The sequence below is a fragment of the Orcinus orca genome, chromosome 15, assembly GCF_937001465.1.
Source record: "Orcinus orca chromosome 15, mOrcOrc1.1, whole genome shotgun sequence".
In the NCBI taxonomy this organism is placed as follows: Eukaryota; Metazoa; Chordata; class Mammalia; order Artiodactyla; family Delphinidae; genus Orcinus; species Orcinus orca.
The window spans coordinates 43,165,586-43,277,000 of record NC_064573.1 but is presented as its reverse complement, the minus strand read 5'-3'; the positions used below and the strand labels follow the sequence as shown (position 1 = coordinate 43,277,000).

At 39.0% G+C, this 111,415-nt stretch overlaps 2 protein-coding genes and 1 non-coding gene across 10 annotated transcripts; all 3 read left to right on the top strand.

Annotated features, from left to right (window-relative positions):
* Positions 1–2,884: 2,884 nt before the first annotated feature.
* DSG3 (desmoglein 3) lies at positions 2,885–32,095 on the top strand. The gene is made up of 16 exons (XM_004273721.3): positions 2,885–3,060; positions 9,101–9,136; positions 9,658–9,786; positions 11,443–11,598; positions 12,187–12,331; positions 13,621–13,787; positions 14,649–14,777; positions 15,064–15,249; positions 17,715–17,986; positions 19,167–19,306; positions 20,380–20,604; positions 22,479–22,730; positions 26,323–26,462; positions 26,766–26,829; positions 28,218–28,465; positions 29,389–32,095. The coding sequence occupies exons 1-16, from the start codon at positions 3,013–3,015 to the stop codon at positions 29,875–29,877; spliced, it is 2,826 nt and encodes a 941-aa protein (XP_004273769.2). The 5' UTR covers positions 2,885–3,012; the 3' UTR covers positions 29,878–32,095.
* Positions 32,096–32,245: 150 nt separating this feature from the next.
* DSG2 (desmoglein 2) lies at positions 32,246–95,695 on the top strand. 8 transcript variants are annotated; one of them, XM_049698146.1, is made up of 20 exons: positions 32,246–32,519; positions 32,642–32,765; positions 33,121–33,227; positions 33,979–34,052; positions 38,529–38,614; positions 39,518–39,672; positions 65,298–65,333; positions 67,719–67,853; positions 71,870–72,031; positions 72,177–72,321; positions 73,135–73,301; positions 75,354–75,491; positions 75,606–75,791; positions 79,250–79,515; positions 82,275–82,417; positions 82,710–82,937; positions 88,083–88,310; positions 90,227–90,348; positions 90,873–91,208; positions 92,863–95,695. In XM_049698146.1, the coding sequence occupies exons 6-20, from the start codon at positions 39,658–39,660 to the stop codon at positions 93,880–93,882; spliced, it is 3,327 nt and encodes a 1,108-aa protein (XP_049554103.1). In that variant the 5' UTR covers positions 32,246–32,519; positions 32,642–32,765; positions 33,121–33,227; positions 33,979–34,052; positions 38,529–38,614; positions 39,518–39,657; the 3' UTR covers positions 93,883–95,695. The 8 variants fall into 8 exon arrangements, with proteins under 8 accessions (XP_049554103.1, XP_033291133.1, XP_033291134.1 ...); XM_033435242.2 differs by having other exon boundaries at positions 32,246–32,765; XM_033435243.2 differs by having other exon boundaries at positions 32,246–33,227; positions 39,515–39,672.
* Positions 40,921–41,027, top strand: LOC117202838 (U6 spliceosomal RNA). The gene has a single exon (XR_004485331.1). It is a non-coding gene; the product is annotated as a U6 spliceosomal RNA (small nuclear RNA).
* Positions 95,696–111,415: the final 15,720 nt, after the last annotated feature.

Sequence of the window (111,415 nt, the reverse complement as noted above, 5' to 3'; positions counted from 1 at the left end):
ACTGCTGTAGATAATGAGCATTAGAAACATCATGGAAACCTCTGAAGCCACTGCCTCTTAAATAAACACTCATTTTTATTGTTTCACTTCTTATGCCATGGTTCAATTTCCAGCAGATTGAAGAATGGTCTCTTCTTACACCTACGATGTATTGTATCTATTGTCCAATTCTTACATTTTTAATATGATGCATCAAACGAAGCACAATACACACATACAATGAAGCTCCTTTTTAACGATTATGATTATTATTGTTATGATCCTCATTTTTATTTCAGCTTCTTGAGTAAAAGCCAGTTTCAAGTTGGGCTTATGTTTCCAAAGCCATTATCTGGAGAGTAATAACATAACCACTCAACAAAAACTACTGGAAAATCCTCCCTTCTTTCCTTTTCACAAACATAAACATAAACAAAAATAGCAAGTGAGAACACTGCTTAGTCCAGAAGACACAATGCAATGCACTCCCCAGCAGGAGTAAGCTCCAGGCCACCTTCCTATCACCATGTAAATGTGGCCCCAACACAAGGATGCTTCATTACCTTACCGAGGTTCCCAATCCTGCAAAGAAAAAGCAGTGTTGGCTTAAAACACTGTCAAGAGCACATGGAAAGATTAGGGGAGTCCTGTCTGCCTACAGAATGCACAATGGGATCCGTCCTTGCTTTCTGAAACCCTCCTTAACAGGGAAGAGTAAATGGAGCCAGCCTGAATCAGGCCAAGTCTGGTACATTACTCTCCTATAAGGGTGCCCATACCCTATTTACACCACCTAACCAAGAATCCTTAGATGGTATTTCAAAATACAAAAATGAAATACCAGTTAAGTCCTTAACCTGTGTTCAGGTGAGGAAAGAGTGAAGTGATAATCAACATTTTTAAGTCTAATTAATTAAAATTGTCAAAGAAGGGACTTCCCTGGTGATCCAGTGGTTAACACTCCACGCTCCCAATACAGGGGGCTCAAGTTTGATCCCTGGTCAGGGAACTAGATTCCTCATGCCGCAACTAAGAGCCCGCATGCAGCAACAAAGATCCCACGTGCCACAACTAAGACCCAGTGCATCCAAATAAATAAATAAATAAATAAATATTTATATAATTGCCAAAGAACTGGAGCTTTAGGAAAGGTAAATCAGAAAAAAAAATTGAGTCATATCTAGAATTTAGTCCAAAATGCAACTTATGGGTATTCCTAGGAATATCATAATTCACTGCTATCATTTTTTAAATTTCTTTTGTCTTTAGCACAATAATGCTTTGAAGAAATTGCAAGATATTAAATTACGGAAAAAGGAAGGAATTGAAAGTTCATTATGTTTTTCTCTTTTTCCCTGCCCCAAAGTTTAGAATGTTATTCATAAAAGCTTTCTGTACTCACATTATTTTTAAAGAAGTTTCTTTTTAAATTATAAAACTAATACATTCTCATTACCAAAATTAAGAAAATACATACAACCATAATGAAGAAATAAAATACATCCATAATCACTTCATTCAAAAAATAAGTTCTAGTATATTAAGGTGGTTCATTCTAGTCTTTGACCATATGTATGTATTTTTCATTATGCTATAAGAAAAAAGCCCCAGTATACATACATATAAACCCAAAACTCTCACCAATGTTAAACAAATTCAGATACTAAATTCAGAAGCAACCAACACTTCAATTGCTGAATTCTGCATTATACAAATCACTAAGTTCAATAAAGCTCATCCCAGCTTCTATCCCCTTACATTTGTTAACTAGTCCAGTCACAGACTAGTGAATATACTTAATGCCACTCAGCTGAAACTTAAAAATAGTTAAAATAGTAAATTTTGTTATGTATATTTTACCACAATTTTTAAAAAGACAAAAAAAAATCCCACAAGATTTTTACCTATAAGGTGTTTTTTTCCAACTCCTAGACTATAAAATCCTTTCTGTCTAAAATATTCTGATTAAATGGTTTCCCTGGTACTAAAAAGCTCCAAAACCTGATGCACAGATACTTATAATATTGTTTTTCTACCAAACATTTAAAAAAATATTCTGGAATGTTAAGAGTGCTCTTAACTCTAGTGTTATAAGCAAACTAAAAAGGTGCTTTAGTAGCTTTTCCCCATCCCATAACTTGAGTTGGAGTCCAGGAGTTTAGAAGTGCACAAGTAAACAGCAGTGAGCAGGGTATCTGCTCTAGAGGAAATGTAATTAAAAGTGCACAGAGTTAACCTACTTCACTAGGCAAATTAATTTTTTAAAAACTTATAAATGAAAAGAAACACAATAGAAAGATGTCATCTGAGTATTATCAGGGATCTGATTTTGCAATGCACAGCTTATATATTTCAAATATCCAAGGCACCATATGCGTTTAGTCCAATTTTATTTCCAATTGTTTTCATTCAAAACTTGTATTAGTAACTGCTTGATGTGATGGTTTTCTTCTTCAGATTTGTAGTTTCTTTCAATAAAATTGAAAGCCATATTATTGCTTAACACCTAAAATATATTTTGCTTAACTTTAAATCTACTCACATACACTCAGGCTAAAAATAAATGCTCTTCCACAAGTTAGATTTGGGGGAATTCTGTAGGCTTTGTTTTATTTTTCAGTTTTAATTGGCACCATGAGAAGCAGCCAACTAGATCCTTTTTCAGTGTAGTCAAGGTTAACTTTTTCACTTCCACACCATGATTAGTTTATTATCTGGTACCTTCCTATTAAAACTGTAAAAACCAGCCTGTGAAGCCTGTGAACTTTTCTTTCAGCTTCCAACAGAGGATTTCATTGCTTCAGGAATTGAGGTGTGTCTAAGTTTTTACCTGGGAGCAAGAGTGATGCAAGCGTTTCTGGTTTAGGGTGGGGAGGACCTGCATAACAGGCTATCTGCAGACTCCTGAAGACTCTTGCTGTCCTGAAGACAGCAGAGACGCTGAGAGGGCTTTCCTTAGACATCGCATGCAGGCGGTTGGAAGGACTAAAGCAGCAGCTCCCTTGGATTTGTTCACCAAGGAAATCAGAGACAATGGCTTGGCCCCTTTTCAGAACCACAGGGGCTCTGGCCATTTTAATGGTAAGTCCTATTTTTTTCTAATAATTGCAAACTTTCCCTGTTTCCTTCCTTGTTAGAGAATGCTATATTTGACTGCTGAATCCCTATTATAAATTCTAAAAAGAGTTCAGTGGAAATAAACATTTTAAAATGAAACTGTAAAGATTACCAATTTCCCCCTTTTGTTGCTTTTTTTAATGTTGTATTTTCACATAAGAAAATAAGGCAGATGATAGAAATGAATTTGAAAGTTGCCATTTAGCATTTCTTTAGGTAAATAATTAACTAAAGAATTAAATAATCCTGGTCTCAAGTCTATTTTCCACAACACCTTCACCTTCTTCAAAGTAATGCTTTTATTCGTCTTTTTATTCATGCTTTTATTCTAATACACAAACTAAAACACATAAAAGAGAACAAGCTCTATTTTCCAAGGTTTTATATCTCTTAAGGATATGGCTAAGAATTGTACATGCCTGGTCTTGATACCTGACATGTTTTTAAGTAGTCAAAGACCATGGAATTAGAATCAAAGCAATGTTTAACTCTAGAGAAGTTGGGAGGGTTATTAAGAAAACAGCGTTTTATGTTTAGCCTTTATGTGCAAAAGACATCCAACCTTTGGGTACAAAAGAAGACAGAATATCTTATAAGCCAGTTTTTCAGAAGAGTAATACTTTTGTGGATTGGGAAAGTTTTATATAATATTACATAAAAGAGAAGTGGAATCTGGAGAGCAAAGCACTAGCCTGGATGTTACAGACTAATTTTTTCCATAAATGTGTTGTTTTAGTAAAGAAGAAAACTTGTCACAATATTATCAGTTACACAAAGATATCAAAATAGTGAAATATACCATAATGAATATTTTTTAAATTCCTAATACTGATTCCTTGTTTTATCAATAATAAATTGGGTTGGCCTACACATCAGTTTCCCTCATTTCCTCATCTAAAAAAATGGAGATAATTGAACTTCAAGAAGTTATAGGGAGATAGTTCTCAAGGAAGAACATTCTAAAAATTAAATATGTTTAAAATTAGAATAGACTGCCTGTGAGCCAGTTTCCCAGCCTTCCTTCTCATGGCAATGGTCAAGCAGAAAAATTGGTATCACACCCTTCTGTTTGAGTCTGTTTCTATTATGACAGTATAACTAATTGTTTTGGCAATCTAATGAATTTAATTGACCCAGGAACATTGTAAAAAGAAATGTGACAATTGTAATGACTTCCCCACTTTTCCAGATGGTCCTTTCTGAACTAAATGAACTGCAGGTAGCCTCATAACCCATCTGTCCAAGCCAATGACCAACCTGGGAAGCTAGGGGATATGTGGAAGGGAATGTCAGAATAGTGTTGTCACAGAGTTTGACGGCCACATGCTTAGAGGAGCTTCTTTCCCTGCTTTGACATGTACCACTCTCAGTTACCATTCTGGTTCTGGAGTGACTGTAAGATCCTTATACTGAGGGCTGTTTTATTCTTCTTTTTATCCCCAATGCCCACCATAATATCTGTCTTACAGTGGATGCACAATTGTTTGAAGAATGGATAAATGAATGATTGAATGAGGTCTCTCTCAACTATAACTTCCCCTCACGGTGCCTCTATAATGTTAGTCATGGAAGAAGCTATGAGGGGTTAGAACATTTTGCTCCCCTCAGGAAAATTTTACAGGCACACATACACAAACACACAAGCTATTTAAACAACAATATAAGTTCATACATAATTGTTAAACTGAGAGGTCTGGACCTGCTCTTTCCAATATGGTAACCAGTAGCCACATGTGGCTATCAACCACTTGAAATGTGGTTGATCTGTATTGAAATGTGCTGTTAAGTATAAAGCATACACCATGTTTTGAAGATTCAGTATGAAAAAAAAATGTAAAATTTATCATTAATAATTTTTATGTTGATTACATATTGAAATGGCAATATTTTAGACATATTAGTTTAAAATATATTAATAAAATTAATTTCACCTTTTTAACCTTTTTAATATGAATAATAGAAAATTTAAAATTATATATGCAGCTCACATTTGTGATTATTATATTTCAACTGGATGGTGCTGGTCTACTCTTAATGCTATTAGTGGAAGGCAGTGTCAGTCAGAGGTGAGGTAGGCAAACCAGGCTCCATGGACCAGGTGAGATTTGAGCTGCTTTTTGATAAGTATAGATGGGCCACAGGGAGATATCTTCGGTTGTCAGCCCAGCACATGCAAAGGCAGGCGCAATTACGGCACTTGCCTAGAGGAAATGGACACACTGATTTGGCTGGAATGATAGTCTGCATTGGAGAATCTGGACATGAAGTTAAAAAGGCAGATGAGGGTCAGACTGAAAAGTGCATTCTGTGAAGGGTAATGAAACCGTTTTAGAAGTGGGGAGCCACCCAGAGTTTCGAAATAGCTTGGTGATGGGAAAAAACAATGTTTTTAAAAGCACTGTGAGTGGGAAAGCAAATCTTTTGTTATTAAAGGGTGGGGTCTGAAAGTTGGAAGACCTGTTTGGAGGTTTTGAGTTAATGACACCAACCTATGACCATACAAGTGTTGCCTAGAGAGGTAATATATGAAAGCTAAGTCACAGACTCCATTCTATGCCTGTACCACTGACTCATTCCAGGCCTTGCTTCCTTAGCTGTCAAATAAGAATAATCATATCCCCCTGACTAATGAGAATGACCACAGTAAGAATAAAGGAGCAATGTGCACAGGAAAGTGCTCTGGAAAACATAAAGTGCTTTGTAAGACTCTAATTCCTATTATTTGTAATATTTTAGTAATAAAGATGAATCTTGATTGATGAAGCAATCCAATTTCCAGTACTAATAAATATATGAAAATTAATTTCCTCCTGAGCCTTTCCGAAAGTTAAGATTCTAAAATCAGAATAACCTTGCCAAGAAATTCCAGCCAGCCCTGCCTGACTTGAGCAAAACTTGCCTGGCTAGGACTAGCTCCGTGGATCCAATGCACAGTCTAATAGTCTGTCCTTCCCCACACTAAAGTATCAGATTACTCTAAACAAAACCTTGGCCAACTCAGTAAAAAGCAATTGTTATTATATATGATATTTAAAAATCCAGTCACCCATATCCTCAAAATATATTTATTGTGGACCTACCATACTCAATAGGAATCTTAATGATATAACTACATACATTTTAATTAGCAAATAGGGCATGTGAATATCAAATCACTTTATGTCATACGCTTTTTAACCTAATAATCTCATTTGCTTTTAATAAAATATTTCTAATTCTTACGTATGCCAAGGTATTTAGACCATATCAATGCTTTAAAAACCATGTAGTCAAAATTATAAAAATAGGGCTTCCCTGGTGGTGCAGTGGTTGAGCGTCCGCCTGCCGATGCAGGGGACACGGGTTCGTGCCCCGGTCCGGGAAGATCCCACATGCCGCGGAGCAGCTGGACCCATGAGCCATGGACGCTGAGCCTGCACGTCCGGAGCATGTGCTCCGCAACGGGAGAGGCCACAACAGTGAGAGGCCCGCGTACCGCAAAAACAAAACAAAACAAAACAAACAACAACAACAAAAAATTATAAAAATAACCAGGAAACAAAGGGAAGAAAGAAAAGTAAAGAAATTCTCAAGATATGGAGTGTTTTCTCCACAGTGGTATTTCCTAGACTCTAGGCCACAAAAAAAGAAAACTTAGTTGATTTACATTGTCAAGAAGCTATTGAAATATTTATTACATATTCAAAATACTTATATGAACAAAGTAACTAAAACATCTAAGTAGCCACATATAAGTATTAATTAACTAAAATAGGAAAGATTCTTTAAAACACTATTCGAAATAATGTAAGCCTATGATTATATGTCTCAATACCCATATAAAGAACACTGCATTATTCACAAGTGCCCCATATTCCTAGAAATACAAAAAAATCCCATTTTCACAATATTCCCTAAAATTGGAGAACATTCTTGTTGGCCTGACTTTAAAAGAGAGGATGGGAAACAGTAAAGGTCTGGCTGAGTGACTTCTCTAAGGGCTCTGATTCATTGAAATGATTGAACAAATAAGAAACACCTGTCTGCAATGCTCATTTTCCATAGTTCAGGGTTTGTCCTTCCTTTGCTTCCCAGGAAAACAGAAATCATGTCTTAATGTCTACTAGAAGAATCATTCTCCGTGGGGCTAGTACAAACATGATTCATATTTTCTGGATGACTCTTTCTGGTTTTCCTGTAAAAGAGATTGTGCCTGGTCCATCCCTCCTCTCACGTGTGGCTGAGTTGTTCTTATGAACTGAGAAAGTAGTACAATGACTACATTGCTCTGGTCTTTTCTCCCAAGTAACTCATGATATTGTTTAATAAAGAGCAGCAAAGCTGTAAAATCATTTTGAGACCTGTTAGAACCACAAGTAATGGTTCTTTTTCATGACAATTTTAAAAAACACCCTTTGAAATAAAGATTTTACTGAAATTTTTAGAATGGAAGGGTCCTGGCATTCTATGTCTGGTATGATTATTCCTTTGGTTCAGACTGGGACCTGCCTCTTTATTATAACCTTCCAAAATAAACAATGTAATAAATCTACATTGTTTCAGGAATAACTGCAGCCTTTGCCAGGAAGAAATCTAAACTGACTATCATATAACTTTCTTTCTATGACTAGTTTTTTTTCTATTTATTTACATTGACTTTGGTTAGAATCTAGTGTAGTGGTGATGTGCACGCTTTAGAGTCAGGCTGCAGGGGTTCAAATCCTGGCTCTCCTGGGACTGTTAGTTGGGGCAAAGTACTCATTCTCTCATGTCTCCATTTCTTCATCCATGAAATAAGGATTACAATAATAGAATCTCCTTCAGATGACTGCCATACTAAGTGAGAGAGTAAACATAAAGCTCTATGAATAGCAACTGGCACAAAAAAATAGTCATTTTTTTCTTCTGATTTATTTTTCACAATCTTTTCCCTAACAGATTCTCTTCAGATTAGGTAATCCGTGAGTCACAAAACATCTGCTGAGGGACAGGTATTGTACGAATTGCAAGAAGAAAAATAATACAGAAGCAATGATTTGGGAAGTTTGCAATTCTCTTGGCTTGATATCACAATGCACATAAAGCCATAAGAAATAATAAATCATGGTAAACCATTACGAGCGAAACTGCATGTTATAGAATATGTGTTGTACAAACTGAGAAAAGGAGACATCAGTAAGGACAGTTTCATGGAGACTGTTGGAACTTGAAATGATCTTAAAGGATGAGGAATATTTAAGTGTGTGAAGGGAAAGAAGAATGCATTCCAGGGGGAAAATGACACAGATGAAGGTCCTGTATGCCCTTGAGAAAGTGAAGACCCTGGCCCACCTGGCTTCATTTTATCTTTATTTTTAGTTTTTTTCAGATCAGTATGAATATTAAGCTCAAATTTAAATTGAACTAGTAAGACAGAGATGCGCAGATCCATGTCCCACAGAAAACAACACTAGTGGTTGGAATAGCATATCCCGATCTTTTACGTTTCATTCTCTAAATTAGACTAGTTCCTTTCCACTCTCTCCACTCTTATATGACTAAGAAAATGCCTTACCCTGCAATTGCAACTAATACAGCATTGCCTTTGTACAAGTCAGTAGCGTAGGTCATGGCTTTTAATAATCTCCTATGGCACTTTCTGAAGCTTATCACAATGATGCTCATCATTGTTTCCCAAAGCAATAGCTTCCATAGCTCCCGGGAAGTGTTTATAGAGCAACCAGGTAAGAAATGTCGGGTTGCTGCAACAACTGTTAGAATTTTGAAAAGTCCAATAGATTCTCCTGTGTAACATTGAAATGCTGTAGTCAGATTAAAGAACTGAAAGAACTTGTTTATATGAAGAGTATTTTCTTTTTTTTGGAAGGATTTTGCCCTTTGAATACTGCATCTCCAAATCTACTTCTTTTGGAATAGAAACAAACTACAATATGAACAGCAGAATGTAAAAACCAGGATTATTATCTTATATAATTACTTATTTGAAGAATTCACATTTAATTTGACTTTATTTAAATGTCTACAGGTGGTCCTTTTGGTTCATGGAGAATTGAGAATAGAGGTAAAGTATGAAAAAGTTTTTTGTAATTAAAGTAACAGTTTAGTTAAAAAATTAAAATTGTACTCAGGAAAAATAAATATTTAATGTTTTAAATTATTTAATAATTTAATTGTGAAAATATAATTAAAATTCTAAATGCTAACCTAATAATATTTAAATACTAGCAAGAATAAGTGTCATTATTGTAACTTATCTCATGCATTCTTCTTATCTTAAATAAATCAACAGGTTTTCATTAAACCTGTCTTTTATGCACAGAATAGTTAGACGTTGTGGAATATATATAGAAAATATAAAATATGATTAAATGCTAATATTAAAAATCATATAGCTCTGTAGCTATTCTAGTTATTTAATGTTTCTTCTTTGCTTGACAGTGTGAGGGAGAGAAAATTAGATATTTAACAGTCTGAGAGATCTTGAAACATAGGAGGCTCCTCAACCTAGGTGTCTATAATTAATACTCAAAGCAAAAATTTCCAACAATGTGCATAATAAAATGGAATCCCTTTTTACATAAGACAAAAGGACAACATGGAGAATATGAGACAGCGGTACAAGGCAAAAGGAGATACAAACGTGAATGGGTGAAATTTGCAAGACCCTGCAGAGAAGAAGAAGACAACTCAAAAAGAAATCCAATTGCCACAGTAAGTCTTATGAGCAGAAGTAACGTTTTCAGAATAAATGTACTAGATGTAAATTAAAATAATATGGCAATTCCAATTAGCAAAATGCAGACTGAAGAGTCCACAGGACAAATAACCTGGTATCTTCAACAAAACAAAAAACACAGTAATAATAGTAATAACAATTTAAAAGAGAGAAAGATGAAGGAGCTATAGCTTCTAGAGTAATAAAACATAATTAAGAGACATTTCAATCAATTTCAATGGATACACCTTTTTGGATTCAGATTCTAGCAAACAAATAGAAAAATTATATAGAAAGTGCTTTGTTTGGGGCAGCAAATTATGCTCAGAGAATAAGATTTTTATCAGTAATTTATTTAACATGGGTTCACTGCAGGAGTTATAATAATTTCACAAGCCAATAACATATAAGATAATGTCTCTCAATAAACCAATAAATACCGTACTCCTAACCACAAGTAGATTAATCACACTATTGTTCCAGGCAAGGGAGAGGTTAAAGGAATAGAGTACAAATGTAGTTGAGTTGTACTTTTCTACAAGTTGGTTCTTGGGAGAGCCAGTTTAGTCAACCACAAGCTGATGTCCAGTGCAAAAACACAAGCCCCTTATCACTAGAGCACATTACTAGGGAACAGAGGCGGTGGTACTGGCAAGCAAGATCGTGGTTTTCACCACTGCCAGGCAAAGAGCTGCCTTGCCCAGGCAGGAGCTAATAATGCCCCAAGGTCTTCAAGAGAGCTATTTAGGTCAGCAAAGAGTTGCCTTGCCCAGACTGAACACTCTCAAGAGGTCCTCATAATCTCTTGATATTTAAAGCTTAAATGTCCCCCAGCCATTATGGCTGCTCCACATGTTCGTATCAATAAGCCCCCAACATTGCTCTCCAATAGCTGAGCTACTGAGTGTTTATTGACAGCCACGGATGTCCATGACAACATCCTGACACAGCTTTCTCAACATAAGCAACTTCACTCTTAGAACAAAACAACTGTATTCTTAGATTTTTTTTTTTAAGTGGATTTGAAATCATACCATACCAATACACAGCAATAAGATAATTAAAGATGGTTGACAGTCAACATTGGATTGGCCATGTATTCAGAATTGTTGAACCTGGGTGATGAGATATATCAGGCTCATTATATTCTTCTAACTTTATAATATATTTGAAGTTTTCCCTATTAAAAAGTTTAAAAAATAATAATAAAAGCAATGCATTCTAATATTAACACTTACTATATAATCCCTTTCCCTTTTTTTCTCCAGCTCCTCCTTTTTAAATTAAAATAAATGTCTTTTTTGTTTTTTTAATGTTACCTGCGAAGGAAGGGAGCATCCAGAAGTAGCCTTGTCAATATTAAGTGTCCTTGACTTTCTCTCAACCTTTTAACATCACCATGGTGACCACAATCTGGGCAAATATTCTAAAGCCAGAATGATTAACGACACATTGGTCCATAGTGGTCAACAGAAGCAAAAATTTGAGTTTATTTCACACTCCTACTATCTATCAAGGCAAAAAAGGAAACAGCACAGTGTCAAGAAAGTGTGAATAAAATGAATAGCTGACTTGAGAGTATGGAGGAGAGGAGGGGAAGGAATAGGCCTGAGTGATGATCACCTTAACATTTTCGGTATTTTGGGCTACAGATTACTTCAGACTTCAAAGCAACCCAGAATATTACCTACCACATTTCTGGAATAGGAGTGGATCAGCCCCCTTTGGGAATCTTCATTATTGACAAATACACTGGAGAAATTAACATAACAGCCATAGTTGATCGTGAGGTAACCCCAAGCTTCCAAGTAAGTTTGTGTCTTCGATATCGGCCACCCTTCCCCTGGTGCACAGTGGCTTTAGGGGGTTAATTTAGAAGAGAGATCAGTGCATGAATCCATCCACCGACAAATAACAATATTAGTCCCTCTACAAAGAGCCTCCCCTGGACTTCCCTGGCAGTCCAGCGGTTAAGACTCTGCGCTTCCTCTGCAGGGGGCGCAGGTTCGATCCCTGGTTGGGGAACTAAGATCTTGCATGCCTCGCAGCATGGCCAAAAAATTAAAAAATAAAATAAAACAAAGAGCCTCCCCTTATGGTTGTGCCCCTGAAGGAATACCCCAGGAGGGTGCATGAGCGCTCAACTCCAGCACGCTGTTTGCCAAGAGCTTCATGCTGCCAGGAGACATGTACCAGCCTGCAGGAAGGGGCAATTTGCCCAACTGGTACGCCCAGAGTCGGCACTTTTTCCTGCTTTGTCTCCTCTCTGGGGAAATACTTTTCCTCTTTGCACAAAAGCACTGTACATGCCAGGAGAGGCCTTGTCTCTACAAGTTTTAATAATAGGCAAACTAAAGTTTGTAGAATGTTAATTAACATTTCCCCTCCTTTTCTAGATTACCTGTCGTGCTCTCAGTGTCCTGGGACAAGATGTAGAGAAACCACTTATACTAACAGTCAAAATTTTAGATATAAATGACAATGCTCCAGTGTTCTCACAAAGTGTGCTCACGGGTGAAATTGAAGAAAATAGTGCTTCGAGTAAGTCTTAACTACCATTTTTAATTTTTTTTTTTCAGATACAAGTATCACTATAGTACATCATTTTTACAAGCTAATTTATCCTCTTAGTTTCATCAGTAGTTTTGAAGAAAAATTCGTCGAGATAACCTGAGTCTTCCTTTCTAATATTTGTGGTTGAGCTACTTGTCCACTGCCAGTGTACTATATTTCCAAGTTGTGATTGTTATCAAGTCAAAGCTTATCCTAGTCACAAAGCTAAGGAGGTGGCTTTAGGCAACCTGGATGCATCAGTTGGGCTTTTTTAGATTATAAGGGACAGAGATACACTCATTACTTGGATAATGGGGGGGAAGGGAGAATTATAAGTCCAACCAGCAAGGGAAAAAATAAAGAGAAAATAGTCCCAACCTCAACACAACCAACCAAGGCTTAGTGAGAAGTGGAGGATTTTTACGGAAGGCAGCGCAGCTCACCTGATTGACAGAGACAGTAAGAGATATTGCAAGTGACATGTAATATTTTTTTAGCACACAGATAGTTTTTTTGTTTTTTGTTTAATTAATTTATTTTTGGCTGTGTTGGGTCTTCGTTTCTGTGCGAGGGTTTTCTCTAGTTGCAGCAAGCGGGGGCCACTCTTCATCGCGGTGCGCGGGCCTCTCACTATCGCAGCCTCTCTAGTTGCGGAGCACAGGCTCCAGACGCGCAGGCTCAGTAGTTGTGGCTCACGGGCCTAATTGCTCCGCAGCATGTGGGATCTTCCTGGACCAGGGGTCGAACCCGTGTCCCCTGCATTGGCAGGCAGATTCTCAACCACTGCGCCACCAGGGAAGCCCCACACAGATAGTTTTAAGATTTTTTTTTAAATTTTTTAAATAGATTTATTTTATTTATTTATTTATTTAATTTTGGCCGTGCTGGGTCTTTGTTTCTGCACACGGGCTTTCTCTAGTTGCGGAGAGCAGCTTGCGGTGCGTGGGCTTCTCCTTGCGGTGCTTTCTCTCTTGCGGAGCACGGGTTCTAGGCGTGCGGGCTTCAGTAGTTGTGGCTTGTGGGCTCTAAGGGGCAGGCTCAGTAGTTGTGGCGCACGGACTTCGTTGCACCGCAGCAGGTGGGATCTTCCCAGACCAGGGCTCGAACCCATGTCCCCTTCATTGGCAGGCATATTCCCAACCACTGTGCCACCAGCGAAGCCCTCTAGTTTTAAGATCTTAAATGACAAAGATCAGTTTGAAATTGTGCCGAACATTTCATGTGAACATAATGTCAATCTTTACATATTCTTTAATAAACTTCTTCTGTTTTCCTAGACTCACTGGTGATGATCCTAAATGCCACAGATGCAGATGAGCCAAACCACTTGAACTCTATAATTGCCTTCAAAATTATCTCTCAGGAACCTGCAGGCACACCCATGTTCCTCATAAGCAGACACACCGGAGAAGTCCACACTTTGACCAGTTCACTTGATCGAGAGGTAAAGCAAGGCACTGGGGAGCGTTCAATAACTCAGGATTCTGTTGTAAGAATGCTAAGAGAGGTGACTCCTTTCTACCTGAGAATGAAAGGAGGAAGGAATAGAGGTTCCCAGGACTCACGTGGCCCAATCTAGGGAAACTCCTTGCATCCTAGTGTGATTCTGCTGGGGTGGGATGTGTACTTGAGACCTGCGCAATCAACTGTACCTAAGGAAACAAGTATCAGCATACCTGTGGGAGTTAAAGCGGGGGAGTTAAGGGAAGCTATTGCATGTACGACAGAGACTGAACCGGGGTTAATCCCTCATATGATGGAGGAGAAGGAAATTTCTTAGATGGAGGGAGAAATTTCTATCTGGAGTAAAGCCTTCTCTGGTGTCATGCTTTTTCTCCTGACTTCTTTCAAATTTACTCCTACTTCCGGAATACTAAAGAATCCCGTTCCTCTCTCTGCTCCATTGTCCTACCACCACATCTCCATCAATGCACGCTACCCCATCAGACTCTGTATAACTTTTATACAAGTGATTTTCCAAACAGACCAGCAGGGAAGCTCTGTAAGTGAGTTTCCCTCCGATAAACATCCCACCATCCTCATTACCCCTTTTTGCTCTAAGTGTACTATCCTGCCCTAAGAAGCTCAGAGAAAACCTGTACTAGCCTCATAAAGACTTCCACCTAACCACCCAGAGCCCCACATACCTCCTCTATGATGGGCAATGAAGCGCGTGTGGTCCTTCTAGAGAATGAACCACGAACTTGAATATTTTCACCTCCTTCCCATGGGAAGCAAGTAGTTGTCATTCGTATCTCTGGCACTAGAGATTAATCATTTTTCTTTATTTTTCCTCCAAATTTAGCAAGTTAGCGAGTATCATCTGGTTGTGAGTGGTACAGACAAAGATGGAGAAGGACTTGCGGCACAATGTGAATGTAGCATTAAAGTGAAAGATGTCAACGATAATATCCCAAGCTTCACAGAATTGCAGGTGTGCCTTTCATTCCTTGAAAAATAATTATATATTTTTTTTATATTATACCTTGCCATCCTAATCCAGGATTTGCCTGCTTGCTGGCTTTTATTTAAGCTCTCTGCACTTTTCTTTTAAAATAAGCTATTGTAAAATATGAGAATTCAGTAACCAGCAAGGAGGCAATACATAATTAGAGAATTAATGACTAATGCCATTCAGAATGAATATAATTCATTTAGATAAAACCTGCCAGTGAGTCTTAAATTTTGCTTTTTAAAAAAATTTTTTTTTATTTTTTTAGTATTCAGCAAGTATCAAGGAAAACACTTTAAGTTCTGACTTGCTTCGATTTCAAGTAATAGATTTGGATGAAGAATTCACAGATAATTGGCTTGCAGAGTATTTCTTTACCTCTGGAAATGATGGGAACTGGTTTGAAATACAAACTGATCTCACAACTAATGAAGGCATCTTGAAGGTTGTTAAGGTAAGGTCTGATTTCCCTCCAGTGGGAAAAATGTTCTGTATTAACCAAAACTATTACTATATTTTAACCAAAACTGTCATAAATAAACTTTATTCACTTATGAATAATAATACCACTTCTTTATAGAAAACATAAAAAACACATAAAAGTAGATAGAATTTTGAAGACACACATAGCCCCATTACCTAAGGAAATTCTCTTAACATGTTGATTTGTTTCCTTCCAAGCTATCACACTTTCTATAGAAACACAAACACACTAATATACATATATTTATCGGTGTGCCTGTTTTATGCGCAAGAAAGTAAAACACACTTCCTGACTTAAACTCGGGAACAGACAAGAATACATGGAATAGCTGCTTGTGAATTTGTCAACTTACTTTAAATGGATTAGCTACGGTCCTCAGAGGGAAAAACAATGTGACTTTTTCTAGAAAATGGAAATGTAAAAACTAAATCTGAAAAATAAAAAATAAATAATTGAGTAACACTTCCATTTAACAGGCTTGGCTACAATAGACCCTTCATCTGAAATAACATAAGGCTATTTATGCCTGGGTATTGTATAGACTAGAAAAATATTACCACTATTTCAGGACATTCCTTGCCATAGAACATTGGACTATATGGGAGCTTCTCTCTTTAATTCTGTGACTCCAGTAGAATGACAGATCCATAATATGCCTTAACAGGGAGATCCCTGGAATTCTAGATTGTTGGAAGCCACATAAGTGGTTGCTATTACTCTGCTTTTCAGAGTGGGTTACAGCCATCCTCAGTTGCAAGGGTTTTGTTATAAACTCCCAACAATGCCTAGGAATGAGATATTCCCAGTCTTCTGTGTTGGTGTCATCCAGTCTCCCAAACTAGAAACCTGGGCCTTGTCCTTCAGTCGTGGCATTTTCTCACCACCTAGAGCCAGACATCAAATTCTGCCCTAGAAACCGCCCTTAAAGTCTAGCCCTGGTCTTCCTTCTCACAGCCTGTGTTCTTCTCAGCCTTGCCCCCTCCGTTCCTGATTGACGTACCTACCTCCTGTGTATACTTCCCTTCATTCTCCTTCGACCACATTTTTCTTAAAGCCAATTTGGACCAGCTCCTCTCCTCTTTAAAAACTTTACTTGTTCTCCATTGGCTGTGAAAATGGCCCTCAATCAAGATTGTCCATGTGAATGACCTGCAGCTTCTCCCAGCCTGCGGCAAGTTAGGAACTACTGGTTCAGTTGGTCTGCAGGGAAGGCCAGGCAGCAAGCGGTTCTTAAAGGCTCCTCAGGGGACTCTTAATATGCAGCCAGGGTGATGACCTGCTGGCCTTTGAGATGACCTTCAGCCCCCTCAGAATTGCATCCAAGGCCTCTCAGCAGTCATCTCCCTATCACCTTCTGTAACTGGTATTTGCAAGTGCTTTCACTCTGCCTGAATAACTCCTCTTCAACCTGTATCACTCTGCTCACATGAAAACCTCTCGGAAGCCTTTCCTGACTTTCTCAAGTACAAGTCTTCACTCGCTTTCACACATAGACTCTGTAATCTCTTTTGTCAATTACCCCTTATATTATAATTACCTATTTAAGCATCGTTCTCTTCTTCTCCACTAGGAAACACTTGAGCCCACAAAACCAGTCATTGCAAAGTTAAAACTCAAATCTGGTTCTCATACCATAATTATTTTCAGTTATACACAAATGTAACCAAAATGAACATTTCCTTGTCCCATCACCCTTAAAAAATTTACTAGTGAATGGAAAAAGCTATCCTGGGATACCTCAGGCCTTGATTTGGGCCACTCAATAACAGAGTCAAACAAATAGGTAACACACAGGACTATCTGAAAATGGTTCTATGAAGAGTCGGTGGGCCACCCACTCATCGTTTTGCAGAGGCCTGTTTGCCAACCAAGATTATTAGGATACTTTATCTTTGCCAACAGGGAATTTTTAAAGCCAGAAAGGATATTATTGCACAGGAATCCAATAACTATTCTGTGAATGGACGTAGCTGCCATTTACAGGAACGTATTTTGGGCCTTAATTAGTTCAGTCCTTACAACAATCTGATGAGGTAAGGGTTTTTTACCAGAAGCAAAAAGTTGAGGATCAGAGATAGTAAAAATTGTGCCCTGAGTCACATAGCTATTAAGTAGCAGAAGCAGGGTTCAAACCATGTTACCATAGAAGATTTGTGATTCTTTCCACTGTACCACACAGCCTGAAGAAACTATAAAGATGTTTTGTTAGTCTAAAAAGAAGTACTCTGCTTTGTAAGTATCCATTACCAAACTGAGGTTTCATGAGTTACAAATTCTAAAGGAGTCTCATCACAGCATTGTGAAGATCTGTGAAACCGTTTTGCTGTATAGAAATAAAGGATTCATTCATAGCACGTAACATAGAACTCTCTTGTCCTCTTTCCAGATCATATTTTTGTAACGCCTCTTTCCTTTTAATTTTATTTTTACTCTAGTCTCTAGATTATGAAGAACTACAAACTTTGCAACTTGGTATCGCCGTCAAAAACAAAGCTGAATTTCACAAATCAATTATCTCTCGATACACAGTCCAGTCAACCTCACTCATAATCAAAGTAATAAATATGAGGGAAGGAATTGTATTCCGTCCTGCTTCCAAGACATTTACTGTCCAAAAAGGCATAAGTGGTAAAAACCTGATCAGTTATATCGTGGGATCATATCAAGCCATTGATGAAGACACTGGCAAAGCTGCCTTATTTGTCAAGTGAGATTTTATTTTAATATTTTAGTATTCCTTGAATTTTTTTTATTTTATTGAAGTTTAGTTGATTTACAATGTTGTGTTAATTTCTGCTGTACAGCAAAGCAACTCAGTTATACATATATAATCTTCTTCATATTCTTTTCCATTATGGTTTATCACAGGATATTGAACAAATTCCCTGTGCTATACAGTAGGACCTTGTTGTTTACCTTGACTAGTTTTAATTTATAAACTATTACAATATAACAACTAAACTATTCTGTGCCAAGGATACAAAGGGATACAAAGCAGCCAACTCAAGGAACCATGTAACTCAAGAAGAGGCGTGCTATGAGCAAAGGTAGCATAAGCACAAGTTAAAGTGGAAACTAAGAAAAGAATGACTTAGCCTGTCTAGAGAGATCAGGAAAAAGTTTCATGGAGACTTTCAGTTGAGCCTTAAAAAAGAGTTGAATTTCACCAGAAGACCGTGATGCAGTCAGATAGAACAGCACATACAAGACACATATGCCTAAAATAGTGGAGCACCATGCAAAGTAGCTGCTGCAGTATAAAGAACAAGGACACAGGGACTTCCGTGGTGGTGCAGTGGTTAAGAATCCACCTGCCAATGCAGGGGACATGGGTTCGATCCCTGGTCCGGGAAGATCCCACATGCCACGGAGCAACAAAGCCCATGTGCCACAACTATTGTATTCTGCATGCCCTAGGGCCCATGTGCCACAATTACTGAGCCCACGTGCTGCAACTACTGAAGCCCACGCACCTAGAGCCTGTGCTCCACAAGAGAAGCCACCGCAATGAGAAGCCCGCGCACCGCAACAAAGAGTAGCCCCCGCTCGCCCCAACTAGAGAAAGCCCATGCAGCAACAAAGACACAATGCAGCCAAAAAGAAATTTGAAAATAAAACAATAATAATAATCTTCATTAAAAAAAAGAACAAGGACACAGTTATTTTACTGAGCAGAGCAGAAAATTGAAAAACCAGGCTAACATATACTTAAGGATTATAAAATACTGCTTGTCTGTGCTAATATGTTAAGCTTCTGCTGCTTTTATAAAAGTATATTTCATAGTCTTATACTAAGTATAAATAAATATTAATGAGTCATTTTCATTAAATAGGTAACATTCCATGTTTGGAAAAAAAACCTATTGTTGTTTTCTATTACAAAACAGATACACCTTGAGACGTAATGACGGTGGTTTGCTAACCATTGATTCAAACACTGCTCAAATCAAATTTGTCAAAAATACTGTTCGGGATGTTGCTGTCATAGTTAACAAGACAATCACAGCTGAGGTTCTGGCCACAGATGGTAAGAAAAAATATTTCATTTTTAGAGAAATGTTACTCCAACTGGCATTTCTTGATGAATAGATGATTGTGATTATTAACACATTACCTTTATCATTAGATGAAGTTAATTATCTTAAGGGCCCTGGGTCTCAAGTCTGAGGTGGGTAAATCCAGGAGAAGACTGAGCATCCCAGCTTCTCACTGGAGTTTGTTGGACCAGTGAATTCTTTGTTGGTCCTATTGTTGGCTGTTGGGGCAGGAACTTCTGGGTTTGAGAAGGTGGATAAAGATTGAGACAGAAAGCTTATCAGGGAAGCTCAGCTCCAATGTGAGGTGCCTTTGTGAGTTACTTACACACAGAGTGAGTTACTTATAGAGACCTCAAGCACTTATATCATTGAACAATAAAAATCTTTTGAAATGTTTTTAAAATAATATTTACTGACTATGTGTGTTTCCCTAAGTGTAAAATTAATTTATGCTCAAGGCGATCAGCAAACATAAAAATAAAACAAAAGAATAAACACCCAAAATCATGTTATCTGGGAAAAGAGAAAAAAGCACTAAGGGAAACAACAGAAATAATTCATAATGCCACCACTGAGAGATTTTTATTTTATGGTTTTTGATTGTCAACATTAAAAAATTTTTCTTCAATAAACTTTATATTTTGGGTAATAAAAATAAATCATAGTTTATTCCAAATACTTTGGCTCAAGCTTTAGAAGCAAAAATCTTTCACACAGTCTGGGCTCGTGCAGTAGGATACATTTAAGAAAACTATTATTTTTATGTTGATTTCATTTGTAATCAGTTAATTTATCACCTTATAGGTCTTGGTTCCAAGCATATTAAATTAATAGCCATGCTTCTAATCAAGACATCTGCCAAGTTGATAAATTTAAATTTGCTCTCAACAAGGTGTGGAAATTGGGTGACATCCTTTTACCTGTGGGAATAACGAATACAATTTCTCATGAGTAGATACACTAATCTGGCTGCATGTGAGAGAAATTTTAAAGGTTTATTTATTTAGTTATTTTTTGTACAACTTGTGTACATTTCTCTAACTCTAAAATGTCACTCTTATAGAAAAAACAGGTGAAACTGCTACAGGCACCATATTTGTCCTACTACCTGATTTTAATGACAAGTGTCCAACAATTGTCCTGAAAAAGAAAACAACCTGTAGTTCATCACCCTCCGTGGTTGTCACAGCTATATTACTGGACAACGATGACTATACTGGCTCCTACACATTTTCACAGGACAATCAAATTATAAACGTGCCAGTGTGGACGATCACAAAACTTGATGGTGAGTATTTACTTGTAAAGCTGCTTCCACAAATGAAAGTTGCTGCTTCTTTATATTTCCAGAAGGTTAAGAGAGAGTTCATTTGGGAGCAGTTCCTTTCCAAGAGTAGTTTTTAAAATTCTTTGTAATGAAGATGAGGTCCTAGCCTCATGAATTTCTTCTCTCTTCAGGAAAGAAAAGGGATGATATAATATTAGCACTATTTAATATTTTCTGCTTTTCATGTGGACTCCAATTTTTGGACATCTTTATATTTTTATCTGTACCTCCACGGCACCCCAAAAAAATAAAAAGATTAGCGTCAGGCACCTATTTTACTGCAGAGCTGTTTAGGCTTCTAAATACAGCCTTCATGTCTGCAGGCTGTCAACAGACATGAAGCGCTGGAGGGGTCAGCCTGCTCAAGGTTGTCACTAGTGGGTCACTAGTCAGGAATCTTGAGAGCATGGTGGACTGAAATTTGTAAACCCTATTAGCCAATGGGCAAGAGCTAATCCATCCTTTCTTTTCTCTTAACCTTTATCATGCTAATTTCACATTTCCTCTGTTTTCCAGGAGTCTCACAGAAAAAGCCATTAGACAATAAGAATCTTCTCCCTTTTAGGATTTTATAATGACCAGCAGGCCACTTCAAATCCTCTGTAAATGAACTCACTTATCTCTAGCTCTTTTCTGAACTAATCTTGCTTCCGTTCATGAATGTGCTTACTCTGTGGTACCCTAGTCATAGGGATCTGTCATTGCTAGAGTCACCAAAGGCATCTTGTCCTCCGTGGCCTTCTTTCCTGGGGTCTTGCTGATCCTGGTGTAGGGATCTAGCTCCAAACTGTGCATGTAGCCGAATGGGTTTACCAGACACATGTCCAGTGAAAAGGCTACAAAAGGAACATCATAGAGAGACAGGACCTGGCACTAGACACACCTGTGTGGGTGAGGGTAGGCAAGGTAGCAGTGGTTGGACTAGGTGGATCGGGCACAATGTCAAGGGGCATGATGGGGTCAAGAATGATTCAAGGGATACAACCCTACAGCTTATGAGAGCTGCTGCTGGAGCCCACTTAGGAAGGGATAGCATAGCAATGAAGAATGGAGAATGATCATTGCTCATGAGTCAGAGAAGCAACAGGCCTTCACCGCAGGGAATCCCATACAACTGGCATTAGGCTCATGGGACAAGTACTGACAGGAGCAGCTGAAGTAGCAGCAGCCAAAGCAGAAACTCAGTCTTGATAAGTCAGGCACCAAAGCATGGAGTGAGGCGGAAGGGCTACATTCAGATGTCTACACCAGGGGTCCAGGGGTTGGTGCAGACGTACAGAAGAGTGGTTAAGTCCCAGAAGAAGGAGGTCTGGGATTTAAATGATGCCCATCTCCCCTCCTCTTTGGGGGGAAAATCAAGATAGGACTGAGGGGCTTCCCTGGTGGCGCAGTGTTTGAGAGTCCACCTGCCAATGCAGGGGACGCGGGTTCGTGCCCTGGTCCGGGAGGATCCCACATGCTGCGGAGCGGCTGGGCCCGTGAGCCATGGCCGCTGAGCCTGCGCGTCCGGAGCCTGTGCTCCGCAATGGGAGAGGCCACAACAGTGAGAGGCCCGCGTAACGCAGGAAAAATATAGGACTGAGTTTTCACGGGGGAGAATAATGGGCCCATCTGGGGCAGACAGGAGGACAGGAGGAAGTACAGCCCCATACACCCACTGATCTCCGAAAGCCCTCGTATCTGCTCAAGCCTCACCCTACTATTTGTGACAGTGATGTCTATGGCAACTCTGGTTCTGTTCACCAAAAAGAAAAAAAAAACAAAACATAGTTTTCAGAACAAGGAGCAAGATACGCTTTGTTCTACTGCTGATTCGTTTGGTTGTTTCCCTTCAGACACCTCTGCAACCCTAACAACTCTGCAGGCGGTATATCCCGGTGTGTACAGAATCTCCCTGGTCGTCACGGACGACAAGGGCACATGGTGTAAGACCCCGGAGGACTTGACTCTGGAAGTCTGTCTGTGTGACAACAATAACATCTGTAAAACTTCGCCCCCGACCACAACCCCTGAGCCCGTTGAGACGCCTGGGAGGCTGGGGCCTGCCGCCATCGGCCTACTGTTCCTCGGTCTTTTGCTGCTGCTGTGTGAGTATGCCGCAGCATCATCCTGCTTGCACTGGGTGTCAGCACATGCAGAGGCCTTCCCGCTGCATGGACAATGCATCTCCGCAGTTGTTTTAGAGGCAAAGCTGGGGGGAAATGGTATTTTCAGGAAGTATCGGAAATGGCATTTTCAGGAAAAATCAGAAATGTTTAAAGCTAACACGTCACCTGCCAACAATCTGTATTTATAATACAGAGAAGCAAGTCGTATATGTTAGACATATAGAAAACGACACGAGAGACTCAAGAAGGAAAAAATTGAAGCATGAATAGTCTACACACTGGCCATGATGTTCATGGTCAAAATAATGACTTTATCCATGAGTGTGGCACTTTCTAAAATGTCTTTTTTGTATACAAAGCTCATGAAATTCTAAAATAAAATAGAACCCTGACCAAATAAATTTAGGGAAAATATATAAGATATCATAAGCCTTGAGCTTTACGATGCACATAAATATATCACAGACCTGAGAAGTTATTGCTTAATCTAGAATTTCCTCAGAATAGCTTTCTACCTGAAAATATACTCCTGTAAGGCTCTCATACTTAATATATTAAGTTTATTGAACACATTGAGGGAAATTACATACATGTATTATTTTTCAATAAAACTAAAATTTATTTTTTTAATAGGTAGGTTTCAAAAAGTTACACTTAAAATCGTGTGACTCAATTAGTATTTTGAATGTAACAAGTCTCTATTTAAAAGAACTTCATGGCAAATTCTTATAGTGTAAATAAAAGAAATCCTTGATAAATTCACAGTCACTTCCCTAATTTATTACAGAATCATAGACATTTAGAGTTAAAATGATTATTCAACCTCTTAATTTAATTTTTTTTAATTTATGAGATATTTTTAAACCACAAAGAAGAACAGAAAATTGCCATGACAAGCACAAATATAACCACAACTCAGACTTAACAGATATTAATATTTGCACACATATAATCACATAACATATAACCATCACTCAGACTTAACAGACATTAATATTTGCCATATTTATTCAGATCTCTTTAAAAAAAAAAAGAAATAAATTGCTATCCATACATTTAGTGGCCTCCTACACATGCCATATATTCTCCTTCCTCTTTCCCCTTAAGTGTTTACTATTCTAAAGTTATCATGCATCATTTCATTTAATAGCTGAAACTGACACTCAGAGTTTCAGTTTTCCAATGTCATGATTAGTCAATTTCAAAACCAAAAATTTTTCAAGTACCTATATATGAGTCTTTATATAGATCAATCAAGTTCAATCAACCAAGTTCAATCAAGATCAATCAAGTTCCCAAGAAAGGGAACTTGATTCTGGTTTTCATGTAGTAGTAGATTTATTCATCTCTAACTCTATGGAAAACATATACCATGATAAAGCTGTAACATATATAATAATATAATATAAAATAAAAGTGAACACTAAGGAATATTGCAGAGGTTTCACAGACTCAGGGGAATCATCCATTTGAGCCTTGGAAAATGAGTAGGCTATAGCAAGTACAAAAAGAGGGAAAGGTGTTTCCAAAGGGTAACAGCGTGAGCCAAAGCCACAAAATGCTTGGCAGGTTTTAGGAAGCACACAGCCTTGGGAGGTTAAAGCAAGGGGAAATTGTGGAGACTGAAGGAGATGAAACTGGAGAACGCTTTGGGACTAGTTTGAAAGAGCTTACACACACATGGAAAGGAAGGTTGTTGAGAGTATTTGAATAAAAGACTAACACGATCATATTTGTATTTTAGAAAGATAACATTGGCACAGTGTGTACTGTAAAGTAAAAAGGAAAGAACAGTTAGGAGGTTACTGTAATAGTTCACAAGGGATGATGGAGGCCAGGTTTTGAGCCATGGCATAAGACTGGAAAGGAAAGGATTGATGTGCAAGGCACGATGCGGGTACATGGAGAGGATCTGGAGACAAATAGATAGGAAGAGTGGAACAAAAGTCCATAGGCACCACTGAATTTGGCTGCTACTGAAACCATTAACTGAAATTGAAAATATCAGAGGAAGCACGGATAAGTAGGGTGGCAATGATAAGCCTGATTTTGAAATGTTGAATTTTGAGGTGTGCATATATCCTCTAGGCTACTGTACATTTGGGATTGTGGCTCAGGACAGTCAGAGGACATATACTCCGTTACTCCCACAATCACATTTGCTTCATGTGAAATATCACCATTTGCAAAATGTCGTATCTTGAATTTTGTGCAGGACAGAACTTTCTCTGGATGCATATGTAAAAACCTAATACATATTGCACACACATGATAAACAAGATTTCTAAAAGACTACTATGGCCACCTAAAAATACTGACCATACAGATATATATTCATTACTTTTCAAAACTAATTTGTCCATTTATAATATTTGACCCTTCCCACACATTTAACAAAGTCATAGAATTAAGAATGGCAATAAGCAAAGAAAACCTTTAGAAGTATCACTTATATGAACTTTATGTTAAATTTTGAGAAAATGTATTATGTCCAACTTATTTTATTTTATGTACTTGGCCTAATTTTTTTCATTTATGTGTATATAAAATATATAAAACTGACCTAATTTGTACAACTGATGTAGCCCATCCAAACAATACTGGCAAGTCCTCATGGCACTCAGTACCATCCTTTATCTATATTAACTCATTTAATCCTCACAACAATCTATGAGGTAGATACTATATATTCTCCCATTCTTTGGATCAGTTAATGGAGGCAAGAAAAGACGACATAATTTGTCCAGCTGGTGAATGGTGGAACCAAAACTCAAACCCTAGAAGTCTGACTCCAGAGGCTATATACTCTTAAATCTCTCACTAAGCTGCCAGTAAGTGAACAGAATTCAAACATTAGGATTCAGGTGGCCTCCGCAGGCCAAAGGTGGAGGTGGGGTCACTGACTACCTAGACTGAGAAGTGCCTCCTTTCTCTCTTGGCCCATTAGCCTGAGAATGATGTTAATCTTTATTGCTAAGATGTGACTGATACACACAGAAAGAATGGTAATTACCCAGGCAGGAAGGCCCCTCCAAGCTACGAATTCCTAAGTCACAATTAAAAGTGCAATGATATTAGATCATCACTCTAGTTGCTGAGGGAGTTTGCAAGTTAATGGCTATTCTCTAAGAGATCATTGGAGACCAGATTACCAAATCACTATAATGCCCACCTAAAATCTTGACTCTTCAGGTGTGTATTCCCTTGACACCATATACATAGCCTCAACATGTACAAATAAATGCAATAATAAAAAAATATATATTACGGAAAATGATTGAGGAACTGAATGGCCACCTTTATCATTCATCGAACAGTGCCTATTTTAAGAAAACAATATACATGTCTCAAGAATAATCTGATCTGTCTCCTTCAGTTTCATAATCATGTGAAATTTTAGTATGCTTAATTTACTAAATTTTATTTTGTAGAAACGAATTTTGCTTTCTATTAGATTATCCATAAGCGTTACAAAATATTGTATTTTCTTTGTAATGTTTCTGGCAATTGCCATGTCAAATTGTTTCCAAGTGATTCAAATGTTCTGATATTTTGTTTTCCTATATACTAGTGGCCCCCCTTCTGCTGTTGACCTGTTACTTTGGGACCGGTCCTATCGGGGGCGTGTCGGGTGGATTCATGCCAGTGCCTGATGGTTCAGAAGGAGCAATTCGTCCGTGGGGAATCGAAGGAGCCCAACCTGAAGACAAGGTGAGGATACACTTCGTAAAACATTTATTTCAATCATACAGAACAAAATTCGATTTATATTCATATAGATAAAGAGGAAATGGGGTATAAAAATGATACTCCTGACCCTCAAGGACCCATGAGAGTCAGTACTAAAATGAATGGAGCCTTTTAGGATCTTAGCTCTCCAGATGTCAAATCATAAAAATGGTTACTCCTGGAAGAATTTGGAATTCTTGTAATGTCTCCATTTGCATATCTTACTTATATTGGTGAAATCTGGGTAATTTTTAAATGTATTTATTTTTTGCATGTGGTTTGTAGGAAATCGCAAATATCTATGTGCCACCTATAACTGCCAATGGAGTTGATTACATGGAAAATTCTGGTAAGTGAACATAAAATTTATTTTTGAAAGCAATAATGGGTTAAATAAGAAATATTGAAAGATAAGAAATGTTCTAAATTCTTTTCTTAATAATTTGCATATTTGTGCACATACTGAGAGATGTTACCCCTGAAATAGGGTTTCAATGAAATGGTTTACTGTTAGTATATCAGTCAATTCTGTGACCTAGCTCTGGCTTCAATAAGTTCATTGTCCACTGATGTCACCATTTTTTACTAGCTGAAGATTTGTTATACTTTTCCAAACTTTAATAAACTGAAGTAGAACTCTCAGGGAGTCAATTATTAATTTTTTAATTAGCAAAGATTTCACACATATAGAAAAATGTAAAGGAAAATATAACAAACACTATGCACTCACCACCCAACTTTGCCTATCAACAATAGTAATATTTGCAGTTAAAGCCTCATGTGTGCACATCCTAGGTCTTGTTGCCCTTATTCCTTCCCCAGAGCTAACAGGATCCTGATTTGAGTTCAATTACCAATTCTTATATTTAATCATAATGGGACAAGGATCGCTTATTTGTCATATAGGTGAAATTATTTATTTCTTTGGCTTACCAAATGACTATTTTATTCATCTTATCTCAACGCTACAACTAAGGTGTAAACTAGAACCATAAGACCTAATGCCTAATATTCAATTTTTTCTTAATTCCATGCTTAGCAATAGATTGTTTTTAAATGTCCAGCCTGAAAAGTCCGCATAAGATCTCCCCCAAAAAGGTAACTGTCTTTATCAGCTACCTTAATCCTTAATCCTTACCTGCTTCTCCCATTATAATTACATAGCAAAAACTATATTCAGAATTCTCTAGAAAAAATAGCTTTCCATGAAAATGCAATGTAAAAGTAACAGGCAAAATAGTCACAGCTTATTAAATTTTCATTAAGCACCAAGACACCAAACTAGCATCTGCTAATTTGCATGATTACATTATGTATGTTTCCTCTTTGGTTTCCATATTGAGCCAATATGACAGCTTAATTATAATTTCTTTTTTTCCTGAAAACAAACAAGCATTACATTAGAAGCTTTCCATTGCTGTGTGCTGAATATTCTGTTTTTACTTTTTCATTTCTGGCCGTTGTCACTGAAAATCTATTTCCTTTGTATATTTTTTCAGTTAGCATGTTTTCAGAGCTATTTCATCTGCTAATATCCTCTGTTACGTCCTCACCTCCTCTGTTACTCTCACATAACAGACTGCGGGATATTCTTATCACCTCGAGTCATAAAATTGTATTTTCTCCCACATACTTGCTTTACTTGGCAACTGCTCACGGATATCAAAGACCAGGAAAACACAACAAAACAAAACAAATCACAGCATGAGATGTTATCGAATTTTCTCCTGTTTTTAGAAGTTTTTACAAATACATGCACTGGAGGGACGGTGATGGAAGGAGCTTCGGGAATGGAAGTGACCACCAGGCTTGGAGCAGCTGCAGGATCTGGAGCCGCTGCAGCATTCGGAGCAGCCGCTGGACTTAGCAACTGTTCCGCAGGACGGTCCGGAACGATGAGAACAAGGCATTCCATGGAAGGAACCAACATGGACTATGGTGAAGGGGCAATAAACATGAACTTCCTAGACTCCTACTTTTCTCAGGTAATTTGGTGGAAAACTTTGTGGCTTTGTTATCTTGTTTACATTAGAGATCTTTCTACTTGACTCTACTTCAGTTTTACAGTTCGTTTGTTTGCAGCTTGGTGAAATACAAGCAAAAAAAGTAGAGGCTCCTTGTAAAATAATACAGATAACCTAAGATGGCTGCCAAAATCCGGCTACTGGTCAAAAGGGAGGAGGGGCCGGTAGACATAAGATGAGAGAATATGGCTCCTCATTCCTCCAACTGGAATAACAACAGAAAGCAAAACCTTTTGCATTTCAGATCAGCAGCATCCTCTTTAGGAATACAAAGCAGCTTATTTTCTATTTCCAATACCATGAAGTATGTCAGAATACATCTGCGAACATTTTTCTGAGAGGGTTGGAGTATTCTTCACATTGTCAAGGAGTCCATGTCCAAAAATGTTGAAGAACCATTGAATTAATGACCCAAACATAAAAGGGGGAACGAGGGCTGTGGTCCAAGATTAGGTGAAGTGTCGGGAAGCACAGAATCAAAATGGGACAAGGGTGCAAGAACAGAGAGGACTTTGGGAGGCAGGTTGCTTGCCTCTTGGTTGGTGCATCTTTAGAACGGATCTCACCTACAGTTTCGGTATCAGAAATGGCAAGTGCTGGCATCTAGCCTGGTAGAGCAGATGAAGGCTGACACTGTGTGTGAGGAGAGACTGGCAGGAAGGGTTTGTTTAGGATGAGGATTCTTGGAATATTCCGAGGTGTGGCATAGGCCCTATTTACGGGTCAGGCTCTCACAAGACTGCTGATACAGAGGATGCCCTCCTATGGATTACCTAAATCACGCATTCTTGATCAAACCTTGAGTTCTAAGAATGGTATAATATTACATTCTTCCACTGAGTGTCTCTTACGATTCATTTTTTTCCACTTTTCTCCACCTTTAGAAAGCATTTGCCTGTGCCGAGGAAGACGATGGCCAGGAAGCAAACGATTGCTTGCTGATCTATGATAACGAAGGAAAAGGTGCCCCTGGTTCTCCCGTCGGCTCCCTGGGTTGTTGCAGTTTTATTGCTGATGAGTTTGATGACAGCTGCTTGGACTCACTCAGTTCCAAATTTAAAAAACTTGCAGAGATAAGCCTTGGGATGGATGATGAAGCCAAAAACTCTCAGCCACCCACCAAAGAGAGTGGCTCTGGGATTGAATCCCGTGGCCAATCCGTACAAGTCCAGCAGTCAGAATCTGTTAGGTACCAGATTTTGCCAGGCAGCCAGGGAGCGTCTGCTGTGTCTGCTTCTGGCTCTGTCCTCCAGCCAGCCATTTCCATCCTTGACCCTTTGCAGCATGGTAGCTATTTGGTAATGGAGACTAGCTCAGCTGCTGGTTCCTACGTGCAGCCTTCCACTGCAGTCTTTGATCCACTTCTCACATAAAATGTAATAGTGACGGAAAGAGTGATTTGTCCCATTTCCAGTGTTCCTGGCCACCTACATGGTCTGGCAGAGCTACAAGGGTCAGGTCGTAAAATCTGTACAGAAGATCCTTGTTCCCTTCTGATGTGACCAGAATGAACTGGAATTATATACTGGCCAAATATGGATATTTGAACCAAATTATTCAAAATAGCATAGCAAATCTCACAGTATTGGTCTGATTTGGCACTTATTTGCTACTCTTATAAACTGATCACGATTACAGTCTAAATTGTCTAGTTTATATCCCCAAACTGGATGTGTTGTCACTCTTACTTCTCAAATACTATTCAAGTCCTAGTAAATCTTAATGTTTTACAAAAGAAATCTTGAGATCATATTCAGTGGGAAATTTTCCTAATAATTTTTAAACTTCAAATGCCAGGTGTTTTAGTGGATTAAGTGCTTGGAGTCAAGAGCCCCAGTTGTTAAATCTTTCACCTTTTCTTATATCATTAATAATGATATGGTCATAAGGTCTTTGCTAAAGCATTTTGAGCTGCTTGGAAAAAAGGAAGTAGTTGCAGTTGAATTTTTGCTATCTTCTTGGTGCTGGGAGACCCTGTGTACATATTTTGCTCAAGCTAATGGTATTGGTTTATGCATTAAACTCACTGCATCTATATTCCTTATATTCTCACAATAAGACAATTTTGAAATAGAAGTATCATAGAAAACTTAGGAAAGTTTAGTATGGTATAAATATTTTGTGTTTTATTAAATCACCTTGAAAGGATCTACCTAAAGAAAATATTTTACATTAAGCTCCTCCCTACACACTTCTCAGTAACAGTAATCCTGTGTTAATAGTCTTTGAAAATTACTCTTTATTTTTTAAATGTCAGTAGGTAGCTGTAATTTACATATCACTTATAGTGATGTTTATCTTGTTAACTGTGTCTACAGACTTCATGGGAACACAAAACATGGCTTTTTTCATAAGCAAAAGAGGCCTCTGACTACAATAACACATAGTGAAATTTGTGAATGTGTATTATACACAGTGTTTCTGGTCAAAAAGCGATACAGAAAGGAATTATCAGTAACTCTATTTTATTAAGTCTCACTCCTTTTAAATTAAGCTGCTACCGCAATTTAATTCTTGAGCGTAACAATGTTAGGTAAGCGACGGCTTAGAATATGTCATTTCAGGGGTATTACCCTGATGGCAACGCAGTTCTTCAAATCATTTCTGATCATTCAAGGTCTTCAGCCTTTAGCCCATAGAGAGCACCCTACCTCTTATCAACTTTTTTGTCCTTAACTGAGTCTATACAAGGTCATCGTCTGGCTCTATGCTCTATTATCTCTAATTGTATATAAAATAATCCTTTCTGGCTTTTGCCATATTCAAAACCTATATTTGTTTTTTAGATGGAATGCAAAGTAATAAAGTGTTGTTTTTTTTTTTTTTAACCCAGAAGTGTACAGTCCTTAGGGTTCCTGGGGGGGAAGAAACCCCCTAAACGTCCTTACATCTAGCATTCTTCCCTCTTCCTGGTGCCATGACCACCAGGAAGGCATGTGCTAAGACAGCCCGAGAAGCACAGACAATCTGTTCTTCCAAGACTAGGCGGCTGTGGCAACAAGGCCTGCAGGGTGCCCATCTTGAAGTGAGGGGAGCTAGACCCTTTGGAGCAGCCTGCCAGGTCCTGAGGAAGTCACCTTGCTGTTACCACTGGGGCCTCTTCTCAATAGAGGGGTCTTGCTCTGAGATCTAGAACACAGAGTTGACTTGTGACTCTTGTTTATGCATGAGAATTAAATTAATAATCAGAATAACCCTTGTTCCAAGTTCAAATGTGTTTTCAGGATCCTCAAAGTATTTTAACATTGCCTCTTAAAATCCAACTTATGAAATGAGAATTTTGCTTCGTTGTCAAACTGCAGAGGAAACTATGACATAGTAGTAAAGACTAATAAGGGAAAAATTGAAATTAAAGGAGTTTTAAAATAAAAATAGATCAATCTTGTCTAGGAGGACCTAAAATTGATTTGCCATGTAAATGAAATTCAAAGCAAAAATGTATCTGTATTTTTTCACTAAAAATAAAAATTGTTTTCAACAGAAAAACTTTTTAAAAACTGTCTTTTGACTTAATGTATTATAATTTTTAAACAGTATATACTAAAACTTTAACAGTCAAACATTGTTATAATAAAACTGTTTTGCAACAAATTTATGAGTACTTCCTTAACCATTTAGCAAAAGCTGAACTACTCTCTGCAGTTAATAACTGTTAAGAAATATGATGTAAAAAAGAGATTGCACATGCATTTTTATCAGTATTCTACATTGTTTTTCTAGCTGATACTTTTTCTGCATCCTCCCAGGCAGGAAGGAAGTACTGGGGGACTCAGGATCTCTTCTTCGGGTAGAAATGGTGCTGGATAAGGTGCTGGACGAGGTCAGGGCAGACTTATTAACTGGATGATTTAACTCATTTATTATTTGTTTGGTAATTTGGAATGGTCTCTCAGGCAAAAATTTGACATTCTATGAAGACTCAGAGAGAAGTTGAAGTAAAGAGAAAGTAAGGTTTCCAGCCTAACATGGTGACAAAAATGTACCATGACCTTGGGGACAGCCATCAGCCCCTGCGGTGAGTTTGTCTCCCAGTAAATGCCTGTTATTTTTATGTCTTCCTTTAAAGGGATGCCACAAAACAACTCCCTTCAGAACTCAGATCTTGCTTTGGTTGACCCTCCTCATTCTTAAATGCAGACAATTCAACCTGGACCTGGGGTACGGGGAGCAGAAACTGGATTAGAGTGAATGCTGAGTGAAGAAAAGTGGATCGCTTAACTCAGGCTTCCAAATCAATCTCAGGAAAATGAAAGCTACGCAGGTAAATTCCAAAAAAATCACCAGTTCCTCTTCTTCACAGAAAGTTGAACGAATAAAACCAGCAAGATCAGTTTCTCCTATCTTAATTTTCAGAAATCAAGTAAGAGTGTAAAGGAGTACATTCAACTGACTAGCTTCACTGCAACTAGCAAATAAGAAACAACTAGCAATTAAGTAAAAATTACGGATCTTTCCTTCTTGTTATTAGCAATCCAGTATTTTCTCAACTCCTTTACTGAGTCTACAAAGAGTAATTCTGAATCCGTGATTAAGACTTGCTCAACAGCACAGTCTGAGATCATTTTTATGTAAGGGGGATAACTGATGAGAAAAGAAGACAATTATTTAAATTCCAGGTGCCAGAAACAACACGTTTTCCACAAAGAACACTGAGCTTTCTTCTGCTTTGCCTGATCCAGAGTGCACTACAATTCCCTCCATGACAAGACATAGGCCATTCCAGGTTGGTGTCTTTGCTTTCTTTTTCTTTTATACACGGACTTTTTTTTTTTTTTTACAAATGCAAAAAAAAAAAAAAAAATCTAAGCACAATGCAGGTGTAGTTAAAACTCAAGATAGTGATGGTCTAAAAGTGCAAAGGATGGAGTTACCAGAGCAGGAAGAAGCGTGACATTGGTGAGGGCTACCAGATGGCCAAGAAACTTATATTCTAATTTATTTTTTACAGTAGCCCTGAGATTACAGTCACAAAAACAGAGACCCAGAGAAGCAAAGTAACTTCCTCAAAGTCATACAAGTGACACAAATCTAATTGTATTATTATAATTTATAATATATTTCAATATATTTATTATAATAAATATATAATTATTATTATTTATAATATACTTCTAAAATATTTATAATAATAAATATATAATATTTATTATATTATAATATTATTATATTGCTGAATTATATTATTCAGCAATAATAATACTTATTACTCTCTCAGAATAATCTGTTTATTTTCAGCTCTGACTTGAGTAGAACATGAAAAATTGGAAAGAAAACAATGAAAATTATACAATAAAAAGATTATAAATCTAGATATAATTCTAAAGATTAAAGAAGCAGTACAATGTAGGCATATATATGTATACATATATACAATTGAAAGGTAGAGATAGAAAGATAAAAAGGTAGGGATAGATGAAAGAATGTAAATACATGATTTGTTGCTGTTTTGAAAAATATTTGGGTTTATTTTTCAGGTCACAGTGAGCAGTTCTCCTCCACATTTAATAACAGAAACAAGCTACCTGGAAGTCATGGAATCGCTTTTCCAGTAAACTCCTGAGACTTACTTTGACAGCCCACTATTTAGAAGAGGTTATGTGACATGTGTCTAGATATAAAAAATAACTTTATATTTAAAATTTTTTATTTGGTATTTATATATATTGCAAAATGATCACTACAATAAGTCTAGTTAACATCTGTCACCACACATAGTTACAAAAAAATGTCTTTTCTTCCAATGAGGACTTTTAAGATTTTAGCAACTTTCAAATATGCAGTTCAGTATTATTAACTATAGTGATCCTGCTGTACATTACATCCCCAAGACTTATGTATTTTATAGCTGGAAGTTTGTACCTTTTGATCCCCTTCACCCATTTTGCCCATCTCTCAACCCCTTACCTCTGGCAACCACCAGTCTGTTCTCTGTATCTATGAACTGGGTTTTTGTTTTGTTTTTTTAAAATAATAACTTTAAATGGTTCCTTATGTTTTCTGTGAGCTGAATTTTTATTAAATTAGCAACAGTAAATTTTGTATGAAAACAGAACATCAAATTATGATAAAAGCCAAACACTGATATTGAAAGAATACGTCCTCATTTCCTTAGAAGGCAGAGAAAGTATTTATATTCTTTCATAATCAAGAGAAGATTGCAAAGAAGTTTCTTAATTATAAAGCAATACAGAATCAGGTAATCTTGGATTTATTTAAATGACATAATGGTATGGTTTCTACTCCTGCAAGGAGGCATTGTTACTAAGCCAAAAATGAGTATTTAAACAGAAAATGTGAGATTAACTTAGTCATGGCTTCCATGTCCTACTGACTGGTATTGATAATAAGGTTGTATGGTCCTAACTAGGAGGAGAAACACACACACACACACACACACACACACATATGCACACATATGCATACATATTTGCCTCCAGTAACTATGTAGCTTGGTATAGCTGAAGCAGTATCTTGCCATCATCCAACCCATGGACCAGACACTAATGCTCAGTGGTACTGCAGAAACAAAGTTTATATATATATATATATATATACACACACACAATACAAGGAGTCTACTCTCTAGATGTATGATTAAAAAGAAAAGAATCACCTAAATTTTCCACCTAAATTTCTTCAGGTAAGACACAATGAAGAGGCCTTGCTTGACCAAACTTTTAATTATTCTCATCCAGGGCTGACACCCACAACTTTTGATTAGTAAAAACATGTGAAATAAGAAATGGAGCTATTAGTCAAAGGTACAAAGTTTCGGTTATAACTGATGAATAAGTCCTAGAGACTAATGTATAGCATAGAGCCTATACTTAAAAATACTGTATTGTATACTTAAAATTTTGCTAAGAGGTAAGTCTTATGTCAGGTGTTCTTGTCACACACAAAATAACAGTAACAAACAGAAGGGCAGGAGGAAACTTTTAAAGGTGATAAATAGGTTTATGGTATAGATTGTGGTAATGGTTTCATAGGTTTATACTTATCTCCAAACTCAGCAAGTTGCATACATTAATTATGTACAACTTTTTGTATGTCAAAAAAAATTTAATGTATAGTAAACCCTTAGTCTAATAAATTTTGACAATATTTTTGTTCATCTTCCCTTTTCCTCTCAACTGTTATAATCTGCTATGGATTCTTCCTCAGAAGATATTTTATGGCTGCTAATGTTTGAAATCTAAGTTGATTTTCTAACTAGCCACTCTTTCTGTACACATTTTCTTGTACCCTGGAACTGTCCTCTTTGTGCTGGTCTTTGAATATTCTTTTGAATTGCAAACCAACAACAAAGGCATATGCTGTCAGGATGATCCAAGACCTTCTCTATGCAACACTCTCCCAGGGCCTCCAGAACAAGCCAATGCATGCTATTGCCACCTTTGCCAACTCTAGCTAGGGAAGGATGTCTCCACTGAAAGAACAAATCAGGAGGTGTTACTGAATATTTTGATAGGAAACTGTGAGCTGTCAGGCAAAGAAAACCTGCTAGTTTGCATAAAATGAAAACTTACTACTGGAGGACCTAAGAGAAAATTTTTAAATTTCATTCCATCTGTTAGTCAATCAAAAATAACTGTATATTGGGCTTCCCTGGTGGCGCAGTGATTGAGAGTCCGCCTGCCGATGCAGGGGATACGGGTTCGTGCCCCGGTCCGGGAGGATCCCACATGCCGCGGAGCGGCTGGGCCCATGAGCCATGGCCGCTGAGCCTGCACGTCCGGAGCCTGTGCTCCACAACGGGAAAGGCCACAACAGTGAGAGGCCCGCGTACCGCAAAAAACAAAACAAAACAAAAAAACAAAACAAAACAAAAAATAACTGTGTATTATATTTTAATGACTAACAAAAGATAAACTTGAAATTTTTGTTTTGTTTTGTTTTTCAACTGTGTGTTTTAAGTTAATGGTTAAGAGTTCAGGCTTTGGAGACAAAGTACTTGAGTTCAAATCCCAGCTTCACCATTTACTAGCTGTGTGTCTTTGGCAAGTTACTTACCTCTTTGCACCTTTCTGGATTATTGTTATAGAGATAATAACATTCCCTACCTCATGAGGTTTCTGTAAAGAAGTTATAAGAATGCACTTGGGACACAGCACTCATAAAGATTTGAAATAAAAATAATTATTACTATTTTTTCAATCTTTAAAATGAACTCAAAAAGTTGAGTGGTGACATACAAAACTACTGAAACCATACAAACTCAAAACATCTATATTATCCGATCCTAAGTCCTGTTTTACAGATGCTCAAACAGGCTGAAAAGTAATTTGTCCAGGGCTTCCCTGGTGGTGCAGTGGTTAGGAATCCGCCTGTCAATGCAGGGGACACAGGTTCGAGCCCTGGTCCGGGAAGATCCCACATGCCGCGGAGCAACTAAGCCCGTGCGCCACAACTACTGAGCCTGTGCTCTAGAGCCTGTGAGCCACAACTATTGAAGCCTGTGCGCCCTAGGGCCCGTGCTCCGCAACAGAGAAGCCACTGCAACGAGAAGTCCGTGCACCGCAACGAAGAGCAGCCCGTGCTCGCCGCAACTAGAGAAAGCCCGCGTGCAGCAACAAAGACCCAATGCAGTCAAAAATAAATGAATAAATAAATAAATTTTAAAAAGAAAAGTAACTTGTCCATCAAAGGTAGAGTTAGGAATTAGCTAGGCCAATTCTATTCTTGTGATTCCAAACTGCCACTGTAATATTTCTTTTTCACTAATCTTTTGCCTAACCACAGAACTTGTCCTGTCTACTCTACTCTGCACTGGAAATTCCTCTGAATACACAAGCAAATAGAGATGAATTCATTCAAATCAAATTGTGACTTGTAGCCAAACAAGTAATGAGAATTTGACCAGGTGACTGCAATATTTCAGTTGAGCTCCCTTGGAAAAGGACAGAATGGGAGGCTTTTTTACCCTAAGGACAGAATGGGAGGCTTTTTTACCCTAAGAGTTCTAACTATGTCATTTCCACCAAGTAAAATAGGGCAGCTAGGTGGCTCTGGGCAAAAAAAATAGTTACTTCCAAATTAGCATAAAAGGAATGTTAGGGAATGCTGGTAGAACATTAATTACTGTACAAAGAAAATGACCACAATTTACATCCAGTTTCTATAGGATTTATGGTGCCAAGTGAAAAGAAGTTTTATTTACAAAAGCTAGTGGACCCAACATAAAATAGAAGGAAGTTAAATTGTCTTTACCTTTGCATATTTTATTACCTTATTTCTAGAATAGGATACGCTTAATGTTTTCATAATCACTACTTCCTACTTCCTTTAAAAATCTGACCATAACTAGTTGATAAGTTTTTTAATTGATAAATTAATTCACAGCAAAGTATAAATCACAGAAAATGACTTATTCTCCTCCTTGGAGTATACACCTTTAATACTCAAATATCTGCAGTCTCAAAAAACAAAGTGAAATTTCATTATCATTAGGTCATAGGTCAGGAGGTGGAGTGTTTAGTGCACGGACACTTTCCTGTCAAATCACATATGTGGCACCTATCTGTCCATATAGGACCACGGATCACACCTGAGATTCAGGTTTCACATTCTGACCAATTGACCTAATGCATCTAGTCTCTAAGAAATAAAAGTAAATAAAATGTTCCATAGAAATTCCATCATCTTTTTATTCCTGAAGCCTAGAATAAAAATTGTCCTCTGATTTAAACAAAATTTTTGGTTTTAGATGGCTTATTCATACTTCTAAAGTGAAAATCCGAGTTATAAAGGACAATAAACCATACTCTACGGACTTGAGATTCCTATTATTGAAAATTCCAAGGTCCAAACAATGGAAACTCACAATGGCACTTTTATGAACCATAAAACAATTCTTCCATATGACCCTTCACATGGATTTTTCTTTGTTCAACAAGTTTTCCCTGTAATACTACTCTGCTTAACTTGTTGTCATAAATTTACTGATTACTTCAGATGAATGTTCTAATCCTAAAGTTAAGCAAGAAGTACAAGGATACACTCTCTTCTTCTTTCATACCCACAGGAGAGTTAGTCACAAGAAGTCTTTGTTGGCTGACTTACCTTTATTGTAGCTGAGTCTGCGTGAAATGGGTGTGACTCTCTCCAAAGGTGTGAATCATTCAGACATTGTTTCAGTAGAAGTTAAGAGAGGTCCACCTAAAAAAATGTTATAGCAAATTAGCAGACAATTCCCTTGTAAAATAAGAGGTCTGCTTTCAAGGCATATAGTAATGTTCATAATAAACACTATGATTTAAAAAAAATCTTTAACCACAAATGTCCTCAGACCAGCTGGTAAGGGTTACTGTGATCGTTAAAACTAAAGTTATCAGGAGCAATTTTTTTCCCACTGCCTTTTTTGTATCACAGTTTTGCTTAACTCGTTTGATAATGTTTGAACACATTTCTGTCTAATAAAATCTCTAAATGGGAACTAGACGAGGTGATGAAACTCAAACTAGGTCCACCGCAAAAAAAAAAAAAAAAAAAAAGTACAGTTCAAGCAAAACGGATTTAAGAACACTTTCCTGAAATGCTCACATACCTGGGACTTTTTGTTTGTTTTTTTTTTTTTTTGCGGTACGCGGGCCTCTCACTGTTGTGGCCTCTTCCGTTGTGGAGCACAGGCTCGTGGAGCACAGGCTCCTGACGCGCAGGCTCAGCGGCCATGGCTCACGGGCCCAGCCGCTCCGCAGCATGTGGGATCCTCCCGGACCGGGGCACGAACCCATGTCCCCTGCATCGGCAGGCGGACTCTCAACCACTGCTCCACCAGGGAAACCCTACCAGGGACATTTTGATTTTCTTTCTTATGATATCTGAAAGACTGCTTCAACTCTCCTATTTCCTGGGTGTGTACAGATGTAACTGAGTTAATTAAATTATTATTTATCATATTAAAAGTTTTTCAATTGCTTATACTATAAAAGTAAAGTTACATAGAAGTAATTTGCATTTGTAATATCAAATTTGGGATTCAAGAATAACAATATCATAACTTTTGCTCAGCAGGGTAGTAGTTCCCAATATTTCTTCTGTGTAGTACGTGTGACAAATGACATTCACAAGCTCACACCCTCCCATGGACAAGCTCACCCTCAGGCTCCATTTGCCTCCCCCGCTGGAATCAACCCTTTCTCCACCCAAGGGGGATGTCAAAAATGCAAGTAAGTAACATCATTAAGGAATAACTTTAAATGTGCTCTAATGATTTTAACAAGTAAATCAATCACAAATTTCAGAACTTGATAATTAATAAGCTACTGCATCGACTTGCATGGTACAAAAGTTTTTTAAAAACCACCAACAACGTTAGTTTTGAAAGTAAATTAAAATCATTTAATTTCTTTGAATCCTTGTTTTTTCTTTAACATGGAAATTGTTATTTATTTTTGAAATTTTGCTTCTCTCTACTACAGTATTTACAATCATCAGTCAGATCATTTTGAAAAGGTCTTTAAAGCCAGTATTTTACTTCCACCTTTGCTCTCCAAAGCCATTGCATCGCTTCTATTTCACTTTTTCCTGATATGCAAGAATGTCACTTGTCTACGTGCAAATGAATGAAGTAACCGCCGAGAAACCAGTATTCTTTTCTGTCTTCTGAGGGGTTTTTTGGTGGATCTCCCTAGGCTCATTAGTCACATTTGGGTCAGCATGATGGTTTCTGTCTGACACTCTCGGTAAACACTCTTGTGCTGCCCGTAAGCCCTACAAGTCCTGTCACACAGTCCAGGGCTGCTATTAGCAACCAAACTCTCCTCCTCTCTTCCCCAGCCACTGCTACTTCCCTTATCTTTCCAAGAATTCCTATAAACAAACCCTAGGGTGAAATCAAAGCTAGAGATTTATTCTGAAATTTTTTTCAGAAAACGTAGGTGGAGAGATAAAATCAACATTGTAATGAATGCTAACTTCGTTCACCTCCAGAGGGAAAAGGGATTTTCCATATTGTTTATGGTTTCTGGTTTCGCACTTTGCTCCCCCTGTAAGGAAGGGCGTCTTGAAAAGGAGAAAGAACACAGAAATGTTCTCCACTGGCCTCTAAACGCCTCAAACTTTATACTGTTCGGGAAGCCTTGGCAGGCCCACCTGTGATAAAATTGTGAGGTAGGGGGATTTTGCCCACAGTGAAGCAGGCCTCCCAGCACACCCACACCTCAGTTTGGTGACATTTACTCATGTCCTTCCAGGAATATAATGCTCTCTTCTCTTTTCCCCTTTACCCTCATTTTACACACACACACACCTATCCTCCAAAATAACCTTGAAAATATTGGGTTGGCCAAAAGGTTTGCTCGTTTTTTTCCCTAAGATGGCTCTAGTAGCACTTAGTTGTCTTTAACTTCACTGAAACAATTTTGTTAGATGGTGTGTGACAGCTGTCATATCAGCGTGCATTTAAAAAAACACTTGTGCTCGCTTTGGCAGCATATATACTAAAATTGTAACAATACAGAGAAGATTAGCATGGCCCCTGAGCAAGGATGACACGCAAATTCGTGAAGCGGTCCATATTTTTTGATTCACTTTGTTATACGGCAGAAACTAACACACCATTGTAAAGCAATTATACTCCAATAAAGACGTTAAAAAAATTAAAAAAGGGGCTTCCCTGGTGGCGCAGTGGTTGAGAGTCCGCCTGCTGATGCAGGGGACACGGGTTCGTGCCCCAGTCCGGGAGGATCCCACGTGCCGCGGAGCGGCTGGGCCCGTGAGCCATGGCCGCTGAGCCTGCGCGTCCAGAGCCTGTGCTCCGCAACGGGAGAGGCCACAACAGTGAGAGGCCCACGTACAGCAAAATAAATAAATAATTAATTAATTAAAATAAAAAATAATAAAAAATTTAAAAAGACTTATCAAAATTGGTGAATTTTTGTGTAGCCATTTCATTATTGAAGGTGGAAGAAAAAAAGCAACATTTTTGGCGTATTATGCTTTATTATTTCAAGAAAGATAAAAACGCAATCAAAACGCAAAAGAAGATTTGTGCAGTATATGGAGAAGGTGCTGTGACTGATCAAATGTGTCAAAAGTGGTTTGCGAAGCTTTGAGCTGGAGATTTCTCACTGGATGATGCTCTACCGTTGGGTAGACCAGTTGAAGTTGATAGTGATCAAATCAAGATATTAATTGAGAAAATCAACGTTATACCACGCGGGAGATAGCCGACATACTCAAAATATCCGAATCAAGCACTGAAAATCATTTGCACCAGCTTGGTTATGTTCATCGCTTTGACGTTTGGGTTCCATATAAGTTAAGCGAAAAAACCTTCTTGACCATACTTCCACATGCGATTCTCTACTTAAACTTGATGAAGACGTTCCATTTTTAAAACAATCTGTGACGGGCGATGAAAAGTGGATACTGTACAATAACGTGGAACAGAAGAGATTGTGGGGCAAGTGAAATAAACCACCACTAACCACACCAAAGGCCGGTCTTCATCCAAAGAAGGTGACGTTGTGTGTACGGTGGGATTGGAAAGGAGTCCTCTATTATGAGCTCCTTCCAGAAAAGCAAACGATTAGTTCCAACAAGTACTGCTCCCACTTACACCAATTGAAAGCAGCACTCAATGAAAAGCGTCTAGAATTAGTCAAAAGAAAACGCATAATCTTCCATTAGAATAACTCAAGACCACATGCTTCTTTGATGACCAGGCAAAAACTGTTACAGCTTGGCTGGGAAGTTCTGATTCATCCGCCATATTCACCAGACATTGCACCTTCGGATTTCCATTTATTTCAGTCTTTACAAAATTCTCTTAATGGAAAAAATTTCAATTCCCTAGAAGACTGTAAAAGGCACCTGGAACAGTTCTTTGCTCAAAAAGATAAAAAGTTTTGGGAAGATGGAATTATGAAGTTGCCTGAAAAATGGCAGAAGGGTGAATACGTTGTTCAATAAAGTTCTTGGTGAAAATGAAAAACATGTTTTATTTTTACTAAAAAACCAAAGGCACTTTTTGGCCAACCCAATATATTCACTATTCTTTCATTCACATGTTCCACTAGTATATAATGAAGACCTACAATGGATCAGGCACTGTTTAGGTGCTGAATACATAGCAATTCATAGAGAAAAACACCAGCCCTCATGAAGTTTACATTCTAATGAATGGTGACAGATAATAAGTAAATGCACAGTCTTTTAAATTGTGATGTGCCAAGAAGAAAAATGAAGTGGGAAAGGGCGATGGGGAGCCCTGGGGGTGGGAACAATTATAATTTTTATATGGGTGGTCAGAGAAGATCTCACTGATAAGGTAATATTTGAGGGGAAAAAAGTGAAGAGTGAGGAAACCTGGTACATGTCTGGAGCAGAACCTTCTCAGGAAAAGGAACAGAGAGTACAAGGACTCTGAGGTGGAGCATGCTTGGTGTATCTGTGGTGTCATGTTGTGATGTAAATAACTGATAAGAGATTAGCATGCCACCCTCCCAGGAATATGCATGTATGAGCCAAGGGAACCTTCAGCTCAAGGATTTCAGACCTTAGTCAGTAGGAGGGAGAGGCATTCTGATGGGCCATGAAGACCTTGCTGAGGTTTTCTAGGCAATCGTTGCTTTGTACACACCTCAATTCAGCATTATTATAGCCTCATCACCTTGTAAAACTAGTGTATGATTTATTTCGAAAAAGAATCTCTGACGACGTTGGTTCAGCACTCTACTTAGACCCAAGGATAGACAATTCTGTTTTCTTTGCTGAGCCAAATCTCATCTTGCAACTGTAGTGTCTTCCTCTAATTCTCTGGTCTGTGAACACTGCTGACAATTTCATTATTTTGGTTCGGGACTTTGCATCTGAGGAGTCGGTCCTCATCTACAGACTCACGAGGAGGAGCCTCTGGGAAACAGCTCAGCTAGAGCCTGTGACTCACTGCGTGCGGCTCTCTATCAGGCAGGGTGTTGGCGATGACTGTTCACCAAAGATAAGCTGGCTTCTTTGTGCTAGACCACGGGGCTGGCAGTCTACTGGGCTTGATTATTACTCTGTAAGTTCTAGCTCAGAAAGGTAGCAAAGCTTTTCCCACCCTGTTGTTAGAGGCCCCACCCCCCAAATCAGCCAGTGCTGTTCTCTTACTGCCTAAGGCAGAGGCCGCTCTTGGCCCAGCTAACTGGAGAATCCATGAAAATTTCAACATCCTGACACCTAGTGTCTGATGTCCCTCTTGCCTTGGCCTCTATGGAAAAAGACCATGATTCCTTCTCCAGGACAAAGGGGAAGGATGATCCTCTCCCATTTCTCCACTCCTAGTGCGATACACTCTCTTCTCAACCTGACCCTGAACTCCTCCAGCTTTGCCTTGTCCATGTCCTTCCTGCCACATTCAACTCCCGAGATACTATATCCCAGACACTTTGACCTCTTAATTATCAGCCAGGCCACTGTGAAACTCTGACTCACACCCACCATCCGCTACCCCTCTCCAGCTCTTGGGCTGCAGTATCGTTGGGGGAAACAGACAAACACCCACCAACACACGTGCATGTGTGTATGTGCACATGTATGCGTGTGCATCACACACACACACACACACACACACACACACAATTCCGGACCAACATTTTCTGACCAGATCCACTATTAATCCATCCAGAGTGGATATTTCAAACACCTTCCCCCATAACTCTCCTTTTCCACTTGTAATTAGTTCCTTCCATGTGGGCTTGGTTCAACAAACCTTTTTTTTTTTTTTCCCTTAAGGTAAAGTAGCTTTATCTTTTCTTAAAAGTTAATTAATTTATTTTTTATACAGCAGGTTCTTATTAGTTATCTATTTTACACATATTAGTGTATATATGTCAATCCCAATCTCCCGATTCATCACCCCACCACCCCCTCTTGGTGTCTGTACGTTTGTGCTCTACATGTGTCTAACAAATCTTTATTGATCATCTAATATGTGCTGGACACGAGGGGCTGGGCCCACTATGAATATGATATGGCCTCTGCTCTTAAAGAAGTAACAATCTTGAGAAAGGAAAACAATCGAAGTAGCAGACAGGAATGAACTAACCATAAACCACAGTGTGACTAGCTGCTATGTAGGTTGTGTGAGTCACTTTGAACACAGCCACAGAGAATGAAAGGAAAGTTAAGTACAATAATTGGAGAGAATGCAAAAAGGAGAATTGAGGATGACTCTCAGGTTCCTGGCTTGGGTGGCCAAGTTGACAAGGCATATGAGGAAGTAGCAAGCTTGAGCTGGAGAGGTATAGAGGGATAGGGAAATCTTTTTTGTCAGTATGCTGCATTTGATATCCCTACAAAAGTATTATGGTAGTTTGATGTCCCTATGAAATGTCCAAATGGTAATGTCCCATGTTAGAAGCTCAGAAGAGAAAACTGATGGATCTGCACAATGGGAGTGGCTACAGAGTCGTGCTAGGTACCAAGTAAGAAGAAAAGATAGAAAGGACTCAAAAGGCATAAACACTTAACAGGTTGGCAGAGAATAAGAAATGTATTGAGAAAGAATAGTCGAAAAGAAAGAAAATTAGGTGACTTTCTGCCTCCTAAATCTACCTGCAAATATGTTCTCATTTCAAACTACTTGCTGGACTTTTCTCATTGGATATTGCTCTAATATCTCAAATTCAACTTTCACACATACAAAAAAGTCTTTACTTCTGACTTTCCTGTTTGTGTCAACGTTATGAAAAAAAAAATGCTTTTTTCTCAGATAAATCTGAAACCCCTGACTCTTCACCAACAGCCTTTATGCTTTGAGTTACTCTGTCCTGACAGGTTCAATGTCTCCTTCACAACTATTCATCCTTTAAGAATCAGCTCACCACACCACTCCACCCCAACCTCACGGTCCAAAGCATGAGTTAGGTACTCTCTTCCCTACGTTTGCTTTATACCATGCAAATAGCTCTACCACTGCACTTATAACAGTCTATATATTAGGCATAGCTATACTATTTCATAAGCATCTATTTTTGTTTCTTGGATTACTTATCTTTGTATTGACAATAAAATGCAAATTAAATGTTTGGTGAACAGAGACAAACTAAATGTTGAATAAATGAACAAATGAGTGGAACTAAACCAGAAAACAAACTCCTCCTCTTTTCGCCCTTCTCCCTTGACCTAGATATGTGTCATAGTTTTTCCTGTATCCACATACCCTTTATTTTTTTCGTTTTTTAAATTGAGATATAGTTTATGTACAATATTATACAAGTTACAGGTGTGCCATATAGTGATTCAATTTTAAAGGTTATGCTCCATTTATAGTTATTATAAAATATTGGCTATATTCCCTGTTTCACATATCCTTTATTAATCAACATTCTATGAGAAAGCTTCTTGACTGTCATAACCAGTTTTTGTTGGTCTTTATGAAAACTTTTTTTTAACATTTTTGTTTTAGATAATACTAAGAGATGATTCTAATAAGCTAATCACCTGTGTGTACATGTGAAACAAAGTATGCTGGGAAACATAACCCAGATAGATATTTTGAATATATCTAAATGTTAAAGCTAATTATTTGCACAAAGTACGTTTTTTTAACTGATGCATTATAAGTACGTGTCTTAAAAGTACATTTACCATAATGTTCAACAATTTAGGGGGAAAAACCTGCAAGTTAAACCTTTCACATCTTGTTAACACTTCAATTTACTTTAAAGCAATCAACACTTCATTGGGAATGGCATTTGTTCTTGTGCAAAGAGATTTATGAAATAGATTGACTCTCTTGCCAGCAGAAAAAAGTCAGGAGCTAGAGAACTAGCTGTGTATGATGTGACTTCCAACAAGTCCCTTCAACTCACTGAGTCAGAAGTTTCAGAAGGAACTAATTCAAGAATGACATACTATGGCATTGGATTGTACACGTATTGACATCTTCTCTCAAAGCCTTACAATAAATGTCTTATAGAGGAATACTTTCCTGAAATTGCCCTTTGACAGCCTCCAGGGGAGAGTAAATAATCCAACAGAAATAAAATTTGCATTAGCTTTTCTCATTCTGGAAGCTACAATTATCTTCATTACTAAACAGAGATCAAACTCTAGATAATGAGGCATAAATACTTGCCTATAGGAGTCAGTTGCAAGAGCACTAATTTTAGGTAGGACTTATGTATAGTTTCCAGGGATGATTTGTGAGTGTTTTGGTAAAGCCTGCCTTGTTTAATTAGTAGCTTTCCCAGCAGTGATGGGGAATGAGAATTATCACCAACGGTGCTACCAACCACACCTAACTCAAGAGAAAGGAGTGGAAACTAGAAGACATTCTTCCCTCCTGACTCAGCTACGTAACCAACGTTTATTGAGAGTCCATCATGGTACTCAGCACTGTTCTAGTCACTGGAAACAGTGGGAAACTAAGCAGACACTCCTCCTAGATACTTTGTCCTCAGTTTAGCCACTGATACTTAAGTAACACTATGAGAAAAGTCACTCTGCATTTACTCCCTAAACAGAGGAAAATGTGGTTCTCAGCTCAAAAAGGGAGTGGTCCCTGGCAGCTTAGGAAGAAAGGGACTAAGGCAGAGATGGCCATTGTACTGGATCTGGAAAAGTGGCAAGATTAGAACTGGGGAAAGAAGGGTAGGAGATACTGGGGGAGGGAGAGGAAGGCACTTTTAACTACAAAAGGAACTCTGCTATTTTGGCCAACTCTGATGCCAAATGTCTCGTTCTAGTAGCAAATCAACCGTTTATACTTTTATAGGCTTTTCCAATACTTCATGGTCAATAATTAGCCTTTCTTAGAAGTTTCCTAATCTGTTGCTGATTCTAGAGTTTCTGTTTTTTTCGAGAAGAATCCAACTTAATATTTACACTTGCAAAAATAATAACACCACCACCATTTGCTGAACCCGGATGTGCTAGACACTACAGAACGCATCATACAGATTTTCTGATTTAATCTTCACAACAGTCCTATTTGTTGGATGCCATTAATCCCATTTGACAGATCTGGAAACTGAGGCACAGAGAGGTTGTCCCAGTCACACAGCTAAGTAACTATTGCAGAGAGGATTCTGACCTCTAGTGACACTTTATGCAAGAGATTCTGTAAATCATATCGAAGCGTATATGTTTCCCTGAAGCCCTCTAGAGTTTTCTGCCAGTCGAAGCTAGTTAACAAGGGGCCGAAGAACTGTCCATTTGGATCATGTGTGATTCCTCTAATAACGGCTTCCCCTGAGCCAGACAAGCGGCATACCTGTGGGAAGCACTGAAGGGGCCAGGGGAAGAGGTGAGAAGCCTTCGCGGAGATAACCACCCGAAATCCTGCTCCAGAACCTTCGCTCCCGGAGAGCGGGCCACACGCACCCGGCCGCGGTTGAGGACGCGGGTCCGGGCGTCACTCGTCTTTCTCCTCCGCGCCACCTGGGCCTCGCGCACAGTTACAAAGCACTGGACCTTCCGGCGGCCTCGGGCGGCCGGGCCGGCTCACTGGCCGCCGCGGGCCTCGGCTGCAGAGCCGGGCCACAGTCCGGCAAGAGCGGGGCGGGGAGGCGAGGACGACAGGGCGGGGCCTGCCACTCCAAGTCCCCATGCCGGGGACGTCACGGCTCCAGGTGCCGCGGGGCGGGAGTCCACCGTGCGCCTCCGTCCTCCACGCAGGTCCCACCTCAGCGCGAGCAGCTCGGCCGGGCTCCGGGCTCCCGGTTCCGGGCTCCATTTTCTCGCGGAGGCCACACCTGGAACCGCGCCTTTGGGCAGGGCCGCGCGGCCGCCGCGGGGGAGGGGACCCTCGGGGCGGGGGCGCCGGGGAGGAGCGGGCGCGCGCGCGCGCGCGGAGACGCAGGGAGCCGGCGGCGCCGAGTGGTGCTGGCGGCCCGAGACGGAGCCTGCGACGGGATGGCGCTGGGCGCGGGGGGTTCGCTGCTGCTTCTCCTGGTAAGTGCGGGGAGCAGGGGCGCGGAGCCTCGGGCGGGCCTGGGCAGCTGCGGGCGCCCGGCCCGCGCCCCGACCTGCCCGCTTCCGCCGCGCAAGGATCGGCCCGCCCGGCGCTCCCTCTTTGTGCCCCGAGGTGGGAAAGGGCCGAGCAGGCGGCGGCGAGCGCGGACCCTGCGGCTCCGCTGGGAAGGAGCGGGCGTGGGAAGCTGGCTGAAGTTCCGTTTTTCTTACCGCCACGCGCAAGCCCTGGCGCGTTTCTGTATCTGCGATCCGCGGTTGTAGTGAGCCCTGGAGCGGGGACCTTTCCTGGAGGTCGAGAGCTTTGTCCGGAGTCTCCTCAGACGGCAACATGGAGGCGGTGGGAGCAGCGGCCGCGCCTCCTCCCCGGGGCTCCCGCCACCCGGGCGCGGCAGTGACCTGGGGAAACACCTGTATTCCTAGACTGCAGGAAAGGGCCCCAAATAGTTTCTTTAATGTATTTTACAAAGTGTAATTTTTTGGTTAAAGCCACGTTACTTTTGAAATCACCCACATATAGTCTGAACTTAAAGTTCCCAAAGTTGGTGTTTTAAAACAGTCGCCTAGTATTAAAGGTAATGAACATATGTAATAGTTTTAAGATTTTTTTCATTTTAAAAGATTACACAAAATCGATATGCAGCGCCACAGTCAAACGGGATTTTCAGAGGTTCTTAAAGGAACTGGCAAACAGTGTTCCATCTCTCGATCTGCATTTCTTATGCCTGGCTTCTACATTCAGATGGGTTTTTAAATATGTTTGTTTTGTTTGTTAAAGGAATTGTACATAATTAAGAAATGTATCTGCTTTATAAGGGTTTGCTAGATGGGTTTTGATAAAATGACAGTTATCCTGTTCATATAGGCGTGCATTCACCTTCCAGAGACTTAACACATGTATGTTCACAGAGATTAGGTACAAAATCATACTGCTTTCTTATATAATGGTGAAAATAAAAACTACAAGTACATTCTCTGTATTGAAAGCGCTAACTTCCGAAAGATTGCCTTCTCTCTATCCCAGAATTACAATGAAAGAGGGAAAATATTTTTTTTTCCTATATCTCACACAGGAAGAAACATGACTAATGAAATCTAGGGATTTCAGTGAACTCTCACTTGCGTGCTATTTAGGACCTGCGGACCTTTGGCACACCAGTTAATTTTCATGCTTTTTATCCATTTCATTTTGCCTAAATCATTGAGGTAATTTTCAATTCAAGTTTATTTTGTTAATAAAACTTTTCAAAGATAATTTGTGGTTTCCTTTTTGGCCTCCAGAGTAGCAAAGCAACTAGTTCCCTCATCATGGTACTTCCAGACTAAGGAGATTACAAAACTAGCATAGCACCTAGCTTAGTTTGAGGGTTAAATATAAAATCCTAGAAAAGAAATTGCCTTTGTTCTCAAGTGATATAACAAGCAGGCCAATTCAAGTACATTTACAGAGAAATAGGTATATAATTTAGGCATAATTTTTACTTTACCAATTCAGTATTTTTACTTTATTGAGCAGCGATTGACTGCTCCTTTGAAAAGTGATTCTAACTAACTGAATAAGCAAAATTCTTGGACACTTCTTTGTATTTTCTGCAATACTTGCACGATATGTATTTGAGTATGTTTATTTTTGGTCAAGGAACAGTGGGCATTTTGCGCACTGATGTGTTTGAAGTTGGAAGTATAGATTTTAGTGAAGAATATTTGAAAGCAGCTATGCTGACAGAAGTACTTCTCCAGGACGCAGCTCTTTTATAGAAGGTAATAGAAATTGTAGTGCGTATGGGTCAGAGTTCAGTTGTAGATCACAGGATTCACTCTAGCTAGTTAAAGCAGGAAGATATTTATTTCAGGGCATTGTGTTGATTGCATCCGTGTGGCAAGGACTGAGGAAACACTCCATTTTGAGCTGTCAGTGACTTCAGAGCCATCCATCCCGCAGAGCCTAAGCCCTTAGGGAGCTGCTGCCTCTCCTGTGATCAGGAACCAACACCGCCACCCGGCAGTGTGGAAACGGCCATGATCAGGGTGCTACTTCTGCTGCCAGCTCCGGAACCATGCCACATTTGCTAGGATGCATACCAACGAAATGTACCAGGACTCTGCACCTTGGTACCCATGAATCTAGTACAGAATCTACTAGATGAACACTAGAACCCAGAGTAAGATAGCTGCAAAAACCCAGCTCCATCCACATCTATGCTTGCCAGCAAGAGCAGCAGACACGTAGCTTCTGCTTCACTTCCTTCTTTCACATCTCACGTAGATGCTGGTTGTTGAACCTAAATCACATTCAGAACGTTAGCTGCTGGGAGTCTGATATGTGGTCTCTAGGTTTCCTCTGAAGTTCACGGAGATAAACCAGAAGCGAGATGTTGAGTGGCACCCACATAGCTATCACACAGATAGAGCCAACTCTATCAAATAGGGAAATAGAGGTAATATTGTAAATAAAGTCAGAGAACCTTTCCTCACCAAGAGTTCTTTACCTGGCATTTACCGACTCCCAGATGGTCCATAGATAGAATTCAGAAGGTCCTTAGACATGGCTGGGAATAAATTACATACCTGTTCTCACTAATGTTTAACTGAAATTTAACATTTCTTTAAATTATGTGTAGGAAAGACACTGCAATAGCATAGCAGTACTTGTGACTTTAGACAATAGAATTCACAGATATTTTCACATAATACTATAGGTATCTTAAAATACCATTTTTCTCATCATTAATAGACTTTCTGCTATATTTTATTACTTAATGTGTTGATAATGAAGTACATGACGTGACTGCATCACAAATTGGTGTTTTTTAAAAAATTCTGATAACTATTTCAATGTAATTGAGTTCATTCATAATTCGATGTTTTTTATTTTATAAATTTAAAAACATTATTCTGAGAAGAGGTCCACAGGCTTCAACACCCTGCTAAAGAGGGCACTTGAAGAGATTTTCTGGTGGTTGCCTCAGTTTTGCCTTTGACTAATTAAGCTTGTCCTTCAAAATCAAACTACATTTTAAAGATTAAGTGGGAGCGAATTATACTGTGAGCGGTTGTGTCTACTCATATGTTAGTTTGTTAGGGCTGCTATAACGAAGTACCAAAACCTGGGTGGCTTAAAACAGAAATTTATTTTCTCACAGTTCTAGATGCCAGAAGTCTGAAATTAAGGTGTGGGCTGAAACCTACAGGTTTCCTTCCTTGCCTCTTCCTGGGATTGGGTGGTTGACCACCAGTCTCTAGGATTCCTTGCCTTGTCGGTACACACTCCAGTCCTCTGTCTTCACGTGGCATTCTTCCTGTCTCTTCATATCGACTTCCCTCTGTGCATGTCTGAGTCTGTGTCCAGATTTACCTTTTTCATAAAAACACTGGTCCTGTTGGATCAGGGCTTACACTAATAACATCAAACTTGGTTAAATCTGCAAAGACCCTGTTTCCAAGTAAGGTCACATTCGGAGGTACTGGGGGTTAGGACTTCAATATATCTTCTTTTGAGAGACACAATTCAGCCCATAACAAGTAGGTTCAACTATCTATAAATTATCAACAACTTTGGAGTTATGCTTAAGGTTCTAATATGCAACTGGATAACAGATTTTAGAATAAACTCAAGTGTAAGTGAGATGGTAAATATTGAAACTTATAAGAATAATCAGTTATATTCAGGGATTTTAGAAATGTATGATTTCACATTTGTTTTTGTTTCTAAAAAATTAATAGGTAATGGGGAAATGGCAACTCTTAACAGAAGTTTCTTTAATTATAAACTTAGCGGAAAGTACTTTACAAAAAGACATGAGCATTAATTTCATTTACATTCTCCCTGATCATTAGAAATACCTGATGAGCTAAATTAAAATCTCAAGGTTAAAGTCCAGAAATGTATATCGATAGAAACTTCCCAGTTAATCTAATAATTAGATAGGTGTGAGAGAATTACCAATCTAAATTTTGCAAAATAGTTTATTCATGAATGAAGCATACAAATATTTATATGGAAAAGAAATTACACACTGAATAGGGGTTCATATTTTTAAAACCGCCAAATTGCAGTAAAAGTCAGAAAGCTTAATTGAAATTATAAATGAGCTTTAGATCAATTTTAGCATTTCTCAATCACAGCTTTTTTTCTGTCTTTCATTGTGCCACAGATTTTAACAGCTGATAACACTTTTCAAACATACAGTCCCCATATGATGCAAGATTGTTTTCTCAGTTAAGTTTATCTTAAAGTTTCAGATGTATACCACATATGACATTGCACTCTTTTTGTTTACTTCTAATTATTTTAAAATTTACTGAGATTTTTATCATATGCAAAGCTTGATGATTAGGGTGAAGGAAGCTGGAACACCAGGATTTGTACTATAGTCTAATGGTAAGATGAATGATGCCCACAAGAAAATAAACTAGGTAGGAACTAACCCCATATGACCACTCTTTAGTGATTCCCTGCTCAATTCTAAACCGTGTGCTAGACATTGGGAGACCAGTAAAAAGTCAGATGGGTTCTGCCCTCATGGTGCTTACAGTCTAGTAAACAAGTAAATGGCTAAATTCCAAATGGGTGATGGTAAGAAGAGTAATAATAAAAGAACACACAGTGCCATGGAGCCTACAGAAGGAGCTCCAGCACTGAACATCCCAGCTAAGACCTGAGAGTAATTATAAATTAATGAGATGATATGAAGAGAAAGAGGGGGAAGAATGTTCTAGGTAGAGAGAAGAGCATATGCAAAGGCCTGAAGACAAGGATGCATGGTTCCTTGAAAAAACAGAAAGAGTCCATGTAGCTGGAACACAGTATGCAGAGCAGAACGACATGCTGAAAGATGTCTGCAGCCTTCTTGATACCAAGGGAAGCCACAGAAGGCTTAATTGACAAGTGAGTGCTTTTAGGGAGGTGTTCAAATCATAAAATGAAAAGATGAATGTTAGTTGAGTAGGTCAGGAAGGGGTGGAGAAAGAAGAGATGGTAGTCGACTGGGTACAATTTTGCCTCATTATTAAAAAAAAAAAAAAAAAAAACTTCCAGAATTTGGGATGCTGTGATCAAAGACGGCAGAAAAGCCCAGACAGTCCTGTGGAGGGAGGGTGCAGCCTGGCAGGAGGGTTGGTTTGCGAACAAGGGTTCTCAAGAAAATGTCGGGGCCGGGGGTGGGGGTGGGGGGAAGGATGTGAAAGGGGCGTTTTGATTGTCACAAGGTGCAGGATGCTACTGGCATTTAGTACTCCAAATGCAGCGTGGCTAAACCTCCAGCAACGAACAGAACCTTCAAGAAAAAATTGGCCACTCAGGAAGACTTTTCCTATCAGAAATGCCAATAGCTCCCCCGCTGAGAAATGGCGATAGGCAAATAGTGAGAGATTCTAATCAGGGATTCATCCTACTTACCTCTGTCTTTTTAAAATGCAAATATCCTCTCAGTTGATTAAGCCTTGATACATTCATTTATTCAGCAAGTATTATTGAGCACCTACTCTGTGCCAAACACTTTTCTAGGTCTTACCTCAAAATCGCACCTTCATGGGAATTCCTTTCATCAGCCTAGCAGGTGCTGCCTGGCTGAGGGAATGAGAAGGCAGATTTGGGCGGAGACGAGAAGAAAGAGGTCCCATTTCCCCTATTCTAAAATACCTCCATCCCACTACTCTTTCACGTTCCCTACGATACAAACTAAAAATACACAAATAAGTGGCCCATAAACTCCCTCATGTTGGAGATCCACTCTCCTTACACCCCAAAAGTGCTAACTGGGAAATGGGGCAGGGCGCCTAGCCCAATCGTCATTCTTGTTCTAACACTGTGGATCGGCTCTTCTTTCAAATATCTCCTTCCTTTGCTTCCATAGTACTCTGCTGGGGGTCCTTTCACCTCCGGGAGGCTGCGGTGGTTTTCCCATCCGGCACCGGAGGATATGCTGTACTCAGATCACCAGGAGGCCCAGGAGGTACATGGGGGAGGCAGAGCGTGGCCGGTAACAGCGGTGGCTGAGGGGCGCGCCCCTGGGACCGCGCGGTAAGCCCTGCCCCTTGAGCCGCAGCGCCCTACTCTCGAGCCTGCGGCCTCTTCCCTACGCAGAGCGTTTCCTCAGGATTCTAGCTTAACATTTCTACAGTTCGTGCTCTGAGAATGCCTCCTTCTAACTACTCAATCTCTGATCCCTTTCCCTATCCTCCACACGCAGGGCACTGCCAAGCGCTAACGTCGTCCCCATAAAGACTGTTGCCTCCACCCACCCATCCCGGTGCCATTACCCTATTACGGGCCCTCATCACATCTGCTCTGGCTTATTTAACCTTCAAACTGTCTCCTGCCTCTCGCCGTGGAGCACTGCCAAAACAATCTCTCCGAAGCTCTGGGGGCATAGTATCCCTCATCAGAAGCTGATCCTTACAGGATCAGTGAAGATCCTTAGCACAACTTTTTGTCCTTATTTTCTACTCACTACCGACACACGGTCTAGGTGTCAAATTGCACGCCTTCCTGTTCTTTGCCCTCCCTCTGCAAGTTCTGGCCGGTGCGGTCTTTAAAGCAGATCATTTCCTTCCGCCTCCCATCTGCTCCCACACCTAAACCTCTCCGGATTTCTCTAGAAGGAGGTCATTTCTGCCTTTTCTGAGCTCCCCAGAACTGCTTTTGCAACTGCCGTGCACACGATGAATTTCTTCTACCTCTGTTATAGTAATTTATATACACTTTATCTCTCCTGCTAAACTTCTTTAGAACAGGATCTATGTACCATTTATCTATACTAGCTCAATGCCTTGGACACAGAAGAATCCTTTAAAAACCTAAAAGCTAATGTATCTTTCTATGTTTGGAAAAAGGTGGAATAATAATCTGGATTTCATTTGTTTAGAAGAAACGTTTAAGGCTCAGATAGTGTGGTTGGTAAGTTTTTGTTTGACCTTTAACACATTCGGCAATTACTAGATGTGCTTTCGCTATATGCCAAACAGCCTTCTAGGTGCTTGTGAGCTGTCCCACTATCATGAAGCCTACAGTGGGGGAAAGGAGAATGTAGGGAAACTAATTTGACATTTTTTGAGTACCCACTGTGTGCCAGTAACTGAATTTACTGAATGTTATTAATGGTTAATCTGGGTAGAACCCAAGTCCCCCGACACCAAATGCCTCTCTGTCAATCCAAAGGCATCACTGTGACCTCCTTTACAAGCAGTTTTCTATAGTTAGTCATACATAAGGCCTGAACTTCTGGAACTAGATAATTGGTTCAGTTTCATTACAAGATAGAATCATCCTAGAAAGGAAAAAAAAAGGAGAAGAAATGTAAATTGAAATTTGCCTAATTGCACAGTCCTGCAGAAGTATTCTAAACAACTTTCTAAAACCATTGATTTCTCACTGTTCAGTTTTGCCAGTCCACTTATTTGAAGCCAATTGAAGATGCCTGTTTTCCACTTTGGACCTTGGAGTCAATTGTTGGTCAGTTTCTGGTAGTTCCTGCAGTTTGACTTACTGACAGGATAGTGCCATCTAGTGATGAAAAAGGACAATTTGAAGTTCTTGGTCTTCTTAAGCTTCTTGGGGGGGCGGGGGAAGAAATCTGGTTTTCTTCATTCTATTTTTTAGTGTAATTTTCAGAAATATATTGCAGCAAAAGGGTGGAAACAGCCCATCATTTTTGTTTAAGAAATTATGTATTATGTAGATGTATCTGAAAAGATGTATTTTACAGATTTGCTTGTATTTTGCCTGATTCCAAAAGCATTTGTAGCAATTATAGAAAACACCAATAAAATGGTAAAGTATTTCAAAAATGATAAATGCTCAGGATCAGTAAATCTTCAGCTAGAAGAAGAGGTATGAACACTGTTTAAAGCAATTTTATTGTAGTTGATTACTACTTGTAAAGTGGAAAATCTTCTTGCGATGGGAATAACTCAGTTGCTGAATTTCCTTATTTGGAATGTATCGTTTCACACATCTCTGTAATTAAGGGCTAATTCTCCAGTCTATGAGTTATGCAGGCTCTCCTTCCCTTTCCTTTGCTACTCTGTGATTTTACACAATTGTTTTCAAAAGTGGGGTCTCAGGACCAGCAGCATCAGCATTACCCGGAAACTTGTTAGAAATACAGATTTTTATACCCCACCCCAGCCCTACTGAATCAGAAACTCAGAAGTCTTGTGTTTCAACAAGATGATTCACGTGCCACTCAAGTTTGAGAACCACTGTTTATTAACATCCCTATTAGAAAATAATTGGGAATTGAAAAAGAAGATTAAATATGAAAAAGCCTACTTTTAGCTATTTATTAGCAACTCTGATTTTTTTTTAATGTTTTAGGGGCCAAGGAAATTGACTAAATAAAATAATGTTGACTTTTTTGGGTCTTCTGTTTATTTGTCTATGCCAAGTTAAAAATAGGAGCTGTCCATGACTACACAAAAGGCAACTTGAAAGGACAGTTCACAACGTGCTCTAACAACTCAAGTGTAGCACAGCATTGCTAACTCAAGCATTTCAAAATTCTTGGCACCAATAAATGTTTCCAAGGAAAATATCTCCCCCTTTAAAGTTAACGTCAATATGACTCACCCCAAATCATATTTATTACATTAAGATTAGCCCAAACATCTAAAGAGCGGGCAAAAGATTATGTTCAATTTATAGAATTTATGATCAATTATAGAATTTTTGTCAGACTTAACGTATATAATTTTACTATCTAAAATTCAAATTCAGAGTTGAAAAATTAAAGTTCAAAATATTGCTTTTCTTGGTGGTTGAGTTTTTTTAAACAGCAGCCATGAAAACAAACATATGTTTAAACTAGCTGTTGAGTGAGGCTGCCCTAGGAATTGTACTTATGTGTGGGTCATTTGTAAGTTGGATTTTTTTAAGTTGGGAATTTCTAAATATGGTATAATGTTTAGCCATAAAATAAGAAATTTTATAGACCACCTCTCCTCCTTCAAAAAAAAAAGACCAGAGGAAAATAGTATGATAAGTGAAATTCTAACATAATTCTAACATCAGGTTTATCAGACCTTCTTGTGGATACAGAGTCTACTGAGGACCAGTTCTGTCTATACAATTAGAAAATTCAGGATATGTAATCACAGGAAATAAACAAGTGGCATCCATGACCTTTATTTTATCTCATTTTATTTTCTTTAAATTATTTTAGCCAAAGCTGGAAACCCTTTAAGAATGGGTTGGGTGTAAGCCAGGGACCTTAAGAGCAATTTCTGATTCTGCATTCTGTACAGTGAAATGGAGAAACAGAATTTGAAAACATTCTGCGTGGTTGGAAGGGTGGGTAGGAAAGGGAAGTAACAGGCTTTTCTGTGATTGTCGGGGGTGGGCATGAGGTCGAAGAGCAGCAGCGGGCATGTGTTAGGTCACCTCTATTTGGGTACCGAAGATCATCCGTTGACCGCCCTGCTAAAGTAGGCTAAAGTTCTTTCTGGCTGAATGGAAACAATAAGCCATGATAATGCCTCAAAGTTAAAACAATATTTTAAACTACTTTGTAACCCTCTACATCTCATCTTCAGTAAGTTATCGATTGGTCTGAGATATTAAAGTTTAAGGGGTCACCTAACCTTGGACTCATAGAATCACAAAAGAAAGCTTCAAAATCCTCTACTTCCGGCCGACAGCCTATTAGCCAGGAAGAACTGTCATCACTGACTTGTAAGTCCTCCAGGATTCTGTTTGTTAAACTCATCGAGGTGACTTCAGAGTTGGATGTCTTTTCTAAAGGTGCTGACCTTGGGGACAAAGAGTCATTGATTGATTGTATTTTTTTCAGTGATATTTGACGTTCCCTCATGGCTCTGCCAAAAAAAAAAAAAATTATTTTCTTTCCAGTTACCAAAAAGGCCAGTTTTTACAGGATGCATGGGATCTAACAGTAGAAAATTTTTTAATTTTTTCTGAACTTCAGTAAATTGGGAAAGGTTTTGAAGGATTTTTCTGGTTCATCTAAAAATACTACTTCTTTGACTACAGAGACTAGAAACTTACGTTTCTTCTTCAGTCTTAAAGGCGTGTCACACATGACATTTTTCTATCACTAAGTTCCTTGTGAGAAAAAAGAATGACAGATTTCATAGTTAGGAGAAACCATAATGGTCACCTTGTCCAGACGTCCTTCCAGTGCTTGAAATCCTTTTACAACATCCCCACAGGACGTCACTCAAACTTACAGAACTGAAAATGTTCAAAGGGAAGCGGGAAGGAGTGGGAATGGAGGACAGAAGACAGAGTGTGTCAATTACTCCATTTATATTGTCTGCAATATGCTACCAGTTTGGAAATTTACATAAATCCATGGTCCTCCAGAACTTGCATGACCTTCTTGGCCCTAGTTATTACAGTAACTTGCAATCAGAGAAACATGGTCTAAGTTAGGGTTTCTTAACCTTGGCACTTTGCATTTAGAGCCAGATAATGCTTTGTTGGGGGAGGGGCTGTCCTGTGCATTGTAGGATGTTGAGCAGCTTCTCTGGTCTCTACCCAGTACATGCCAGTAGCACTTACTTCCCCCCGCCCCCAACACACGCACTCTGGTTTGATAAGCAAAAATGTCTCCACACTTTACCAAATATCCCAGGTGACCACAGGATGTCACAGGAAAGGGGTGGGGGAATTTGTGTGCACAAAATCTCCCCCAACTGAGAACTACTGTCCTAAATTAAGAATGTGTGCTGTGAGATACACATTCCTAAAGAAACATCCAAATCATTTACTTTAGGAAGGAGTAGTTAAGATCTCAACTATTTCCTTAGTCAAATAAACAAACAGTTCCACAACTGACAAAATGTTGGTACAACTCTCTTGGGTTGTTTGTACCATGAATGTGGAGCAAATATTTCAGTCTATCATGTCTTTATTAAGTGTCTGTGAAAACAGGCTATTGCAATAGATGCTGTAAAATGCAAACAGCAGGACTATTAGGTAGATGCCAAAAACCCTCAGCTTTAAGGTGCACATCAATTTTGGTAACTTTTTAGTGAAGTGTACTGAATACTGAATTTTCACAAACCGAACATACCGTGTAACCAGCAACGAGATCAAGAAACATAAGCGGCACCCTGACACCGTCTTCACTGGATCCCTCCCCTCTATCACCACCACCTTGACCACAGCGCTCTCATTCCCACCTCCTGGTCTGGCTATTCCTTTTGTAGGGCTCTACCTGGCTTGCTCCCTCACCCCATTCCCGTCTCTATGCAGATGTAACCTCTTCTGAGAGCCTCCCCACAGTCTTAAATCTCTCTACTACCTTGGCCCTGCTTTAATTTTCTTTACAACTTTTATCACAACCTACTTTTGTCTGTCTCCCAAAAATGTAAGAATCCAAGAGGACAGGAACATCGCAGGAGCTTGGGAAATTGAAGGCATGGATAAATCCAGATTTCAGAAATTTTAAGCTGAGGAAAATGCAAGTCTTAGAAATGAGGAAATACCATCATAACTGTATTCACTGAGTGCCTGCTATGTGCCAGTCATTGCAATAAATACGTTTATGTATTATTTCTTTTAATTTGTATAATAACTGAACAATGGTACACGTTAGGCTGCTTTCAAATGTAAGCACCAAAACCCAACTAAAAGGTTAATTAAAAGGAATGTTTAATATCGCATAACAAATGGTCAGGAGATGGGGTGGCCCCAGATTTGACCAGTTTCGTAACTCAAAGATGTTATGGTTTCAGTTTGTCTTCTCTGCCATTTTATTAGCTTTCTACTCATGGTCACAGATGGCCATTGCGATTCCAAATGTCACATCCTTGCTCAGCAGTCTCCAGAAGCAGGTAAAAAGAGAGGCTATGAATATGTTTTTCTTCTTATGAGAGACAAGTATCTTTTTCCAGATTCTCCTGATATCTCATTGGCCAAATTCCCTTACACGTTGTTACAGACTGAATGTTTGTGTCCCCCGAAAATTCATATGGGATAGTGTTTGAAGATGGGACCTTTGGGAGTTAATTAAGTTTAGATGAACCTTTTGCTACTGAAAAATAATTAAAACACAGCCTCTGGTAACAACAAAGTTAATAAGAAACGCTCTATCTTTATTCTCTCCCCTTTAAAGTGGCTGAGGAGACTGGAAACAATTTTATAATGTGTGTGCTACACCTACACACCCAGATCTTGGCTTCTAAATACCATTCAGTATTAGAAATCAGGGCTCCTTGATGAAATGGTTGATTCTAAAGCCAGGACAGGGAAAATACAAGATGAGCCTGGAGCATCTTGTAATACTAGACAGTAAGAAAGAGCTCAAAAAACAAAACATGGGGACATGTCAAAGGGACACAGAATCTAACCATAAAGATCTTTCAACGGCCAAAGCTGGAACTATTTAAACAATAAAATAAATTAAATAGTATTGGATTATAACCCACAGAATAAAATCAATATGCATGAATCCAAGCTGATAAAAATGATTGAATTAATAAATAAATAAGGGAAGAACAGACAAATCTTTCTTGCTAAAGAATTCCAAATAATATATAGAGATGCCCCCCCTCAGAAGTGGAGCTTAACCTCTCTCCTCCCGGCATCCCTACTCCAAGGGTGAGCTAGACTTAATGATACATTTCTAAAGAATACAGCAGGTGAAGGGAAAAACAGCAACTTTACAGTGGAGAAACCTACAAAGGCTACTTTGACAAATATTGTCAGGTGAGTATCATGTACCCCTGATATGCTGTGAGGAAAAGGCCACTTCACCACCGCTCTGTGGTGTTCTTTACAAAAGCACATCACTCGGTTCTAAACATAAGAAAAACAACAGATAAATCCAAATGAGAGGACAGTCTGCAGGATAATTGGCCAGTACTCCTCAAAACTGTCAAGGTCATAAACAAGGAAAGCCTGGGAAATGGTCACAGACCAGAGGAAATTAAGGAAACATGACTGCTTCATACAATGTGGGATCCTAGATTGGATCCTGGAACAGAGAAAGGACATTAGTACAACAGTAACATCTGAATAAAGTGTAGTAATTTAGTTAACTGCGCATTATCTAAATATACCAATTTTGATATCTTAGTTTTGACAAATGTACCACAGTTATTTAAAATGTTAGCTTTAGGGACTTCCCTGGTGGCGCAGTGGTTAAGAGTCCACCTGCCAATGCAGCGGACACAGGTTCGAGCCCTGGTCTGGGAAGATCCCACATGCCGCAGAGCAACTAAGCCTGTCCACCACAACTACTGAGCCTGTGCTCTAGAGCCCACAAGCCACAACTACTGAGCCTGCGTGCTACAACTACTGAAGCCCGCGCTCCTAGAGCCTGTGCTCTGCAGCGAGAGAAGTCACCACAATGAGAAGCCCGTGCACCGCAACGAAGAGTACACCCCATTTGCCACGACTAGAGAAAGCCTGCACACAGCAACGAAGACCCAACGCAGCCATAAATTAATTAATTAAAAATTTTTTTAAATAAAAAAATAAATAAAAATAAAATGTTAGCTTTAGTGGGAAATGAGTAAAGGCACTCTTGGTACCCTCTGTACAATATTTGTGTAAATCTAAATATATCCCTGAATTAAAAATTTATTTAAAAAGAAATGTGTGCTGAAACAAATACTGTATGTCAAATGTACTTCAATTAAAAAAAAATTTAGGGAAATTCTCAAAAATCAAATGCTGCTATAACTAAAGCATTAACAATAGTAAAATGTAAACGGGATAAAACCCCTTCAGAAGCAATGGGGCAAAGAAAAAAAAAGTGTGTGCTACGCAGTTGTTGAAACTGGGTGCAGGCTATGTGGATGCTCATTGTACTGTTTACTCTGCTTTTGTATATACAGTCATCTCTCCGTAATCGCCGGGGGTTGATTACAGGACTCCCCCACTCCCCAGAAACCAAAATACGTGGATTCTCAAGTCCCTTATATAAAATGGCGAGGCGCGTCTTACTCCGTATCTGTGGGTTCTGCATCCGCGGGTTCCGCGTTTGCAGATATGGAGGGCTGACTATAACTGCAATTTAAAAGTTTTTAAAGGTTAAAAGTAAGTAAATTCATGAAATAGAAGATCCTCTGCTTTCAAGATATTAGCAATCAAGAGTGACAAATTTCTTGTGTTAACTACCGAGATAATAATGAATAGGTGGACTTTGTTGTCTGTATCCCTCAACAAACAAATGATATTGCATATCACAGTTCTACAACTTTGCTACTTAAAGTGTGGTCCAAGAACCTGCAGCCTTGGCATCATCTGAGAGCCAGTTAGAAATACAGAGTATAAAGCTGAACTCCAGGCATACTGAATTGAAATCTTCATTTTATCAATACCAAGATCCCCAGTGAACAAATACACATTAAAACTTAAGAAGCACTGTTTATAGTCATGTAGTTTTCTTAACAAGTCACATCTAAAAAGTACATTCCAATGAAAAATGAAGATAGTCTTATAAAGGGTTTATGTTTGACTAGAAGACTCTAAATTGGCCCCTTTTGCTTACATCCTGGGGCACATGATACTTGGTCAGAATGATAACATTTACTTAAAATAACACATATTTAATATCACACCTTTGCTAGGCCCAATAAGATTCTAGGGAAGAATAAAAGTGGTAAATATTTTATCCAGCCAACTCCTCAGTGTGGCCCATACAGAGAAAAGAAACCAGTAGTTAGGAGGCTGGGCAAGAAATATATCACTTTTTAAGAATGTCCCCTGATGATGTGACAATGAGGAATCCTGGATCTAGTCCCTAGTCTTTCCCTTCAAAAATACCCACCAGAGAAACATGCAGAGAGGAGTGATCCATTCAGCATTGCTTTCACTTGTTTTTTTATACCATGCCACCTCTGAAAGTACATAAATTTGGGGAGCACGACTTTGGTTGGAGATATCTCTGGCCATTGCTAGCTGGTAAACTAGTAATAGAGGATAAGGAAGAAATAATATATCTGACCATAAAATAGAAAATTAGCCATGGTGGTTCATCTGCCCCAGAGGAACTCATATTAGAGGCTGAACATCCACTGTCCTTAAGTATCTCTTTGCAAGGGTGGAAACAAGAACACGTGCTACGAGGTAGAGGAAAGAAAGGAAGGTGAAAGATCCATGTGTAGAACAGACCCTGCAAGAAGCCTTCAAAGGGATGTGAGTAAGCAAAAGAGACTGAAAAATTGTAGAGAAAGCCCTGCTTTCCATGATTTACCAACCAAGGCTTCATGGATCCGTGTGACCTGAGATGCACATGAAAAAGGGCAGACAAGACTGAGAAAAATCCAAACTTAAGACAGATTACAAAGAACTAATACATAAATAGCAGGTGAGGAAGTAAAGGCAATAAATATAGACAACTATTTCAGGTTGGAATTATAGTAGAAGAAGGATATGGAGCAGTAGATTAAATGTTAACAGAAACAAGGAAGAGGTTTGTTTGTGTGATTTTAAGATGGGGAAGATCTAACTTTGTTTGACCAACCGATGGGAAGGAAATAAACATGTTTGATGAGCCAGCAGCAAATGAAGATAAAAGATTAGTGAAAGGAACAAGTTTCTTGAGAAGATAAATGTGGGAGAATAAGTGGAAAAGTTGAAAATAAAGCACACAGATGATGGTTAACCTTGGAAAGGCATCAGGACACCTCTTCCTTGGAGAAAGAAGGGAAGGAGAGGGTGATGGAAGATACAATCTCAGTCAAATAAAATGTGGGATCACTAAGAGTGGGTTCAGAAGTGTGGTCAATGTGATTGGGGTATTGCCTGGAAGTTTGGGATGGTATGATAGGGATGCAATACAAGAAGCAAAGATAAGGCCGTTGTATAATTTATGGTCTGAGTGAGCACACTTTTGAGAATGAAAGGGGTGCTGACAGATGGAATGCCTGCACAACAGGACTCGCCTGGGCAAACGGAAACATACATAGTCACCCTAGAAACAAACATCACCCCTGTGGAGGGAGCATGGATGTGTGACGGGTCCATTCAATCTCTCTGGCCCTCTCTAGCAATGTCAGTACAGGGTCAAAAAGAATCATAGTTAGGCTTACAGAGTTGGGGGAAAAAGTGAGGCAGGAATATTAGAAGATCGAGAGATTGAGGATCCCTGGGTCATTGGCAATATCTTTGGAAAGGCTGGCAATGGTGGAAGTGTTCTTAAGCCACTTGCCTCTTGTGGCAATTGAGCAAATTTATCAATTTCAATTAATTTAAGTGTAAATAGCCACATGTGGCTACGCTGTTAGAAGTGCTGGTTCAGATTAAACCAAGAGAAGAGGGAAGCCAAGAGGAGATTAATGGACTATAAACAAAGTGCTGCAAAAGTCAAAAGGCAGGAAGGGGGTTTGTTGTGCAGATTTAGAGTAAACATAACTATTTAGTTCTGTATAATGATGTGTAATATAAGTCCAGAGTGCTTGATAAGAACCAAAGAAAAGAGTTGGTAGGCCCGAGGAAGCTGAGGAATGAAGTCTGAATATGGGCAGTCATGTGTGACCCGAACATGGGGCATGATGGGAGTTAGCGGGGGAGGGGGAGGGGGGACGGCATCTCCCACTAAAGGCCTTGAGGAAAGGTAAGTGGGTCCCTGAGAACATGAGGTGAAAACCACAGGGTAAGGAGGGAAGGACCAGAGAGTGGCTAAGATTTCAAAAGGAGAGTTTGTGTCTTTGTTTTTCAGATATGAGTTGTGTTCTGAGCTTCCTGGGGGAGGGAGTATGCATATAAAAGAATATGGATTCCTCTCTCTGGCCCTGGTCATGGTGGGAAGCAAAGGGGAAAATTAAAATTTGTTTCCTTTTGACAAAGACAGATAGTAGTGGTTAAATACCCCCCCTTTTTTAATGTCTATAATATCCTAGGTGCTAGGTTATTCATTAACAAAGTACTTAAGCTGAATTGAGTGATAAATCGTATTAAACAACAAATAATTTTATTTTCCAGATCTGCTTTAACTTTGGAGATGGACTCCATTTAGAGGTAAGGAACCGAGGGGATTATTCCTGTCTTTTGGACTCAGGAGCTTAATTTCATGGAAGACAGTTGTGCCTTTCCCAGATTGAAAACACACACTCCTGCTGAAACTGCTAGGTAGCGTTTCAGGGGGCTCCAGGGAGCTCCAGTCCTTTATGTCTCAGTGCAGAAAGAATTCAGAGAGAGGCAAAGTGATAAGTTAGAAGTGATTTATTAGACTAGGACACTTGTGAGGCTTACAAGGGAGCAGGCAAGCATTGCACTTCTCCAAGTACTTAGTGGGCTACTTTTTCAAAGGAAGAGGAGGGAGGGGGAGAAGACCACCTTCCTTTTCATTCTTTGAGTCTTCAATCATTAACTCCTCCTACATGCTGGGCGGGGGAGTTTTTGACCCTATATGGTGCATCCAGGACCGTCATGGCACTATGGAAAAATTATTTCAGGTCTCAGTACAACGAGGGTCTTTCACTTTGAAATGTCACCTTTCCATAAATTACTGTTTTTTTGTGTGCAGAGAGCATGTCCTAGGGGTCATTACCTTGCTGACGTCACTGGGCAGGTTGTAGGCCTTATTTTCCACTAGTGTTTGATTGTTTGGGGGCATGTCTCGTGCTTCTGTTTTGCATGGTTTTATTGCTAGGCGAGCCGATCAGGCTTTGATGCTAAGTGACTTGCTCTGCTTTGAGGCAAGCAAGCTTGTTTCAGGATTTTTCCATTGCTTTCTTGAATGATCATTAACGTACTGGGGTCTCCCAAAGTCCCCTAAAGTTCTCTCTCTATCTATATTCCCCTAGTGGGATTTCCGAGCTAACTACTTGATTATTCTACTCTATCCCTATCACCTCAGACTCAGCCATTCCCACTCAAACACACGCACAGGAACTTCTATCCAGGCGTGTCTGTGCAGCGTATTTTGACAATCTAAGTGTCCATCAATGAGAGAATGGTAAAACAATTTATGGTACATGGAAGAATGTCCACGATGAGGTACTGAATGAAGAATCAAGGGGCAGGACTTCCCTGGTGGCGCAGTGGTTAAGAATCCACCTGCCAATGCAGCGGACACGGGTTCGAGACCTGCTCTGGGAAGATCCCACATGCTGCGGAACAACTAAGCCCGTGTGCCACAAACTAAGCCTGCGCTCTAGAGCCTGTGAGCCACAACTCCTGAGCCCGCGTGCCACAACTACTGAAACCTGCACTCCTAGAGCCCGTGCTCCACAACAAGAGAAGCCACCACAATGAGAAGCCTGCGCACTGCAACCAAGAGTAGCCCCCACTCGCCACAACTAGAGAAAGCCCAAGCGCAGCAACGAAGACCCAATGCAGCCAAAAATAAAATTAAATAAATAATGAATCACCCTTAAAAAAAAAATCAAGGGCCACAATGAGATGTACAGTATAATTCCATTTTTATAGAAAAAGAGACCTTTTTACATGTGCAGATGTATGGTCATAAGAAAAGATCATAAAAGATATTTATCAAAAAAAAAAAAAAGATATTTATCAAGCTGTTAACGGTGAATGCTCCAAAGTATGAGTGGAAAAAGGAGGAGGATGTTTTACATTATAAACTTTAATGTTATTTTAATGTTTTGATACATAATTTAATTTTTTTTAATTATAGAAGAATTTTTCCACTATAAACAAAGAAAAAACTCAGTGACCTAATGATAACCAGTGTAAATATTTTGAAATAAAATACATGTTATATACAGCAACAAAATGAGTAAAACTGTAAACCTAGTGTAAAAATCATTTCTGATCTTAAAATACTAGGTCAGCTGTATTAAAATTTTCCTTGGATAAAATATATATTCATCTATTAAAGCACAACTGAAAATTTATAGAATAGTTTTCTACCTAAAGTTTTTGATAAACCAAAGATGGGTGATTTAATCCTTTAACGTCATTCTTAAAACAATAAATCCATTAACTGACACTTGCACTAGTTTTAGTTAAATTGACATCAACAGGTTACGGACATTTAGTCTTAAAACATTAGTAATTCATTTTTATATTATAAGGCACCACAGAAAAATAAAACTTCATTTTCAGTCAGTAAGAAGAAAACTCATGATTTGGTACGTTAATTTTAATTTGCCCATTTGTAAGATCACTCAATTACTCTCACCTTTTTAACTCTTCACTCTGGGAGATCTCTTCCGACTGATAAAAAACTGCTTTGCTGGTTTGGAAACAAGCTCTTCAGGTATATAGTGTTTGCTAGAGTGTATATATTTCCTCTTTGAAAATGAAGCCTGTTAAAAAAATATGAAATTTATACCGTTAAATTTGCACAGCCCCTTTTCAACTTTTAGTAAATTTCAGGATGCCATACTAATGTCTTAGGGTACTTAATCATTTGGGGGCATTATTTTGTTGTTTTAGGCCTTACACTCAAGAAATGAAAATAAGCTGCTTCCTAAACATACTCACTCAGTGAGGCAAAAGCGCGCGTGGATTACTGCCCCTGTGGCTCTTCGGGAAGGAGAGGATCTGTCCAGGAAGAATCCGATTGCCAAGGTACCTTCTCAAGAGGAACAGGATAATGCATGCGTATTGCTAAAGTGTGGTCTGAGGACTTTCATGCTCACTTTAAAATTTTAGGAAAATTATATGATGTACTTACTGAGGTTTTAATATTCCACATATCACCTGGAAGAGCCTCTTTCCCATTCTGGAAGATGCAGCATTATTGGTGAACATATATATATATATAATGTAGGGCTTTGATTCAACTAAGAGTTGAATCTGGCGCTAGTTGAATCTTTGTTTAACAGAGTGTTACAATGCTCAAAAGGAGATAGTATCACGTGTTGGGGGCGGGGCAATGTTCTTTTTCCTACCACCCTCCTAGTTTCTCTGTCTGTAGCCCTGGAAGTTGGACTGACAAAAAAACAGATTAACAAGAGAAAAACAAACAAGCTTAGTAACATGTCTGTCGTGCATGTAGCACCCAGAGGTGAGTAACTTAAAGGTTTGGTTAGGATTTGGGTTTATATAGCTACTTAGCAAAAGAACAATAAATTTTTAGAGAAGTGACAAGACGAAAAGGACCTTGAATCTCCAGGAGCAGCAAACTGTGGGAAGGCAGATATATGGGCAACTAATAATAGAAAAATCTAGTTAGTCAGGTTTGTTTTGTGGATTCCTCTGGTCCTGTCTCCAGGCTGATAAGGATCTAACTCCTGTGGTTAACCTTTGTCCTTCCTCTTAGAGAGTGGGGGAAAGGCACCTTTACAAATTTATGTCCTGCTCTTAGGCAAATAGGGGGAGGGCAGAGAGCTTTCTTGTATCTGATTCTTCTCAATTGCTTTCGGCTTGAAATAATTCTTATACCAGAGTTGCGTATTCTGCCACCCTACACATGAAAGTAGTTTTCAGAATGAAAAGAACTGATATCTAATAGGTGGTAGGGTGACCGACCACACATCCTGCCTGAAACAGTCTGAGTTTGTAGCCATTGTCCTAGCCTAATCATTAATAACTCCCCTTTCACTCTCAAAATGCCCATTTTTTTGGATAAATTTTATGGTAATTCTATTAATATGTATCTCAGACTTATCATGTGCAAGTCTGAACCCCTGATTTTTCCCAAAAGCTGTTCTCCATAAGTTTTACCCATTTCAGTAAACGGCACTATAATTCTATCCAATATTTCAAAAATGTAGCAAGTACTGTCAGTTCTATGCCAAAAATGTATTCCAGATCTGTCCACTTCTCCCCACTGCCACCCTCCTTGTCCGAGTCATTGTCAGCTCTGACCTGTGCTACCAAAAGCGCCCCAACTTCATCTCCCTGCCTTCACTCTTGCCTCTGCCTCCCCCCACCACAGTCCATTCTCCAGAAAGCGGCCAGAGTGATCTTTTGGGGGTTTTTTGTTTTGTTTTGGTTTTTTTATAAATTTATTTATTTTCTTTATTTATTTTTGGCTGCATTGGGTCTTCGTTGCTGCACGCGGGCTTTCTCTAGTTGTTGTGAGCGGGGGCTGCTCTTCCTTGTGGTGTGCGGGCTTCTCATTGCAGTGGCTTCCCTTGTTGCGGAGCACGGGCTCTAGGCTCGCAGGCTCAGTAGTTGTGGCACATGGGTTCAGTAGTTGCAGCTCACGGGCTCTAGATTGCAGGCTCAGTAGTTGTGGCGCACGGGCTTAGTTGCTCCATGGCATGTGGGATCTTCCCAGACCAGGGCTCGAACCCGGGTCCTCTGCATTGGCAGGTTGATTCTTAACCACTGCTCCAACAGGGAAGCCCCAGAGTGATCTTTTGAAAAGACAAATCAAAGCATCCCCTTGGTGAGACCCTTTCAACAGCTGCCCACTGCAGTGGAAGGAGTAAACTCCTCTCCTCGGCCTACAAGAGCTCTTGGGATTCATTGGCCTTGACCTCCTCTCTGACCTTAGCTCCTGTCAGCCCCCAGCCCCCACTCTGCCACCTCCCTAAGTTGACACAAGCCATTCCAGCCTCCCACCCTTAGCACTTGCTGTTGCCTCTGCCTAGAACCCCCTCCCCACAGATATTTGCAGTATCTCACAGCATCAAGCCTCTAGCCAAGAGTTACCTCCTGAAAGAATTCCCTTCCCGGCCTCACCGGTCTCAGTCCCCTCACTCGGTCTCAGTCCCCTCACTCGTTCTGCTCAGTTTCTAGCTCATTCGCCTCCAGGACATTAGGTCATAAATTGCTTGCTTGTTGTCTGGTTCCCTCAGTAGAGTGTAAGCTCCCCCAGGGCAAGGGCTTAGTGCCCTGAGCAGTGCCAACATCCAGTAGGTGTTCAGTAAACATTTGTGTGAATGAATAGTTGTTCATATGCAAGTTGTACCTTCATCTTTCCCATCTTATAAACATTATACATGATGAGCTCCTTAAAAGAAAGAGCAGCTACAGAACAGAAGACAACACTTTCCTTTTTCCAACAGCATGTTGTTTTCATAGAAGCCTTCTAAAATCTAAATGTTTAATTACGGTTTTACATAATGGTATGTATATAAGGAGTTAAGCTTTTCGGTTTGGTTTGGTTTGGTTTGGTTTGGTTTGATGAGATATCTGAGTCATTCACACATTCTTTCACACATTCTTTCCGTAAAATGCATTGATTCTTTGGGGTTCGATAAGTGTTAGCTATTCTTCTTACTAATTTTAATTATAAAAGTTGTTCGTCTTATTGTGGTAAATATTTCACAATACATATGTGTATCAAACGATCACATTGTACACTTTAAACCTACACAATGTTATGTCAATTATATTTCAATAAAGCTGGAAAAAAGTGGAAAAAAAAAGTTGTTCAGAGTAAAATGTACATAAAAAGCAAAAGATCTTGTATTTCCCTAACTTTCCAAATTATCTGTCTAGGAGTAATACTGTCAACAGTTTAGTATCTTCCAGATCTTGTGAAATACATAAATATGTATATACTTACATACTCTTACATGCATACATATATATACAAACCAACTGTTATGTCCACACACAGTTTGGTTCTATTTTTAACGTAAGTGAAATTATATAATACATATAATTAGCACATAGAGATCTAGAATATTCTCTATAAATACTGAAGTATATATGTACATGCACATACACATGTGTTGTGTGTGTATATGCATGTACTTGGCAAAAAAAGAGAGACAGACAAACAGAAACACAGAGAACAAGAAAGACAAACAGAGAGAGAAGCTCAGTGAAAAGTGATCATGGGCTGCCCCAGGATCACCGTTCCACTCTTGGAGCAGAGCAGCTGTAGCAGGAGATTGGAGCCGCATTGATCATTCTCAGCAACAACCCCCAGCCCCAGTGCATGTTGAGAATCCTCTGGGAAGAATGTTTAGCTAATCCTGAGATTTCAGGACAAGAATTGGCCAGGCAGGTGGGTGGTGATGGCTTCAACGATGTCTGAAGAAAAGAAATTGTGGATCCAGTAGGAGGCCACAGAGACACACTTACTAATGAAGAGTGAGAGATACAGAAATGGCAAACAAACAAACGAATTGGAGATACAAATAAAGCTGTTTATAGAGGACGAAAGTGTTAACTACAGAAGACCCAGTGGGTTGGAAACCCTGATTTGCTGAAGCATTCCAAGCAGGCAAACACTTGACTATTTTAACCCTTCTATGGAAGGATGCCTTATTCATACTGTCCTGATAATCGAACGGAGTTATGAAGGTGATTTTGACTCTGCAATTTTTACCTTATGTGCTAAATTTAAAATCCATCCCCACCAAGATGTACCCCCCTAATGATACCTTAATTTCATAACAACCCTGAGAGGTAGGCAGTAGTGTCTCTTCAGGTTACAGATAAGAACACTGAGACACAGGAGGGTAGGTAACTGCCTCAGCATCACTACCTGGTGAGTGGCTGAGACAGGACCAGAACCAGGTCCTCTGACACCAGTACCTCTTCTCTGGAGCACTTGTGCACCGCCCACCCTCCACCCATCAACATCTGACAGCTTCAGAGCGAAATTTTCCATTAAAAACAATTACCTATAAGTTATAGAGAGTTTAACTTGAGGCATTCCTTTCTTATTTTTATGTTAGATACATTCTGATCTTGCAGAAGAAAAAGACCTAAAAATTACATACAAATACACTGGAAAAGGGATCACAGAGCCACCTTTTGGTGTGTTTGTCTTTAATAAAGACACCGGATTACTGAACGTTACCACCATTCTAGATCGAGAAGAAACACCATTTTTTCTGGTAAGAAGAACAATTTTACATTTATTAGTTTGTAGTTCTTCTTGGGTAATAATTATGTTATGTTTTATTATTGTTTTGAAACTATGGTACTTGAATGACCTCAGCTTAAATCTCATCCCTTCTATTATTTATGTCGTGATTTCAGCTAATGGGTTATGCTTTGGATGAGAAAGGAAACAACTTAGAGAAACCAATAGAACTCCGAATTAAAGTTCTTGACATCAATGACAATGAGCCAGTGTTCACACAGGACGTCTTTGTTGGGTCTGTTGAAGAGCTGAGTGCAGCAAGTAAGAGGTTATTTTTTTTTATGAATGAATATCCAAGGCCAATTTATCCCCATTGTGTGACTGAACACTGAAACCTCTGTCTTAGTGGAGGCTGGGTATTACCCACAGGACAAATAATAATAAACGTATTGCTCTAGGTTTAGAACTGCTTTTTTGTTATAAATTTTTTACCCTCAAACAGATGTGGTAGATTGATGTGATAGGTTAGGTCTCTATAGCAACTATTCAATTTTAGTCTGTATCAGGAAAGCAGCCATAGATAACATGTAAACAAATAAGCATGGTTGTGTTCCAATAAAATTTTATTCACAAAAGCTGGTGGCTGGCTGGCTTTGGCTCACTGGCAGTAGTTTGCTGACCTTTGACATATTATTTCAACTGTCAGACTTCAATGCAAGTGTTAAACGCAGGAGAGATTTCTCTTTGATCAGAATGTAAAGAATAACTATGCTTCTCCTGAATTGCTTATATTTTAATAAGCATGTATTTGTATCTGTTCATTCTCCTTTCTTTGTATGGGTTATTAGGTCTATTATAAACAAATTTGTGACCCTCCTATAGCAAGTGTTCAGGACTTCATCCTAAAAATTGTATGTACTAACCTCAGCCTCACCCTCACCTTATTTTTCCTATTCCTACCTCCATTCACACTTATTTCCTCAAACAATTAAATGTTTTGATCTTGGTAAACTGATTTTGATAAATACCTGGAATCCTTTTTGGAACAAGTTGATATTATAAATAAAATAATAACATACATTAAGTATGCTAAAAGTTGAGTTTCATCTTGGACACCTTTGTTTCTGATGCCAGATACCCTTGTGATGAAAATCACCGCAACAGATGCAGATGAGCCCAACACTCTGAATTCTAAAATTTCTTATAGAATCGTATCTCAGGAGCCTGCTAATTCTCCATTGTTTTACCTAAATAAAGATACAGGAGAGATTTATACAACCACTATTGCCTTGGACAGAGAGGTAAATTAATATTTTATGTTATTCATCTTTTCAGCTCTCCTCTGTCTTTCCAGTTATTCTCTAATTCTTTGCTAATTTTCTGACTTTGGTCTGTGTTACTTACTCATAGGATAACTCGGAATAATCCTCCTCTAGGGATGTGCTGTCTAATATGGTAGCCATCAGCCATATGTGGCCATTGACCACTTGAAATGTGACTAGTCCAAATTGAGATGTGCTGTAAGTGGAAAATATACACCAGATTGGGAAGACTTAGTATGAAAAAAAAGAATGTGTAAAGTATCACCTTAATAATATTTTTGTTGATCACATGTTGAATTGATTATATTTTGGATACCATGGGTTAAATGAAATATATTTGTTTAAAATTAGTATTACCTGTTTCTTTTTACTTTTTTTATGTTTATTTATTTATGTCTTTGGCCACGCCACTCAGCTTGCAGAATCTTAGTTCCCCGACCAGGGATTGAACACGGGCCCTGGCAGTGAAGCCCCAAGTCCTAACCACTGGACCGCCAGGGAATTCCCTCTTCTCACTTTTTTAAATGTGGCTGCTAAAAACTTTAAAATTACATAAGCAGTGTCCTAGGGCCTCTCCAGTCAGGATCTGTTTGCTAGAGAGTTCCAAAGCAATGTTCCTTAATTTGTGTCTCTATAATGAAACGTCAGGAATCTTTTGTACTACTAATACGTAGACAGAGGGAGGAAAACAGTTTGAAATAGGAATCCTATTTAGGGTAATAGAAGTATTTGTAAAGGAAAGAGTTACTGTAAATCCCAAATTGGAGGAAAATTTGAGTCAGTTTCCTAAAAAGGGTGCTTTCTCAAACATTTCATTTTTTGTTTCTAAGTCAAAGGGAACATTTTAGTTGAAAAAGGGAGAAGTTTTTTTAAATGCTACAGACATAAAGGTCTTAACAGCATGCAGAGTAAAATGCGGATGATCCAAAGAACAATGTATTATCATCAAATATAAATCATCATCCAGGCACCGTCAGGGTGTTTTGTATTACTTGGAAAAATGATGACTCTGGCCAGAGACGGAGAGGATGGTGCTCAACATTCCTCTCAAGGTCTTTGTAAAATTAAAGCATATTATTACTCCTAAAATTCTACTCTACCTTTTTGCATAAAATGAGAATAGAAAAGTACTATTTTGAATTAGTAGTGTGATTTTTTTAAATGAGCTTCGTCTCTGGAAAGTTTAACCAGAAAATACTGGCTGTCGCTTATTGGGCACTCACCACATGCCTGGTGCTATTACAAGCCTTTTATGTGGAATAACTCAAATTAACTTCACCTGTAAACCCTGTGCAGCAGATACAATTACCCCCATTTTACATAGAAGGAAACCAAGGAGCAAAGGGATAATGTGTGTCCAACCCAGCTAGTAAGTCAGAATTGGAACCCAGCCAGCTGGTTCCAAAGCCTCTGCTGTCCTGCCTCTCACTGAGCACAGGGTCCCCAGGCATTGGCACTGGCTGCCCGGCTCCTTAAACAACACCCACACTGAATGGAGCCATCAGAAGGGGACCACGTGGAAGAGAGGTTTCCCTTTGGAGTAATATCTGAAACGTTATTCTCTAGGACACGTTCTCCAAGAATCTAATCTCCCGGGATGTATGGACAAAGTTCACCAGTTTTGCCTTCACTGGTCAAGTGTTCTTGGAGGATTAAGTTTTCCTGGCTTAACTTTTAGCTGAAAATGATGTGTGGGATAGAAAAAACCAAGTCCTAGTGTCCCATCACTTCCAGTATAGTGCAAACTACATTTTGAATGCACTCTTTTGTGCTCAGACTATTTTAAGGAGAGTCTCATCTCCTGATAAATATCACCAATGACATAATTAAGAATTCACTATCAACAACTGCATTAGGGAAAAGCTCTGATGGCAAATAAACAGCATCTTCATAGGATTAACAGCAGATCATGAAACTTATTTATGAATAAAACATACTGTGGTTCATTCCCTTGATGATAAAGTGAACTAAAACCAGAAAGATAGAGCCATTCATTTTCACCCCAGCTGGATATTTTTTATTTCCCTGTAGGAACACAGCAGTTATACTTTGACGGTAGAAGCAAGAGATGGCAATGGACAAGTAACAGATAAGCCAGTAAAACAAGCTCAAGTTCAGATTCATATTTTGGACGTCAATGACAATATACCTGTAGTCGAAAATAAAGTGGTAACTATTATTTTTATAACAAACATGCCTATGTATATTTTAGTCATAAACTAAAAATATATCACCTAGGTTTGTGTTACCTCAGAATAAAAATTGCCTGTTTATGTTTTGCAGTATGAAGGAATAGTTGAAGAAAACAAAGCCAATGTAGAAGTTTTACGCATAAAAGTGTTCGATGCAGATGAAGTAGGCTCCGATAATTGGTTAGCCAATTTTACTTTTGCATCAGGAAATGAAGGGGGTTATTTCCACATAGAAACTGATACTCAAACTAATGAAGGAATCGTGACCCTTATTAAGGTAAGTACTTAGTGTTCAAAACTGGAATGGGAGAAGCTGGTCCAGAGGAGGGAACTGATCTATTTTGAGCTCTACATATTTACAAGTACTTTTCATAATCAGTTAACTGGCACCACAGTTGTAGAGATAGGAGCCACCCCTACTAGCCCAATTTCTGTGGTTAGTAAGTGGTTACACTTTTTGTGTTTCTAATGTCAGTAGTAGGAGGGTCACATTTTGAAACACAGTGTTATAAGTGTGCTTAATTGAATCAAGGAACAAAAATTTAATGGTGTTATTAAGCATATGGGTCTTAAACAATTAAAACCCTTACTCCCACAGAATTTCTTAAACAAAACTTAGAGGATGCATCTTTATCTAACAGAATAAGTAAAGAAGAATATCAGTGTATGTTTAAATGGTTTATGGTAGAATTACCTTATCAGATTTTAAAATAGAAAGCAAAGCTACAACTTTCAAAATACTGTTTCATTAAGTCACAGACAAAAATTGATTCCAGAGGTTTCCACATTTTTACAAAAACTTAATATATGGCATAGTATGTAAACCCTAATAGCAGGAAGAGGAATGATGATAATGTATAACCGAATAGAGAAAAATTAACTTGAGGTTTCATAGTAATAATTATTGATACCATTTATCAATAGGCTACTGTATGCATTTAGATTACTTTTTGTAAAGCAAAGGAAAATAGAAAAAGATTAGCTCATGTTTGAAGGGAAGACACATTTTATGATTACTGAATACATGGATAATGGCATCAGAGACGAAATAGATTTACCTGCTTATACAGAACTAAGCATACTTTTTAGTCACAGATTATAGGTGCAACCATGCTAGATGCCTGAGATAAAAAGCCAGTAATACACATAAGGAGAAACAATCACTTAGTGATGAATAATAGAAATACCCTCAATGCACCATGGTAGCACAAAAAGGGGTTATCAAAGGGGGCATGAAAAAAAATAGTAAATTTAGTATTAAAATGACAGCAACAGATTAAGAAAATTACAAACTTACTTTTCCAATTGTATAAAGAATCACTTCCAAAGTATAAAGGCGGTAATGAGATTTCATTCAAATGAATGGACAAGGAAGATAGATAAAGAAGATATACAAATAGCAAATGTGTGCATAAAGGATACTCAACATCATTAGTCATTAGGGAAGATGCAAATTAAGACTATGTGAGCTACCACTGCACACCTGCTAGAATAAGCTACAATCAAAGGAAGACTGACAACACCAAGTATCAGCAGGAATATAGAACTGGAACTCCTATATATTGCCAGTGGAAACATTAAATGGTAGAGCCAGTTTGGCAGTTTTATAAAAAGTTAAACATTGAGTAGTTATCCAGTGACCTAACAATTTAGTCCTAGGTATCCACCCAAGAAAAATAAAAACATACATCTACAAAAAAACCAAAAAACTTGCATGCAAGTGTTCATAGTGGCTTGTATTCCTAATAATGAAAAACTGGTAACAGTCCAAATGTCCACCAACTGGTGAGCAGATAAAATGTGGTCTATTGATACAATGGAATACTCTTGAGCAATAAAAAGAAATGAAGTACTGATACATGCTACAATGTGGATGAACCTCAAAAACATTATACTTTATACAGACACAAAATACTATGTACTGTATGATTCTATTTGTGTGAAATTTCTAGGAAAGGCAAAAAACGCTTCTATAGAAAACAGATCTGTGGTTGCTTAGGGTGGGTTGTGATTTGGCTACAAATAGGCAAAAAGGAACTTTTGGGGAGTGATGGAAGTGTTCTAAAACCAACAGTCTTGATATTTGCAAAACCATATAGGCTTATGAAACATCCTCATGTTTTACACTTAAAAAGGGTAAATTTCATTGTAGGTAAATCATACCTCAATAAAGCAGTCTAAAAAAGATACAGGAGAAGAATAGATACTTTAAACTGTAGAAACAGAGATAGTAAATCATCACATGAGAAAAAGCCTCAGCTGCGTTAACAAATAAGTTTAGTATCTTTAATGCTATTGAAGATAGCAAAAATGGGAGTGATAAAATATGCTAACAGTTGCAAAACTAGAGGTATATGCCCTCATACGTTGCTCTTGATGCTGAAAAATTTTCCATTCTCTTTGGAGCACGATGGCTATTTATAACAAACACTATGAAACATTTTTTATGTCGCCAGGACCTAGCTCATTTTTTTTTTACCATTGTCTCGTTCTTCCATGGTCTTTGAATACTAATGACATATGGCTGAAAGATTTTATTTCTCATCCGACATACATCATACCATCAAAATAAGTGTGTGAAGTGCAAGAGCAACTTAAAAAGACAATAACTTTCACAAGGATTCTACAGTCACAAAGAGTGTATTTTTCTGTAGTCAATTTGTGTTGTGTTATTGTCCCAATGCCACAGTGGCCCATATAATAAAGGGGGCAGAAGTTATATATCCAGAACTCTATAGAGAGGAAAACAGATTTCATAATAAATCATCCAAAAACAAAAGTGAACATTGCAGTAATTCATGTAAATACGTGTAATATATTTAATGATATACTGAAGAAACAGCAAAAATGGTCAGTCAGTACATCTAAATGGTCAGGACCACTAGAAATAAAAAGCAACAGGACCTACATAAACTTTGACTGGGTACTTCTTCCCTCTGCAGCTCAACAGGGGAAAAATAATTTGTATAAAAACGTTCAGAGCAGTATTAACTGCAAATAGTCGAAATGCCTAATAACAGAATGGCTAAGTAAATTAAGTGTATCTAAATAGTAGAATACTATAGAAATGTTTTTAAAAAGAAAATGGACAAATTGGAACATAAAATATGCATAGAGTGATAAACTGATTATATCAAAGGTACTTAATAAATACCACAATTCACAAAGATCAAAGTATTTAGAGGAGGATTAATCTTTTATGGCATTAATAGCAAACCAGATATTAATAGACATTATGCTAAAAAGGAGGGGGTTAGATTCTCCGTTTAAACAAATTTGAAAATCCCTAGGCTTAACAAAGCTAAATAGTTGTTTTTTCTACGGGAGGTCTCGGTTTTATATGCCATGGGAGAGAGCTGGCAGTGCCTACTTACGTAGCCCTTTTCACCAGAACAAACCCCTGGAACACATTTTAAGGAATATTATATTGGATGTCCATTAACTTTTTTTTATTAAGAAAAACAATCACTTCAGATTGCTAAAAATAAAAATGTATACGTTTTAAATGATTCTGACCTTAAATAAATTGGGGATGCTTCCTAAACATCCTTAACATTTATGAACATCAAAATTGACAGACTTTTTAATGGCATGGTATCAATATAAGAGTTGGACTACTCAGTACTGCTGTATTTTTCATGTTTTAAATTATTATAATCTGACACTAAAACCACACATGTGTGTTCTAGTTGTTGTCCCTTTTAAAAAGCATTCCCTTTGATTTTGCCTTTCTAGGAAGTAGATTATGAAGAAATGAAGAATCTTGACGTCAGCATTATTGTCACTAACAAAGCAGCTTTTCACAAATCAGTTAAGAATAAATATAAGCCTACACCCATTCCGATCAAAGTCAAAGTGAAAAATGTGAAAGAAGGCATTTATCTTAAAAGCAGCATAATCCAATTTCACACTAGCGAGAGTGTGGGAAAATCAAGCCAAAGCCAAATAATGGGAAAATTTCAAGCTTTTGATGGCGACACTGGACAAGTAGCCCGTGTAAAGTAAGAGATAGTTATGAATATTGTTTCATCATTTTAAATGACTTTGAATGCCTATTTTCAAAAATCGTAATGAAATTTTAACACTTCACTCCTTCGAACCCCGCCATTATAATCCCCCAAAGGTCTATAGATTAAATTTCCTAGAGTTGTACCTGTCACTGAGAGGCAAAGAGGAGTTTTCCCAGGATCCCTTTCCCTCCACCACCCGAGTATGAGGCAGAGGCTGGGTTGCTCACCTCAAAACAGTTCTGGGTAGAGAAGGCTAAAAAGCAACAAAGAGAAAGTTCAGAAAGACACTTTCTAAAATCTGTCTTAAAGGAGTATTAGAGATAAGAAAATAGCAAATAAAATTTACTGCAAAATCCACTTTATACAAGGTTGGTTAAGAGAAATAAAAATAGCTGCATAATATATTTTAATAATGGGGAATCCAGTTTCATTTGCTCATAAGCCTTGGAAATTGATCTTCATTTAAACCAGGCCATTTGAGCTAGGGATTGATGAAACTTTTGTAATGCTTGTCTTGGTCATGGTGACCTTTACTCAGAATATACTTATTGAGAACCTACTAAATGCCGCTCCTGTGCTGGAAGGTGCTGGATTGTGTCCACTCTGTAGCGACACCTAGGTTTGCAAGATCCATTCACATTTTCAAAGTGAATTTACATCTTAGATCTCAGAGCCATACCATCAAAAGATGACTCTCTACAGAGCTATTATTTATGAAGTTCTACCTAGCTGTAGTTATTTGGTTGAATTTAAGAATCCCCACCTGCCACCCGAGACACAACAGCTTCTATGTTCTCCTGCTGTCGGTGCCAGAGTTGTCGGTTGCTTCACTCTCCTTAGGCCTATGTCCCTGGGTGCCAGTACTCATGAAACATTGTATTTAGATGCGTGGCCAACCATAGCACGAATGAGAATATGGAGGAAGCTCTTCAACAATCTCTTTCGTTTTAGTGAATCTCCTTTTCATGGAATTCATCGGCCAATAGTAGCAAGTGACCTTTTTCCAAAATTATGTTAACGAACAGCTTCCATTGTGTTTTCTGCAATGTCTTGGGGACCCCTTTTTGCCCACCTTAACTTCAGGAACCAGTCTAGCTTCTCTCGACTTTTATAGTCTACTTTTTATTTCCATGGCTCTAACCTTAAGGAGGCAGTCCCCACCTAAATCCCCAGAATTGAGAATGAGTGTTCCTTATGATTCCTCACGCTGTCCCCTGAGAGGCTTAGATGCTCTAATTAATTATCCTCCAATAATATTGTGACTCTCTATTGAAACTTCTGTTTCCATCTAACTATTTAATTTTGGTTGCTGTTTTTAGTAAGAGTTATGACTGTATCAAAAGATCATATGTTCTTCCTTGAAAAATAATGAACCATGTTTCTTTACTCCTCAGAAGTATTTTATTTTTAGCATACACTTACAGAATTTTAGAATAAGAATGATCTTAAAGATTAACTCAAACCTACTATTTTACAGATAAGGAATGAGAGGCACAGCTAAGTGAAATAATTTTCCAGTATTCACCTAATCTAGAAATGTTGATAAGGACAGCAGAAGAATCACTCTCTTAACTTTGTCATAATTTACTCTTTTACTGATTATTCATATGCATCAGTTGTTATGGTATTTGACATGACATGTGAGCTGCATCCTACTTTGAATGGTGTCTAGTTTTCACAGTAGAAAACAGAAAATCCCTTAAATGAGACCACACAAAACATTCCATTGTGAAATGTGATTCTTATTACTTTAACTTCGTCTTTGTTATAAGCATTATTTGGGAAAACATTGACAGCAGCTAAGTTCAAGCTTTAAAATTCCAGCCATGAAATTCAGAAATATTTGTGAAAATCCAAATGTATCATCATTTACTGGTATAAATATTAAAAGACAGGAAAGTTTAGCTCGAGTGTATATTAAATAGTCACTATAAACAAATATTGCCATATATTAGCCACTCATTTTTGTATGCCTAAACAGCCACTTAATAGAAAATAAATCATTAATATGATTGGTTGAATCAAATTCTCATATGTTTGGTTTATATTTGTATTTGGATACATTTTAAACTCGATGGTATTAAATTACATATATTTCTGAAAATGTACTATGAATGTTCTCCTTGCCTTCCCAAAGCTGTCTCTTTTTGCACTAATTCTCCTTTGCTTTGAAGGAATAAACCCAGAAATCACCTTATCAGCATTGTTTTCACTTTTAACCATTTCTAACTGAAAGAAGCCTATTGCTCTGAACAATCAACAATATCCCAAAATTTAAAGCACTTCCATTTAAGGCAGTCATTGATTTTTCAAATTGATACTTTTAAATATTGATAATATGCCAATAAATAATAGAATGTAAAACTGCTTTTCTCCACGAGTTCTTGTTGGGTGACTAAGTTATCCTCCAAGGTTAACTCCAAATTTAAGGAAAACTAGATTGAAAGCTGTAAGACAGACTGAAGAGCAACTCGTAAACCTCCCGGGTGAGTAGGCAAGGGCGTCGCCCTTGCACATATGTCTTGGGTATGTTACAGAAATAAGGAAGGGTCCAAAGTAAGTGTGATACACAGTAAACAGAGGGGCTTTTAGGATAGTTTCAAGAAATTAAAAACCATTCCAAACTAATGCCTGTAATAAGAACATATATAAGAAAGCAGAAATTAAGCTTGAAAAGAGTTGTAGATATTAGTTGTAGATAGTCTCAATTTATCCAGAGCTCAAAATTAATTTTGTCTGCTTTCTAACAGATATGCCAAATTTGAAGATATAGACAATTGGATCTCTGTGGATTCTGCCACCTCTGAAATCAGACTTGTAAAAATTCCTGATTATGAATCCAGATATGTCCAAAATGGTACATACACTGCAAAGATTTTGGCTGTGACAGAAGGTAAGTTATTAAATAGACATTTTTTCTTGGTTATATGCATTTAGATTTTATTTTCCAGCATCAGAGACCTTTGTTTTGATCTTGTAGGAATGCCAAATGGGTAGACCTTCACATTTCTACTTATTTAGTGGATTAAAAGATATTACTTGATCTGAATATGAAAACATATCTAAGATACAAAGCATCCTAATTTGGTTACTACCTTCTCCTTACCAAATTGGCAAGAAAATTCAAACTATGTCCATATGAGCAGTATAACCAAAATATACATTATCTTTTTCTTATTTTTAAGAATATCCTAGAAAAACCATCACTGGCACTATTAGTATCACGGTTGAAGACATCAATGACAATTGTCCCACACTGGTCGACCCTGTGCAGACTGTCTGTGATGATGTGCAATACGTGAACGTGACCGCAGAGGACCTGGACGGACCCCAAAACAGCTGGCCTTTCAGTTTCTCTGTCATTGACAAACCAGCTGGAATGGCAGAAAGGTGGAAAATAGTAAGCCGAGAAAGTAAGCAAAACCACTGGACTATATGTTTAAACATGATAGAAATCTAAAATCCTTATAATACAGGCTTTTTTCTTGGCATGAATTACATTTCCAATACAACTGAGTTTATAAAATGAGGGTCTGAAACTCAGGCATAGTGTCTTTGATCTGCCTAATAATAAATACCCTATTTGGAGAGAGTGAAGGGAAATAGATATCTAATATCGTTAAAGTATTTGGCTACAAATAGGCAAAAAGGAACTATTTTACAAACTCATCTTTTTCCCATGTCCCCTGCACTGGGTATTCTCCAAATCGCTCTTGAAGTAGTTGTCTCGTAAGCTGAGGAATACGTTGCCTCTCTAAGCACAGCAATCAGAGTAGGTGCCTTCTAAAAATCTTGATGTATGGTAACGATGATTCCATTAAAAATAACTCTTCCGGAACATATACCATGTGCCAGGCACTCTGCTATCCCTTCATATGCATTATCATGTTTACTTCTTACCCCATAACCTTATTCCCTGATTACAGCTGAGGAAACTTTGGCTTAACTAGAGTTAGAGAGCTCGTTTGAAGTCACAAAGCTGGTAAGTGATGGACAAAACATGGAAAGGAGTCTGTCTGTCCCCTTGCCCCCCATGCCCGAAGGACATGTGCATAAATCCGTATCTTGGGACATATCCCCTTATTGACGTGCTCTATTGGCTTCCTTCAAGGTGGTTTCAAATGTAGAAAAATCTATCCAGAAGACTCTTTTTGTTTTAAACAGGTAGTGCTCGTTTCAGAAAAGTTTTAAATGTAATACCCCAATTTTTCTTAACTTTTAAGTTTATTGTTTCCTTAGGCTTAGCAAATTTTACAGTCATTTTAAGAGGCTTTGAATCATGTTTGGTCCAATTTACAAACTAAACACCTTTAACATTTCAATATATTTATAAATTTAGTATATTTGGCTTCCTTTTTATGTATTTCAATGATCTGAATTAACAAATAAAACTTTCTTGTGATTCCTATACTCTAAAATACCAGTAAATTTAACTTATAAATACATCAAACCTGACATCCTCTTCAGTGGTCCAATACTGAACAAACCAGTGATATTTCAACCTAAAACCATAAATCTAAATTAGTAACATAATTACACATTTTGAACTGGAGTTACATAGCTGTCACGTTAATAGGGCTAATTGTCCTTAAAATATTACAAGTGTATAAATATAATAACAAATGCAAATAATTTCTTTACAATGCAAAAATATTAAAACTAAATCTTTAGTTTGTTTAAATATTCCTATACTTAATTCTGAATCTTCTTAGGGTTTATGTACTCACTTGCAAAAGATAGTTATGTTGTTGGTTAACTCAAGTGGTCTCCCCAGTAAGGGGTGACAATCACCATCTTGATTAATTGAGGTTACTTAAGATCAAGTTTTCAACTAGCATGAGCCCTGGGATGCAGACATCCAGATGATTCTTCTTATGGTAATTAAGTCACAGGCCTCAAGACTCACGTCGGGGTTGGTCCCCTGACTCACATTATCTCATTCTGTACTCACAGAAGTCTGGGACTCCCACCTAGGCTGACTGCTTGATTGGAGTTTGCCTTTCTTTGACTAAGATAGTAAATGTGTTTTGCATTGAACTTGTTGGGATTCCAAGACTTACTTATTTTTATCTAAGAAACGTGATGTTTAGGAAATGCCAGGCACTGGTCTAAGCACTTTACTAATATTAACAACCCTAGAAGTTTGGCATTACCGTCATCAACATTTTACAGATGAGGAAACAAAGGTGCAGAAAGTTTAACATTCTCAAAGTTACAGCTAGTTGAAGAGCTGGAATTAGTATTTGAACCCAAGCACTCTAGCTGTGGAGTCTCTACTCACTACCTTTATGCTCTGTTGCCTTTCCAGATACACAGTGGATTTTCTGTCTAAAGATAAAGATGTTTGAATTTGATAGGCTCTTGAATTTTTTCCTAGCCTTAGAAACATAAAACTCTTTAGGATACACATACATGTTAGAGTATTATAACAGGAAGTCACTGAGCTTATACTGTATACATCTAGACAATTGAGAGAGAGAGGGTTCTGTAACCCAGGCTTTTTTCTCCTTGGCTGTATAATGAGATGATTGACCAACTATCATGATAATAAATAGCTCCTAACTATTTTATTTATTTGGGAAATATCTTAAGTACAGAAAATTACAGAGACTAATAAGGCAGATACCTTTGTACCTCCCACCTAGAATTGAAAGAATATTAACAATTTGTCGTATTTGAATCAGGCCTTTTTTTTTTAACGATCACTGACAAAGTAGAAGTCCCCTTTGGGCCTTTCCTCCCCTTTCCATCTTTCCACTCAGAGCCAATCATGAATTTAGTTATATTCTTCCAGGCCATGTTTTCCTATATTTCTTTTAATAAGCTCATATTCCTTAAATGAATGACTAGATGCTTTCCTCACTTCTCCAGAGCTTTGGGGATGATTTAATAAGTATATTTCTAGCTTTGGAGATCAAATTCCATAAAATATGGACCTTAAAATGAGAAGAGGATGTCTCTTACTTACAAAAAAAAGTAAATAAAACAAAAAAACCTCCCAAACACCTCATTTTTTATCTTTGTATTCATCCATCTTTGCCTTGCAAGTAAATTATTTTTTAATAAATGTTATACATATATCAGAAAAAGTTTTAAACTATTCTAACTGATCATTATTTTTACTCATGGGAAAACTGGTTATTATTTTTATTCATGTTGAAAGAAAATTTCTTAAATAATCATCAGTCAGATTTTTAAAAAAATAAGATAAAAGGTCATTTGCACAACACTTTCTGTGTAATATTCTTGCCAAAAATGTGTAGCCTGAATCCAATCATGAGGAAATTCAAAATGTGGAAAATCCTTTAAAATAAGTGGACTTCAAAAAGGTCAAAGTCCTGGGACTTCCCTGGCGGCGCAGCGCCTGGGACCCCGTGCGCCCAATGCAGGGGGCCGGAGTTTGATCCCTGGCCAGGGAACTGGATCCCACATGCGTGCTGCAACTAAGAGTTCACATGCCCCAACTAAGGAGCCCACATGCAGCAACTAAGACCCGGCACAACCAAATAAATAAATAAATAAATAAATAAATAAATAAATAAAAGGTCAAAGTCCTGAAAGGCCAAAAGAAAGTTAGGACTGTTATAGATTATTAATAGAGACTAAGGTGACAGCTAAATGCAGGGCATAATCTTTGATTGGATCCAGGATCATAAAAAAAAACAAAAAACAAAAGCCAGAGAGAGTAAGAGCAAGAACTGTAAAGGGCATTTTTACAACAGTTGAAAAGTTTGACTATGGGTTATATATTAAATATATTATTATATCAAGAATGAATTTCTTGAGAGGGTTAATATCCTTTGGTCTTAGAAGATTTATGCTGAAGAACGTCATGAGATCTGCAACTTACCTTGAAATAGTTCAGGGGGAAATAAGTGTGCATGTAGAGAGAAAGTATTGTTGTAAAATGTAAACAATTTATGAAGGGTTTATCAATATTCATTGTAATAGTCTTTCAGGTTTTCATATATACAGTGAAATTTGAAAAATTTCAAATATACAGTGTTGGGAACAAAATGGGTGGGACTGGATGAAACAAGATTGGCCCATTGTTGAAAATTATTAAAGCTGGAGATGGGTACCATGGGAGTTAATTATGCTCTTTCCTGGATTACGTCTGTTTGAAAATTGCCTTAATAAAGTTCTTTTTTTTTTTTGCGGTACGCGGGCCTCTCACTGTTGTGGCCTCTCCCGTTGCGGAGCACAGGCTCCGGACGCGCAGGCCCAGCGGCCTGGCTCACGGGCCCAGCCGCTCCGCGGCATGTGGGATCCTCCTGGACCGGGGCACGAACCTGCGTCCCCTGCATCGGCAGGCGGACTCCCAACCACTGCGCTACCAGGAAAGCTCCAATAAAGTTCTTTTAAGAAATAGTAAAATATAGGGACTTCCCTGTTGGCCCAGTGGGTAAGACTCCGCACTCCCAATGCAGGGGGCCAGAGTTCAATCCCTAGCCCCGGAACTAGATCCCACATGCCGCAACTAAGAGCCCGCATGCTGCAACAAAATCCTGGTGCTGCAACTAAGACCCGGCACAGCCAAAATAAATAAATAAATACATATTAAAAAAAAGAAATAGTAAAATACAGGTCATTCGATGGAAATGTCATTTAACTCTCCACTTGTTTGTCACTGTATCCCAGTAATGGAAGAGTTCCTAACATCTGGTAAACCACACACATTTGTTAACATTAGTCATCATAAAAGGATGGTATGTCCAGATCTGATCCTTTGCTATTCACCTGCATATGTGGACTAATTTCATCAAGCACACAGTGTGAATTCAATAGAGAAGTTATGAAATAATACAGCTTCTAACTGGAGCTAATAATTATTAGCTATTAAAGAATGTTTCTGTAGACTCACAGATGTAGAGAACAAACTAGTGGTTACCACTGGGGAGAGGGAAGTGGGGAGGAACAAGATAGGGGTAGGGGATTAAGAGGTACAATCTACTATGTTAAAATAAATAAGCTACAAGGATATATTGTACACCACAGGGAATATAGCCAATATTTTATAATAACTATAAATGGAGTATAACCTTTAAAACTTGTGAATCCCTGTGTTGTACACCTAAAACTTATATAATATAATCAACTATACCTCAATAAATTTTTTAAATTTATTTATTTTTGGCTGTGTGGGGTCTTCGTTGCTGTGCACAGGCTTTCTCTAGTTGTGGTGAGCGGGTCTACTCTTCGTTGCAGTGCGCGGGCTTCTCATTGCGGTGGCTTCTCTTGTTTCGGAGCACGGGCTCTAGGCACGCTGGCTTCAGTAGTGGTGGCAAGAGGGCTCATTAGTTATGGCTCATGGGCTCTAGAGTGCAGGCTCAGTAGTTGTGGCACACAGGCTTAATTGCTCCGCGGCGTGTGGGATCCTCCCAGACCAGGGCTCAAACCCATGTCCCCTGCACTGGCAGGCAGACTCTTAACCCACTGTGCCACTAGGGAAGCCCCTATATCTCAATAAATCTTAAAAAAGAATGTTTCTGTAATGTAATCTTGCCCTTCCTTGGTAATCACTCATTTTTATTTCCTCTTTTATCTTGTCCTTGCAGGTACCAGCATGCTACTGCAACAAAAGGAACGAACGCTTGGGAGGAGTGACATTCACTTGCTGATTGCAGATAGTAAAGGCTTCAGTTGCCCTGAAAAGCAAGTCCTTAAACTCACCGTCTGCAAGTGTGTGGAAGGCGGTGGCTGTGTAGAAATGTGGATTGACTCCTACGTTGGCCTCGGACCTGCAGCAATCGCGCTTATAATGTTTGCCCTTCTGCTCTTGCTACGTAAGTATTTTAAAAGCTACATTTTAGCTCTTTTAGTAATGTTAGTATTTTAAAACTACACTTTAGCTCTTTTAGTAATGTTAGTACCTTTTTAGGTTTTTTTTTTTTTAGTATTTTGTTACTACGGTAGTCATTGATTTCTTTTGTTTTTCTATAATCACACACACTAGAATGCTATTGAGGGTGAGTAGGGAAGCAAGGATTGATCATTGATAAATTCACCAAAAGTTATTGAAGTGCTCTTCCGAATTTCGTTTTATAAGAATGTATCATCTCCTGATTTAAATAACCAAGGTTATTGTACATGCTCTTCAACACCCTTTTAACCTAAACCTTTTTGGTGTCTCCATTTTGATAAGCTCTACGTGAGGGAGGGATGTCGTCTGCTCTTCCATACCCAGTGCTGCAAACAGCACCTTGTGCATAGAAAGCTGTCAGAAAAGATTTGTTGCATGCATTTAGATTATGGTTACAAGGTTATTTTACAAACTCATCTTTTTCCCATCGATCCTTGCTTTTCACATTCATCTTGTCAGAGCTCCACCTCCCCAGACCCTCTGCTTGGCTTGCCTCTTCACCTGTCCCAACAGGAGCCAGACCCCCTGAGCACTTGTATGTTTCCCAACAGTGACAACCAGCCCTCCCCTCCCTGCATGCCCTCCAACGACCTTGGGTTTCCTTTCACTGAAGAACAGAAGACTACAGCCTGGGGTCGTGTGGAACCAGTCCACTTGACCCCTGCTCATGGGCAGAGAAACGCCTCCAGGGCAGCCTCAGTTATTACAGTGTCAGAAGACGAGCTTGTCAAAGCCATTAGTAGATGTTCAATTGAATGCACAGCACTCAACAGTTTATAGTGCACTTTTATACCATCATCTCCATTCAATGGGTAAAAATACAGACATGATGATAAATGACTTGTCTCAGCTTACCAAGTTTATAGGTAGGTAGGACTACATCTTTTACCTGGAGATTCCTTGCATTGCCTTCTCATCTCAGATTTCCCAGCACCTAACATGGTGCCTCGCACATGGCAGACACTTGATAAACATCTGTTGAATTACCCCTGGCTGATTTCAGTCTTTTCATTACGCATAGTAACTGTAGGGACTATTATATAAAAAGGAGCCTAGGGAGTAGTCAGCTCTTCCTTGGAAGCTGCCACATGGGAGCGTCAATAAAAGCTAATTTGGGGTGGGCTGCTTGCAGATGTGGTTAATTCTTTACTCTGTTGATTAAGGGGCCAGCATTGGCCTTTACTTCATCCTGGAGGTAGAATAAAATTGAAGGAGGGAGCTCTGAAATTTTATTAACTTCTAGATAAAATGTTATATATATTCTAAGGGTTTTTAATGTGGAATCACTTTAGAAAATAGTACTTAGGTAATTCAAAGGTTAACTGGAACCTCAGTGAGTCATGACTTCTGCCAAATTCTACTCTAGGGTAAAGTGGTGAAGTATTATAGAAGTTCTCATATTCTAGAATATTTGAATATATTAAAGCTTTTCTACCCTTAGGGACTTCTGATTTCTTTTTTAACACATATATATATTTTAGATGGTGAATTTTCTCATATTAAAAATTAAAGTGGTTTAAAAAAAAAACAAAAATTTCAGCCTTTAAGTTGGTTTTGATGATTTGGATAGTATCAAATCCAGTCTCGGTGTTCCACTTGTTGACCACAGTCTTTGTGATGGCCAAGAACTCTGAATCCGTAAGACTCCCTCATCCTGCCTTTAGGCTTTGGTATAACTCACCCGAAACAGGCTTGGTGACGTTAGATCAGGGGAAGAAAAGAAAAACAGAAAAATAGGGCTGTAAATAAGTGAAGACTGAACTCAGGAAGTGATAACGCAAATTCCAAAATTATGCAACATAAATTTGAAAATCTGTACTCAATTTTGTTTCTGTCCAGTTGTACCACTTTTACTGCTGAAGTGCCGTTGTGGGAAGGGCGCCAAAGGCTTTACCCCCATCCCTGGTACCATAGAGATGCTGCATCCTTGGAACAACGAAGGGGCACCACCTGAAGACAAGGTCAGATAATCAGATGTCAACAGAACACGTCTTCTTTTCTGCTTTAAAGGGGCCTTGGGAAGTGTTTCTAACACCTTAGGTCATGAGAGAGTAAAGTGGTTACTACAGATTTCATTCACATGCCTTCGTTAAACACAGGGCTCGAATAACAACTTACTTTGTATTTGTTGCCAGGACAGAGCTGAGGTGGTTTTGCTCTACCCTGACAGGTCCTAAGTTACAGAGAATGTAGAAGAAGCATCGGGCAGTGACACCGAGAATGTAGAACAAAGGTTAAAGAGAGGAAGCGTGTGTAGGGATTTAGGTAGAAATGTTTGTCCCGATATTACATGGCTGTCTTCCACAGCCAGGTGCTTCTGCATTTCCATTCCACGCGATGCATAGGGCCGGCAGAAGTCATTCAAGCAAAGTTTTCCTAATTTGCCTCTGCGGAAATATCTTATTCCCTGCATACGCTCACTTAGCTCAGGTCCTTCTACCAACCGTACTGACCGTCCGTGACTCGGCTGTATTTGCTCTCACAGGCAGTGCTGCCTCTTCTAGAGGCAGACCACAGAGACTGTGCAGCTGTAGGCGGCGGAGCAGGGGCTGTGACAACCAAGGGTGCTACCGTGAAAGGAAGCAGTTCCGCTTCCTTTATCAAAGGGCAGCATGAGATGTCCGAGGTGGACGGCCGATGGGAGGAATACAGGAGCTTCGTCTCAGGGGGGGCCACCCAGGTTACAGGGACAGCAGGAGCCTTGATGACCATGGAAACCCTTAGGACCACGAGAGCCACGGTGGCTTCTAGAGAAGTGGCCGGAGCTCGAGCAGCTGCGGTGGCAGTGAATGAGGAATTCTTAAGAAGTTATTTCACTGAAGTAAGTGGTGTTTTTAATGTATTGGCGGGGAAAGGGGGGCGGACATTTCTATGTGAACGTGATGTTATCAGGGTAATCATTTTCTTGGATCTAAATGGGACATCGTTCCTTTCATTAAGAGAATGCTTACAGGCAATGAGAAAGGAGAGGTGTGACCCACTGGGTCAGTCAGTCAGCTCAATTATGTGGTGACAACAAATGACCCCACGATCTTGCTTCTCGCCAGGGCGTATTTCCCACATTCGTGCTTTTGCCCCTCGATGCAGCTCTGCTCTGCCCCATGTGGTCCGCATTCCAAGATGTGTGCTGAGAGCACAGCTTGTGCCCAGGAAGCTGGCGTCCTTGGGGTGCAGGGAACAGAGCAATGCCAAACCTGGCAATGACCCCCAAAGCCACTGCCTTTTCCCACTCAAGTTTCATTGGCCAAAGCGAGTCACATGACCAGGCTGATGTCAGTGGGTCAGAAAGTGCTGTCCCCCTGCAGGAGCAGACTTGCTAGGGATGCGCCGGGTAGGGTGGGAGGGGAGAGACTGTGTGACCTAAAAAACACAATCCGTTATGTCCCTTTAAGTGTTTTCTTTTGAAGGCAAGTACTTGGTTCACTATTGAGGTGGTTCATAAAAAATGAGAAGGAGAGTTTCAGGAAAGATGATGGGATGCAGTCAGAAAGCTCATGCCTGGGATTAGAAATTAGAAGCTTCTCTTGAGAACAGGGTCATGCCTGGGAATGGGATGGGCAGAGTCAGATTGCTAGGGACCTGAAGGACCCTTGAGAGGAGTGAGGGGATGGGCTTCCACAGAGGCCAGTTTATTTCTGTCCCCTCCCATCTGCATGGCTGCAAATTACCTGAGTGCTTTCCCACTTTCTGCTCCCTCCCATCCTCCCTTCTTTCATACCATCTGCCCGCCCCCAAGTAGATGGGGAAATGGTGATTTGGTCAGTGTCAAGGAAGAGCACTTCTCGTCCATTTCCCATCTCACTGCTGGGCTCCACTCTGGTGTCCTGTTTTATTTCAGTATCTTTTTCCCTCTCTGCTCTAATCCTGCGTGAACCAGTCTTGATTATGTATGTGTGCTCAGCTTTTAATTTGGAAATCATTTCAAACTCATCAGAAATTTTGCAAGAATAATAGGAAGTTTGAACTCCTATATACTCTTTACCCAGATTACCGAAATATTAACATTTTGCCACATTTGCTTTTTGCCTTTTCTCCCTCCCTCCCTCCGTCTCTCTGTCACTCTTTCTCTCTCACACAGACACACCCACACACGCACACGCACATCCTCTTACATTACCACAGTACAGAGATTGAACAGTGACATATTGCATATTTCAGTTTAGCCAGTTATCCCCAAAATGTCTTTTATAGCCACTGTTTTTCCCATCTAGGGTCCTGCTTTCCATTTAGTTGTCATGACACTTCTGTCTCCTTTAACCTGAAACAATGCCCTCTGCCTTTCTCATCTTTCATGATATGAATATTTTTTAAGAATACAGGCCAGTCCTGTTGTAGGATGTCCTTCAATTTGTGCTTCTCTGGTGTTTCTTGTCTAACTACAAGACCGAGGTTAAACATTTTGAGCAGGGATCTAGAGGCTTGTTCTTAAAGGAAGTGCGTCACTCATTATATGCCTGTTCTTCTTTCCGTTTTAGAAAGCTGCCTCTTATGCCGAGGAAGATGACATTCACACAGCCAAAGATTGCCTTCTGGTTTACTCTCAGGAAGAAACTGACTCTCTCCAGGGTTCCATTGGCTGTTGCAGTTTTATTGAAGGAGAGCTAGATGACGGCTTCTTAGATGACTTAGGATTGAAATTCAAGACACTCGCTGAAGTTTGCTGGGGTCAAAAAATAGAGATGGATATGGAAATCGAGCAGAGGCCAAAACCTATGAGAGAAACAGACTTGAAGGCAGCTTCACATTCATTCTATGAGCAAACCAGGGTTAATTCCGAGAATACTTATCCCTCCGGTAGCAGCTTTCAAGTTCCAAAACCTTTGCATGAAGCAAACACAGAGAAAGTCACTCAGGAAATAGTCACTGAAAAATCTGTGTCTTCTAGGCAGGCTCAAAAGGTAGCTGCACCACTTTCAGATCCATTGGCTTCTGGTAACGTGATAGTGACAGAAACTTCCTATACCACGGGCTCCACAGTGCCACTGAGCACTGTGGTCCTGGACCCCAGACAGTCCGAAGGCCTGATGGTGACAGAGCGGGTCTATGCCCCGGCGTCCCTCTTGGGAGAGCAGCAGTACGCTAGCGAGGGTAGCATCATGGTTACCGAGAGAGTCATCCAGCCTCACGGGGGCTCACCTGGCCCCCTGGAGGGCACCCTGCATCTGCCCGATTCACACTATGTTATGGTGCGGGAAAGAGAGCGCTTCCTCACCCCCAGCTCCCGTGTGCAGCCCCCTCTGGCCACGCACAGTGTAGCCGTAGGACAGAACATGACAGTGATGGAAAGAGTGCTAACACCAGCTTCCACTCTGCAATCTAATTACCAGATTCCTTCCGAAACCTCTGTAATGGCCAAAAAGACTGTGGTTTCTGGAGCTGGAGTCCCGGGCCCTCCGCCAGACTCAGGCTTCAAGGAGTCTAGTCATTCTAATTATACAATAACCACATCTTCCACCAGGGTCTCCAAGCCTAGCACAGTCCAGCAGTTCTCCTAACCAGACACTGCCCCAGAGTTTAGCTAGCAGTGACTCATTTCATGTTTTCAAAGGACCTGGCTTTTCATGAGCCTTACAGATGTAAGAGGCACATATACCTTGCGCTTCAAATTTTTCTCAGTCACTAATATGCAGAGAACCTCACTGTCTCAGCTTCTAGGAGTGCAATTCAGAAATGCCCCAGGACTTACTGAGGGGGCATAATGATGATGCTGTGACTTAGGTGCCTTTGAGTGACTTATGGCCAAACAATATTCACAATACTCACAAAGCAAGTTAAATAGAGAATAAATCTGGCTTCTAAGAATTTTATCAAATTAACAAAGTGTCCAGTTCATGAGCCATCCGACAGAGCCCCCCATGAAACTGAGTGGGCCTCTTTGCCTACCATGTTAACATTTAACATTGCTGTTCTATATTCCATACGTTCCTGCACCTAGCAGATTATCAACAACTTATTTATCCAAAGATACACGCACAGTTTGAGTGACCCGTTTTGCTTGTTTGATTTCCTTAAAACTAGAGGCCCTTCAATCCACGTAAGGTTAATTGAATTTTGGAACACTGACATGGTAAGAACACACATTGTGTGTTTCTGTGCACGTAACTCTGTGTGTGTGTGTGCGTGTGACTCTGTGTGTGTGCGTGTGTTGTATGACCTCAAAAATAGCATTATACCTTCCCTTTGTCACTCAGTAATCATGAAAATATTAAATACTTCAAATTCAGTAGAATAATTGAGGGCAAAATTCATAAATATAAAATCACTTTATTTTTATAGGAATAATATACTATTAAAAAACTCAGGATACATTATCTTCTAATTTAGTACGTCTAAATTAACTATATACATGGTGGTAAGAATCCTTTTCACTGCTATAAATCCTCAGTGCCTACCATGGGTGCCAAATCAATATTTGTAGAATTAAACTGAATTTTAGAAGCTACTCTCTTTTATCTATACTTGCAAAAAATACTGAAAGACCCTATAATTTCTATAATTATGAGTTTGAAATTATGATTTATTCCATATCTCAAAGTCCTTGACTAGCTGGTCATGGCTTACTACATGGAATATTAAATATTGTGTAGCTGACCTGAATTTGTACATCTTGCCTTTCTTTCTGAAAAGTGTTTTGGGTGTTTTGGCCAAATAAATAGAGTATTTTTATTGCTCCCTGAAGAAATGATCCATTTCAGATTTCAAAGTATAAGTGCATATCAGTAATCAATTATATAAATATCCTCCACAACAAAATAATTTCCATAAATTTCAAAGGCTGTGATTTCATGAATTTTTAATATATTTACTAGGAAAATTAATCTCTAAAAATTCATTTTGTGGCACACTTTTAAAAATGTGTTATGCAAAAGGTTTATACTTTTTTACTCCCACTGACGTGTATGAATAAAAGGCAAATATTTTTAGACACCATAAGCCTGTGGCCAAAATGAAGGTCACTGTTCCATGCTATAAATTTTTTATTCTCTACGTACTAATTGTTTTTGCTTTTCTTTCATTATAGACTTAGTAGTTATTTTTTGCCAAGTCTGCAACAAGAATATCACTACTGTGTGAAAATGTGAATGTGACCTATGTACTCCAGACAAAACTTGGTCTTAAATTTCCTCCTCAGACAGGCTTAAAAAACCTAACATGTCTCCTATATATAAAGTCACCACATTTTCTAAATGATTTTCTTTGTTCCTGAAAGGGTGATTGTATTAGTTTTTACATTTGTCCTACGGAAGAAACGTTGTAATTGTATGTGTATCATCAAAATATTTAAATAAAAAGGCGACCTTCTCTGCAGCCTCTTGCCCATATCTTCTTATTGCCCCCATCTTCTTACTGCCCATATCTTCTTTCTTTTTCCTTGTTAAATAAGGTCTATTTTTTTTTGAATTTTATTTTATTTATTTTTTTATACAGCAGGTTCTTATTAGTCATCAATTTTATACACATCAGTGTATACACGTCAATCCCAAACTCCCAGTTCATCCCACCACCACGACCCCACGCTGCTTTCCCTCCTTAGTGCCCATACGTTTGTTCTCTACATCGGTGTCTCAATTTCTGCCCTGCAAACCGGTTCATCTGTACGATTTTTCTAGGTTCCATATATCTGCGTTAATATACGATATTTGTTTTTCTTTTTCTGACTTACTTCACTCTGTATGACAGTCTCTAGATCCATCCACGTCTCTACAAATGACCCAGTTTCATTCATTTTTATGGGTGAGTAATAGTCCATTGTATATATATACCACATCTTCTTTCTCCATTCGTCTGTCGATGGGCATTTAGGTTGCTTCCATGACCTGGCTGTTGTAAATAGTGCTGCAATGAACATTGGGGTGCATGTGTCTTTTTGAATTATGGTTTTCTCTGGGCATATGCCCAGTAGTGGGATTGCTGGGTCATATGGTAATTCTATTTTTAGTTTTTAAAGGAACCTCCATACTGTTCTCCATAGTGGCTGTATCAATTTACATTCCCACCAACAGTGCAAGAGGGTTCCCTTTTCTCCACATCCTCTCCAGCATTTGTTGTTTGTACATTTTCTGATGATGCCCATTCTAACTGGTGTGAGGTGATAACTCATTGTAGTTTTGATTTGCATTTCTCTAATAATTAGTGATGTTGAGCAGCTTTTCATGTGCTTCTTGGCCATCTGTATGTCTTCTTTGGAGAAATGTCTATCTAGGTCTTCTGCCCATTTTTTGATTGGGTTGTTTCTTTTTTTAACATTGAGCTGCATGAGTTGTTTATATATTTTGGAGATTAATTCTTTGTCCGTTGATTCATTTGCAAACATTTTCTCCCATTCTGAGGGTTGTCTTTTCATCTTGTTTATGGTTTCCTTTGCTGTGCAAAAGCTTTGAAGTTTCATTAGGTCCCATTTGTTTATTTTTGCTTTTATTTCCATTACTCTAGGAGGTGAATCAGAAAAGATCTTGCTGTGATTTATGTCAAAGAGTCTTCTGCCTATGTTTTCCTCTAAGAGTTTTATAGTGTCCGCTCTTACATTTAGGTCTCTAATCCATTTTGAGTTTATTTTTGTGTATGGTGTTAGGGAGTGTTCTAATTACATTCTTTTGCAAGAAGCTGTCCAGTTTTCCCAGCACCACTTATTGAAGAGACTGTCTTTTCTCTATTGTATATCCTTGCCTCCTTTGTCATAGATTAGTTGACCGTAGGTTCGTGGGTTTATCTCTGGGCTTTCTATCTTGTTCCATTGATCTATATTTCTGTTTTTGTGCCAGTACCATATTGTCTTGATTACTGTAGCTTTATAGTATAGTCTGAAGTCAGGGAGTCTGATTCCTCCAGGTCCATTATTTTCCCTCAAAACTGCTTTGGCTATACGGGGTCTTTTGTGTCTCCATACAAATTTTAAGATTTTTTGTTCTAGTTCTGTAAAAAATGCTGTTGGTAATTTGGTAGGGATTGCATTGAATCTGTAGGTTGCTTTGGGTAGTATAGTCATTTTCACAATGTTGATTCTTCCAATCCAAGAACATGGTATATCTCTCCACCTGTTGGTATCATCTTTAATTTCTTTCATCAGTGTCTTATAGTTTTCTGCATACAGCTCTTTTGTCTCCATAGGTAAGTTTATTCCTAGGTATTTTATTCTTTTTGTTACAATGGTAAATGGGAGTGTTTCCTTAATTTCTCTTTCAGATTATTCATCATTTGTATATAGGAATGCAAGAGATTTCTGTGCATTAATTTTGTACCCTGCAACTTTACCAAATTCATTGATTAGCTCTAGTAGTTTTCTGGTGGCATCTTTAGGATTCTGTATGTAGAGTATCATGTCATCTGCAAACAGTGAGTTTTACTTCTTCTTTTCCAACTTGTATTCCTTTTTTTTCTTTTTCTTCTCTGATTGCTGTAGCTAGGACTTCCAAAACCATGTTGACTAATAGTGGTGAGAGTGGACATCCTTGTCTTGTTCCTGATCTTAGAGGAAATGCTTTCAGTTTTACACCATTGAGAATGATGTTTGCTGTGGGTTTTTCATATATGGCCTTTATTATGTTGAGGTAGGTTCCCTGTATGTCCACTTTCTGGAGAGTTTTTATCATAAATGGGTGTTGAATTTTGTCAGAAGTTTTTTTATGCATCTATTGAGATCATACGGTTTTTATTCTTCAATTTTTTAATATGGTGTATCACATTGATTGATTTGCATATATTGAAGAATCCTTGCATCCCTGGGATAAATCCCACTTGAGCATGGTGTATGATTCTTTTAATGTGTTGTTGGACTCTGTTGGCTAGTATTTTGTTGAGGATTTTGCCATCTATATTCATCAGTGATATTGGTCTGTAATTTTCTTTTTTTGTAGTATCTTTGTCTGGTTTTGGTATCATGGTGATGGTGGCCTCAAAGAATGAGTTTGGGAGTGTTCCTTCCTCTGCAATTCTTTGGAAGAGTTTGAGAAGAATAGTGTTAACTCTTCTCTAAATGTTTGATAGAATTCACCTGTGAAGCCATCTGGTCCTGGACTTTTGTTTGTTGGAAGATTTTTAATCACAGTTTCAATTTCATTACATGTAATTGCACTGTTCATATTTTCTATTTCTTCCTGGTTCAGTCTTGGAAGGTTAGACTTTTCTAAGAATTTGTCCATTTCTTCCAGGTTGTCCATTTTATTGGCATAGAGTTGCTTGTAGTAGTCTCTTAGGATGCTTTGTATTTCTGCAGTGTCTGTTGTAACTTCTTTTTCATTTCTAATTTTATTGATTTGAGTCCTCTCCCTCTTTTTCTTGATGAGTCTGGCTAATGGTTTATCTATTTTGTTTATCTTCTCAAAGAACCAGCTATTAGTTTTATTGATCTTTGCTATTGTTTTCTTTGTTTCTATTTCATTTATTTCTGATCTGATCTTTATGATTTCTTTCCTTCTGCTAACTTTGGGTTTTGTTTGTGTTTTCTCTAGTTTCTTTAGGTGTAAGGTTAGATTGTTTATTTGATATTTTTCTTGTTTCTTGAGGTAGGCTTGTATAGCTATAAACTTCCCTCTTAGAACTGCTTTTGCTGCATCCCATAGGTTTTGGATCATCGTGTTTTCATTGTCATTTGTCTCCAGGTATTTTTTGATTTCCTCTTTGATTTCTTCAGTGATCTCTTGGTTATTTAGTGACGTATTGTTTAGCCTCCATGTGTTTGTGTTTTTTTACTTTATTTTCCCTGTAATTGATTTCTAATCTCATAGCGTTGTGGTCAGAAAAGAAGCTTGATACGATTTCAATTTTCCTAAATTTACTGATGCTTGATTTGTGGTCCACGATGTGATCTATCCTGGAGAATGTTCCATGCGCGCTTGAGAAGAAAGTGTAATCTGCTGTTTTAGGATGGAATGTCCTATAAATATCAATTAAATCTATCTGGTCGATTGTGTCATTTAAAGCTTGTGTTTCCTTATTAATTTTCTGTTTGGAAGATCTGTCCATTGGTGTAAGTGAGGTGTTAAAGTCCCCCACTATTATTGTGTTACTGTCAATTTCCTCTTTTATAGCTGTTAGCAGTTGCCTTATGTATTGAGGTGTTCCTATGCTGGTTGTATATATATTTATAATTATTATATCTTCTTTTTGGATTGATCCCTTGATCTTTATGTAGTGTCCTTCCTTGTCTCTTGTAACATTCTTTATTTTAAAGTCTATTTTATCTGATATGAGTATTGCTATTCCAGCTTTCTTTTAATTTCCATTTGCGTGGAATATCTTCTTCCATCCCCTCACTTTCAGTCTGTATGTGTCTCTAGGTCTGAAGTGGGCCTCTTGTAGACAGCATATATATGGGTCTTGTTTTTTGTATCCATTCAGCAAGCCTGTATCTTTTGATTGGACCATTTAATCCATTCATGTTTAAGGTAATTATCAATATGTATGTTCCTATGACCATTTCTTAATTGTTTTGGGTTTGTTAGTAGGTCCTTTTCTTCTCTTGTGTTTCCCACTTAGAGAAGTTCCTTTAGCATTTGTTATAGAGCTGGTTTGGTGGTGCTGAATTCTCTTAGCTTTTGCTTGTCTGTAAAGCTTTTGATTTCTCCATCGAATCTGAATGGGATTCTTGCCGGATAGAGTAATCGTGGTTGTAGGTTCTTCCCTTTCATCACTTTAAGTATATCATGCCACTCTCTTCTGCCTTGTAGAATTTCAGCTGAGAAATCAGCTGTTAACCTTATGGGAGTTCCCTTGTATGTTATTTGTCATTTTTCCCTTGCTGCTTTCAATGATTTTTCTTTGTCTTTAATTTTTGCCAATTTGATTACTATGTGTCTCAGCGTGTTTCTCCTTGGGTTTATCCTGTATGGGACTCTCTGCGCTTCCTGGACTTGGGTGGCTATTTCCTTTCCCATGTTAGGGACATTTTTGACTATAATCTCTTCAAATATTTTCTCCGGTCCCTTCTCTCTCTCTTCTCTTTCTGGGGCCCCTATAATGCCAATGTTGTTGCATTTAATGTTGTCCCAGAGGTCTCTTAGGCTGTCTTCATTTCTTTTCATTCTTTTTTCTTTATTCTGTTCCTCAGCAGTGAATTCCACCATTCTGTCTTCCAGGTCACTTATCCATTCTTCTGCCTCAGTTATTCTGCTATTGGTTCCTTGTAGTGTAGTTTTCATTTCAGTTATTGTATTGTTCATCTCTGTTTGTTTGTTCTTTAATTCTTCTAGGTCTTTGTTAAACATTTCTTGCATGTTCTCGATCTTTACCTCCAGTCTTTTTCCGAGGTCCTGGATCATCTTCACTATCATTATTCTGAATTCTTTATCTGGAAGGTTGCCTATCTCCACTTCATTTAGTTGTTTTTCTGGGGTTTTATCTTGTTCCTTCATCTGGTACATAGCCCTCTGTCTTTTCATCTTGTCTATCTTTCTGTGAATGTGGTTTTTGTTCCACAGGCTGCAGGATTGTAGTTCTTCTTGCTTCTGCTGTCTGCCCTCTGGTGGATTGCCCGTATCTTCTTACTGTCCCCATCTTCTTATTGCCCTCATCTTCTTATTGCCCTCATATTCTTATTGCCCCCATCGTAGCATACAAGGAGTATAGCTGGTCGTCAGGGAGGAGACAGCACTCTGAAGGCAGGTGCTTATGGGACTTTGGCATCTTAATTCGAACTGCTTATATCCTGCTCAGCCAGCCTCCTTGCAAGAATATATTTCCCTTCCTAAGTAGGGTAGAAAACAGAAGGCCCAGTTAAATTTGAGTTTCAAACCAATAATGAATAGTGTTTTAGTGTAAGTTATGTCCCATAGTAAAAAATTATCTATTATCTGAAATTCAGGTTTAACTGGGAGTTCTGTATTTCTATTTGTCCAGTCTAGTAACCTTGTTCTAAGGGACTGAGTTTTGCCGTCTGCCCAGAAATTAACACTGGAGGAACCTGTGGATTTGGCTGAAGAAGGCTTGCACATCTGACCCCAAGAGATGAAATCATTGAACCAGTGTGGAGAGGCTGTTATAGTTTATTATTATAGTTTACAAGAGAAAAGGTCAGAGTTTCTGCCTATGCTATAGTGTGACATTAATAAGTATTTCACAACACGGGTGCATCGTGACATCCTAAAGCGTGAAGACTGTTCTGTGACCACAGGGCTCCCACCCCAAGTGGCACATGGGAGCAACTCTTGATTGATTTCCTGAATCGCTACAGACATATTCCAGTCACCACTACATCGAAATTTATACAGTAAGACGTTGCTTATCAAGTATCATCTAGAAATCAGGTGTTTCACATAATAGCTGTCAGATAATTAAATCTTACTTCTTTAACATACAGAAATCTCTTCATTTCACCATATTAGTGTAGTTCAAATCCTCTATATCGCTATTGATTATTTTGTCTACTTTTTCCATTAATTGCTGAGAGAGGAAAGTTACCATCTCCAATTGATTGTGGTTTTGTTTTTAATTCTTCCTCTGTTTACTTCTTGTACCTTGAAAAATTGTTATATCTGTGTTATTAGATACAAATACATTTAGAATTATTGTGTCTTTCCAAAGAAATGACTCATCATAGCATGTCTTCATCTCTGGTTATATTTTTTGTCTTGAAATCTGCTTTGCCTAACACTCACCACTCCAGCTTTCTTAGGCTTACAGTCTGCATGGTGTATCTTTTTTGACCCTTTTATTCTCAACCTGTCTATGCCTTTATATTTCCAATGTGTGTTTCTTGTAATTATCGTATAGATAGGTCTTGCTCTCTCATGGGAAGTTTTAATTTACTTACAGCAGTTATTCACATGGATGAGTTTAAACCTACCATCTTGGTGTTTGTTTTTTTCTTGGTCCCATCTGTTCTTTCATTTCTCTGCTCCTTATTTTCTGTGTTTCTTTGTGTGTTGTGTGTTCTAGAATTCCACTGTAGCTCTTCTACTGACCTTTTAACTATACCTCCTCATGTTTATTTTTTTAACTGGTTGCTCTTGTGGAAATCTAATTAAAAACAAAATCTCCTGCCAACCCAGAAAAACTCTCACAAAGGTAGAAGAGAAAGAAAACAGATTTATTACTGAATAAACATTAAGCCAGAATGCAATGTGCATCATAGGCAACCCGTAAAGAAATTGCAAAGACAGAAGAAAATCTCTTACCAGGCGCACAACTGATTACGTACTTGTTCACAAGATAAACGGTAACTAGTTCTCAAGCAAGGCGTGCCAGAACCATTTTCATACACAGCTCATCTTAAATTCCCCTGGTAATTGAGGTGGCCATTGTGTTTGTTGATTGCCCTTATCCAAAGAAATAAAACTTTTAATATCTATGACAGGTAGCTAGTTACGATTTGGAGACAGGCACCCATGGAGAAGGAGAGATAGGGGTGTTTCTTCTTTGATGTTCAAAGAGATGGCTCCCAAGTCCTTGAGAAAGACATTCCTGCCTGTAAAGCTGGCAAAAGGCTTATTTAGTTTTTAAAAGATTGATATACCATCTGAAAGGGCAGAGAAAGAATTAACAATTACCAGTTTTCTAAAGTAAAGAGGGGGTGGGGGTGGAAATTTCTTTCCCTTTTCGCATTAGGAAAAATTCCGTGTTTTCTTTTTTAAGATTTCTACTTGCCCTTAGATTCTAGGGCTACACGGTATGTGGCAAGTGGCTACCAACTGAACAGCACAAATATAGACCATTTGTGTCATTGTGGAAAGGTTTTTGGCACCATAGTTCTAGAAATTACAGTGTGCATCTTTAATTTATGTAGTCTGCCTTCAAATATTCTACTGCCTCACAATGTACATAAACCTCGAACTTACACGTTGTGGATCTTGCTACGTCACTAAGTCTCTATGTCCAAATTTCCTCCTTGCATAAGGACACTGGTCATATTGAATTAGGGTCCATCCTGATGACCTTGTTTTAACTTCACCTCTGTCAAGACCTTAGCTCCAAACACAGTCACGTTCCGAGGTACTAGGGATTAGGGTTTCAACAGCTGAATTTTGAGGGAACAGGACTCAGCCCGTAACACCTAGTAAACAAACAGACTTAGCTTGAAGAGCTGTACTATTTTTTCCCATGAAAGCCATGAGTTTCTTCATCCAACTATTTGGTTAATAATTAATGCACATTGCTTGAAACAGTAATAAAATTTAAACCTGACTTGAAAGTAGCTTGAACGAAGACACTGCAGAGTATCTACTGAAACTTTAGAGAAAACCTCAAAGGCAATCACACCTGGTTGTACAGATTCCAAACCTGGGGACCTAAGATCGTTGACAGCACCAAATACCCCAGCTCAGCAGCATTGGACGCGGGCTACGTACAAGCTTTTCTGCTTCCTCAGAGGTTTCTGCAATCCATGCACCACAAATGACTCTTCAGCTAAGCGAGGGGAAGCATAATGGTCCTCTCCCGTGGAACTCATTCCAAGGATTAATTTTTTTTTCTTACTTGCTTCTGAGGCTTCTCTACCTAGCTCAGTGGCCTTTCCTGGTTTTCTTTTTTTTTTCTTTTTCTTTTTTTGCGGTACGTGGGCTTCTCACTGTTGTGGCCTCTCCCGTTGCGGAGCACAGGCTCCGGACGCGCAGGCTCAGCGGCCATGGCTCACGGGCCCAGCCGCTCTGCGGCATGTGGGATCTTCCCGGACCAGGGCACGAACCCGTGTCGCCTGCATCGGCAGGCGGACTCTCAACCACTGCGCCACCAGGGAAGTCCTCCTGGTTTCTTTTGTATTCTAAATTTAGGTCACTACAAATTATTCTCCCCCTATCTTCCCTACTAGTTTAAAAAAATGTTGATACAAAGACCTTAAAATAAGATATGTTGATCTTCTTCTTCATCATGACTTCTGTTATAATATCGACGAGATAATTCACTTCATTTTCACTTCAGTGTAAGGTGTGTGATAAACGTGTACAACTTAGTTCTAATTTATTTCCGAGGTGTGCTTAGTGTTTGAAGGATTCTGATCAGAAATTGACACTCCGGGGGTGGTTACTTAGCCCTTCAAATATCATTATCAAAATCCACATCGCGGGCTTCCCTGGTGGCGCAGTGGTTGAGAGTCCGCCTGCCGATGCAGAGGACACGGGTTCGTGCCCCGGTCCGGTAAGATCCCACATGCCACGGAGCAGCTGGACCCGTGAGCCATGGCCGCTGAGCCTGCGTGTCCGGAGCCTGTGCTCTGCAACGGCAGAGGCCACAACAGTGAGAGGCCCGAGTACCGCAAAAAAAAAAAAAAAAAAAAATCCACATCGGAACTACATTCACCACCCTATGATAAACCATAATGGAAAAGAATACAAAAAAAGAATGTATACATATGTATGACTGAATCACTTTGCTGTACAGCAGTAATTAACACAACACTGTAACTCAACTATACTTCAATTTTAAAATATATTTTTAAAAATCCACATCGGAAGATTTGCTAACTAGCATAAGGGATAGAAGTTTGTTAATTGGTGAAATGAGTGGTTTTGAGACTGGCGATTGTTGAGGCATTGGGTACACCACCCCCCAACATGCAGATCCATGAACGAGGCATGAAAATATGGGGGTCCCAAGAGTCGGATGGCTCCACTGTAGCACTGGAATCTCACCAGTCCTGCGTCCTTCCACTCCCAGGAGATTCCTGCCATCTGGTCAACCACAATGCTGTCTCGTCCTGTCATCTGAACATGATTCCATCTACCTTTCATCAACTGCTAGTCAGAAGGGACTAGGGCAGAGTAGAAATGCCGTGAGTTACAAAATCAGGTTGTATGACTTTCTTGACCTGTCTGCTAATAAATATTTGTACATTTTGTAGACTTAGTTTAAGGTTTGTTTTGTAACAAACCATTGGTACAGCCCCCTATCTCTGACTAGCAGAAATTATCAATATTTTAAATCTTAAAAAGTTGTCATTTGCTAACCAGAATGTCCACTTAATTTATTTTCTTAGAAGATGTACTGCCTGGGTTCAACCCCTTCTTTCTGTCACTCCAATTTTCTCACTTTTAAAGTGTTATTTTACCAAAATGTTTTATTGTATTATGGGTACTTTGTTGGGGGAAAAAAAGGCAAAATGCAGATTAAAGAAAAAGAAACTATTTTGCGTATATTGATCTTATCCCCAACCTCACTAGGAATTCAGATCACTGAAGGCAGGAATCTGTCTTCTCATGATACGCTCAAACGGGACAATTGTGAATATTGAAAATCCAACAAAATTTTCAAAGTAGATTTACTAAACCTACGCGTGATCTATGATGTGTCTCATCTGTCCATCCTTCATTTTACTTGCAACCTCTAACTTGCTGCATCCCAAGCCCGTTTGTTCTCATTGTAGTCTTATCAATAAACTCTGAGAATATAAAGAGAACTATGAAGGTTTTAGTGGAGAATGGGAATTATTTGCAATGACTCAACATATGTGTTTATTTCAGAGTTCCTTTCTATATTCCGGTTGCTTAGATTGTCAAGACATTCTACTCACTGTATTAAAGACTTGTTTTATTGTTCTGTCCTTTTACTCAAGGCTGACATTGGGATGGAACCCAGATGTCCCACTTCCCCTCATCTACTGCTCTCAGCTTCTATCCAGCAGAAAGTTTGGTTTCACGACACCCTTGAGTTGGACCCTGCTGGAGTAATCTCGAGCTTTGTCATTCCCAACCCCTCTAAGGACCACGCCTACCATCGCCCCAGTTTTACACGGGCTCTTTATCAGAGGAAAACTACTGGGGTGAGGAGGGAAAAACAGCCCTTGGAGTACTGCTATGAAAAAAATAAGAAAACGCACAAAATACAAACATCATAATTGCTTCTAAATATACTCTTGGTAGATGAAGCCCAAGCTGAGTTGGCTTAGCAGTGAATTATGTGTACGTTCACCTAGTAGTAATTCACACGCTTCTCCATTTGGAGATCCTCTGGACCACAGAAATAGATGGAATAACAGAAGCACAATGACCTAAGCAAGTACATGCTCAAAAACCACTGCCAAAGTACCATTGGAGTAAGTGAGTGTTATATGCATTGTGGCCACAAGATGGCACTATGCATGCAGCAAAGGAATCAAAAGTCGATCAGTATCAAAACTACGAGGGAAAAAATTAAGCAGTTTAATAAATTCATTAGCAATGCAAACTCACAAAGACCAATACCTGCCTTTGCTAACTGTGCTCCTCCCAGATAAAGTGTGATCTGCTTCAGGATTACCTGGGAAACGAGGTCCAGATTATGGAAGTCTGATGAAACCTGTAGGCTCCTTTGGTGTCGAAATACGCAGTGTCTTTTCCGAAGATAAGTTAGGAGGCTTCGGTCCTATTAAAAATGCTGCACTTTGGGGTTTCCCTGGTGGCGCAGTGGTTGAGAGTCCGCCTGCCGATGCAGGGGACACGGGTTCGTGCCCCGGTCCGGGAAGATTCCACATGCCGCGGAGCGGCTGCGCCCGTGAGCCATGGCCGCTGAGCCTGCGCATCCGGAGCCTGTGCTCTGCAACGGGAGAGGCCACAACAGTGAGAGGCCCGGGTACCGCAAAAAAAAAAAAAAAAAAAAAAAAAAATGCTGTACTTTGGAGGATGGATTGGCCCATGGATTTACAAATAACGGACTCAGCCCGGTGTGGGCTAATTTTAAGAAGAGATGACTTTTTCTGCAAAACGAGATTTAATTAAACCAACATTTGCTGTCTTCTCACTGTGGGCAGAGCACTGTTTAGTGCCTTAAAGTTTATTCAAAGGTGAGTAAGACCCAGCCTTTGCCCTTCAGGGGCCCACACAGTAGTGCAGGTGGTAGTCACAAACACCTTATTCCGAAAACCAAGACGGCTTGTACTAAACAAGACATCAAAGATAGAAAACGCCGAGGCTGCTGGGCGAGATTAATTCCCCTTTGAGGTTGTGGAGATGGGAATACCTAAGGAGACTTCTTAGAGAGCCGGGCTTTTCATGAAAAGTGAAGATTAAGTAAACAGGGATCAGCTGGATCAGAGGCTCACCTCACAGGGCTGCGGGTAGCTAGTGTTTGGGAAATGACATGCAGAGGACGCAGCAGAAGGTATGGATGGAGGGTACGTACAGATCGAAGGTGAAGGGACCAGACTCTATGCAACCGAGAGTCACGTGACATTTCTGAGCAGGACAATCTTATGATCAGGGTTTAGAAAGAGCCCCCAGGTTGTAGTGGGGGATGGTCTGCAGGTGGGAAATACTAAAGCAAGAGGGCGGGGGCGGGGGGAGGGAAAGTTAAAAATAACTCCAACCCATGGGAACCTTAAACAGTAACCTTTTCTTCTCTGATGTTCATTGATTTTTCCATGTATTCCTGTGCCTCTTTCCTTGGGGTAAAGTAAAGTTTAAATGTTATGTCAACAAGGTCACTGAACCAACAGAGAGGCCAGATGTAATTATAGCAAAAATGTTTTCCTAAACAAAATCGGGAGATTGCACTTAAAAGATTTTCTTTCCTGATTTGTGAATATATTCATATACAAAGTCTTACAAAGTTAAGCGATCCAAATAACACTGAGTTATTTACTTAATGAATCCGTAAACATTTAAAAATAATGAAAGTACTTGCAGTTAGACTATTCCAGAAAATCATTGACCTGTGTTTGTCCCCATGACAGTTTGGGTTTTCTTTGGTCTCCCTTATGAAACTGTAGGCTTCCTGAGCCAGGTACTTTGTCTTTGTTTATTCTTGTATCCTTAGTACATAACACACTGCTTTATAGATTACAGGTACTCAATTGTTTTTTGTTGTTGTTGCATTGACCTTAAATTAAACTGAGTACTATTGAAATTAATTGAATGGCATTCCTTGCCTCACCAGGTATTTAGCCAACATTCTATTGGGAAACTTCAAACAGGCAGCGAATTTGAAAGAATTTTCAGAGAATACCCATATTCCCATCACCAAATTCCACCATTAATATTTTACTAATTCTTTCTTTATCACATATCTATCTACCTACCCATTTCTCTATCCATCCATCAATCCATCTTATTTTTTAATCAATTTCAAAGTAAATTATAGCCATAAGTACACTTCCCCCTAAATTTCTCAGCGTGCATATCTTTAGAGTTCAAGATTTGTTTACATTTTTTCCCTCTGAGTTAAAATTACAGACAATGTAATGTACCAATTTTAAGTGTGCATTTGCTAAGTTTTGACAAATGCCTACACCTGTGCAACTCAAACCCCTTTCAAGATGTAGAAATTATCACAACAAAAATACTAATGCCTCTTCCTACCGAGGCCCCACTCCCAACCCAGAGGCAACAACTTTTTCTATTATTTTTTAAATTTTTTTAGTTTTGCCTCTTTATAACTTCATGTAAATTAGAGTCGTATATTTTGTATTTTGGGGGATAAGTCTTTTTTCATTCAGAATAATGTTTTTGAGATTCACCTGTGTTGTGTGTATCAGTAATACATTTCTTTTTGTCGGCAGTAGTGGTCTATCATATAATCATGTCAAAGTTGGTTATCCATTCTCATTTTGATGGACACCTGGGCTGTTTTCCAATTTTGTGTTATCAGGAATAAAGTTACTATGAACATTCTTGTTCAGGTGTTTGCAGCCGTATGTTTTCATTTCTCTGGGGCAAATAACTAGGATTGCAATTGCCGGTCACAGGGTAAATGTTTAGATATTTTCAGGAGCTCCTTTTTACAAAATGCTTGGCAATTCTCCCCCCTGGTTTGACAACCTAAGAGAAACCTTGAGTAAGAGCACCCATACAAGCTCACTGAATGCTATACACCTCACTCAAAACTCCAGAACATCAGAGGGGTCTTTCCACTCCATGTGATACACACCAGCTATAGACCAAATGTTTGTGTCCTCTCAAAATTCAAACTAACTCCCAATGTAATGGTTTTAGGAGGTGGGGGCTTTGGGAGGTGATTAGGTCATGAGGACGACGCCCTCATGAATGGGATTAGTGCCCTTGAGACCCCAGAGAGCTCCCTCAACCCTTCCACCATGTGAAGACTCAGTCTGTGAACCAGGAAGGGGGCTCTCACCAGACACTGAATATGCTGGCACCTTGATCTTGGACGTTCAAGCCTCCAGATCTGTGAGAAATTAATTTGTTCTTATAATTTGTTTATAAGCCTCCCAGTCTATGGTGTTCTGTTATAGCAGCTCAAATAGACTGTCAATACACACACACACACACACACACACACACACACACACACACACAGAGAACTGAAAGCTGATTAGATGACAGAGGGATGCTTAGCCCGAGAGTAGCCACCTATAGGGTGTCTAGAAGCCGAAAAGATAAGATGGATTCAAAGATCTGCTCACAAAGCCATGATGGTGAGTAACTGGTCCAGTTAATTCCTTTCTCTGCGAATGTGAAATGGAGACACTGGAAAGAAGCGTTTAGTTAAAAGTGGACACAGAAGGAAAAAGAGACAAACAAAGCACTCTTGCAATTCTTTGAAAGCAGCTAAATCGGTGGTTAAAGAGATAAATGGGGATTCTTGCTTTTCTAAGATATGAGCTTTTTCATCCGGGAGTTTCCCTTGCAAATGAACAGGAATAATCTAGAGAATTCTCAGAAAGGGTAGTATTGATATAATCTACCTCATTATTGCTAAAGCAGGATTTAAATTCTTAAAAATTAGGAAAACTGGCTTAGGGATCCACCTACCCTAGCCACAGACAATAGCTCAGTTGAAAAGGAAATAAAGGCAATGATCAAGAGGAATATTCTCTCTCTTCACTTCTGTCTCTCTGTCTCTGTCTCTCTTTCTTTCTTTCTTCCTCTCTCTCTCTCTCTCTCTCTCTCTCTCTCTGTGTGTGTGTGTGTCTCCAGTAATGTTTGGTCATAAGTATAAATCAGGGGGTTAGAAAAAAGCAGCAGAGAAATATAAAAGAAGTAAAAGGAACGCAGAGGGAAACAAATTCTCCAGGTCTTCCCCCCTCCAGCTCTAACACCCTGGTAACGGGGATGAGTAACCTCTGCTACCAGGCACTTCCTGTGACACTGCCAGTGACCCATCAAAAGATAATCGGATTCAGCAGCTAAGTTTCTGAGATTTCACCTCAGGAGATAATCTTACAATGAGGCCCAGATGTGTGTAGAAGGATGTTCATCACAGTGTTGTTTATCATGCAAACATTATAAATTAAAAGTCAGCTCTGTGCAGTGCCACCTGTAGATTAATGAGATACTTTAAAGTTAAAAAATGGTGATATTTCTAAATTACTTTCAGTAATTGCAAGAATACAAGGGAACATGGAGTCGGTATTTCCACGGCTCCATCCAAACTTCGTGACAGTGTGTGTCAGCTACAGCGGGCTTAATGGCCCACTTTTCATATGAGCAAACCAAAGGGTGTGGCCCCGTGTACAGGCTGCTGGGCAAAGCTTTCACATGCGGTGACCTTCGCCCCTGGGTGGTCCACACTCCGATCAAAACTTGTAACTGCAGTCAGTCTTTAAGAGAAGAAAATACATGCGCATTTCACTTTGGAATAATAGTACTCTGAAGCCACAGAGAGACACTGATACATGACAATGGCGGTGGTAGTAATAACAGTATCCAGTATTTACCGGGTACTTTCTTTGGGCAGACACGATGTTAATTAAGCAGTTCTCATACTAATCTATTTTTATCCTCTAGAGATACATCCTATTTTTTCTCCCATTTTATGGATGAGTAAGCTGATGGTTAGTGCAGTTACACAATATGTAAATAAAGCTAGATGATCCATTTCATGCCTTCTGCGTCATCAGAGGTTTAGCCCAAGCTAAAGAAATGATGACAGGAGGAAGAGAAAGTCAAGTAAGGGGCACTTCAGGACTGCAGAAATCTGTTTATTGCACCTTCCCATCTTTGGGTTTTTTGGGACAGAGAGGGGCTCTTTAAAAACAATTCAAGAGCCAAAGACGCAGGAAAGGGGTTTTTCCCCTCAAATACTCTATTTTTCATCATTACAAACAAAAGCACAAGGCAGAAGTTTCCATGCATCTGTGATCTATGAGGGTTAATCCTCTTTAGCTATCACTTAGCAACAGGGTAACAAATGGGGGTTGGCATCCCCAGGCTGATCAGCATTTTTTTT

What these genes read in the sequence shown, in the direction of transcription:
- DSG2 (XM_049698146.1), top strand. An exon ending in GAGATGGACTCCATTTAGAG is followed by an intron (nt 65,334 to 67,718) that starts GTAAGGAACCGA and finishes TTGTTGTTTTAG; the next exon opens with GCCTTACACTCAAGAAATGA. An exon ending in GGAAGAATCCGATTGCCAAG is followed by an intron (nt 67,854 to 71,869) that starts GTACCTTCTCAA and finishes TTTTTATGTTAG; the next exon opens with ATACATTCTGATCTTGCAGA.
- DSG3 (XM_004273721.3), top strand. Translation starts at nt 3,013, where the DNA reads ATGGCTTGGCCCCTTTTCAGAACCACAGGGGCTCTGGCCATTTTAATG. An exon ending in TGAGGTTCTGGCCACAGATG is followed by an intron (nt 19,307 to 20,379) that starts GTAAGAAAAAAT and finishes TCACTCTTATAG; the next exon opens with AAAAAACAGGTGAAACTGCT. An exon ending in TAGACTCCTACTTTTCTCAG is followed by an intron (nt 28,466 to 29,388) that starts GTAATTTGGTGG and finishes CTCCACCTTTAG; the next exon opens with AAAGCATTTGCCTGTGCCGA.